General features: G+C 39.5%; 3 protein-coding genes and 1 non-coding gene across 8 annotated transcripts in view; 2 read left to right on the top strand and 2 right to left on the bottom strand.

Annotated features, from left to right (window-relative positions):
- Positions 1–298: 298 nt before the first annotated feature.
- pcmtd1 (protein-L-isoaspartate (D-aspartate) O-methyltransferase domain containing 1) lies at positions 299–28257 on the top strand. 3 transcript variants are annotated; one of them, XM_012876219.3, is made up of 6 exons: positions 299–497; positions 9448–9929; positions 11079–11181; positions 13865–14036; positions 24854–24977; positions 25309–28257. In XM_012876219.3, exons 2-6 carry the CDS (start codon positions 9623–9625, stop codon positions 25692–25694), a joined length of 1092 nt encoding a protein of 363 aa, XP_012731673.1. In that variant the 5' UTR covers positions 299–497; positions 9448–9622; the 3' UTR covers positions 25695–28257. The 3 variants fall into 3 exon arrangements, with proteins under 3 accessions (XP_012731673.1, XP_012731664.1, XP_021179028.1); XM_012876210.3 differs by having other exon boundaries at positions 299–520; XM_021323353.2 differs by lacking the exon at positions 299–497 and adding an exon at positions 549–830.
- Positions 28258–30725: 2468 nt separating this feature from the next.
- sntg1 (syntrophin, gamma 1) lies at positions 30726–87817 on the bottom strand. 3 transcript variants are annotated; one of them, XR_004931228.1, is made up of 19 exons: positions 87497–87817; positions 86796–86845; positions 78899–79033; positions 73359–73415; positions 73149–73206; positions 73016–73059; positions 71059–71100; positions 70624–70762; positions 68033–68115; positions 67616–67746; positions 64502–64631; positions 53876–53914; positions 49209–49325; positions 47346–47417; positions 46713–46865; positions 46494–46586; positions 36061–36171; positions 34519–34821; positions 30726–34433 (listed from the first exon to the last, which is right to left on the bottom strand). XR_004931228.1 is itself a non-coding variant. In XM_036138274.1 (18 exons), exons 2-18 carry the CDS (start codon positions 86820–86822, stop codon positions 34651–34653), a joined length of 1602 nt encoding a protein of 533 aa, XP_035994167.1. In that variant the 5' UTR covers positions 86823–86845; positions 87497–87817; the 3' UTR covers positions 30726–34650. The 3 variants fall into 3 exon arrangements, 2 of the variants coding, with proteins under 2 accessions (XP_035994167.1, XP_035994168.1); XM_036138274.1 differs by having other exon boundaries at positions 30726–34821; XM_036138275.1 differs by having other exon boundaries at positions 30726–34821; positions 70660–70762.
- trnai-uau lies at positions 69021–69114 on the bottom strand. Its single transcript has 2 exons — positions 69077–69114; positions 69021–69056 (listed from the first exon to the last, which is right to left on the bottom strand). It is a non-coding gene; the product is annotated as a tRNA-Ile (tRNA).
- Positions 87818–120555: 32738 nt separating the features above from the next.
- The window catches only part of snai2 (snail family zinc finger 2), a 2132-nt gene continuing 791 nt past the window's right edge, over positions 120556–121896 (top strand). Inside the window, exons 1-3 of the mRNA XM_012876164.3 lie at positions 120556–120863; positions 121052–121573; positions 121776–121896. The exon at positions 121776–121896 is cut by the window's right edge and continues 791 nt beyond it. Coding sequence (XP_012731618.2) covers positions 120785–120863; positions 121052–121573; positions 121776–121896 — 722 coding nt within the window. The 5' untranslated portion in view covers positions 120556–120784. The remainder of the gene's footprint in view (positions 120864–121051; positions 121574–121775) is intronic.

Raw genomic sequence — 121896 nt, 5'->3', positions numbered from 1 at the left:
CGCAGCCAAGTAAAACTAACCACAAAAACAAAGATTTTTAAAATGGAAATCTCCACAACATGATCCTACCACAACCAAATCCAAAAACGAGCCAAACTTTTTAGATTCACAAAAATAAAACCATGCATGCTTTTTAATACACTCCACATAGATAGATAGATAGATAGATAGATAGATAGATAGATAGATAGATAGATAGATAGATAGATAGATAGATAGATAGATAGATAGATAGATAGATAGAAGCACACGAGCAACAGTTTTTCCTGTTTCGACATTTTCAAACCACGTGACCCGTGTTTACATTTTCGCTCAGCTGTTTCTTTCTTCCTCCTCTCCTGCACAGCGTCCCGCCGCCGTCACCACTCTCCTTTTTCCCCCAGCCAAAGTTAGGCGAGAAAAGCCGCACTTAGTCCCAGGAAGAGGCCGTTCAGTCGCGTGAAAGTGGCTCTCACCTACCGTCGCATTGCACGGGCGCGTTCGCTTGCAAGGAGCGTGTGAGTAAATGCGACACGACATTGTGAGTATTGTGTGTGTGTGTGTTGTTTTCCTTGTGGCTAAGTTCCGTGTGTTTGCGAGCTAATCGGGTCTGCCGTCTCTGCGCTTCGGCCGTAACCGTGGCGGCTGGTGACGGGGACTGTCAGAGCCGCGTTGTGTTTCTGCTGGGGCCGTGCGTGGAGGCGACGGATAAAGAGGCGAGCTTACCTAACCTGCTTTGTCTCTTGTTTTGATGATGGCGTACTCGGGGCCCACCGGAACCCGGCCGTAGCCAGCCCCACTCCCACCAGCTGTTTTTTCCACACACTTTGTGGGAGAACCAGACCCCCGAGGTAAAGCTCGTCTGGCCCGTGAAACTCAAATGTTTTATTGTAATTAAAGGGGCACTTTTGTTTCTGTCACAAACGTTGACATGATACGGAAGAGGGTCCAGGAAATTATTTTTTTTTTTTTTTTTGTGTGGGGGGGGCTTTTTTTTTTTTACATTCTGCGTGGGGTTTTGTGAACATAGACGCGAATGTGTTATCTGTTTTTAGCAAACCGGTTTGGCGAGGTGCACGCACATGCACAGCTCAAGATTGGGGTTAATCGCCACTGCAGAAAGCTGGCCAGCAACTGCGTTTTCAGCTCGACAAGTGGGAACAAAAAGCCGCATGAACGCTCGGCCGCTGCACACAGACGCCCCCCGTCTGCTTCCGACGGCGGCTCGGCTGGCCGTGGGGTTTGGTCGTGGCCGGGCAGGGATGCGGGTTAAGGAAGGATCGTGTCTTTTAAAGGGCTGGAAAACATTTCATGAAAACGGTGTTGTTGTTTTGCTCCGTCGTCACACGCAGCGAGAGCGGCGTGTTCGGGCCGCTGATTGGCCGAGGAGCCGCTTGTCTGTGTGGCAACGGCGTCACGTGACGTGGCGGAGCGCTGATTGGCTGCCTCGGGTGTCAGTTGATGGGAGTTCAGGAACATCTGTGGGCCCCAGCGCATGGACTATCTTTTCTCGCGGGGTTTCCTTCTTTGATGTCACAAAAATAACATAAGTCTGAGATAGTTTTGATATGACTTAGATGTCGCATAATTATGAGATTATCCTAAGATCTTATAGTTGAGAGAGAATCTGGTTCCCCTATTAGATCAAACTCTGGACTCTGGCTACTCCAAACTTTTTATATTCTTTATATTAGTAGAAACATGTTGAGTAAATTAAACGAGTACTTAAAAACTAAATCTGCTAGTGGTATGAATAATTTTGGTCTTAAAGAGGACATATCATGCAAAAACCACTGTTTTGTTTTAGACCTTAAGTACATTTTGGTGTTAGTTGGAGTCTCTAGGAGTGCAGAGCGGTTGAATGTAGTCTGTCCAGGTGCTGCGCAGATATATTTATATTGTTTTTTGGGGTCATATGTTTCAAGCCGTTCAGTTTTCTATTACTGTTTTCGAACAGTTACCTCACAATATTTGCTGCGGAACTGCTAAATAAGGACATTGACTCCCGGCTCACCAGTTTTGCGAATCTGCCACTTTTATTTCTTGAAATGATTTTTGTAGTCCAAACAGAATGATGCTGAAGCTACAAGTGGATAACTCAAAATGTTTGGTAGTTCATTACACTGTCCCCCAGAGTACTACAAAAATGGCTGATGGGGTGGAGAGGAACTCTATGACCTGGAAGGAGGAATTACTGGCCTTAGATTTAAAGAGACAGCACCAAAACAAGTTGCTCTCAAACGCAAAAAAGAAAAAAAAGGAGAATTTGTGGGTAAATTATCAAGTATTTCAGACTTAATCAATGCAGTTCCACAACTGCAATGTTTCAGATACAATCTTTGCATATAACTGAAATACATACATACATACAACTGAATAATGTCAATGTGAAAAGGAGGGACTGCAAAGCAAATGTCCCTTTTAACTGTACTTAAGTAATAGAAATGGCATATGTCCTGTCAGCAGCATATTGCTTTATAATTTTGGTAGATGAGCCACTCTAATAATTATAAAATAAGCCCAGTTTACGCAATCATAGTCAAACTTTTATCAAAGAAACCAGGTATCACTGGAAACAGCAGGAAAATAACAGATACGGACAACATGTGTAAAAGTGTAGTATTTAAATAGGATGTTTTTTCTTTTTACCTTGCAAATTTGTATTGTGTGGCCTTTTTATAATTGTCAGAGTAGTGTATTTCAGTTGAGTTTTTTTAGTGTCTGGACTTTGCATCACAGAGCCTGGCCTGTGCTTGTTGTCAAAGGAAGAAGTCGAGGTTGGGTAAATTGTTCCAGCAGACAGTTATGTAAACTGCTCCAACAGGTTATGTTGATGTTATTGAATATGTTGGCAATGTTGCTAATTTGCTGATGGCCTCTAAACTATTGGTTCACTTCTTGTGATCACTTCGGTTTGCCTGGGTTTGCCTGGTTAGATTGACCTTTTCTGCTTTGCACTGAAAACACACTCACATACACATATACACAGCTGCCAATCATAGGCTGTTCCTGTAGTTTACTGTGCTGACCAGATTCAATTTCTGCAACTTTTGATTCTTTTATTTATTTATTTGTTTTTGCCCCCTCATCCTTTTCTAATTGTTGTTCTGTTTCCTTATAGCTTCAGAGCAGTTCTCTATGTAAATTGCTCCATCTAAAAAATGCTGATTGAATAGAATAGCCATGCTTTTTAACCACTCAAACTGAAATCTGTGACTGCAGTCCATATGTAAATTAACAAAATAGTTGGTAGCCGATACATTTTAAACAAAATAACAATAATCTTTGTTGTCGTTGCAACATGCATTCCAATGAAATCTGTCCTGAGCATCTAAGCCATCCCTTGGGGAGCAGCGGGCTGCCACTCTACGGCACATGGGGTGCATTCTGGGGCTCAGGTTGTTGCTCAGGGACCCAGAGTGGCAGTCTGTGGGAGTGGAACCAGGAACCTTGCAGCCTCTCCAGGACGAAAGCGCCCTGCTCTCTAACCATTAGGCCACCACTCCCCAATAGTTTCTCTCGCTCGTGCATTTCAGGGCATGAAACCTAATTTTTGTCTTTTTTTTGGGACATTTGCATAAAGGAATAGGGAGATGTTGACAACTGAAATAAATTTTGATTGCTCATTAGAGTTCTTTTTTTATTTATTTTTTTTGCCAGTGGGGGGTGTTAGTGACACAAGCAGCAGTGTTTATCCACTGCAGAGCACTGAAATGATTTAGTCTGAAGATGGTGCTAAAGCTAAACTCATTATGGTAAACATTTCATAGCCTCTCATATGGAAATGAAGGCGTATAGCAAGCAGGCTGCTTAAGAGTCCTTTACTGCTTGAACAGGGCAGTAAAGGACCCCCCCCCTCCCAAAAAAAAAAAAGAAGGACTGATTAGTTGCTGTTATTGACGTGGGACATTTATGTTAACCAGTTTGCTGGCTGTGTAAAAATTGAGCATTAAATTTGTACACGCATGTTGCTGTTACCACATAGATTTTTCTCCTCAGACTCGCTGGTAAGCCATTGACACAGTAACGACCGCCCTGCTTGACACTTATTCTGGTTGGGACCATAAATTTGCTCCCTGTAGAATATGGACAGGGAGATTATGCTTTAAAAAAACGTTTATCCTCCGATTGACCCTGCGGGGCATGTCCAAGTGTGATCCCGGTCTCAGAGCGTTCCACTTTTCAAGACATGTTAGTTTTCAGAAGTCATTAAGTGGCAGGGTAAAGGCTATAGCCTAAGAGTGTTAATCCCCCAAATGATTACAGTGCTCCGTAGAACTGTTGTGTTTTAGTTTAGGTGATTATTATTATTATTTTTAATATTTAACAGGGATAATTAGGGTTTCATATACTGCCTCTTATTGCATAATAAAACATCTTAGTTGTGGGAAAGTTTGATCTAGTGGCTAAAAAAACCAAACGTCAGAAAGCAGAACTGCAAACTCCTTTCCCCATAGTTCTAAATTAATAATATGGCTAAGGTTGATTTTAACATTAGTAACAATCACACGGCCTCCTTTTGTTGTGAATATTATGTAAAACTACAACTTTAATCCTCTAAAAGTCTGGTTAAAAAATCCTGATCACATTTGCCTTCATGATCATTTAGAAATATAGTTGCAAAACATTTAGCAGCAATATGTGCCCAGAGCACAAATAAGCCCACAATCCCCTGACAAAAGTATGCGAAAGCCCTGTTTTTGCCAATTGTTCAGCCAGTTGTTTTACTTTGTGGCAAAGAAAAAAAAGATAAATACTTTGTGGCATTGAGAAACATACTAAAGGAATCAAAAGAAATATTGTTGACTTTAGAGGGAAAAAATTATGCAATCACTCAATCCTTAGGAAAAACTGTGGAATTATGAACTGAAATAAGCACAATTAATCGTTTTATTTGTTGTTGTTGTTGCTGCACCCTTTCTGGTTTTTATGCCTGAAGTCTTTACCTTATGATCTTCATTAATAAAAAAAAAAAAACGATAATATTTTGTCTCAATCGATTTCAAGCATCCTCATCTAGTAGGTGAAATATCAGTTTTGCATCCTGCAACCTTTGTTGTGCACATTTTAAATTGAAATGAATTGAGATTCAGACTGCTCTTCTTTGAAACGCTGCAAGAACTAACTTGTCTCACTCTTTGCCACAGCCTTAAATAGTAAAAATATTGTAAAATATTGTGATAAATTGACTTTTTTCTCACTCCTCTCTTTCCCATCTATCATGATGGTGCTTCCAACTCTCTGTGAAGTTTCAACTTCATCTCTTCTTTCACCTTTGTTCGGTCTGGGCTTCTATTTCATTGGGATTTCATCCAACAGGTTGAAAAAAAAGTACTTGCACATAAACCACGAATTCCTGGCGCTCAAAATGTTATAGCTTGTAAATATTGCATTGCAAACATGAATCTGCAATATGTACCAAGATAACAGCTTTATTTAGTGGTATATTTTACAGCCCTAGTTTGCAATTGTGCGATACACAATGTGTAGGCTATGGTTTTGTAACATAACTTAACATCTTCACGCTGTCTGGTGTATTACTTGGTCTTTAGGAGGTCATTTATTCCCTAATGTCCTCTGTAATACCTCTACTGAAGGCAATTGGTGGTGGATTGTACTGCGGTGTTATGAATTACATGTGCGTGCCACACTTTTCAGATTTATGGAAAACCAAGTAATTTAATGGAAATGCGGTGCCCATCTCTAGTGGTCATTGGGTGAGAGGCAGGGAACCAACCGGACAGGTCGGCAGTCCATCAATGGGTTGGGTCTATTATATTAAATCCTAATACAATGCTTAAAGTTGGTGAAAAACATCAAGGGAATGTTGATCTTTGCAAGCAGTTGTACCTCCTAAAGTGGTCACAGATTGTAAGCTAGTCATTGTTAACTGTAGCTTGGGCCTGCACCCGGTTTTGTTAATCTAGCCTCAGAATAAAAAAATATGACCGGGATTAATTCCTACCATATAATTCGTATCAGAAGAAAAATGCTCTGGTCATTAAACCCAGATGCACGGACAAGGTTATAATTTAATGCATTCTTAAAACATGGCCTTTTCAATTTATCTTCACACTCTAACAGCAGTGTGCTTCCAGTGTGCTGCCCAGACAGGCTTGTGGTATTTGGTTACTGCAGGAGAGCTGTTGACAGAAGATCTGTTACACGTTTCTTCATTCTGTTTGGTTACGGATCACATAAGCCAATCAGGACCTCAGATGGCACTCTCACTGTCTCGGTACACAACCAAGATATCATCTGTTTTTTTTGTTTTGTTTATTTTTTTTAGAGGCAGACTTGATTTGTGTTTTTAAACTAGCCACACTGCTGCTGCAAATGTGTAGTTTCACAATTAGCGTTAAGGTGCTGGTAATGACCCCCGTTTCAACGTGCCTGTGGATTATCAGAGGTAAGGCTGCAACAGCGCTGGAAAGCATTTTTGCTTGAATACCTCGCGTGACCCAATTTCTGGTGTTTTCTTCCAGTGGCAGCAGAGGGAAAATGGGATGAAAAATGCTCTCCTGTATGTCCAACGATGGAGGGAGAGAATCAATGATTCTTTTTTTTTGCCTGCGAGAAAGAGCCAAAGGAAAATTACCTTACCGGGCCTCGCACTACAAAGTCACCTCGGATTTTAATCTTTATTAGCTGAGTCAGATGTGAAGATGCTGAGGAGGCAGAGAATGAATTCAAATCTTGTCTGCCTGAACTGCATCACAAGCCGTATGTGTTCATTTAAAAAAAAAAAAGCTCGTACCTGTAAGGATTTGTTTCTCTTAAAAGGGGAAAAAAAATATATATATTTTTTTAATGTCTTGACAAATTCTCAGTTTTTTATGTCCCCTATGATATCAGCTCCCACATACATAATATTTGGATTTTTTTCTTTCTTTTTTTTAAAGCCCAAAACCTTTTAGAACCACATGGGACATTAAAAACAGCAAATCAGAGCACAAAGCCCAAAAAGTACACTTAAAAAAAAAAAAGAACCAATGTTCAGAAAGTGTTCCCAATCTGAAGCCAACCATGTCAACTCTGAGTCATTCTGCAGACATGATCTGCCCTGAGCAAAAGCTGAACAAACCTTTTTCACACCTGAATATCTGACAGGTTGCATCAAATAAAAGCACAGCTTGACTGAAAATGAGAAATATCCCGCACACTTTCCACTTTAGGCCCTATTCCTGAATATTAATGAAAATGGGTTTTCGTTTCCTGACTCCCAACTGCATTTCTTTTTACATTTTGTGAAGAGTAGGAAAATAGAAATTGAGCAAATGAATAAATTGGAATAAAAGCAAGAAATATTCAGATCCTCCTTGGTGTAAAATTTCAGGGGGGAAAAAAACAGATCCCTATAAGAGAGGTCTCATGTTATAAAAAAAAGATTTAAAAAAAAAATCAGGTTTCTAGAAGAAAATATTTTCTTTTTCACAAATATGAAATAAATTTTAAACTCTAAAACTCCATTTCAGGTCAGTTTTACATCCCTCATTATTGGCATGAATCTGAGCTCTTAATAATTTATCTTGATGGGCATCATTAACCCACAGCTGCTATGAAAATAGGAATTACATTCATATCTTATATGTATTGAGGATTTCCTCAGATCTACAATCAATATAGTAGTTAATCTATGTTCTTGAAACCTTCTAATATTCCCTTAGCTTAGGTATGCCCTTAGCTAGCAAGCTTGCAGAGAAACCACCTGCTTTTTATAATCGCCGACAAGCTTTTGGCATTATTCTGGCTGAATATTCAACCAGTCTTCTTGGTAGAGTTGGTAGATCTAAGCCAGTGTTGCTTGTATGTGACGTGTTAAAACACACAATGGTGTCCAAGTCTAATGTAGCATTTGATCTGATGTGAAGTTGAAGAATTTGTTGATACGCCTTCATCTTGATTTTTTTTATCCACTTTGTGCAGTGCGCTAGCACCACCGGACGCTAAGCAGACCCCCAGCATGATGCTGCCACCACCATGCTTGACAGTTGGTCTGAAAGCCTCATCGTTATTGGTCCAAAAATACTTGTTATTGAGGTCAAATAGCTCATTCCTTGTCTGCTCTGACCGTAAACCAACCGTAGCCCCCAAGGACCGTATCTGGTGCCCACAAGCCTGTTCAAAAAAATAGCACAACCCTTCAGTGAGCTGCATCTACATTTTATTATATTTAGTTGCTCTACTTGTTCAATCATACTTGTATTGACATCGATTTAAAATGATAAATGCATTAAAAACATGTTTTATATAACGTAAAGTTAAGGTGAGTGCTGACTCTTAGTACAAAGGTCAGTACAGGTAGCCCTTCATATGACACAGTTCCAGTGAAGTAGCTCTCAACTTCTAAAAGGTTGGTGACCCCTGCTGTAGAGCATATGTGGCGTGTTCATGTGAGCAGATGTGGTTTTCAGCAGATTAATGGTGTCAGTTTTTAAGCAGAGGGCTTCTTTCTTGGTTCATTTACCACAAGTCAATGTCTAAGTTAAGCTTGCCTAAACTGTGGACAGAGGCACTGGTGTTCCAGCGCTTTGTGAATTATGAGTTGAGCCTTGCTGATTTATTCTGGGCTGTTCTTGAAAATCTGAACAATTTTCCTTAAACCTAAGAAAGACAGTTTGTCCAAGTTTCAACCATAAGAACCACAGTGGGTGTTCAAATAAAGATCAGAACCAAACTTTCTGGAAAAACCTCTGAACGATGCTCAAGAAGCATTCCAGGTCGCCCAGCAAAAACATCTAGTGATCCTTAAGGCAATAGTGGTCCAATATCCATCAATGATGCCAGGATCTTGCCTTTGTCTATAGAAAGTGTAATTTCTCAGCAATTTACCAAGACACATTTAACATACGAAAAAAAATATTATAAATGGAATTCTTGTTTTTAAAGATTGATGCAGTTGTATGTTTTATAATAATTCCACCCTGGGAAAAAAAAAATGTATCTACTAAATCACAAAAAGCCCCACATTTAATTCATGCCAATGACGAGGGTATGAAAACTTCCCGACCTGAAATGAGCAGTGGTAATTGAATGTTGTTCTTTAGATACTCAGTGGTGTATGAAACAGTTTTCAGTTTTCTCTTTTTTTTTTTTCCCAACAACAGATACTTTGCCTCGGGACTGCGGAATATGCAGAGGTTATAAATTACATTAATGATGCTTTTGTTTCATTCCTGTAAGCCGCATCAGCAGGTCAGCATGTATTATGAAGTGGCCCTTGAAATCAAATTGAATGGAAACCTAATCAAAGTTATTAATTGCGGCTGTGCACTTCTCGCTGTGACGCGTGAGGGTCTGGGGGGGAATTCATCAGCTGGCTTCTTTCAATTGTTAATTTTTCATCATCACACGGTCTCAGCTGCGGTTTAAAATCTGCATCTTAGAAGACGCAATGTTTCCCTGCAGGAATTTTGAAATAACACAGCTCTGATGTGTTTTTCCTTCTTTTTTTTGTCCTTCTCTCAGGTCACTTGCCGCTCGGACATGAGCGCCGTCTGAAGTGACGCTCGACGACTCGCGTTGGCAGGATCCCCTCAGCCAGCGTAGATCTCCATGCCGCTGTAAGGAGGACTCACTCAACCTGCGTACAAGTTCGGCATCTCTGTGTCACTTCTTTTTTTTTTTTTTTTTTTTTTTTGCCATGGGGGGAGCTGTGAGCGCCGGGGAGGACAACGATGACCTCATCGATAACCTGAAGGAGGCTCAGTACATCCGCACAGAGAAGGTGGAGCAGGCCTTCCGGGCCATAGACCGGGGCGACTACTACCTGGACGGCTACCGGGACAGTGCCTACAAAGACTTGGCGTGGAAGCACGGAAACATTCACCTGTCTGCTCCGTGTATATACTCTGAAGTCATGGAGGCACTCAAACTCCAGCCAGGAATTTCTTTCCTTAATCTGGGCAGCGGAACGGGCTACCTGAGCACAATGGTTGGCCTCATTATAGGTATTCCACGTGTTTATTTTCTCTCTGAGCGATTGCTTCAAATGTGGGTCTCTCAGATTCTCTACGGGTTCATCTCAGTAGATTCATGAAAAGTTAATTTATTTCAGTAATTTATTCAAAAAGTGAAGTGTGGATATTATATAGATTAATTACACACTATTCATAATGTGGGCTACAAGTTTGAAATCCACTTTTGTTGAGCCATTTCTGAGCCAGAGACCACGTCAAAAGTGTCCTGGGCTGAGAAAAAAAAGGACTGGACTGGTTTAAAGTCCCTTTTCAATACAGAGTGAATTTAGCATTTCATTTGGAAATTAGGGTTCCAGAGTCTGAAGAAAAGGTGCCGAAGTATAGAATCCATGATGGTTGAAATTCAGTGTTAAGTTGCTTGAGGACCAGTGTAAAGTTTCCACTATCGGAGAAGATTTGGGGAGCTTTGTCATCTACGGGTGTTCATCCATCGTGTTTTATGAAGTTTGAATTCAGTGCAGCCATCTAATGTTTTAGAGTACTTTTATGCTCTCTTCTTATGATAAGCTCTATGTAGAAAGTGATTATTTTTTTTCCTGCAACATTTCCTAAACTAATAATAAATGGTTTAATGAGTATAGGATCACTGTGATTTCCTTAACACCTCAGCAGAGCCACAGGTTGACTGGCTCCTTGCTACACTGCACTTATGCAGTAATCAATGCAAAAGAAACACTGACTAAGTATTAAATGCATATACTTTACAGTGTAAGAAGATCGTTTTCAGCAGTCTAGTACATTTCTGCACTAAAATCCCCTTTTAATGGTATTATGTAATATTCTTCTGAGAAATTGAATTGCTGATTAATTTACTGAAATAAATTAACTATTTTATGATATTTGAATTTGCTAAGGCACTACTGTGTGCAATCTAGCTAATTCAGCCATTTGTTTTATTGAACAGAAAACTCCCAAATCTCAATTTGAATTACGAGATGCTGGAACATTTCATGTTTGAGGACCGGAAATTAGTAAATGCTTTGTTATTGCTCTCAATAAGTGACCTTTGTGATATAAAGAGCAGGCAGTTTTTTTTTGGAAACGTAATACCAGGGCGTGTTTGAGATTAAGGTATTGTTCCTGTGTTTCTTTTTTCCCCCTTTGTGTTTCTGTTTTTAGGGCCTTATGGTGTGAACCATGGAGTTGAGCTCCACAAGGATGTGGTTGAGTATGCCAGACAGAAACTTGATGAATTCATTAAGAATAGTGACAGTTTTGATAAGTGAGTAAATGCCTTCAGAATATTCCTGTTTTGTGAAATGTTTGTCAGATGCACACTGTAAAAGAGGCCGTTCTTTGCTACACTGTAATCCTTTCTGAATTACTGACGGTTGCCTAGCAAACTGTTTCAGCCAAGGAGCTGCCCAGAACAAAACCACCCACGTAAATACTCTTAAAACAGATCACTGTCGGCGTGGACAAATTAAACACAAATGAATGTTAATAAATGGCTGTGGCTCAGGAGATGGAGAGGTTGTTCCTCAGCTGGAGGGCTGCTGGTTTGCTTTACAGATGGTTGCAGTTGGTTCCAAAGCCAATTCTGCAAACTAAAGTCAGAATGAAAACCATTTAGCTGCCCAAACTGTTTCTCATTTGAAAGGTGTGTTTGATACAAGCATATATATAGCTATGGCTGCTTTTTCTTATTGTGAGTTCTGCTATGAGGCATTATTCAAGTACAAACAGTCCATCAGACAGTGTCAGTCATTTTGTAAAATAGTCTAACCTACTCCAGTTCAGCAGAACAACAAAGCAGCCTCCTTTTGGGCACAGTGCAGTACTTTTCCTCCATGCACATACGTGCGTGCAGTTACAGAGGGGATGCCAATCAACACATTTTTAAAATGATGAATTCAATTCAGTTTTCAGTTCAGTTTACTCACATACATACATTGCTCATTCACAACATGTCACTTCAAGGCACTTTACACAAAAAAACGGCAATCTAATCGAATCACACAGCCGAATTCGAAGTCAAGTACATGCTTTCCGATTGATCCATTGAAACTATGCAGTCAAGTTCATTTTCTAATTCAAATTTGGTTAAAAGTTTTTATGTCTGAGGAAACTCATCTGATTGCATTGAGTCATTGACTTGCAGCATTCTCTCCTCCTGGATGAGCTCGTAGCCACAGCGGATCGTCTCTTGCATTGTGTCGTTGACTTTGCAGCAATCCCTTACCCCGGGGTTCGACTGAAAGCGGAAGCGTCGTGGGAGTGCCAGGATGTGGCTGGGCCGCACTTTCTGCCATGCACCCTATTCCACCGGGGGTGATTCAGAACGCAGCGCCGCTGCTCGATTGGTCTCGGATCACACAAGGATTTCGTCATTGCGCGATAGTAGTGTACTTGCAAGCTTTAAATAGAACAACTAACCAGTGAAGTGGCTATTTGGCCAGTACTACCCGCGTCTTGCGTGCCAGCTTTTTATCTAATGTCTTTTATAAAAGGAATGCGTGGTATCATATAAAACTGTGTGATGGTGAGACGTCAATTTGATTTAGTACTGGTCATCTTGACTCAGTTCTGTTCAGGTATTTTTCCATTTCAACTGCGGACTACGCCCATGTGGATGCTGTAAACATAGCAAGCTGGCGCCAAGAGCCTGACACATAACGTTTTTCATCAGCATCCGAATACAAAAATCTGTACACATCCGTGTGGGACCACAGCAAAAATTTGGGAGCTTCCATTTTAGTTCAGTATCTAATTATATACCTATAGCTACTGTGGCTGTTGTTTTGTTGTTGTTGTTGTTTTTTATATGGCGGGTCTGATCCTTGTTTTGGAGCCGCTCTAGTTACAGTGACTCTACCACCTAGCAAATCAGCGACCGACAGTCTTCTGACGTCGCGTCTTTAGCAACGGCTATGTGAAACCTGCTACCAATGGAGAAGCAAATGAACCACACTGACTTGGTACTAATGAAAAAAAGGGCATACACACATTCATACAATACAGAGCTCAGCAGTCAACTTGGGGTTAAGCACCCCCCTCCCTTTTTTTTAAGATGACTACTCCACCCACTGAGCCACAGTGGGCTTTAATATTTCAAGTGTCATGCATTCACACTGCATGTCCATGTGGAAAGTGGGGGAAAGGTTCACTGGTGCTGGTGCCCCATTTGATGTAGATTTTGGTGACAAAGATGCTAAAACTCACAGACAGTAATAGGGCCATTGGGACCAGAAGTGAGGGCAAAAGTTGGTTTAATTGCAACAAATATTGTTATAAAGTATGTATTTCCCAAAAAAGATAAACAATGCTTCTTTACGTTTTTGTTTTGGTAATAAAAGACAAGATTGGAGAAGATTTTTTTGTGCCAGATGTGTTTTCACACATAATATCTTTCACTTAGGCCGATGCGTCGAATATAGGCTGCACAATGCAGGCATATCTTCAAGATTTATATTGCTATAAAGTTTGTGGTTCTTTATTCGGTAATAAATCTCACTTACTCTTCTTTTTTTTGTGGGATGGTTTAAAATGTCCCAGTCTCAGTCTTTCCTTTATTAGACATTTTTACTGACATCAAATTTCACAGTTTTTCCCTCACTCTGAGGTGTTTTTTTTTTTTTTTCTCTCTCTTTAGTGCCTGTTGTATGAAAGATAATGAACACGCACTGTGAAGTCCCCTGGCAATTGCCAGCTCTATTTGCAATTGGGCTTTGTCTGAATTTCAAGGGCCTTTGTCCATTACAAGTCTATTACAACTGATCCAGACACTTGCATTCGCACTCATGTATTGTTTAGAAAACTTCAGGGCTGCAGTGCATGTGTGAAAACACTTCTGTAGCCCTGCTTATTGCAGTCGCAGCTTCCAAACGCGGCAGTGAAGCTGACAGAATGACAAACACGTTTTTCCTCTGACTGTATTTGATATGTTGATTGTTTTTTTCTCACAGGTTTGAATTCTGTGAACCTGTCTTTGTCGTGGGGAATTGCCTCGAAATCTCAACAGACAGCCACCAATACGATCGCATTTATTGCGGCGCAGGAGTGCAGAAAGACCATGAAAATTACATGAAAGTGCTGCTCAAAATTGGAGGCATACTGGTGATGCCTATAGAGGATCAGGTAAGCGCTGCAAGCTATCGCGCTCGTACAGAATTGACACACGCGCGCACGCACACTGATTGCTATTCAAAATTCAAAACATAAGGGAAAACAAAGTAAAATAGCTCTGACCTGTAGGACTCATTACACAACTTTCTCATGCATTATTGAGCCGCAACTGCCCCTGGATTTAAACAGCTGTGCTCAGAGCGCACACAGGGCTGCATAAATGGAGCTTTATTTAAAAACAGAAGTTGTGTTCATGTTGACACACCGTGGGGCATATAGAAAGGTACGCCGTATGTTTTGGTATGTTGGTGGTAAGAAACCTTTGGGAGGTTGAAGGAACATTATCATGGTCGCAGGATAGCTCGGTCCTGGGTGCTGTGCCGACGAGCCTGGTAATGGGAGCTTATCTATGACGTATGACAGTGCGCACTAATGTGGTCTAGTCATCAAAGAATGAGAATTAGGTCTGCCCATGCTAGCTTTAGAACAAGGGTACAAGCTGAACATGCCAACGCCACCTGGCTGGCAGTTCTTACAGGAGTTTATTATTACGCTGTTGGCACCCTGGCTGCTTTTTCCATGGTGTGATGGCACTACTGGAGCTGCAAGCGAAAGGATCTCCTCGGGCACCCAAAAGAATCCAAACTTTCTGCAACAAAATAGCAAAAAAAATAAAAGAAATAAAAAATAAGAAATGAAAGTTCCTTCACCTAGATGGGTATGCACTGTGCTCCCAGTGGAACAGGGTACATCTACGTTGCCCTTACGGGCTGGTTGCCAGGAGACATAGGGCAGTTTTGAGATTTTCAGGCTGCAGGTCAAACACAAAATATGCTTGCCCCACTGTCAAAAAAACATACTGGCTCAACTTTACAATAGTCTCAGCACAGCTTATAAAAAATAACTTTAGTATTCAGAGACCCAGAGTGATAATTTAAAAACAAAAAAAAAAAAACATTATTTTGTGTCCACGATATATATATATATATATATATATATATATATATATAGATATAGATATATATAGATATATATAGAGATATATATATAGAGATATATATATATATATGGTATATATATGTATATATATATATATAGATATATATATATATATATATAGATCTATATATCTATATATATATATATAGATATATATATATCTAAGAGAGATATATGATATATATCTATTCTCTATATATATATATATTTGTCTAATTATAATATATATGTTCTCTGTCTATATCTCTATATCTATGTATATTTATCTCTTTATATCTATATGTCTGTGTCATATACTACTCTCTCATACTATTTTATATATACTCTCTATCCTCTCTATATCTATCTCTCATATATCTCTATCATCTCCACTAGGCTCACTGCCCGGCGTGGAGAAAGGTGTTACCAAGTGAAAGTAAGATAGTCGGAAATCCAACAAGGTACAGCGTGCTGAGGTCTAAAGCCCAAGTACAGGCATTCTGGGGCACTCCAGCTATGTCTTATGTCTTCATTTGATCTAAATGGGGCCTAAGCAGCTAGTTTCTGATAATCATGGCATGTCTTTGAAGCTGTATTTTTGTTCAGTGAAGTACATTTAAAGTTAGCTCTTTTTTGTCATTTAAGATGTTTACTGAACAGTTAAAAGCAGCAGAAGAGATACGTGAGGCTCTGAAAAGGAAATTATATTTTTTACAGAGATGTGCTCAGTAATACAGGCAAATGTAATCAGATCAGACGTACTTTGTGACGTGTATGATTTTCAATCAGAACACAAATATGAATATGCCTTTATTAGTTTGTCAGTCTGTAATTTGCCACAAGTATCAACACAATGAAATCTGTGATACGATAGTGTGGCGTGTTGCAGAAAATCAGGGTTTTTATATGTTTTTTTGTTTTGCCTCAATAATGCGTGGAACACTGTTGCTGTAAATATGTTTTTATCTTGTACTGTGGCTAAAAAAAAGAAGGGAAGATATGTTTTCAATTTCCATATAAAGCATAGAAAACAGAAAAGTATTTTTTATGCAGTGTTTAGACTATATATTACAAGAAAAATATTTTGTATGCGGTTAACATTTCTTAAGAGTTAAAATCAGCAATAATTTCAATTGGCAAATCAGAGATTTGCAAATTTCAGATGGCTGAATAGGCAATCAGTGCAATTTGAGCAGTTTAATCTGTATTTGAATTGTATTCCTTAAAGAAGCTAGACTGCAGTACAAAGAACCAAACGAGGTGTGCCCTTGGTAACCACTGACCATTGAGAAAGCAAGTACATATATTATAAACTCCAGGTCTTTGTTGGATCTAATCATTTAAGAGCATCACAGCTGCAAACAAAACAGGCCGTGTCCATGGTAATGCGAATCATTTTCAGAACACATTGTACTTTGTTCTAGCCTTTTATCAGCGACAAGCTGACATTTTTCTCCTCGCCTTCTTGTCCAGAGCTCTTTCTTTTCAAATTGCTCCTCAAAATGGGCAAATGTGAAACCTTCAAAGGATGGGGAAGAGAGAAAGTGTGCAGATCTCTGGGAGAGAACTGAAGGAAAGTCGTCCCAGGCGGTTTGCATCTTCATTTCTCTCTTCTGATTTGGTTATTTGTCATGATGAGGTATCACTTCTATGTATTTCATTATGAACTTCTTTTATTTTGCAGTTAAATATATGCTGGAGAGCATGAAACCCGTCTGAATCACCATCTAGCAGCTATTATTTAGCTGAAGCACTGATTCAGCAATGACATCTACAGTATGATGTGCTCATGCTGAAGGAAATATTTATTATTTAACCAAAATCGTGTTTCTTAGGTTTCACTGCGCTTTAATGAAGCCCTCATACTGCTAAGTGTCCTTTAGCAATGAATGGAAGAACTTTATAGACACCTGGCCTCAAGGGGTCAACTTTAATAGCTAATAAAGGCTATGTTGTTCCATTAGTGGCGGAGCCTGTAGCTTGAGTTCAGGAGGTGAATATGTGCACAAAGGAAGGAATGTGGTTTATGCTGTGCAGAAACCTCTATAGGTCGGTAAGTCTAATTTATTATAGCCGCACATATAAAGTAAACACTCATTATTATTATCAGGGTTAACGCCATAGCTCAGTCTAGATTAATAGTATATAGAACTGTCATCCTGTAGAATAGTCATTTGATATTATGAGCTGTCATATGAACTCTCTGTCATATATCTGCCACGTCCTGAGAGCTGTCCCACATATCAATCTAACACCATAAATGACAACATTAGTGATGTGATTCATCAGTCATTAATAAGCTAGAACTGCCGCAGAGCGATGCAACAGTTTCCTATTCTGTTTTCAATTAAGAGGTGAAGGATTTACTGGCAAAATTAACCTAAAATATACAGTGGCTTTAGGATTATAAATTTGAGCAGATTTTAGGCGATGGCAATTCTTCTTAGATAATTATAACTCTCAATTAATTTAGTTTTCTAACAATGGTTTAATTTTAGCAGAAGGAATTTCTGAACATTGATAGAAAAAGGAAAATCTATTTTTATGCCATGTGGAAAAATGAAGAAACGAAAAACTTTAGCTAAAAACGAGAGGTGAGGCAGCTCATGAGCATATTTTAGCTTTTGTTTCTGAGCAGAACATACCGGTGGGGAAGCTTTAATATACTGCTAACAGAAAAATTTTAAATACGTAGAGTAAATGTACATCATTCTACACACTTAATTCCTTGTTGATCCTTCACTGCAACAGTGTAATTTAGCTTTGGAAAAAATAATTTAATTGGGGAACTTTTATCCAGAATCCCACATAAATGTTACAAAATCACTAGTGCCACAGTTAGATGCCCTTCCAACAATTCCGACCAAAAGTAATGTAACTGAAAGATTTTATGATGTATCTTCAATTTCTGAGTTTGATCACAGGGTCGAGGAATGTCAGATGCATAATCAATATATTCCTGCTGTATGAAAATAACAATACACATAGAGAAGTTTATCTCTAAGCCACTCACCAAAATGGGAAAGACTAGAGAACATGCAACAAATGAGGCAGACATATGGTGATGTTCATAATCCTCTTTAATTTTAATTTTGACTCCACTTGGACCACCTTATTAATTTTTTCTTTTATTTTTACAAATGATATACTTTGGTTTATCTACTGTTTTGCGATGTAAATTTTAAAAAGTCGACTGTAATAGTAGAATCCTCTACGGCAGGAGTTTTCAAATTCATTGAATGTGAGCCTCCCCTTGGAATAGGTAACGATAACCACTTGTAGCCTTGACCGGTATTTGTTTTTGATCAGGGTGAGAGCAGAAAACCCACATTCACATTGGTAAGTGGAGGTGAAGGGGATCAGGACTCTCATGGCTTTGGCGGACACATGGGGAAACTCTCGACACTCAACCAGATTTGCGTAATCAGCATTTCCACCAGTCTTTCTTTTAAGTCCACATTTGAGCTGAGCTCAACAAGAGCCTCCTCCTCTTGAATGCTCAGTTCATCGCTGACTGTGGGTGGGAAAGAGAAGGGGTCTCTGACCCACTGGTTTCCCAGTGGCTCCTCTCCAAAATATTCTCCAAACTGATCACGCAGCCCGTTCAGATGCGTGCTGATGACCGGTTTCACAGAGTTGAGCGTCAGCGCTGTCTTATATTTCTTCGTGCATCCCCTGCAACTCTTTGGCGCTCCCCAGGGGAGGCGTGCCTCACCTATTGAAAACCACTGCTCTACGGGATTAATAAAGATGTTAGAATATAGCTGCTAAAAAGATTATCTAAATTTTCCTATATCTACCATAAGAACAGTAATTAAGGTTTAAGACTGTAACAAACTACGTCTCCAAAGCCTAGTAAGAGAACTGTTACGAAGTTTGCATAACAACTGTTATGCATCATCTACATGTCAACCTGTTATTTAGGTGTCATACCAGAGAAAAGTATTTCTGTCCTACCATTACAAACATTAACAGGTTTTAGAAACACTACTGGAACACACCTGGAATTGTGTGCTTAGCTTAGACGAGACTAAGAACCGGCACGTTCGCCACAAACTCTGTGGTACAACACCATGTGCCCAATACTTAGTGTGTTGGAGGTTTTGTTTTGCTGGTTTAACTTGTATAAATACTTTGAAATACCAGAACATTGGAAATCACAAGATATCTGGTGGCCTGAGTCCTCTGGTAAAAACAAGGCACCATTGGCCTATTGAGCTATATAATAACCCAAATCAGAAATGGCTCACCAGAAACACCACAGACAAAAAAAAAAAAATCTGGTTTCGTTTGATTAAAGTAGCTGGAAAAATTCAGGGTTGATTTTTTTTTTTTTTTTCTGGTGACATGCAGTACCTAACTTAGTAACATACAATGGCTTTCAAAACTTATTAGAAAAAACACCAGGAACAGGCCACCTAGCCGGGGGTTGATCGGGGCTAGGGCTGACGCCTCTATTCTCCCCGGGGGCACTTGGACCCTTGGATTTTGACTCCTGGTTTAGGTGTCTGATACACCAGCTGATAATGGGATGTGGGGATCTGATATGAAGGGGTGGGTTAGGCTGGGTGTGGCGGCGACTGGGGGAGTGGCCTCGCATCGGTGTGGGGCTGATTGGTATGGTGTGGCCATCGTGGCAGGGGTGTGCCGGGTGGGGGGCGTGATCAGCTTGGCTGGGCATCTCCGAGTTTGTGGGGTGGGCTTTGGTTGGCTGGCTCATTCAAATTGTCTTGGTGCCGTCTCTTGATAGATGGGTTCAGGGGTCGTCAATGCTGGGGTCAGGTTGGGGTTTGGGTTATCACTGGGTTGGCCAAGGTTAGGGCAGTGACCGGCTCTGGTCTCAGCTTGTGGCTTGAGTGGTCTGCTCTCCTCCACCCTGGTAAAGGGGATCACCTCCTGGGTCCGGGGGCTGGTCGCACCTCTGGAGTATCAGTACCTGGACCTGGGAGTATAGGATGTGTGTGTGGTGAGTGTAAGTGTGCACAGCGTCTATTATTGTGTATTATTAGAGAGTCTGCATGTGTGAGCATTAGGGTGAGAACGTATGAATGTGACTGCGTGGCTGTTTCTTTGTCAGGCTGGGTATTTCAGGTCCCCACTAAGTGTGGAGGCCAATCCCTGTCAGCTTCCCTACTGGTGGCTGGTGCTGGTATTGACCAGCTAGTGCGTTGATGGTTCTCGATGTCTGGGGCTGTTGGTCAGGTGTGTGCTGGTTCACTTCTGGCAGCTGCTTCATGGGGCATGGGACCCCCTGGCTCTACCGGGGCTCTGCTGGGTGGTGGTGTGCCCTTGGGTCTCGGGCCCATGGCTAGATCTGCTCTGGTGTAGCTGCCCCCTGGGCATCTGCACTGTGGCTGCTGGGGAATTTCCTGGGGCTCTCCTCTAGCGTTGCCAACTCGGCAGCTATAGAATACGGGACGGCTTCCGGATGAAAAAGCTGCAGTGGTCCTTCACTGCTTTGATGCGACTTCTTCATTTAGGTCTAGGAAAGTAAGGCCTGGATTGCCATCTGGTGTCTTTATATAAGAATTGCAGGCTGCAGTCAAATACGAGACAAACATTGTCAAACACGAGACACTTAAATATGTCTCAAAATATGGGACATCCAGGCTAAATGCAGGACAGTTGGTAACCCTACTCTCCTCTGCTCTTCTCTGGGATGGGGGAGGCAGCTATACCTGTGTTGGTCCTCCTTGGGCTCCTGGGCTCTGGGGGCCTTTTCGGTGGTCTGGGGTTCTGGTCTCCCTGGAGTCTGCCTCGGCATCCTGGGGGGGGGGGGGGATTCTTTGGCCCCTCACAACCACTACTGCATGTTGCTTAAGGGGAAACTTTACATATACAAGCACACTTTAACAAACACCCACAGGTGTTTATAGGTGCTTACAGACACAGATAATCCCTAAAGGAAACTTTCAATGTCACTAAATACATCTTGTATTAAACAATACTATATATATTTTTCAGTGATGTTTTCAAAGGCTTTGGTTGTTTGAACCTGTGATAATTTTTCTGTCGGTTTTGTTGTTCTTTATATCTTTCTTTCTGCAGGCATAGAAGCACACTGGATGTTATCTTGTATCCTCTTTTTCCTCTGCTCTATTTTTGTCACCTTTTCTCCCTTTTAACGTTTTGCTTCATCTTTTTTCTCCCCCTTCTTTTCCTCTTTCACCTTTCCGTTTCTGTGTCCATTGAATTTTAAATAATGGCAAAATAATATCTAACTAAGTTTTTAGCATAAGTATCAAGTTGAGCACTATAGTGAAAGCAGTAATGCTCCACTTGTGAAAGTAAATATGTTGGGCTCTCTTTGGCACTAAAAAAAAAGCTATTATTTTGCTACATTGCCAGATGGGACACATAAAAATACACCAGGATTATTCAGTTCAAAATGTTTACCACACCTAATTTTACGTTTAAGTTTTACAATTTAAATTGATAATAAATATGTTAGGGAAATGTGGGTAATAAAATGTACAACCAATTGGCTGCAGAACTTTAAACTGCTTTACATAAGGACATTGAACCACCTTTTGATTCAGTTTCTGGTGCCAGTCTTTTTTGACTTAGCGCTGTTTGCCCCCTCTGTCTTGTGAACGTTTTCCAGATCTATCATATTGTGAATCCACCTCGTGTCCCAGCCCTCTTAAGGTGACTTCACAAATCTTCTGTCAGAATAATTAACTTGTATTAAAGTTTTTGCTGTTGCAGTTGTTTTATGCTTGGACCCAGAGTGATGCTGAAAACATGGTTTGTTGCTGGTAGCAGAATGTTTTGGGTCATAAATGACAGAACTATAGGCCCATCTCAAACCTCCCCTTTATCAGTAAGATTTGTGAAAAAGCTGTGTTTTAACAATTAAATACCTTCTTAACAATGACCAGCCGCTTTGAGGTTTTCCAGTCAGGTTTCCGTGCTCACCACAGTATAGAGACCACCCTGATCAAGGTGTTTAATGACATCCATATAAATACGGACTGTGGAAGAACCACCGTGCTGGTTCTGTTGGACCTCAGTGCAGCATTTGATACTGTCGATCACTCCATTCTGTTAGAGCGCCTGGTGAACTGGGTCAGCCATTCTGGTACAGCACTCTACTGGTTTAAATCGTACTTAAAGGACAGGGACTTTTTTGTGTCAGTAGGTAACTTTACATCAGATATGACAAAAATCACATGTGGGGTTCCCCAAGGGTCCATCCTGGGTCCCCTCCTATTCATTTATCTACATGATCCCTTTAGCTCAGATCATAAAAAACATCAGGTACCATAACTATGCAGACGACACACAGCTCTACATCACCATATCACCAGGTGGTTATGAACACATTCAAGGGCTGAGAAAATGCTTAGAAGAAATCCATGCATGGATGTGCCAAAATTTTCTTCATTTGAATAAAAGCAAAACTGAAGTAGAGGATCGATCAAAAGTTAGTGCACAGGTTTAGTCGCTTCAGCTAGTAACCACTGATCAGGTTCAAAATCTGGGTGTACTGATGGACTCAGTCTGTACCTTAAAAAGCATCTGAACAAAATCACAAGGTCAGCCTTCTATCACCTGAAGAACATTTCCAGGATTAAAGGATTAATGTCTCAGTCTGATCTGGAAAAACTAATCCATGTGTTTATTTGTAGTCAAATTGATTACTCCAACAGTGTTTTCACAGGTGTATCTAAAAAGTGGGTCAGACAGCTGCAGTTGATCCAGAACGCTGCTGCCCACATCCTCACTAAGACTAAGAAAGTAGAGCACATCACCCCAGTTCTAAAGTCCTTACACTGGCTCCCTGTATCTCAAGAGAATAGACTTTAAAATTCTCCTGTTAGTCTATAAATCTCTGAATGGCTTAGCACCTAAATACATCACAGACTTATCAGTTTATCAACCCTCCAGACCACTAAGGTCTTCTGACTCAAATCTACTCTGCATACCCAGGACTAAACACGGAGAAGCACCATTTAATTATTATGCTCCACTTATCTGGAATTAACTCCCAGAAAACTGTAAAAATGCTGAAACCCTGATTTCCTTTAAACCAAGGTTAAAAACCTATTTGTTTAGAGTTGCCTTTAAAGTTTAACGTTGAAGTTTGTATTCCAACTTGTCTTATATATCTGACCTGCTGTTACTATTCCACTGCAATGTGCTTGCCTCTGCAACATTTTTCCTGTTTCTTTAATGCTTTCTTTTCTATGTTTTTTTTGTTGTTGTTTATGTACAGTACTTTGAATTGTCTTATTACTGAAAAGAGCTTTATAAATAAACCTGGCTTGGTATTTTGAACTATTCATAATTTCATTCACCATGAAAAAAGTCTTATTCCATTGGAAGAAAGGTAATCCCAGAGCATGATGCTGCCACCACCGCATTTCACTCTGGGTGTGATGTTATATTGCCGATGTGCTGAGATGTTTTAGAATCAAACTCACCTGTTGGAGACGTTTGGATTTCAAATGTAATCTTATCAGACCATTACACATTAAACAGAAATTGATGCAGCTCCTTCGCTGTTGTAGTCAGCCTATTAGCAGCCTGTAGATTTTTTTCCCCCTTCTCCTGACTGATCCTTTTGGCTACGTTCACACTGCAGCCTGAAGTGACCCAATTCCAATTTTTTTTTTTGCCCATATGCGACCTGGATCTGATCTTTTCATGACAGTCTGAACAACACAGATTGGATCTTTTCAAATGCGACCCAGGTCGCTTGGATATGTGGTCCTGAATCCCATACGTATCTGATCTTTTCAAATGCGACCTGTGTCTGTACGGCCAGGTCGCATTCATCCAGCCTACACGTCATTGATACTTGACAAACGTCACTAACGGTGGACCTGGCTATGCCAAAGAGGTTGACTATTGTGCGGTAACAAACACCTGTTGCAAGTCCATACAGCCCCACGGCAACGCGTTTACTCACTGCTATGGCCGCCGAAGATGTGTGTTTTTACGTGAGAGCGCTAAAGAAATCCACTGAGACACACATAAAGGTTTCCTTTGTCATTCGAAAATTATGAATGAAGTCCGTATCAGTAAAGCCGCTCACGTCGCTAAAATTTGGCAAACTTCCTTTTCGATCTTCTTAAAAAGATTGCGTTGGTTATGTGCTGGTTCCCGTTGGAGAATAACGTAAAGAACGCAAGATACGCTGCAGCATTACGATCCATGTTTACGCTTGCTACGTATGACGTCATCGCGTCCTCTACTGCGCATGCGGGACACTTAGGTGTATGAATTCAGTTCACACAGGAGATCACATACAAGTTGCATATATTTGGAAATGTCAACGGACACGCAAAAAAATCCGATTTCACAAAAAAATTGCAATTGAGCATCAAGGCCTGCAGTGTAAATTCTTCAGTGCACTGGGTTTGGCTAAAGGATCCAAACGTCAGAAAAGTCCGACTAGATCAACGGAACATTATTTCTGGTTACTCAGCGCCTCTGTAAAAGATAGGGGGTGCTTCAGCAAAGGACTAATTTAAGGGTGTGCATGTGTATTGCACCTTCATACGTTTGCTTTTCACTTTAATTGTGCAGGAAAAATGCTACAATATCGGTGGAAAAAGTTTTGTAATAATTTTTTAATTGCAGCATGTCCAATATCAGACCTTAAAGCTTAAAGGACCATTTCTGATTAGGTGCTATACCGAACACAACGATCATCTATTGCAGACTCATAAAATAATCTGACATTGGAGTACAGTTGTTGGCAAATATGGTCAAAAGGCAAATTTTTTCTGCACGGTGTAAGATTATATTGTGCTGCTTGAGCCTCTTTGAAGGTTTAGCTATAATCTAGTGTTTTCTTCAACAATAATTCCTGTTTTGTTTGTTTTTTTTGTCTGTTCATGCAGCTGACCCAGATAACCAGAACCGGTCAGAGCACGTGGGAGAGCAAAAACATCTTGGCCGTGTCCTTTGCCCCCTTGGTGCCGCAGAGCCGCGCAGAAGGAGAGAAGCCTGACACTGTCCAGCTGCGTGAGTTTCACTGTCTTGACAACAAAACAAAAAAAAACTTGCCTTGGAGTGGAAAACTGGTGTTTTTTTTGTTTTTTTTAGGCACAGAACACTGAAAATGATTGGAAGCGATGAGTTCTTGATCAGCGTGATATCGTACTTGTTTTGTCCTACAGATGTGCTTGCAGCTGCTGCATGAAGCCACTTAACTCTTCTCTTGAAACGCTGCAGCTCAGCTTCCTGTCGCATTTCTACTTGTTGGGGAAAACGTGGTGGTAGTAGTAGTAGTGGGAAATATTCTTTTTGTGACACGTTGGTCCTGACCCAGTGTGTCATCCCTCTCTGTCCTCAGCCCCGGTGACCGTCCGCAGCCTCCAGGACCTCTCTCGCGTTTACATTCGCCGCACTCTCAGAAACCTGGCCGGCCAGGACGGCCAGGGGAAGGGGACGGTGCAGCGGATTCCCCACAAACGCAAGCGGAGGCGCTGTCGGCGGCGGCGCATCAGCACCTACGTTTTCGTGGGCAATCAGCTCATACCCCAAATGGTGGAGAGCGAAGAGGAGGAACACGCTGAAGAGGAACAGAAGGAGGCGGCGGTAGGGGAGGAGGAGGAGGAGGAAAGAGACATTGGCGACATTGAAATCATCAAGCAAGTGAACGAGCTGAGAGAACAAATACTTGCTCTGCCTCTGCCTGAGTCGCTGAAAGCATATTTGCTGTATTACAGAGAGAAATGACTGATCCACTCGATTTCCATCTTTAATGAGTGCTCTGCCTGCTGAAATTCTGTTTTCTTCACCCCTTTTTCAGTTCAAATGTAGCATTATTACCACCTGATCTGAATGGCAACACTGTATTGGAGCGAGACGTCATAGGTAATATAGGATAATGCCGTTTTGATTTTCATGAGTGTTTTGGTTTCTTGACATTTTGGTTTTGATCTGTATATGAAAACGTGTAAAAAAAAAGTATCCTAAATGGACTTTTAGTTTCAGGAGACAGTTTTGAGATACAGATTTTATCAAATCAGAATGTCTGCAGATATGTGCAGATAAAAACTGTATAAATAATAATGATAAAAAAAAAATTAAGTTCTTACAGTTTGGTTTTAATACGATCACACAAAAGTGAAGACTTTACTGCACCTTTTTTAGAAGCTTTAACCTGCTGTTCCTATACGGGGATTTAATTATGCTGAAAGACGCTGAATAGGAAATGAGGCCACATCTTATCCCATTTCTCAGCTAAAGATTAGGAACTTCTAGCGTAATCAGGAATGGGGAAAGAAACAATAGTGGCTTGATGTATTTTATACTTTCCTGCTAACAAAAGATCACTGGAAAGATGAAATTGGTTCATATATATATTTTCTACAGGGCACATTTTAATGTGAAGTTTTCTAAAGCATGCATAAGTTCTTGTAGGTCCTCGCTGTGAACAGCTGACATGTTACTCGAGATGCAATTTAAATCATGCATCAGAGGTTTGACACGGCAAGGAAATGAGCTCCAGATGTTTATGGGTAGTTTCAGAGAGGAGGTGCGAGGAAGATGTTTAATTAATATTGATTATGTGATGTGTGTCTCGGGTGTTTCCGGCCACATCCTCTGACTGGTCGCTGGAGGTGATGTCCCAGGGGATCAAGTTTAGAAATATTTCTTTAAAAAAAATCCTAAGAATTTAAAGGGCATGTATCCTAAAATTATTATTATTTTTTTTTTCATTTTCAATTTTGTTAAGGATTGTAGCTCACACGAAATATATTAAATTCAATGACCAAGATATAAAAAAAAAATCACACAGAACAGTGAGCATGACTGTCAGTGCTGTGGATATTGTTATTTTGGGTCTAAATCATCAGATTTGCCCTATAAAAAAAGACTATTTTGTTTCATGGCCTTGAGACAAGTTGAATTCTGTACAGTAGTACTGATGTTTTTTTTATTATTATTATTCTTAGTTTCTTTTTTATGTTCTTAATCCAAAACCGTGCAAAATCTCAATTTCCAAGATTTTGATGCCTTTTGTATCCTTGACCATAGTTGTGTCCAACAAAGCACCTTGATCTGCAGCTATCAAATATAGAAAATATTAGAAAAAAAAAGCTACCAATGTTGTCTTTTTTCTGGACTCATTGTAATGTAAATTTGCCTTTAATTACAAGGCAAAGTACTTCCCTAGAAGCGGAGGCTTTTAGATGCCGCTGTACCCCCCCCCCCCCCCCCACCCAACAAAAACAAACTAATCTGTTAGGTCTTCTGTGAGCTACCTGGCACAGTAAGTTATCCCAACAAAGGTGATTTTTGTACAAAAAAAGAAAAACATTCCACATTGAAAAAAAGAACAGCACATCACTGATATTCATAGGTTTCCTTTGTGCTTCGCTGTTTCCCAGTTGGACAGTATTTCTATCTTTCTTTGAATGAATCTTTTAGTATCCAAAAAATCTGAGTTGAATGTTGTTAATATGAATTTTCTTCTATATAAAAGTGATATAAACAGTATATATTGTTCTCATAGGATTCTTCATCCAGTATAATTTGCAGTTGGCTCGTCGTAGCAACCCCCCCCCCTCTTTTTGCTGTACTGTATCCTCACACAGGGAACTCCACTGCTGTCTGTTACATAGGAAATATTAGCTCTTCATTTTGTTCCAATGTACTGATAAATATTTTGTTTTTAAAAATGGGCTTGATTACTCCATTTGTAGAGTTTTTTTTTTTTTTCTTGTGCGTGGAGAGGTGATTTATATTTTCACTAAGTTTATTTTAATCCGTTCTGTTTTAAATGTCCTTAACAAATGCTGTTTTTTTTGTTGTTGTTTTTTTTTAGGTTAGGAGCGTAGATGCTTATCTTCTAATTACCAAAAACAACCAAACAGACCCATTTAATTTGCGTAGCCTTCATTAAAATTCACATGATGTATCGGAGTCGCGCAACTGTTTATATACCATAACCTGAAATGTAATTGCTAATTAGTGAGCAACGCTGAATGCTGTGGACCTACAGCTGAGACTCTGAGGTCGGCCCTTGCACCAAAGTTAATGCGACGGATGTGATTATGTTTAATGTGGACGAGATTCGACTACTAAAACTGCTCCCAGTAAAACAATCCAGCTCATAACTTGCTCGGCACTCTTTATTTTAAGTTCATATTCTTTAGCCAAATCAGTCCAGTGCTTCTTTGTGGGGAACGATATGTTGATTATTATTATTTTCTTCTCAGTGTGTGCAGTTCATTTTGAAAATGTGTTGTTTCATTGTAACTGTGTGGCACAAAAATAAAAGGTCACAATCACAGTGTTTGTCTTCGACTGAATTGGCTTTCTTTCTAATTGTTGTGGGGTTTTCTTTGCTGAATTTCTTTCAGACTTGGCAGCACGGTGGATTAGAATCAAAGGAGGATCACGTCGAATTTTGTTGTGCATCCTGATTACTTGCTCTAAAGCTTCAAACTGTATACAAAAGCATTTCCCCGCGCTTGCGTATCTTGCCTTTGGGAACACTTTTTTGTGAAAGGCTTGCGGATGAGAGGACCGCTCATTCGAAGAGCCTCAAACTCGACACTGATCCTTTAAAGTGTTGAGAAATGCACCTGCCAAATAGTGAAGCAGATCAGACAAACAGTTGTCAAAATAGTGCTTTTTATGTGCTCAAATGTGAAAAGCTGCTGTCTCAGACTGGGGATTTGCTGAATATTAAGTGTATGGAGGTATTGCTCTTGGGTGACTGACAAAAGGCCGATAAAGGAAATGGAAGCAGCGATTTCCTGGTTGTCAGCGGCAAACAGCATCTGTCATTAGACGCTCTTAAAATTTTTATGTGTTAAGGTCAGGCTTGGAGTAGCCCTGATGACATCCTTGGGAATATTCTTCCCAGAAAACCCACCCTCGGTCTGTGGTGGACCCTTTGTTTTTAGAAAGGATGCCATAACGGAGGTGTGCATATTTAACTTCAAGCAACAATATCTTAAAAGTGGAAAAGTGTTTTTTTTTTTTTTTTTTTTTTTTTAAAGATTATACACGCCTTAAACCTTTTCATATTTTGTCACATTAAAACCACAAACTTCAATGTATTTTAACGTAGTTTTACATAGTAGACCAATCCAATGGAAGGCAAAACTCCAAAGAGGAAAAGCAATGGTGGTCAGTTTAAATTTGGAAGAGTTGTGTCTTACGTTTGGTATTTGAGTTCCCTGAGTGAATATTTTGTTGAACCCCCTTTCATTGCAATTACAGCTGCAACATCTATGTCATGATTTAGGTTTTTGTTTGCTTTGCTTTGGACTTTTTTGGACTTTTCCTATCAGCCGGTCACCTCTCAGCCACCAGCCATCATCCAATCAGCTCAGTCTGCTTGTTTCCTTGTGAGTTGCAGCCGCTTGCTCTGCCCGTTCTGGTGGTTTCCTCGGTCCACATCGCCTGTTCTGGTCTGTCACTACCTGCATCTTCTGGTCTCCTGCTCATCCCTGCCTACCTGTACCATCTGCCATAACTCATCTGTCAAGTCTGGTTCTGCTTGCCTGCCTCAGCTGTCACTAATCATCCTCACAATAAATCTTTTAAAAACGTAACTCTATGTTCGACTGAGTATCGGGTGCACCAGCAGTAACCGTTACAATCTATGCATATTCCTTTTTGCAAAATACCTCAAGTTCAGTCAGACTTCATGGACGGCAACTGTGAATGTCAATTGTCAGGCTTCACCACAGATTCTTGATTGAACTTAAGTCTGTACTTTGACTGGGCCATTCTACAACATGAATAGGCTTTGATTTAAGCCAATTTGTCGTAGCTTTGGCTGCATGTTTAGAGCTGTTGTCCCACTGGAAGGTGAATCTCCATCGGAGGTTTTCAATCCTTTTGCTGCTTCTCAGGTTTTCTTCCAGGAATTGTAATTTGTTTAGCTCCACCCGTCTTCCAATTGCTCTGACCAAGTTCCCTGTTCCTGCTAAAGAAAAGCATTGCCACAGCATGATGCACCCACCGCCGTGTTTCAGTGTAGGGGTGGTGTGTTTAAGGTCATGTCCAGTGTTAGTTTCTTCCAATGTTCTGTCAAAGCCAGATTTGTTGAGCACACAACTGATAACTTTTCCTGTCAAATAATCATCCCATCTGACCAGTGGCTCATCTAGACTTACCTTAGACCTCTTGGTTGTCTTTCTGAAGGATGCTCACCTTGCCTGGTCTGTCAGTTTAGGTGGATGGCCATACTTTAGTAGGTTTGTGGTTGTACTATTCTTTTTCCATTTTTTAGAAGATGCCTTGAACTGTGCTCAGTGAGAAGCTTCAGATATTATTTTATCACAAATTCTGCAGAAAAAAAAAACTTTTCAGCAGCTGTATCTCTGACAAATGTGGTGTGTTCCTTGGTCTTTGTGATGCTGTTTGTTCACTGATTTTCTCTAACAAATATAGTTCTTTACTGGACAGCCGTGTCTATGAGATGGTCCTTTCCGCTGCTTCCTTATTCAGGGGTAGCCACAGAAAAGCATTTTACAACCAGACTTGGCAGCATTTTTACACCAGTTAAAGTCATAGACCTGATCCACTATATGACACTGGCAGCTATATCGACGCAGTCACTAGATCACACACAGATAAACTCTTTTTACTATTTAGTAATGCACTGGATTTATAATAGTCAAAGGGGCTTCTTTTTTTAATTCCAATAAAGCACAACAAATATTGTGGTTGTTATGTGACAAAATGTGAAAATGTTCAGGCAATATGAATAGTTTGGCAAGGAACTCACTCATGACTGAGCCGTGATACAAAAGTTCTCTTTTATTGATTCATTTCACTGCATATCTGTTATTAAAACATCTGCGAAAAAATAGAAATAAAATCCACCTCACCCTCTAAGATCCTGTTACATGGTTGCTTCTTACCACGATTGTTTTTAAAGCACAAAAAGCATCACATAGACTTTCTTTGCATAGACTGCACCACCATCGCTCTCCGTCCCTAATAATACTGCAAAGCACGAAAACACTTTGACCCCATCTAATTTGCTATCCTCCAGAGTTTTTCTTACCCAGGGGCCTCCTCCTCTGTTTGATTTCCACTCTGCAAATCGGAGGTAAGAGCATGAATAATTACTCTAATTGACCCGAACTCTTTGTGAATATGATAGTTTAACTCTGCAGAATGTACAATCAGTATATAGCAGAGACAAGTTAAAGGGCTAATTGAAGCCATTGTAGGCCAGGATGTTGAATATTTCTGTTTTCCTCCTAATTATTGGTTATTAATGTAGTATTTACAGGGTAACTCCAAGCAGCGATAGAAAAAAATAATACACCATGGCTGATGTTATTCTTATAACTGGTTCAAAGAGTAGACGAAGAGAGCATTAGGGTGTGAGCTTTTTACCTCTAGCGCACATCAAATCTTGAATGCCTTGTTCCTAAGAAGTAGTCTTTCAGGTTATGATTCGTAGGTTATCGTAGGAGTTTATTCAAATGTCAGCGTGTATTTACAAAATTACGTTTAGGGAGATATATTATAAACAGAAGTTGTTGCTTTTTTTTCAGTCCGATTGTGGTTTTGCTCATAAAGAACCTGATGGCCAAAATTTCCTTCTTCATCCACCGACAACATAAACAGTAGTAGAGTAGACTTTCATACCCAGAAATCTTTGTACTTCATAATACTGAATGTCAGGCAAGGACAACACAAGAAACAACCTAAAACATAAATTTATCTCACTGGTGTTGCCAGCGGACACCCCAAGTAATCAAATTTTGGCTGAATTCAATATGCTTTTTATTTTATGAGATCAAATTAATGTTACCATTTGGCTCGAAGGTGGACTCTAAAGGGATGGTAAGTACATTTGACTTTTAAATAAGTCAAGTGTTCATGTTCGCACTCCCAAAAAAACAAAAATGAGCGTAAATGAGAGTCAAGGCTTTTTTTTTAACAGATTCAGCTTGTTTAGAGAGCAATTTCCATCAGATATGATGAAGCAAAAGTGTAAAAGAAATATTCTCATAAATGTAAAACGTTTTACTAGAATATAAATGAGAACAAGCTATTATCTATAATAATGTATCTCCCAGAGTCTACTTCCTATCAGGCTATATTCATATTGAAAATAATTTTTCACCAAATTTTTGTACTGAAACTGAGAAAGGTTCTGCGCACAATGATTAAATTATGATCTGTCATTTATCTTAATTTGTGAAAAAAAAATGTTTTTCTTTGTCATGATATCAGTTTAATATTGTTATTATGGCAGGTATATTTATTTGTTTTGACAAAAAAATACTTTCTCATGATAACTTTAAATTATTTTGCGTTCATTCTAAAACAAAAGCAAATGAGGAACAGAATGCTGGCAGCTGTTCAATAAGGATCATCAGTGAACAACTTTTGTGTCATACTGAAAGTGTTATGACAGTGAAAATGAACAATGAAATTAGGTGTCCTAAAATAACCACCAATCTTTGCATCTCAAAAGAAAAGTTTTTTCCCTTGAAATAAAAAAAAAAATAAAAATGGTTTGCGTATCTGAAAATAAAAGACGTCTCAGCTGGTGAGCATGAGAAAATCCCATCCAAATTAATAATATCAGGTAAGGCCATTATTTTATCAAAATTGTTTTTTTTTTCTTGAGGTAATAAAAGGGAACTAGATTGGTTATCTCAAAATAAAACGGCATGTCATCTCAAGAAAGTCATATCTAAACATAGCTTTTTTTTAGGGATCACAAGATGAAACTAGCTTGCTTATCCTGGGATAAGAAAATCACATCTACCTTGATTATGGCAGGAAATATAATTATCTCAAGTAGACAAGTATTGTTTTCTTGAGATAAGATACAAATACCATAGTTATCTCAAGATAAAATAATATTTATCTTGAAAATGTCATATTTAAAGGGGGCACATGCAAAATCCACTTTTTATGCCCTTAAATACATTTGTTGTGTACTTGAGGATCTCTACTTGGGAGTGTTGAAAATTAGAATTTAATCTGTCCAATACTGCATAGATATTTTTCATATTTAGTTTGGGTCATATTTGGATCACAATAGATGGGAATAATGGCCTAATGGTTAGGGAGCTGGGTGTTTGTGTCCTGAAGAAGCTGTAAAGGTTGCCAGTTCGAAACTCTTGACCACAGACCTGTGACCTGAAGAGGGGCGGGGCAAGAAGTGCCTAATTTACATTTAAAGAGACCACCTTAGAACAGGGTCAAAAGACGGGCTGTGGGGCAACAGTAATGAGGTATTAAAACCAAAGCACTGCAGTTGCACTTTATATAGACCACAATTGAATGATTTCAATGTGAAAAAGAAGGCATTAAAAAGCATGATATGCCCCCTTTAAATTAATAGTGACAGATAAGTCGATCATTTCAAGAAAAACAACTTGTTTTTCTGGGGACACTGAGATAAGACTGCTATAATTATCTGGAGTTAATAGAATAGAAAGCTTGTGATCTTGAGAAAGTTAGATTCAAGTTAATTATTTCAGGTGAGGTCATCACCTCATAAATGAGTTTAAAATAGTTCAAACATGACTATCTTAAATCCTAAAACTAGCTTGGTTGTCTAAAAGGAAAATTGCGAAAACCATTTCAGCCAAATTACTGGTGGCAGCTAATGCTGCTATCTCAAGAAAATCTGCAATTTTTGCGTGATACAAAGAGGTAAAACTAGCTTTGTTATTTCAAGATGAAAGAATATTAATCTTGTGATCACAAAAAAAATCTGAGCTAAATTAATAACTAAAACAAGCTTTATTTAGCAAATTAATGAGGTTTGATTGGCTTGTTTAACTCAAAATAAACCAATATTCAGCTTCCTATGTCGAGAAAATGACATTTCAAATATTGACGGCAAGTAAATTGATAATATCCAATGTTTTAGAGATATAAAGAGGTAAAATTACCTTGTCTTTCTTAAGACAACAGAATATTCAACTTGTGACTTTGGGAAAATCATCTAAATCAACATTTATAGCAGTTAAGGCTCTTATCTGAAGAATTTCTTTTTCTTGCGAAATGGAAATAAAACTAGCTTGGTTACTGTCAATATAAATAATGAGCTTGTGGTCTCAAGAAAATCATATCTGAATTATGGTTGGCAAATAAAGGTGCTATCTCAACAAAACAAAGCACCTTATTATTTCCAGATAAGAGAATATTCAGCTTGTGATCCCAAGAAAATCCTATTCAAATTAATAATCACGTGTAAGGCCATTCGTAGCTTCCATGCAAATGCTGTGATTTGTTAATTTAGTGAAAAAAGAAGGCATAGGCACAACATGCCCTTATGAGTACAAACCCTTTTATCCATGAGTGTGCACATCTTTATGGATCCAGACCAAGACCTTCAGTGGAGTTCCATAAAAAAAAAGAGAAACTACCGTGGGACATTACCAGCGATTTCTGTTTGATGTGTTGGTCATGTGGTTGTCTGAGGCTTGAAAGAAAGACAAAATCCCATTTCATGTCCATTGAGTCTCTCTGAGAAGTTATTCAAAGTAGAAGTTCAAAGTCAGGTCCAGAGTAATTCCTGAAGTCTTAAAGTGATATCAAGTGTAATACTCACAAGGAGGTCTTTTATTCTACCAAAGCGTCCCACTATCCGCAACACCGTTATAGCCTTGATCCAAGTTCACCAGTCAACCGACTTAGGCGGTTCGAGTCTTTTTTAAAAGTGGTCCAGGGACGGTAGCACCTGTCAAGTGGTGTATTTCAGTTTTGGAGTCTGTGAGTTGCAAGAGAGGCTGGACAGAGCTGTCGTAGTGCTGCCCTGGCTCTCGACAAACACTGGGTCCAGACAAGCAACTTTGGCGGCGAAGAAAGCGTGAATACAGTGAAGCACAGCGAAGAGGTTCGAGAACTCCAGCTCCTAGAGGAAATCAGAAAACCAACAGTTGCAGATATTTAAAAAAAGACCCAGAAACTTTTTTAACCAACCTTTTACCAAAACTGCAAGTTTTTTTAAAAAAAGAACACGTGCTCTCTGAACTCTTTGAAGTGGGCGGAGCTTACAGAGCCTTCCTGGGTCTGTGTTTGTGATTGGTTGGGAGGATGTAATGACGTAATATAAACCTACACGATAAGCTAGAATTCAAAAGGAAGGAAAACTGTTTATTGACCCCGTTTTTATCATCGATATACGTCTATCGATTGATATATATTGTTACTGAATTATTGCCCAGCCCTAGTTTGAAGGCCTTCTTGCTCACGCACCTTTTCAGCTCAGCCTATGTCAACAGGACTGAGATCAAGGTTGTTGTATGACCGCTCCAAAACAATGGCTTTCTTGTCATTAAGCCTTGAAGTGGGCTCATCGTCCATTGGTAAGTCCCGTTTGTGTCCAAACTTTGACTTCCTGGCTGATGTCTTGAGATGTTGCTTCAGTGTTTCCACAAAATGTTCTTTCCTCACAACGGCATCTATTTTTTTTAGCGCACCACTCACTCCTGCAGCAAAACCTTCCAGTTAGGATGAGTTTCCCAGGCCTGCAAGCTTCCCTCTTTTCACGCCTTGCGCATCTCACACCAATGTACCTTAATCCTCTGGGACACATAAAATGTATCCTTCCTGAACAGTATGATGGCTGGACATTTATATAGCGCTTATGTTTGCTTTTAATTGTGTGAAGAGATGAACGCGCCAGCTTCAGTCACTTGGTAATTGTACCCAAGGATGACCCAAACCCGTGGAGATTCCCATCCTGACATCTTGGCGGATTTCTTCATATGTTTCCATGATGTGACACCAGTAGGCTGAGTGTTTGAAGTGCATCTAAATATACATCCACAGCTGAGCCTCCATTTAACTTAGATGTTGTGAATTAAAGCTTAGAAAGCCTCGTCGTCTGGACTGAACGGCATAGTGATCTTGCTGCATGTAAATGTCAAACTTTGAAAAACGTAGTAAAGAAATTACTTAAAACATTCTGACAATTGGGGGAAAAAAATTATTTTGGTAAACCTAACTAAAACAGGGAAAAGTTTACTGTGGCAGTAAGAGAAAACAAAACAGCTTTTTTATAATGTATATAACTGGTTTCAGCTGAAAGTCGTACACCAGTGGTTTGATTTGCATAAATTTGTAAAAACAAATTGTAAAACAGACTCACCTTTGCTTCAATAGATTTGGATTCTGGATTTTGAAACAAAAATTTGATCTTGCTCTTTCCATCGTCAGAGGATCCTTTCAGCTGGGAGAACTTGTATCTCCACAGTACTGCCTGAAACGACAAGAAAAACAAAACTGAATCTCTGTATTCACCACAATTTAATTACAAGATTTCTTCTCGTGTCACTTTTGCCATGAATAATTAATGATAAAATCCTCAAGGAGCTGCTTGGAAATGAGGCACATCAGCCCCATCAGCAGATCAGCCAGGTATGGGCCATTGTGAGATATAACAGTGCTGTTTCTGCCTGTGGGGGAAAAAAAAGGTGTGAGAAGCCACAGCACAATTTAATACGAAGTAGCGCTTCGGTGACTCAATTAGTGCCAAAGTGAGTAAACAAAAGCTGCCCTGTGAGTCAGTTTCCAGACTCCTCAGGTGGACGGCAACTGCGCTTTCCACATGAATATGTCACAGTGTGCGCACGCCGTTGGATAGTGAAAACTGCTCTTATGACGGTAGGAACATCTTCAGCAACAATTTGGTTAAATGTGGTGTGAAAAATTGTGTTTTAATGCAACATGCACAAGAGATGTTATTTTAAAACCTGTTTCCTTGTAAAAATCTGCAGCAGATAGTAAACGAGGCATAATCAGAGTGCAGCAGAAGTGTCACCTCATCTACTTTGCCTTTGAAATTCATTTATGCTAATCTTGTCAGAGGTAATGATAGAGTATTATCTTGTCCTGAATGCCAATCACAGGAACTTTATCGTGAAGATTTAGAAGGTGACGCTATAAAAGGCCAGACATCTGCAGGGCTCAACTTAGTGCAGCAGTGAAAGTACAGCTTTATTGGCTTTTTATTGACTTTATATCATGACACTTGGTGCATGAGAATCTTTTTGTGTATTTGTCTTTCTAATCTGTAAGCGGCTCTTTTTGCCATGCATGTCAGACGAATATTTACGCTGTGCTGTAGCGCTCAGCAGGACGAACGCAACAGGGAAATAAATTTTTTCTTGAAACAAAAGCACACAACACCCATAGATTTTGTATAACATTATTATGTTGAGCAGTATATTAACAGTATGTTTACTTGCTATTGTTAGACTTTTAAAATCATCTCTGATGAGTTCTCCTACTGTTCTCCAATTTGCATTTGTTTGTCTTTTTTCTCTCAGTAGGTACACCAGGTCTGTTAGCTGTGAAATCATCCAGGGAGGCAGATCATTTGCTATTACCATATAACATAGAAAGGATTCCTGGATCAATGTGTGCTTCTGCACTTTTTGTGTCTCTCCCAGTTGGTCAAGGCAGATGATCGTTCACACTGAGCCTAGTTCTGCTGGGGGTTTTTCCTCCCTAGGGAAGTTTTCCTCTCCGCCGTTGCTTCATGCATGCTCACTATGAGGGATTGCTGCAAAGCCAGAAAACTGTCCACTGTGGCTCTACGCTCTTTCAGGAGGAGTTAATGCTGCTTGTCAAGTCTTGATGCAATCCGCTGGGTTTCCTTAGACAGGAAACCTTTTGATTGAATTTGACTTTGGAAAGTGCCTTGAGATGACATGTGTTGTGAATTGGCGCTATATAAATACAATTGAATTGAACCTATTTAAGCTAAACCAGACTTTTTAGTACTTGGACTCAGATAAACTGCATCCTTCTTATGGTGAACACCCTCTCTTCAGATCATGCTCAACAAGGAGAAGCATAAGGAGCCTCCTTACCTTGCTCTACACCTTCAGCTATGGTTTTTGGAAAGACCCCAGGCCTGCCTCAGCTTTCAGCTCCCTCCAAAGCTCTCTCTAACTAAGTACTACCGGCAGCAAAAACAACCATATCTCTGCTTGAATTTCCCCTGTAGCAGAAACTTGGAATCCTTTCCTTGAGTAGCCAGATGACTTCAGGTATGAGTGGACTTCAGAAACCGAGTGACCACAATGAGTTCTCTCAAAGATTAAATCTTTAAGTAAAATAAGCAACCGGGTTCATTGTTCAAAGAACTTAGTGAAGAGCGACCGTAGACACAAAACAGCTTGCTTCTCTTTATGAAGAAGCCAGTGTACACCAAGTGAGAAACACCTCCTCTATAACCTGGTAACCAAAAAAAAAAAAAAACTAACTGAGCAAGAATAGCATTAGTTAAGTGGCTAAGCATAAAACTACTAAATGTCCTCAACTCAAGTTCAACATGTTTTAATTTGGCTCCTTTTAATTTTGTAACTTATCTTTACAGATATCCCATAACGTAAATGACATTTGTGCTTAAGATGAGTGTTGCATGCCAACAAACCACCCTTTTTTCAATCTGGCACATCAGCTCTTCCTTAAGAAGCAGAATTGGATCACAGCAGATAATATGATAGAGAATAGGATAGAGAACAGAGAATAGGATGTGCTGCTCGTCCAAAAGTTAATTATCCCGTGGTAAAAAGCTCATGTTCTTACATGGAATATGTGATCAACCAAATCCACAATCTTCTAACCCATTCATTTATTGTAGTCTCAACAGCCATCTTGTTATAAGATCAAACTGACCAGATGGTGTCAGCTGCCATTTGGGAAATCCCTTGTCTTTCCTGTCTTCTATGCTATTGGTTCTTATACAACCTCATACAAAGACGCCTAGACACATTTACACATGTACATCAAGCCTGACATTATTGCTGCACAGTTACACTCAAAATTATTTACACCATTGCAGGTTTAGATTAAAGACTATTTAATTTGGCAACCAATAAATCAGTTTCTGATTTAAAATGATATTCTCCAAAGATAATAAAATCAAGTAAAGGAAGTATCCATGTTGGAAAAAGAACTTTAATTTGAGTTTTTTGGAAAAATTCTGTATAAAAATATTAATACCTTCTTCATAATCAATGGAAACATTTGCACATTTGCCTGCATTTATATTTTCCAAAAAGATGATCCATATTCTTGGAGACTATGCAAGGCAAATAATCTATGTTATTATATGTAGCCCCAGTAATAATACATTTATGGATCTACCACCAATACCCGATAATATAACAGGAACTTATCTCCAGTAGAGCAATGTTTTTTTTCATAACAACACTGGTAGAGCAAATTTGTTTATTAAGTATCTTAATTTAGTTCATATTCAAATATTTTTTAACTAGTTTTAGAACAAGTCAAGGCAGGGCAGCCCAGTCCATACAGCACATTTTCTTTTCAAGGCGATGTTAAAAGCTACCTAAAAGCAGTTCTCCTGCTGTTTTTTGTATTACCCTCTTGAAGGCCCCTGTAGTGACACAGCTTTTATCTATTAGAAAAAGAAAAGCAGCACAATTTTTTAAGGTTTCCAAGCGTGAGAAATTCTTACTAAAAATGGAGCACAGTTTCTGCAGGTTTTTGCATGAGATCTGGAAGATCTGCAGCAGTGCAGGTACAATCCCTGACTCACTGTTGAGAGGCTGGTTCAAAGCTTCAGTGCAAAAAACTCCCAACTTTTTGTTCGGTTAGAGTAGAAATTTTAATATTTCTCACATATTTCTGTACGTGTGCTTTTCATAAGGATACATGGGGTTTTGCCCTGGTGTTTTAGAGATGTATTATATTATACATCAATGTATTGTGATCACATAAAGGTGGAGAGATGTTGGGTTCAACAGCATAGCACTTTAGATATCAACAAAAAACAGACATAAATAAACAAGCAAATGGATGAATACATTTCCGTTCTAATTAATTTTTTTATGAAGACAATATGTAATTAACAGTATCTGTCCGGTGTGAGTGGTTAGCCAACAATTCACAGTGGTGGCCATTGCTCCCCTGGTCCTCCCTTAATGGTGCCGCTGCTCCTTTAGACACCATTTATCTCCTTTATCTATTTCTTCTTTATAAATTATGAACAATGACCTTCACTGAGGCAAGTTAATGCAGTTTTGGGATCTTTCTCTTCCTCCTAGATGAGTCATTGTTACACTGAGTAACTTTAGTAGCCTAAAATTAAAAGCAAACAATTTAGTAAAAATACACAGATGAAAATAATGGGTGGAATAAAATGCAGTATCTAAAAGTAAGAAGAGTCCCAGTAAGAGGCCAGTGCTTCTGAATTTACAAGGTTTTGCGGGATAAAAATTTTGTCTTGTGAAGCTGGATGATTCCTCCCAATGTCAATTCAACGTCCACCATTGCAGCATCAAACATAAAAAAATTATTATAGCTGGGCTGCACTACTGACGTTTTACCTCACCAGATAACTTGCACACATATATACATCTGTTGCTGAACATTTTGCCTATATTGTTTGACTGCATAAAATGCAGACTCTTACCAACCTGTGTTGCTATGGACTGATAGCCTGGTCACCGAGTAACAGCAATTACCAAGTTCTTGATTGTTTGTTTTTTACTTAGAACTCACAGATAACTTGAGTGTTATATTGTTCTGATGCAAATGAATTGGAGGGTAATGTCACATCAATTCAAAGGCATATTTCTCACTTTCTTCTTGTTTGGTATGAAATTATCCAGTTTGTCTCCAAAACATTAAACCACAACTTCATCATTGGTAAAATAAATAAATAAACAATTCACTGTCTCACTGTGCTACAAAGTTTGGTATCAGATGATCCAATAAGTGTTAATCCCATGAGATTATACCTCAGAATTTAATATAAATGACAAGGTCCTGGGAACCTACTGCCTCACATAACCCAGACCTAGTTTGGGTTGATGCTACAAGGTGGTGTAGTTGGTAGGACTGTTGCCTTGCAGCAAGATAGTCCTGGGTTCAAACCCTGGCCTTGTGTTTATATTTCTCTTTGTGTTTGCATGGGATCTCTCTGGTTTCTTCCCATAATCCAAAAACATGTTTGTTAAATTAATCTCTAAATTTCCCTTAAGTGCCAGGTTGTTTATCCTGTGTGTCTCTATTTTGCCCTGTCAATCTTAGAGCCTACAAGCCATTTATTGTCCTGTGATGGACCGGTGACTTGTCTAGGGTGTGCCCTGTCTGCCTCTTGCCCTACAGGTCCATCCATCCATCCATTTTCTAACATGTCTATATGCCTTATGGGGTCACAGGGGGTGCTGGTGCCTTTCTCCAGCTGTCAATGGGCGAGAGGTGGGGTACACCCTGGACAGGTCACCAGTCTATTGTAGTACGGGTCCATCCAAATACCCTTATTGAGTAAGAACTCTAGCCAAAGAGCAAATGGTGCCGTCAGTAAGGAAGGAGGTGGGAAAAGGAGACTGTATGCTTCCTCCTGCAGCTAATATAGCATAGGAACCTCGCAATGCCCGTTACCCGTGCTAAGGAGCTATAAGGAATCCCCCAATCCTTTGAGTGACATGACATTTAAGCACAGCCCACCTCATGGAAATTAATGAGAATGTCCAGAGAGAAGAGAGCAAACACTTTGTAGTTCAATTTACATCATCCATGTGCGTTTCTGTCACTTAATGACACGGGTGTTAAAGGCTGTCCAAAATCGGCACAGCAGTCCAAAGCTCCTTTCCTCTTACTGTTGATCCCATGAAATATCAAGGAAAAGGAGCTAGGAGTTATAATTAAGGGTATTCGGATGGAGCCTATGACTGCTGGAGATTTGCTCCAGCCTCCCCGCGACCCTGCGAAGATCAGCAGGTAATGACTGGATCGACCAGAGAAATGTTAAGATTTAAACCAAAGCCATACAATCAAACCACAGTTAAGTAGATTTCAAACAATACACAGAATACTGAACAAAACAAAGTTACAAATGCAATCCAAACCCCACACTTTGATGTGCTTGGCTGTTCACCGGCAAGGCAGGCTCTGGTTCCTCAGGGAAAAGCACAGACATTTGATTGGCAGAAACAAATTCATTACCGCATGAGATCATATTCATCTAAGAATCCATCTATCTTTACAGGCTCCAAGCTATTTATTTGAGGCTAATACAAAGGCTAGGATTGTTTAGTGTCCTATAGTCACAACTAGATGGGAGCTGAAGGGGAGAAAACTATCAACAATGTGCTTGTATTTGCTGAGTGGCTCTGTGTGCAGGGTCTAGAAAGCTCTTGTAATCTATGGAGATCTGTATAAGCACAGAAAATAAAAGAAATCTCCATGAGTGAGAAATGAGGATCTGGAATTATGACATAAAAAAGTAGGAACCCTGCGTGGTTGTCCATTTTCAAACAGGCATAATATAACACAATTATACCTTGATTTAAACATGTAACTTTGATAGACTTATGGTTTATTTACAATCAAGGAGAACATATTTCAAAGCCTAACAGAAAATAATCATCATTTTCTTTGTAGCCTTTATAGGCATCACTGAATTGTACTGTCACTCAGTGTGGGACCTCTACACCAGATTTTCTATCCATTAATATCTTCTTATACACTACTGAAGAGTCTCCTATGTCCAAATGGAGGACATGAAATAAACAAAATCTCCATCACAGCAAATATAGTCACACGTATGCCCATTTCCGCAAAACAACTTTCATTTTATACAACATTATTAGGAAATTATATAGACAAGTCTATAATCCGTTCCAGGTTAACTGCTTTTTATAGCAAGCACAGGTAATTTTAAAGCTTTAAGAGACCTGAAGATGTTCTGTGATTTGTTCACAGTGAAGTAGCCTAACACTGAAACTTTTTTTGTTGTAAATTTTTGTGCATTGTACATTATTTACATTTTAGCAATGCATTTCCTTTGCTTTTTTAGAGTATTTCAAACCTTTACACAGGGGACACACATTCATCAACCACCTTATTAGGTTCATCTTACCTACTTACTGGGTTACACCCCTTTTGCCTTTAGAACTGCCTTTATTATCTCCGGCATACATTATGTGATCATTTACATAAATTACTCTGAGATTTTGGTCCATGTTAACTTCACACAGACACTGCACATGTGTCAGCTGTACTTCAAAAGAGGATTCGCTGCACCTTACATGAGCACTATATAGTCCCGCCTCTCCCAGTGTGTAACTGCCAGATTCTTGAAAGCCGCCGTGTGAGTAAACCATCCAGCGTCATTGATTGACTGAGTTTTATCAATCTGTCTAGTTCATTTGAGTTCTCCTGCCTGTCTTGCCCCTGTGTGGGACTTTTGAAGGTACTGGGTGGCACCAGAAAGTTTTAGGTGCTGTATAGCAAAGGCATGTTCATATGGTGACATATGAACATGTCAACTTTTAGTTTTTGGTTTGGTTTTTTTCTATATATTTTTCTTATTTCACTTCTCCAACTTAGGGTGTTTTGTGCCAGTCAATTACATTAAACATTGAAATTAGAGGTTGGAATGAAACAAAATAGGTAAAAAGCCAAGGGGCGTAAATACTTTACCAAGGCACTGTATAGGGAATGCCTGACTTATGAAAACATCTCAGCAGGAACAAGACCTGAAGACTGTAGATGTACGTGTTTGGTCAGGTACGTGTGGGAATAAAAAACAAATCTCTATTTGTCGGTGTGCTGTCAGAACATTACAGTGTCTCTTAACCAAGTTAACCAGTGATGGAGCAGCAAATGCTGAAACTCTCTCTGGGGCAAAAATAAATAGAATTTAGCACATTATCTTACCTCACTTTAAAGCTACAGACTATAAAGAAAATAGCTTTGATTTTATTAACGTTTAAGTATCAAACTCAGATCATTCGCTGAAACAAAAAAAATCATAAGCAAAGGGTTTTGCACATAACTGTATAAAGCAGTTTTATGTCTTAACGTATGCAGCACGTTACGCAGTAATAAATACCATATATATGCATTGATTCATCCACCCACCCACTGTGTGCTCTTCTTTTAAAGGTCACAGATGAGTTCACTTGACTCTTAAATGTGTGAACACTGTCAGAAGAAAACCGCAGACATGAAAGGAACAACTCCAAACACATACACTGGGAGAATCACCATAGATATTCTATCCAGGGTTATGCTTGCTTTGTATGTTGTCCATACACTACTGCAGGGATGGAAGTGGAACTGTCTGTATCTTGAGCCCGGAGATTACGAGTCTGTTTGTCAAACAGTTACATCTTGGTTAGTTTCTGACAGAAAGCAGAGGGTTTTCTTGGTCAAATTTGCCAAAAGCAGTTTTTAATTATGGAATAATCCCATACTTCGTATTGTCTGCTATTGCAGTTTACATATGGATTGTGCTTTGCACATTTCTCTCCATAAACAATACTCTGGCAACATTATCGTCATGCTTAGGGGACATTGTTGCCACGCACTGCTGGAATTAAGGCCAAAATCTTAGAGAACAATACGGCAGCACTTGTGTCCTTCTCATCAACATAATGTGCACCAGTGGAGTAGTATGCATGGCTGTCAGACTTGGGGAAAGGCCAAAATGAAAAGTATGCTGCTGTAAGAGATTTTAGCTGGGGGTGTTGGGGGGGTCCAGCCGTCAAAACAAATGTGCTCACACTCCTAAAATGCACGGTGAGCAGAATAAGTTAGCAGCAACAAAAAAAACCAAAAAAAAAAACAAAAGAAAACAGAAGAAAAGAAAAGAGACAGCCGTGGCGTCACGATAAGTTCCATCCAGCTATCTGCTACTCTACCACTTAGGAGACAGCTCATCCATATTTGAATAAGTACCGTAGGATTCCCCCTGGCTGGCGACCGAAGTTGGCCAATTATATGCCTGGCTGGAGCAATACCGATCAGATTAGGTGGAAGCTAAAAATACAAACTTCTGGGTTTTTTTTCCCGATCAGTGAACATGCTAAGTCACGCTAAAGGTAACAATCACTGGAGTGGAGGTTTTTGCTGTGAGCGGTAAGCTAAGTTTTTTTTTTTTTTTTTTTTTGCATCACAGAGGTGTTTCAAACTCAAAGGAAGAAGCTTCTTAAAGGAGAGGAAACTTTTTTTTAAACTCTGATGTTTAAGGCTGGGACTTTTAAATGAGTAGGAAGGGACTTTAGAAGATACCAGGATGCCAAACATAATTCCCTTTTTTATTTGTTTTATTTGAATTTTATTTATTCAGGTAAATTTCTTTTAGACACAAGGTCTCATTTTTAAGAGGAATACGTTTTAAATAGACAAAGAAGACAACAAAATATGTTAAAACAGACTCTTGTCAGTACAATTCATGCATCACATTAACTGAAAGGTATACATTTTCTACAAAGTCTGCTGCTATCATGGACCATGGGAGATTAGGAAAAATAGGACATAGTTTAGAAAAGGTCCACTGCAGCTCTAGATGTAAAACAGAGATTGTTGCTTACTGTTAGCAATGCTCACCATGCTAATAATGCAAATCATTAATGGAAGATGTTTAGAATGTCAACGGTGTAATCATTTTGTTCTTTCTTTGAAAAATCCATAAAATTCAGTTCAACTGCGGAGCTGTGCAACACCACTGCCCTCCCCCCACCCCCCACACACAGACACACACTCTTCTTCTAAATACTTACTGAGGATCATGCCTTGACTTCCATTAATTTTCACCTATTTCAGTGGCCTAGCCCTAATCCTAAACCCACCCTAACCCTTACCAGTATATACCTAAACCTAACCTAAACCTAATTGACACCCCACTCTTTAACCTAACCCCTTGCCCAAAAGAAAAGTGAAGACCAAAAAAGATGTCCTCACTTCAAAATCCTAACTTGCGCAAAAAATATCCTCGCTCTGCTGTAATTACAAGTGCACACATACACACACGCCCTGGTCCTTGTATAAATAATCGATCACAGCAGAAAGCCTGCTTAAAGCTCCCTCGCAGTTATAATAAATTATGAAATAATTTAGCAATCTAAAATGTAACACTAAATCGTATTAAATTTATATAAGATATGAAGTAATTTATTTTTAAATGGTCTTGTTGAAGAAAAATTTAATTAAGTGTCAACACGCCTAGATTCTGAGGTGTGCAAAAAAAATAATTACATCATATTATAGGGTATATTGTAATCGGTGCTGTGAATTAAATGAGATTTACAATAATACTTTTTGGTCAGGTTTCAATCATCATATCTCTGTCGTATTTTTCGGATATTTTACTATACTTGTAGGTTTTCAGTGAGGCAACGGGAGATGGCTCTGTAACCTTAGGCTGCTTCTGTGTAAATTATTTTTATTTTTCAATAAACATTTGCTTGTTAAGCCTTACCTTTCAATTCCTGAAGAGACTAGAAAGGAACCGTTTTTTACGTTATTTAGAAAATAAATCGAATTTGATTAATATCAGTACTGGCAGCTTAAAGCCTTGCAAAAATTGATGATTGGAAATCGGCCTTAAAATCTCTTGATTGTTGCATTTTGGTTGAATACACTTACGTTCAATACACTTTGTTTTTTACCTTTTTTTGGAAAGTTCAATACACTTACAAGTCTGCGGGTCAAGAAATGTTTTATACTCATAAATCCGGCTTTGCAATGCTGTGAAAAAAGTGCCTAAAAAAACGAAAGTGGTAAAGCTGAAGGGTTATGAGAGGATCATCATACCTTTGAAGCAGCATCGAAGCACACAAAGCCCATGCTGAAGTCAATTGTAAGTCCCATGAGGTGGCTCTCCATTATGCAAGCATACGTTTTACACTGCAGAACAGCAAAAGATGATGTTACCCACAGCTGTTACAAGTGTCTCGAGAGCATTATCAGTTTTTGTGCTAAAACAACCGAGCTGAAACTGCCTGAGGCTGTTAAATAAAAAAACATTCAGACCTGTATCCTCTCCACCTCTAGGAACGTGGCCATCTGAAAAGCCTTTTCCCAGATCAGCAGCTCGCACTCCAGCTCCACGCTGAAGAACATGTCTTCCCCGCTCTCCGTCTGAACACTGAAGCAGTGTCTCCTTTTGTCCAAAAGGTCACTTTCCTAAGATAACACAGAGCGAGCTGACAGATAAGACAACAGCAGCAGAGCTCCCTGACAGGCGTAACTAACTGTGGTGTTTTAATCTAATGTGTCGTCTCACGGCTTTCCATAAACCAAATTGCAATTTAAGGTCAGCCTACAGAGATGATTGCATTTGTGAATCTATTTATATCAAGCTATTCAAAAATGTGTTTATAGATAAAGGGAGGTAGGTAAATTCTCGCTATCAAATTCAAAGTGACCTCAAACCTGCCGAGAATAACAACGACAATCCTTGAGTGTGTCTATGCAACAGTAAAAAAAAAAAAAAAAAGAAGTAGCAAACATGCAAATGTACTGTATAAGTGAGTCATATTAGAGTATTCCTCAGATTCACTTCTGCTGCTTAGTATTCTCCTGGTGTACCCTGCATGAGATGTGCTGCTCTAAATGCTTAGGGAATTGAGTAGAAGGGGGAAAAAAAAAGAAAGACTGTGATACCTTTAAAATTTTGCACATTATTTCATACACGGTAAAGCTTTTCTCCGCTCTGGTCCAGTCCCACGTCGTCACCTGAAAACGTCACATAAATGTTGCGTTTGATTTGAGAAATGTCTCAATGGAGAGGAATAAAAAGCTCAGGATCTGTGCCTAAGAGGGAAAATAATGTGTTTTTTGTTGGGGGAGGTTTTCAACAGAGGGCTTACTTGGGAATACTTCTACATTTATAAATCAACTATTTGCTGAACAATGCACAGTGTTTTTGCTTTTCAAAAATCAAATACAGAGGACTAGAACTTTATATCTTTGCCAGTGCCTTGAAAAAATATTCAAAACAGCAGGACTTCATACACATTTTCTATGTATTTAATTGAGATTTTATTTAATACACCAATGCAAAGTAGTACTTTTTAGTGAAGTGGAAGGAAAAGGATACTAATCCTGTGTCTAATCGTAATTGCATGAAGAGAGAGCCCGTTAATGACAATTTTTAAACGTTGCCACATATTCTTAATTGGTTTAAGTCAAGTTCAAACACACAACTATGCTTTAAAAATGACATCAAAGTTGCTGCTACGTTGGAAGGAGAACCTCTACCCCAGCTCAAGTGTGTTGCAGCCTCTGGTGACCTGTATTTTTACTCTATCCATCTTCTCATCGAATCTGACTAGCTTCCCTGTCTTGCTGAAGAAAGCATCCCCATATCATAATGCATGGGAGGTTCAGGGTGATGTGGCGTGTTAGTAATCCCTCACGCTAAGTGTTGAATGTAGGCCACAAACCCTTCAGTTATGGCATCACCTGAACAGAGAACCTTCTTCTATATGTTTGCTGTGTTCTAAACATGGCTTGTGACAAACTACAAATCTAATGGCTTATTTTTAATCACAAAAAAATAGATTTGTTTTTCAAAAATAGTTGTATTATCAACACATTACACTAACTGAGGTGTGGATCTCTGCCACTCCAGAGTTACAAGGGCCTTTTTTTTTTTTATACACGCACAAGTAAAGTCTATGACTTCTCAAAGCAGTTGGTTGCACTGGTTTTATTTAGGGATATCAAACTAAAGGGGGTCTCTGTGTTGCCTTGTGATGAATCGGTGGCCTGTCCAGGGCGGTCCGCCACCCAGCACGGATAAGTGGGTATGGATAAGGAAAGGATGGATGGAAACTAAAGAGGGCTGCATAAAAATCCACTCCACACTTTTCAGAATTGCATTTGCAAATACAAAACCATGTATCCTTTTCCTTTTGCTTCCATTTGACAAGTATGTGATGGTCTATTGCATAAAATCACAATAAAATACAACACAGCTAATAGACGTAATGTGGAAAAAAAACGTAAAAAAGATCAAGAGGTATAAATACTTTTCCAAAAAATGGTAACTGTTAAAATTAAAATTTCATCCTTCCACATGACGGAAAACACAATCATAGCCAGTTTGGAACAATAAGAAAAGCTGTTCTGACTTTTGAACATGCATGCTCCTCTCATCCCCTCATCCACTATTAGCATATTTCATTTATATCAGCACAATCACCATCAGCGGGCAATTTCAGCTATCTATCAATCTCTTGCCATCAACAGTACCACTGACAGCTTATCCCTCTCGTCATAATGACCCAAATAGCTGGCAGAATATAAACACATTAAATGATCAGCATCAATCAAGACGAAGATCAATGTACGACAAATGATTATAAGTGAGTTGCTTCCTGTTTCTCAAAGAGGGAAGTGTTTTTTTTTTTTTCTTTCCCAAACAATAGATTAGCATTAAATGAAAATGGAACCCCCTCCCCTCCCAACACAGGAGGTTGATGAGATGAAGTGGGACTTAGAGTGACACAAGGGAAGGCTTACGGGAGGAGCGGTGAACTTGAAGAGGGAAGAACCCCTCAGAGCGAGGAACTTTGGTGAGTACATCCGGTCCTGAACAGAGTCCTGCTCCTTCTCGTCGACCCAGCCCATGTAGATAATCTGTCCAATGAAGCAAATTACATTAGTTTTCCAAAGCTAAACAGATATCTGAAAATCGGCTTTAAGGCATTAAAAACGTATACTTAACTTAATATTTCTAATCATGAAATAAAAGATGAAAGATGATTTGATTATGTTTACCAAATAATCATAAGAACGTTCCAACGCCTAATATTTGGACCTGAATCCAGCCGTGTGATGCTATGAAATAAAGTGCCTGAATAATTAAGGTTTTTATAACTGTAGAACAGATTTGTGTTTATCCTTCATCTTTGTGAGCCTGTAAAAAAAAAAAAAAAATGTTTTTGTGTCTGTAGAAAAGATTTATATTTCTGGCTCGGTTTTGTGCAGACGGTAAACACCTGAACAGAGATAAAAAGCAGAAATATACATATAAATTCAGCAGGCTTCTGATTATGCTTCTTGAGTTACAAGTGCAAAACTCGGCACAATCTTTACATCCCAAACTGACTCAACAGTGACAATTGTGTATCTGGTTATAATTGTTCACAAACTGCGTGGAAGATGGGCAGCTTTAACCCAACAATGTAGTTTGTTTCGCTTAGACAGGAGACTGGTCATGATCGGATTCACTAAACGTCTTCCAAAGGTTGGAATAACATTATGTGAGGTTGGCTGTAGAAACATGTTAGAGTCAGTGGGTGGTGTTGATGACACACTTGAGTTGTAAAACTAACAGTATAAATGGAGGAAAAGACAGTTGAAAGATGTTCTTTCTGTAAAATGTAATAAAAACATGCTATTTCTGGAGAGGAATAAATGAAGACATCCAAACATTTACTCACACCCAAAAACGGCTAAACTCCCACTTAGGTGTGATCCACTTAGGTGTGTGTATGTACCTGATGGGATACTAATGATGCCCATGAGGGCATCATTACTCTGCTTTTTGAAGGTTTTCCCTATTCAGACATCAGAAATTTCATTTGGTGTGTTTCTAACAGTTGAAGAAAGACTGAACACTGTGGCAAGATTGAACGTGCTGCCTGAGGCCTTCAGAAAGTAGACTGTAGGTAAGTAAGTAAAGGTTTATTTATGCAGCGCCTTTTACAGACAGGAGCGGGTCCCAAAGTGCTTCACAAAAAGTACGCAACACACATACAAATAAAATTCAATATGGATGCGTTCAAGCAATTTTCTATACTGGAGAAAGTCAAACTACACAAGTAATCAACTACAACAAAGCTAATATTTTAAATACAAGCCTTTTGCTTTTTAATTTGTTCCCAACTTTTATACATCATGTAAGCATAATTTTCCTCTGATGAATATTTCTCTTCCACTCTGTCATCTTTACCTCACTGGTATTTACACACTTTTTTCTCAGCTTTATTCCTACTGACAGTATGAAGGTTTTATCGCATGATCTCACACCTGATTTAATGAACATTTTCTTCCTAAAACGTGACAAATTATTTATTTACAAATTTTTCCTACCATGGATAGCATTTCATGAATTATGCCATGATAAAAAGAGGTATCACTTGCCCCTAATGATGAAATTTTCATTTTAATGTGTAAAAAATCCTACATAATTAAACAAGAGGTTTGAATTTGGCTTTATTCATTATTGACGTTTAACTCAGAAGTGCCCAATTTCATAAATACTTTAACTAGAATTTTGAATTTCTGCTGCAAACAGCGGAGCAAATCGTTGTGCGTTCAATCAGGATGAGACAAAAATGGTTACTTTGTTGGTGACATGTTATTAGGAATTCTGTCAAGCGGAAATGTTGTTCTTTTAATTTTATAACACCAGACAGAACTATTTCAGAAACATGTGAATCTGGGTGTTGCACAGAGATGGCTGCAGCTGAATGAGGTAAAGTAAAGTCGGCACGACTCCGACAAGCCTATGAGTATACTGATGCCAGACCAGCAAAATACTTCAGCCTTGAAAGCAACCTTCACTTGAACTGTAATAACTTGTGTCAGCTCTCTATTTTTTGAGAAGGAAGATTCTCCAGGTTTGAATCATTTTTGGTCAGTCCTCATTAGCGGTGCTTTGGCTGTCCCACTATTTTTAATCAAATCATTTGAATGGAAATGTGTTTGCACCACACACCTTCCATTTGTCCAAAACACTACAAATGGTAGATTGTAACAGCGTCTGAAAATGTGGTAAATCATCTTGATTGTCCAATTTGATCATAAATGCACCAAATTGTTAAGTCAACTTTATTCTTTAGAATTGGAACAATTCAAGCACTACACTTCTATGTTAAAAAAAAATTGTATGATTCCAAAACCTTTGGGAAAATATTCTGTGGACTGATGAAATAAAATCTGAAGTTGATCTCTCGGACGTTCTTGAGCCTGAAGTCTCCAGCTGGCTGTCAAATTTCCCTCTACTCAGTCTGCAGTAAACCTGCACGAGGTTGTTGCAAAGCTGCGAGCTTCTGAACAAGACTAAACTTTTCAAAATCTGAGGTTGGCGTGAACCTCCCCCTCATTAGTAAAAGCAAACCAAAGGCTTTCATCTGTCAACTTGACAGAAACGTTCTGCCTTTAGGTTTGCAGCTGGAAAAAAAAGAAGCTACTTCTCTCATACATTTTTTGTTTCAGCAGAACCAGCTCTGAAGTCGGGCATGAACATGCTCTTGTGCAGTAGAACCGCAGTGAGCACGCTCAAAGCTGTGTGAAGGCAGCAATACATTTTCATGCATGATGTTGTCAGGCAGTCATAACTATTTGAATCTGTGTGAGAAAAGTCAGTTTTAACTTAAACAAACAGGATTGGTCTTATCCATAGACAATATATAGGTAGACGTCCAATTGACTGCTGTTGCCTACTGGAGCTGATGTGTCAGCGCGGCCGCCATCTTCACACAGCAGTTAACAATGTTTCTTCTGCATCTTTTTATTTGTGCGTTGATTGTGCAAATATTTGCACCCAGCGCATTTATTTGTACTAAGGAAGCTGTTTGCCGTACTAAAATAAATCATAACTCCTTGAATTTCCACTCGATTTTGACGCTGTTTGGTTTGTTATAAACGACAGAGATGTGGTTATGATACAGGATGCTGTCACACAGGGAAAAAAACATGTTTTAATACTGAAATACGTTGTTTAAACAGCATTTTTCATAAATGTATGATCCCTAACAGACAGACATGTGACATGTTAATACATAAATATGTGCTTTCATGCTGAAATACTTTGTTTAATGCTCTTAAACAAAGAGACATGTGGTATTACTAATTAATAAATTTAATAATGAATAAATATAAATAATACATTCATATTTTAATAAAGAAACACGTTGGATTGCTCATTAAAATGTATTTTACTGTCTCTCACATGTACAATCCTGAGCCTTCTCTAAACACCAACAATTTCTTCTTATTTCTGCGTGCTGTGCATGCACACATGTATATACACAGTTTTTTTAATTGCCTGGAAAAGTGTTCTTTAAAATGTCCAGGTAATTTCAGTGTCTTACACTTTGCTTGCAACTAGGGCTTGAGCTTAAGACACTTGAAAAACTGTTTTGCACAGCTTTGTGGGTGTGTTAGGTAGCCTAATCTGTAACTCAAGGGTACAGAGTAACATAATTCAGCCTTAATTTATGAAATACAGCAATAGCAAATTAGCAAACATAAAATTATGCAATTATTATCTGTTGCATTTCTGCATTGTTCTCACCAGGTAAAAACTCACCTTCAGAGCCAATCTCAGCCCAAAATTATGATATGCGCCGTGTAATCTACTTTCAATAGTTATTCCCGGTTATTGCAACTATAAACTCCAGAAAATCTGGGTCAAGTTGCTCCCTCTGCATTTATTCATGTCTGCCAGCCTTGAGTAGGATAGACCCATCCAAGATGGCGGAGCCGCAGGATGCGCTCAAGCACGCTCCAGCACGCTCCAGCATTTCTTTTAATTATAATTTTTTTCAACCCCAGCTAATCAAAACTGCCTTTAAGATTAGACTATTGCATCAAACCAACGAAGAATTAGCAATTTTCATGCAGAAACAGGGGCTTAATAAAAAGTATGTTTAACACAGGGTTATAGGTTGTTGTTTTTTTCCCCCAATAGGTTCTTTTCATCAGGCAAATGTGCCTCTTAGAAATGCATATTCTAATTTATTGAATATGACTGTACATATTTCTTGATTTATAAAACAGCACAGTGAAAAGATTCGGGGCACTGTGTAATTTTTCAGTGAATTGCTTCTGTTTAATTTGCATGGCTGTTTTTTTCTGTTGTTGTTGTGAGGCGGAGGCTGCTGTAAATAAGCAGTGAGCCCACGATGCATGTTTAATTTTCTCCATTTAGACTGAAAGATGACATGACGAGTTAACTGACTGAAAGCACTTAAGTTGTTTTCTGATCGTCTCCCAGTGGACGGAGTTAAATGATGCAAGCGCTTCCCATGTGCTGTAATAGCTGGCAATACAGGGCTGTGTCCCTTCTCTTGACTTACAGACCTGCTCAGAATTACCTCAGTTTTAATGTAGGGCAAAGCACAAACACTGAAATTATGTAAAATAAGTTAAATTGAAGAAGTAGGAAAACATCTCACCTGCTGGTTTACCGGAAAATTCCGATTAATCTTCTTCACCTGCAAAATGTAACAAACGCATCAATAACCACTCAAATGTTTCTCACAAAAACTTCAAAGACCCCCTGCATCTCATAGTCACAGCGCCAAAAAAACAAACAAACATGAGTTACGGTGCTTCACATATTAACCGCACACATTGAAGGAGTACTCAATTTATTCAAAGCATGCAAATTTCAAAATGAGATAGAGTTAGTCATTTTCACAAGGTCTTCAGGCACTTCTAAAAAAAAAAAAAAAAATCTGTTTAAAAAAATCCATTCTCCCTGTGGTAATAAAAGCAGAGAGAGCAGTCAGGCTTCAAATTAAAACCCTGTGTTCAGATCACAGGTATCACTTGCACCTAATCCACAGCTACGCCATCAATATAACTCTTTCTTAGAAGCGGAGCACCAAATTAAGATGTCCGTTCACGAGTCCATCCTCCTACAGAAACGAGAACAAGCCAGAGGAGTGAGCCGCACTTAAATGTTACAAAAGTTTTGGGGGCAGTGTAGTGGTGAAAGAAAAACTATGTTTTTATTTATTTTTTATTTTATTTCAGCAGATGATCATGAAGGAGGGAAAAAATAAAAACAGATTAACCGGCAGGATGTGAGCTGGGAGTGAATATCTGGGAGCATTGGCAGACGGTTTACTCAGATCCATCTCTGGGCTCTTTAGGCTGCAAGTCATGGAAGCTTTAACTCAAATCAGAACAGCTTCATTGATCCATTTCTAAACTTTCAAAATTAAAAAAAGCGCCTTTCTCTGTATCTAAAAATACCGACCAGAAACCTCGAATCTGCAATCCTCAGTCTCTGCCAGCACATTCTGCAAGTAATGTAAAGACAAAAGAGCATGTGATCAGTTTATTTAATCTCTTGTCGGTAACAAATTGTGTTGGATCTTAGTTGATCTGGTCTGTAAATATAACACATCTGCCCAATGTCGTATTCTAACTTTTCAGATGAGCCTGACTTTTACTGGAATCTGCTTTAGTTTATGTCCCCATCTTGACCAGGACTCCCAGAAGAAGAGATGCTGCATCTCACTGCGATCTTCCTGATTAAAAAAGGCTTTCTTTTTATTATTATTATTGTTTTTTTGTTTTGAAAGATTGGAAAAGTTTGGACCAAAAAACACATTTGAAATTACGGTGTTTACATTTATTCCCTTAAGAAATTTTACCACTAACAGAGACACAAAAACTGTTCTTGTAAAATAACAAGTAGCACAGGAATGGATGGAGCTAACTTGCAGGGCTGGGCTCATTTTAGGACTGTCTCTTTGGATTTTCTGGAAGCAGTTTCGTGTGTAGCAGCAGTTGTGCAGAAAACATAATCAGGGCAAAAAAAACACACACAATTTTTGCTGATTTCACACATTCAGCTCAAACATTTTGGTGCAGTAGTGCAGTTTACCCGTAAACATATTTGACGTAAATTAGGGGTAAATAAGCACAACAGGAGCTTTGATCAGTGGCTCTGTTCCTTATGTAATGTCCCCAGTTCCATGTGCACTTGCTTTCAGATCAGGGTCTGCAGAGTGCAGACCCCACACATCCTGCACACAAACTCTTTAGACTTTTACCTTCAGACCAATATAAATATAAAACATTCACACTGTTTGTGTGTGTGTATATAAACAGCATGTGTGCTGTGAATGTTGTAACTGGAGTCTAATCTTTTGATTATGTTCACAATCATGGCCAATAAAATGATGGCAGTGTATTAAATAGCCAAATAAATAGACATGCTGACCATGGTATGTTGTTCTATATGTAACCAGCCACGTCTAAATTGAGTTTTATTGATTTTGTTGAAAAGTGTGAATAAAAGCTTTAGAACTGTAGCACTCTAATTTAATGAACTCATTAATTGTGTTAAAAAGTAGATTTTAACACAATTTCTAAGCATTAAACTATCTCCGACCTACATACATCTATTTTAGATTTAAGCAATGAAGCGTCCAGATCCCTGAGGGGATATTTGGGACATAGTGTCTCCAGGATCAAAAAGAAGCAAGATGAACAAGCTTCCTGAATATCTGATGCCACCTAAAACTGTCAGATAATTTTAAGCAGTTGTTAAAGCAAAAGGTTTAACCACTGAGAAGTGCAAACAAAACAGTGCAATTTTTTTAACTTATTTTTTGGCTTTTTTATGTTCTGCAAATTCTACCCCCTTTAATCTTCAACTAAAGTATTTATGCAGTGTTATTTTTTCATATAAATGGTTTTGGTTTGAAAACATTTTAAGCTGTCATCTCTTTCTCATGCTGTTTATTCTATTTTTCAGCATCCTAATGAATTATTAAAATCACTAAATATTTCCTGTCGAGGGAAACCGGCTTTACAAATAAACTTGCTGTGCCTTGTCATGAATAGTGAAAGCTCTATATTAAAAGTAGGGAACGTGGTATCATCAGTTTAAAACATCCAAAAATAACTAGAAAAGTAGTCATTTTTAATGTGGCCAATTTTATTATGGTAAACATAAGGAATGATCGTTAACAGCAGATTTGGCTTTAAAGGCTGCTGTTTAATTGACTTATTAGCAATGCTTACATAGTGCACTAATGTTACAGTAATTGGCATAAGTCTGTGAATGGTACTTTGTAGATAGGAGTCTAAAATGTTTAGGAACCACTGATATATCGAGGGTATAGAAAACAAACATTATTTAGTTGAATTGATGTTTTTTTGTTGTACAGTTATAGATGATTATAGTTACTAAAACTAATGGACATGAAATGGCAAAAAAAAAAAAAAAAGCTCGAGTGACAGCCGAGGAAATATGAATTATTCAATATTTCATGCGCCCTTAAAGTTTCCTTCTAGATAAGTATGTTGGAGCTCTAACATTAAAATGATGAACGTGCATAAATAATAAATAATAAAGTGAGGTTCAACGTTTATTGTTATGGATTTAGCTTTTCTTTATCTTTTTGACTTTTTCTCAGCCTTTTTGATGTGTTGAGTCGTACCGACTGCATCAAAAAGTCTCCTCTCTGTCCTTTAGTTTGCTTAAAGGACAAATTCACAAATTTTATTTTATGTCACTGAATTGAAATGTTTACATAAACAATGAGATTCCATCCATTTGTATCAGGAATCTCAACCTTTCCGCCACAAAAGAACATGCCATACTTTCTAAACCGTAATCCCTCATTTCATTAGATTTGGTTTCTTCTCCATGCTCCTGCAACCTATTTTGAAGAATCTGTTTGGATTATGACTACTTAAACATGTTTTTTGTCCGGTACTTGACCACTTTAACAGAATATTTGTTTTAATTTACTTGTTAACCCACTAAACTCTGAACTTAATAAATTATAAATTAATAAATTATTACGTCATAAACAGGCTTTAAATGCTTATAGTGCTAAAGGCTTAATATAGTTGTTTTCACTTTTTGCAGTTAAATCTATAAAATGTCAAAGACAGCAGTCTGGGAAGAAATTGGATTTTATCCATCAAGATTATTTTTCATTATGATTATTTAAAAAACATAGGCATTGAGAGTGATTTTATGCTTGCAACAAAATTCAGACAAAATGATGGTTTAAAATTTTTGCACAGTGTTCAGGGTTACTTTTGTACATGTACACGGATGATGCTATAATTAATGCATGAGCATTTTCATCTGGACTTTTCCTGAGGATCTTCTGCTGGAGATGCACTCTTACTGCATAAATCTAAGGGAGGGGGAGTACAGGATCGTTTGTTACAGGCAGAAAACAGGACTGGATGTCCATGGAAACTGCTGAATTTTTCTTTTTTTTCTTTTTGAGGTTTTATGGCACTAGTGGCTTGTTTTTTGTACAGTGGGCTGATAGGAAAGAGGGTATGAGAGAGGGGGAGTGACATGCGGCAAAGGACCACAGGTCAGAGTCAAACCTGTGTCAGCCACATTGAGGACTAAGGCCTCTGTACATGGGTCGTGTGCACTAACCACTGCGCCACACTGAGGCACAACGTACTGCTAGATCATTTTTAAAATGCACCAAGTGCATCTCAACATAATGGAATCTAACTGAAAAGTTAATTCAGGGTTCGAATCCGACCCGCGGTCCTTTGTCGCATGTCTTTCCCCTTCTTCCACCCCCCTTCCTGTCAGCCTACTTTCAGAAGAAGCGAGCCAATAGAGCCGCAACAAATCCCAAAAAAAAAAAAAAAAAGTGAAACCCATATAATATACGGATTCATTACAAACAGAGGTAAATTTTATAAACATTTTTATTATTATTTTTTTTATTTTAATGATTACGGCAAACAGTTTTTTGAAAAAAAAATTAAAAATTGAATTTTGCATAAGACCCTTCTAAAAGCCTTTTTAATACAAAAATGGCCGCCTGCTGTAAAAAATAATTTAATCATACCTATAAACTATTTGAACTTGATGCTTGTTCGGTACAGAGGGTTAGTTCAGGGCTCGTTTAGCTTGAATCCCTCCATCAATGCATTGCCTCATAGGGGAGATCAGACTGCACTGCTTTTGAGGTGTTAAGGAAGAGACTTTCAGACTGCAGCTATTTTTCTTCTGCATCTTTTTTCAACCACACTTTCTCCTCCCACTCAACTTTCCATCAATAACACCTGATATGACACTCAGTGAACAGGCAGCTTCTTTGTAATGGCTCATCCTCTTTATTGGAGATGTCAAGTCAGCAGTTTTCGCTCTGATTCACTATGATTAACATAAGATTTCTGTATTAAGATCATTATGTGAACGTCACAGTGGCAGACATCCAACAAAGAGTCTTAGGTGTGGAGAACCCGACAGCACCAGGCCAGGACATGATCTAACTTCTCTCCATGAGCACCTAGCAGCACTAATGAACCTGTATGCTATACATGTACATGTATGCTAAGAGGGAGGAGGACATCGACTCACTGGATCTACCGCAGGGACACTGAAATGTCATTGGGGCTGGAGAAATGTAGCCGGATGCTGGCAAAGAGAGGAAAGATAATCCACACAGAGGGGATTGCACTCCCAGAAGGAAGAATAGCAGATGCTGAGGAGAGCTGTAAGTACCCTGGAATATCACAGGCCCATGGCAACTAAGAAGAAACCACCAGGAAAGCAGTGACAGCCAAACACCTACAACAAATGAGGTAAGTTGTGAGAAGTGAGCACAATTGCAAGAATAAGGTCTGGGTAATCAACGGCTACACCTTGTCAGCATTCAGATGTCCTGCTGGGATAATAAGCTGGCATGAAGAGGAAATTCAGACCATGCACACAAAGCACGCAGAAGGAGGCAGAGGACTACTGAGCATCAAAACCACCATCCAAGATAAACCAGCTAACCTCCGAGAATACAACAGCGCATGTGGTGTGGTGTACAGAAACATCAGTGCATAATGCGGACTGGAGACCTTTAGTTCAAAGCGGGTATCACCCCCCAAAGGTGGTAAAAAAATAACAAAGCTAAGACCCTGTGAGAGATAAAAGCTGACAAAATAGTAATGGCCAACCAACCAGACGCTGTAATCAGCGATAAGCGGTAGAGGACAGTTGTTTTAATCGATGAGGCCATGCGAAACGATGGAAACATCAGGAAAACAGGAACGTGAGAAGGCTGAGAAATACCAAGGGCTCAGGGAAGAGCAAGAGAGAGCGTGGCAGGTGAAGGCAACGGTAGTACCTGTGGACACTGGAGCGCTCAGGGCAGTAAACACACACTGGAGAAGTCTTTCCGACAGAAACATCTCAGAAAAGTGCAGTAGTAGGAACAGTGAAGGTCCTGCCAAGGACCCTCAAGCTCACCCACTCACCCACCTCACCCAGAGGAATGAGGGGTGGATGAATATTTTTTAGAGTCTCTCTTTCTCGATTGAATTAATGAAACAAGTTAACCTTCCAATGATATTCTAATATCATGTTTTATTTACTACCGCGCGCCTGAAAAATTAATGTCAGACAGTGACATTTTGTTTTCTTTCAGGAACAGCGACAGGAAACAGAAATTCTCCTTTAATATTCTTTTTTTAAACTCACTAATAAATGGAGAAAGAAAAAAAACGGAACCTGTGAAGAGGAAGAGCGATCCCAGACCAATGCGCACTGACTGAACTTGGAAACACACTTAACAGTGGGAGCTGCTGAATGTCACTGAAGTAGAGCTTTAAAGATTTCCACTGAATTGAATCAGCACCTCGGAGCCCGAGCGTTCAGGCTGCACTTTTCTAGAAACAGCTGGAAAGCTGCAGCTGAGCTTTGATTAAAAGAAGAAAAAAAAAAAAAAAAAAGCACACTTGTATCCGAGGTCAACACGTAAAGAAACCCGACACGGCGCGGGGAGCAGAGTGCCCGAACTTGAACGCAATGAGTCATTAGACGTGAGTCATGATGAAGCCCAATCCGAGCATCTGAGGTGATTCACAATTCGTGTTTGGAGATAAGATGGCAGACAGACCTCAGCGTACAATAGCTGCAGCTCTGCTGTGCGGCAGCTGACTGGTGGGAGTCATTAGGCGCAATGGAGCAAGTACTTCCTTTCATAATGTCCTCAATGATGCCTTCAAATGCATCGCTAAACAAATTCAAGAGGGGCTTCATGTACCTTGAGATGGCCTCTCCAGCTACTAGACCAGAACATCACCGAGCCTTTATGGGAGTTTGCTGAGCACAGAGAGCAAAGTGGATTCCCCTCCTCTGCCATTGCTCAAAAAAAAAAAAAAAAAAAAAAACCTGAATCATCTCATTGTGACAAATGGTACCTGTTTGACTGCGAACAGATTGCTCAAAGACTGACACCTACAAGCATAAATAAATTATTCTTTCATTTATAGCTGAGGTGTTAAAGTTTAATGAGTTCCTTTCATATATAAAAGGTCTAAATATACATTTGAAACAAGAGATTTACATATACTACAAATACGCATGATGAAATTTCTTCTCACACATTAAATCAAACTACACCATTCCAGTTTTTTTTCAGTCAGGGATACCAAAAATGACTTCTATTCACTAAATGCCAGAATAACGGTGCCTGATAAAGCTGCACTCATCCGCTCAAGCAGTTACAGTATATGCCAGTATAAAAAGCATAGAAAATGTCCATCTATAATACTATTCAGCGTGGAGATGGGATCAGTGCCCCAGAGACGAACGTGTTTTGGTGCCAAATGTGTGTATCCATCACAGCAGCACAAGACCTTGCAAAGATGCTGACTGAAGCTGGTAAGGGCGTTGAATTCTCCACAGAGAAAACAGTTAAATATGGTTTGAAAGACCACTCAGCGAGGAAGAAGCCATTATTTCAAATGAAATATAACTAGACAGATTAAAGTTCGGACATTCACCCCGAAAAAAGAAAACCTAACTTTTGGATGCTCTGTGGTCTGATACTAAAATTCAAGAGCTGTGTGCATATTTGGCTGCCGGAGGGTCCATTGCCCCCAACAAAAAATGGTGGCATTATCAGAACATCATGGGGATATACTGAAGCGACACCTTATATGACACCAATCATAAAGTTAAATGCTCTGGCATAATTAAGGCTTCCAAATGCAATATAACCCTAAGCATACCAGCAACATAGTTACAAAGTGGCTTAATGACAAAAAGGTGGATGTTTTAGAGCGGCCGTCTCCAAGTCCTGATCTAAGCCCAATAGAAAATTTGTGGGCAGAGCTGAAAATGGTGTGAACAAGTCAGCCTACACACCCTGACTCAGTTACACCAGTTCTGTCAGGAGGAATGAGCCAAACTACTCCACCAAACTATTGTGAGAAGCTGGCTGAAGGATACCAAAAAGGTTTGACCCAAGTTAAAAGGCAAAGTTTCCAAATACTAATAAAAATGTAAATATGCGTGTTTAAATCAAGTACATTTATAGAAAATTGTGAGGATTATTATTCATTTAGGTTTTGAGGCAATGATGTTGGTAATTCTAACCAACCTAAAGCAAGAAAGCTTTGGTCTGATTAATGTTATTGAGAAAAGAAAGGCTATCTGTCTTTTTATACAGTGTATATAAATATCAGGTTTCAACTTTTAATTTTAACTGTGGATTAACAAACTCAATGGTACAGTTTTCTTGTTCTTTTTAAAAAAGAAATCTCTCTGGGACTCAGTCGGAATTACACACCGCTGGATCAATCGATAACATGGTTTATACGTCCCAAAAGCCTTCTTTGGTCTTCCCTCTGTGTGATGAAAGCAGGAGGAAATTGGACAACTTAAATAATGGTGGGGAAATAAATCACAAAATCCCCTTTTGAAAAAGCCAAACAAATAAGAGTGAAATGCACTAACCGCTCGTCAATTTCACTCACAATAGCAAAACTAACAATGAGATTGTCTGAGCAGAAACCCGCACCTCCAGCATCAGTCTGTGCTACTCCTGCAGCGCGCTCAAACACCTTGGTAAATGCCAAGGCCGGAGTGAGAAATGCATGAGTCATCTTTGTTATGTTTAGTGCGTCCCTCACTTCGTCCACTCCAATTAACCAGGGCTCCATTATCCCCCCCCACCCATATACAAATCCATGCCCATGGCCACATGATAATTGCAAAATCCTCTGTTTTTTTTTCTTTTCTTTCTGCTGTTAGCTTTATGCCTCATTCATATCCCTTGGAGAGCCAAAACAAAAGCCTGTTAGTGTCTATGTGGTCTAAAGCTTCATAATTTGCTATTAATTCTTAGAGCGTTTCTATAAAGAAAGAACTATAGTATGGTATCGTTTGTAAAGTTGTGTAAAAAGCCTGAAAATGAATTTATCTTGCGTTGCAGCTGTATAATTTCATAATAAAATGAGAAAAAACATTAACCATTGAGCACAAAAATACAGTGTGACGAATTGTTTTGTGCAATTGAGTTACATTTATTTTGTAATACTTTGTACAAAACCCTACGAGCAAAAGGACAGCACACTTCTCCTTTAAATACATGCAGAGAGGCGGGTTGGAGACTATTATGTTTGCAAATAGGTTATCTTTCTCTAGACTCCCCGATGCTCTGTACTCCTCAGCTCACCCAAAGAGTTTTCAACAGGATGTAGGTCCGGAGGCTGCGATTTTCGCGGTTCAAGGTTGAACCATGTCTGCGATGATTGTTCTACGCGTTTTAGATCATTATCCTACTGAAAGATTTGATTTTTTTTTTAGTTTACCGGGTAAGTTTTTTTTGTCTTTTATCAAACTACAGATGTTTCCGAATTCAAAAATAAAGCTACTGCAATTTTGAGCATTGATTTGACGAAAATAAACAGTAGTCAAAACTACAAAAAATGCTGCCTTTTCAGACCTGAAATAACACAAAGCAAACAAGATCGTCTTCATTTGGAAACAAGACTATACCAATGCTCATTTGTTCTCATTGTTCTTGGGTTGAAATGTTCTCCTAGTTCAGGGGTCAACAACCTTTTGAAGCCATTTTTACCCTTGGTCCAGATACATATTAGTTTAGAGGTTTTTAGTTTTTGTTTTTGTTTAGTTTAAAGGTTTAGCAGTGGAATCATTTAAAAAAAGGTGACATCAATTTTTATAAACATCAATTAAGGTGTCATTCACAATTCTCAACATTTCAAATGTGTACAAATCATACTCTTTTTTTGCATGAAAACATGTAGAAAATTGTTTAAAATAGTACATTTATACCAATTTTTTAAAGTTAAAACAAATATTTTTATCCTTTTTTCCCCCCACTTAGAGCCAATGTGGAGAGTCTAAAGAGCCACTTGGGGCTGTGGAGCTGGATACTCAATAAAATGTAATTCAGTCAATGGTCCGGCTCTTCACAACAGCCAGAGCAAGGTAGCCCACCCCAAGATAACACTTTGTGCTGCTGTTCTCAAATAATGAGCTTGGGAAAAGCTTTTTTTTCATTACCTGCCTTTCCATCCTGCTCACTGTCAATAGTGGCACAATAAACACGTCCTCAATCAGCCTATTGGTCGTCAGCTAAGGAAACTGGGCTTTTCATATTTCAATGTTGCTGTAAACTCTGATCAACTTGAAAAAGTAAATAAGTTTAGAATGAATGCATCAGTTACATTTATTTTAAAAGAATCATCAGGGGTACCAAGAATTTTGTCACTGGTTATTTTGTTATGGTACAGCAATATAAGATTAATTTATTTTTGGAGCTTTTACACATCTTTAGCAGTGATATCTATTAATGTGGCATGCAGCATTCATCCTTACTGTGATGTCGAACATGTAAAATGTGTCCAAATGATAAACTTTTACAGATATTTTGGGCGAGCGGTTGTCCATGATTGAACTCGATCGGCTTGATTTATTTTTCCACGTACAGCTCAAAAATGGATAAAACCTTGTCTTTTTTCTTTTTCTTAGATGTACTTGTACCTTGGTGTTATCATTAATAGAGTCTGTATGATGAATTTTAAATAACACAACCGTTGGCTGGAAGAAGACGAGTGTAGTTTAATGGCATTTCTTCTCGTGCAATCTCTGGCTCCGAGATAAGTGTGAAGACACATTATCATTTGTCTACATTACCTAATGCCGTCCGTGACATTTCCAAGACAATCAAGAAAACTGTAAGTGTGCTGCGTTAACAACATGCCCAATATCATCCGGTTTTACACAGGGGACGGCGCTCTAAAAGCTGCTATTGTTTCTTACTCACATTGTGCTTGGTGAGACTGGAAATGTTGCTCGCTATTGCCTGAAGCCAGTCCAAGCAGTCTTCAGCAGTGGGGAACTGTACGACTCCGCTGCAGACGCCGTCCACAGCTATGACCTGGAAAGCATTTTTCCTGAAAATAAATAAATAAATAAATAAAAACTGTATGGTTTTTCTGTTTAAAAGTCAAAATGTATACAAAAAACAACTATTTCACATCTTCTTTATTTAATATTCACATTCCCACACCCTGAACCTGTTTCAAACTTTTTGAAAAAACACACATAGCAATCAAACTGCACAACGCTGCTTGAAAAGTGCATCTTTATTGTAGCAGCTATAACAGCTTACGCCCTTAAAATGGTACTTCTCACACCACTCCATTATCTTTTATTCACCACTTGACACTGGAGGCAGGTAACTTTTGCTTACCAAAGCAAAAGAAAAAAGCTACACGATAACTAGAACCCATAAATGAACAACTCAAATCTTATTTTAGAGACATCAACGGAACAATGGCGGGGGCTTGAACCAACCGCGAGGTTTTAAATGGGATTTATATTACAGTTTCGGTCCTATTTCACACTCATAGTTCAACAGTTTGTTCAACCCATCTCTTTAAAAAAAACAAACTAAGCTTTTAATATCGTTAGAAAAACAACCCAGCGCAATAAAAGAGAGGACACATTTAAAGTCTGTGATGCATGTTTATCATCCCTCAGTCATAACACAAGCTGAAAGCCTCGCCTGTAATATGGCCCATAAATCCTAAAAACTTATGCAATATCCTCATCCAGCTGTCAGTTAATGGGCTAAAACCGGCCAAACTACAAGTGAGATCCATTAACGTCTAATCCCCAAGATTACTGCATCTATCACTTACAGGGTAATAAAAATGGAAATACATTTATTGACAGCTTAATGGCTTCTTACGTCAAGCATGAAAAATTCATCAGATCAATTCTGAATCGTATGCAAATAAAACTTATTTTGAATTTTTTTTTGTGTGTTCTGGTCCTAGTTGACATTTAGCAGAGAAACAGGGAGAGGTTTAAAACAGCGTTAAATAATATCTGTAATTTTTTCCTCCTGTCATTCAGTATTAACAGGATTTTAAATAAAACGATTTAGGTTTACTAGGCAGGTCAGATAATCCTTAATTATTTTTTTATAGCTATTTAAAAACTAGCCTTGTAAAAGTATTCAACTATCTTTAGCCTTTTCAGCTTTTATCAAGTTACAGCCACAACCTTCAATGTGTTCTGGGGGATTTAATGTGATAGATAAACTCAAAGAAGTGTAAATTTGTGAAGTAAAAGAAAAAGTTATGATTTTAAGAATTTTTTTTTTTACAAATAACAATCTGAAAAGGGTACATTCTTCTTTGCAATGTCGCTCAAGACCAGTCAGTGTGGATGGAGTATTCGCTACAGCTGGATTTTCTCTAGACTTTGACTAGACCAGACGGACACGAGATTATCATTTGATCTAAACTAATCTATTCTAGCCTTTGCTGTGTGTTTTGGTTGTTGTCCTTTCAGAACATGTACCTCTGTCCCACTACTCAGTTTTTGTATTCTCTAAGTACTTCTTTGAGTATGGTCCAGTATTTTTAGATTCATCATCCCATCAATTCTGACACATATAGAGCTAGGGTCATAGGGTGATGTACAGTGCTAGTTTTCAACCACACATAGTGTTTGTAATGTAGGGTATAAGTTTTCATTGTTATCTGATTGACGAGCATCTTTTTACACATGTGCAGTGTCCCCTAGATGCTTTATGCTAAACTACGTTTAGGACCTCTTACAGCTTTCTCTCAACAATTGCTTTCTTTTTGCCACTGTCATGAAAGCCAGATTTTGGGAATGCATGACTAATAATCGTCCTTCAAAGAGGTTCTCCCGCATGAGCTGTAGATCTTGGTTAGTTAGCACGGACCTCTTGGCTGCTCCCATCATTGATGCTCTCTGTTTGCCAGCCAGCTGTTCATGTGTACGGTCATGGCTCCGTAGGTTTTTTGGTAGTGGAATACTCTTCCCATAGGCCAGTGATAAATCAAAGAGCGTGCTGTCAGACATTCACAGTTCAGGGCTCTGTTTGTAATCCTAATGCTACTTCATAACTTCTGCACAACTTTAGCCCTGAACTATCTCAACTTTTTGTAGTCTTCCTGGTGTTTGTTCACTATTGTTCCCTAAGGAACTTTTCAAGCTTTCACAAAATGCATATTTATACTGAGATTAAAATATATGCTGGTGGACTGTATTTACAATCTATGTTATTTTAAAATGGAATTCTTTGCACTTCGCCACACTTTTTAGATTTTAAGTGGTATAAAAAAATCTCTTCTCATTTTTACACTTGTGTTGGTTTATCACACCAAACATAAATAAGGTGCATTTAAATCTGTGGTTGTGATGTGGTTAAATGTAAAAAAACCCAAGCGGTATGAATAACTTTGCAAGGCACTGTAAATCATCTGGGAAACCAATGAACTTTTTAAGATATGAGCTGATTTTGTGCATATAGGGCCTACATGGCTACAATAAATAATGATAAACTGGTCATAACGCATTGTCTCATAATGAGGCGAGACATTTTCAATTGTACTAAAATATTATCGTAGGACTGCCCCATTTTATTAAAATGGGTTATTGAGCTGAAGATGTACACGGAGGACCGTTTTATTGCAGTTTAGGTTTGATGTATGAGGCACCTGGGCAGCTCATAAATAGAAGGCGGTTTTATTAGTGGTTTATATTAGTGGTTTAGTAAGTAAGGTCAAGCATAATGCTTTATTTGGTCTCTTTTGCGAGTTGAGTTCAGTTGGAAAGCGCAGTAAGTATGTAAAAATGATCTTGAACCACTTTTGTGAACTACTTACCACATGGCAAGTTAATTTCACAGAAAAAAGCAAGGCATGACCAAAGGAACCATGTTGTAAAAATCACAAAACACCGTCTATTTATAGACAGAGCCTAGCAGAGTGCTCTGTTTTAAAATCCCCAAGAAAGAGATCTCAGCGCCACGACTATATTGAGCCTTAAAGAATGAAAAAAAAAAAAAAAAAAAAAAACACAGCCAAGCGCTTCCATATCCAGCCGCACAGCTCACCTGGAGACGTCAGAGCCGGGGATGTACTGCGACAAGCGTGAATGCAACAGAGGAATAAGGCGCAGGTCCACCCATCTCTTCTCCCAGCGAAGCCCCGGAGAAGTGGGCCAGGATGAGCAGGACAGCGTGTCCTGTAACAGTGTGAAGGAGAACTTAGAAGAAGATTCCTTTTTTGTTTTCCACTCTCACACAATTATGAGCGAAGCTACTGATGCAGCTGGCGGTGTTGCAGATGTACGAACAGGCTGCAGATCGGAGCTGATTCACCCCCTTTTCAGACGGTAAAGGCAGAGCGTCATGGTTATCGCTGTGCAGCGACAGCGGCATGGAAACAAGTCGCTGGCAGCGAGGACGCTGCTGCATGGTTACAGGACGTTTATAGAATCAGTCAGTCACGCAGAGTGTGAAGAACAGTACCGTGTTGTTGGGGTGGTAGTTTAAGTGCAGGCCGCTGTCACACAGAGGAGACGATGTCCCGCTACTTTGGTCGCTGGGGATGCCTAGAAATGAAGCAGTAGCACACAGGCAACAAAAAAATAGGAAAAAAAAAAGAAAAAAATTTATATTATAGAAAATATGAAACTCAGATCGTCTCCTCCATCTGTTTCATCAACAAAAGCTTGTTACTTTGTTCTGCTCCATTGCTGGCTCCTGCTTTGTGCCAATTTGTATTCAGTTGACTGACTGACGGCCAGTCAACCTGGCCTACATACGCATATGAAAGGATTTTACAAAAGCTTTCATGTCTGATGATGGGCTGAAGTTCTCTCATGAGACACAATCAATTGCACCACAATGAGCAATGAGTCAATTCTTTCAGTTTGGTCTTTGGCGCCTTCTGTGGAGCTCGAAATGAGCCTCGTCTCCTGTATTTCTCTCCTTAACAAAGTAGCTTTTTTTTTTTTTTTTTGCTTAAAAAAAGACAACCAAGTGATCAGTTTTTCATATTTAGAAATGTAAAGTTAAACCCAGATATTAACATACGCTGTAAAAAAAAAAAAGGCACAACCCTATTTTTCTCATTGTCTGACATTAAATCAGATTAAACTTTTCCGGTTTTAGGTCAGTTAGGGATTACCACATTTTTTCCATTTGCTAAACACCAGAATATTGTGTAGGATAATTCTTTATTACTTTCTTCAAAGTCACTAAAATGACTAAGCCTTTAAGTAACTTGGGAAAACCCTGATGAGGATGTCATGACGTTAGTTAATTCACGACATGTGAATAAAACGGAGGCACATGTTTCCGTGTATTTAATGAGAGGGAGTCCTTTCAGCTGCTCCCTTTTTCAGGGGTTGCCACAGCAAGTCATCACAACTGGCAGGCAAACCTGGCAGCTTTTACACTTGTTCCTCATTAAAATTAAAGTCAAACCCTTAAACCAGAGGGACATAACAGAACATGCTCCAGGTGAGGCTCGAACTCACAACCTTGGCATTGCTCAGCTGGTTACTGTCTTATAAGTACCATGCGCTAACCGGTTGCGCCACTGGAGCATTACATCTGGTGTGGTTTCGATGCAACATCTAAAACACAACGCTCCCTGGTGGGACATCAAGGGAAAATCAGAGGAAGTCAGCCAAAATATCTGGAAGAGGACATAGGAGCTCAAACTTCTGCTTGTCCTTGGGTACAATTTCCAGATGGCCGAACATAATCCTCCCATCCATCTGTTTAAGCAATTATATGCAAGTAAGAATACCATGGGAAATATTAATGTTCGGGAAGAAGATGGGCTCTTCCGTGAAACGATTAACATGTTTGGATAGGTAAATAGCAAATCAACTCAAGAACAAAAGCAAAGTACCTTATAAAGATGCTGCCTGAAGCTGGTAAGATGCTATCAGTATCCACAGTTAAAGGAACAGTGCGTCGCTGTGGGTTTAAAGGTCACTCGGCAAAGAATAAGTCATTGCCCCAAAAGCAGCAAAAAAAAAGCAAAATAAATTACAGTTTGCAAAACACACAGAGGTCTTAAGTTTTGGACCTGGAGTCCTGGAGTCTAAGGAATCTAACACTAAAACATTTCCTCCAAATGACAATGATTAATTTGGATTCCAGAGAACAACGTCCCAACTTGTTATCGCAACACGTTATGTGACGCTGTGCTGCATCAGGGACTGACGCACTTCCCAAAATTAGGCACATTAGAAGGATACTGAAGCAGCATATCAAGATATCAGCCAGGGATATAAAGCTTTGGTGGAAATGGATCTTCTTAATGGCCAATGGAGAGAGGAATGCTGCTTTCTTAGCTAAAAAGAGGCTTAAGGACAACAAAGCTGATCTTTGTCACAAAGCTTCGATTATAGTCCCATGGAAAATTGGTGGGGGGAGATGAAACATGGGTTTTAGCACGGTGGCAAGGTGGCTTGCTGGACTGGACCGTTTAATGGGTAGAGTAGGTGTCTTGCAATTGAAAGTTGTGGGTTTGATTCCAGCTTAATGTGCCCCTAGGCAAGGCAATTATGTAACTCCAAGTTGTCTACAGCTCTGTGTGTGACTTTGGCTCTAGTGTGAAATTGTTTTAGTGGTCAGTATGACTAAGAAAGTGCTATTTAAATTCAATACCGTTATCATTTGCAAACTTTACTCAGTCATAGCAACAAACTATTATGAAGCTTGTGCTAGAATACACAACATTTTAGGTCCAAGTCTGAAAGTTAAAACACAATTATACTAAATGCGAAGGAAAATGTATGTAAACATGTGACTTTGATGAAAGTTAAAAAATAAAATCAGAAAAAAATATTTATTATTCTGGTATTTGCAAATCCAAATAATATTAAGAATCTTGCCTAAGACAAGACACCTTTGGGCAGATTTAGTGTCGCACAGTGAGGAAAAAGGTTTTGTTTGTTCATACACTCAATATAAACTTCCGGTCTCTACTGTTGTGTTTTTTTTTTTGTTTTGTTTTTTCTCAAGGCTTGAGTTTATTGTTTCCAGGACAACCACTTCCAGACAGAAAATAAGACCAGCTAAAAATAATCCTGGTTAATTACTTTCCAGTGCTTCAGCGTTTGGTGGAGGGTTCTTACATGTGCAGTCCTCACACAGTGGCAGTTTCAAAAAGGCTGGAGTCTTCTTCAGGAACGACACCGTGAGCGTTACCTCTTCACCTGCGTTTCTCAAAACCTGCACCTAAAAGTTACAGACACGGGGCCATGTTGTTATGGGGGAAGGTGTAAGTTGTGTCGATTTATTGTGGATGAGACCGTGGCACAGCAGTGTCTGGCTAAGAATGGAAATCCAAGATAAGGGATTAAAACAGGCTGCATAAGATTTCTTACAATTGCTTAGGAGGAGGGATGAACAAGGGGGGGGAAAAAAGTGGCTTTACATGCCAAAAAGATATAAATCATAAAAATAAGACAAGATAAGCTTTGGAGAGAGTTGCTTCTGTGTAAGAAAGTATGAAATATGAGCTGACAGCTTACCACTTCCTCGTGGCGATAGCTTCTGACGTTTATTCCATTTATCTAGAAAACAACAGCAATGTCAGTACACTGAATAACATTTCACCACCTAAACGCTCGAAATCATCCTCTTAAAAATTATTAACGAGAAGCACATTATAGCGCCCTGCAAAAGTGCTTTTACTTCTTAAACTTTTTCACTTTTTGTGACATCAGAAATACAAGATTTTGGTTGGAATGTTACACAATCACTAATAAGATGTTTTAAGATTTTATGTAATGCACCAAAATAAAGCCACATTTTGTGCAATTGTGAATTGGAATGATGGTTTCCAAAATTGTTTTCGGTAAAAGCTCTGAAAAGCATGGTGAGCATAATTATTCACCTCCTTGGGCCATTTCCTCCATTCCTTTTTAAGTCAGCTAGATTTAGGCCTTTACTTTGACTGGTCCATTTCAAAATGCTTTGATCTAAACCAAGCCTTTGCAGCTATGGCTTTATATTAAGAGTTGTTGTCCTGCTGGAAGGGGACGGAAGGAAGACTGGAAGACTCCCAAAGGTTTTCCTCCATGATAACCTTGATAACCATCAGCTCTAATCAGTTTAGCTTTCAACACTAAAGAAACTCATGCCCACACCATGTTACTGCCAACACCATGTTTACCAGCTTAGCAAATCCTATTACTATACTATTTGCTATTCCCCTTTGCAAAATAGTGCATGCCAGTCAGATTAAATGGAAAGTCCCTGCAAAGATACATTTTCCAGTCTTCTTAGATATTTTCCATAGAATTTAGGTCTGGACTTTGACTAAGAGTTGTATTTTTGCAAAGTGCCAAGTAAATACGTTTAGCTCCACCCATCTTAAAAACAATCTTAACCAGCATCCAGGTCCCTGCTAAAGAAAAGCATCCCTACCATATGATGTTGCTACCAACATGTTTCATTACATCAATGGTGTGATCAGAGTGGGGAGCAGTATTACTTGAACCTCAGTTAAATTTTGGTCTCAAATGACTAGAGGATTTTATTTCATGTTTGCAAGTTAAAATCTAATCGCTTTCTTTCAGTAATGGGGCTCCATAGAGGTTCAATTTATTATTCCAAATGAGCACATGATCTTTGGACCTCTGCAGCTCACCCAGAGGTACTATAGGTCTTTTGAAGGTTTTTCTGGTTAATGCGATCTCTGCTCTGCTTGCCTGTTCAGACAGTCGGTCTTTTTTTTGTTGTTGTTGATTTTTTTGGTAGGTTTGCACTTACACCATAGTTTTTATATTTTCAGATGATGGATTGATGTTAAAAGATAGGGACACTGTTATTTAACCTAACCCTTCTTTGATCTTCTGAACAACATTCATTCTGACTTGTCTGGTGGGTTCCCTAAACCTCTGAGGCCTTCACAGAAAAGTAGCATTAAAAAGAAGACTAAACTGCCTCCAGGTAGACTCTAATGATTAATTAGGTCTCTGAAGGCAGTTGGCAGCTCTAGATTTTATTTAGTGGTATTACAATAAAAGGAGCCTGATGCCACTTTTTTTTTTTTACAGTTTGTTGTGTGTAAATGTTGAAAACCATGCTTTTCCATCCGCTTCACAATCATGCACTAATTTGTTCCTCTATCACACAAAGTCCAGAGAAAATACTTTGAAGTTTTTGGTTGTAAGACGGCAAACTAAGACAAATTGTCTGAATATCTTTTGCAAGGCAACGTAACTGTTGCTCCTTCCGCACTGAAAAGTGTAAATATGAGCATCATAATTACATGTCTCCCACAGTTACCATGTGGGAGACCATGCGCAACTTCTTTTTAATTAATTCCTTTGGCTGAAATATATGTGATAAATGAGACCTTTGCCTATGTGGATGAGTAATTATTCCACATATTTTCTGGGACATGTGGCACATGAATTATTAAATGTACCGGGTGTGTTATTTTGCACAATGAGAGAAGGAAACATTAATGTGACATTTTACCTGAAGGATGCCGTCTCCAATGAAAAGTAGCCCAGAGAGTTCAGCTGGAATCAAACAAAACACTTCTTAGCAAGCACAAATTAGAGGGCTGCAACACCACTGGATGAAAACATCCACGAAATGGATCTCATACCTTTTTGTTCTTTAGATATTTTTGATATCACAACAGGGATTTTGTGCTCTGCTCCGCCCTGTGGAGGCAACATAAAATGAGCTGGAACATAAAGGCGGCACGAGTGTTTGATGTTGCTGCAGTTCGACAAGGAAATTATCAATAACACTTGTCCGCACTCGACTTAAAGAAGTCCAGATGGGCAGCCTAATCAGCTGAGATCTAAATTACCTTGATGCTGAGACCAAACCCTCCAATCGTCTGCCGTCTGATCGTTACAGTCCTCTCCTGAAGGTTGAGGGAAGAGATGAGCTTAGACTGCTGTCAGACACGCATCAGAGGTCTCTCTTAAATTCAAATGTAATTATAATAAAAGGGTATAAACCCAGGTAAAATATAAGGTAAAAAAAAGCACCCCATTTACTTTTTATATGCAATGAAATTCCAGCGTGGAGTCATATTGTGATAGTTATTTTCTTTTAGGTCTACATAAATGATCATGTCCTCAATCTAATTAAAACAAACTCATTAGCAAAGCTTTTCTTAGACATGATCTGATGTTTAATTATACAAAGCAGTGGAACATACTTCATGGTTGGATGAGTTAGAATGTGGCTTTGATGTTTTTGTCATAGCAAGAACCCAGATCAAAATTAATTTGCCCATAGATCTGTATTCCTTGCAGCAGCCTTGATCAACAAAAAGTGAATCTCCTTGCATACTAATTTTAGTACTTTAAAAAATGGCCTATAGCTCATTCACGTTTAAATTCAGACTGATATTAAGGTAATTATGATCCGTGAATGGAGAAGGTACTGACAGAATATTAATACTGTTTCCTTTTGTTCCAGTTGTCCTGAAACTGATGGGAAACTCCTCATCCAGTTACTTGTTGTTATTTTTATCAATGTTTTCAATGTCTTAGCTGTAAACATTGTTAGGATTAATATCCCTTCAAGAAAATCAGATAAAAACAATAAGAACACGAACATTGTTTGTAGTAAGAACGTGATCAAATGTGATACTCGGCATATAGTTCGGGTCATAAGTTATGATACACATAATAAGGGGCATAAATATTGTATTCATTTTAAGATTTAATTTATTTAAGCTTTATTTAATCAGTTAAGTTAATCAGTTCCCTTTTTACAAAGGAAACACACTTAATGGTTCACTTGAGGAATAAAAATACAGCATACAACTGCAACGATTTTTAAAAACAAAAATTGCCTAAACAACATAGAAACTATTTACTCACTAAGATTTAAAACAGTTGCTTGTTACTATAAATAGCCTATCAGCTAATCACACGTTAGCTGAAGTTCAAACTCTGAATGGGGAGCAAAGGGGATTTAAGGCGTATTCTAATGTGCCATGGTTGTTGAACCGGAAGGACTGATCTGAGAAGCTCAGAAACTACTTATCCAAGAGGATTTTCAACCATGTCTCAGGTTTACAGAGAATTGCCTGAACAAGGTAAAATATCCAGTAAGCCGCAGTTGTGTGGTGAAAAATGCAACCACCCAAATACAATAGGCACTGCTTTAATGGCTGATCAGAATTAACAGCAGGATTCATGACAAAATATGATTGAGTCCATTTTGGAGATTTGAACATGCATGTGTGCCAATAAATCGATAGTTAAGCATCTTTGTTAAAGTCTAACTGAGTCCTTTAATTTCACACAGTGGGTGTCTGGACCTATACAAGTGTGTTGCCACACTGGACCTTGTCTTATCATATGGCTTGTCTCTTTCAGAACTGATGGTTTTTGACACTGAATTTTCTGATCACAAGCCTGTGTGTTTGACATCTCTATGTCCAGCAGTGGTGTCAATCTTTCCAGCTTTGTTTGATCAGAAATGTGTAATTCCTGAGTCTCTGTTATCTGAAACGAAGGGACTCAACTCCTCGTTTTCACTCTAGATGCCAGACTGTATTAGATGCAGTGATTTCTTTAAAAACCAGACACCATAAAGCTAAAGCTGTGCCCTGGCTGAACAACGGCAATAGTTTGGTTAGATGTGAGGGTCAAAAAGCAAGAAAAGGACGTGTCTCACATACCTTTCCCCCAAGACATGTGAAACATTTTCAAACCTATTTCTGGAAAAGGTGAATAATGTCACGTTTTCCAGCTCTAAGAGCATCTATATCACCCCCTGAGTTTGACTCCTTGGTCTCTGTCCCTTGCTCTGCTACTTTTTACCAGCTTTAGCCTGTGACTTTGTCTTTTCTACGGTATATGGGCTTATTGATCACCTGAAGCCCTCAGGTTCCCCTGCTGATGTTGTCTCACCTATATTGTCTAAAGATGTTGTATCTGTTCTGGCTGTTATTCCTGGCTGTCTTGCCTCAGGGGAAGTTCCTAAAACATTTAAACAGGTGCAATTACTAACAAAAAAAATAGCCTTGGTAACACTTTTGCCATCAAATTGTAGGTTTATTTCAAAGCTTCTCTTTTTCTCTAATGTTTTGGAGAAAACTGTTCCCCAATTGGACACCTTTCTGAGGCAAAATGAGGGGCTGGAAGTTTTTCAGTCCGGCTTTAAACATCTGAAAAGCACATAATCTGCATTGTTGAGGGTTTATAATGACATCCTCTTTGCTACAGATTCAGGGAACCATACAATCCTAGTTCTCTTAGATACAGCAGCCGTGTTCAACAGTGGACCATAACACTGCGATATCCAGTTAACAGCATTGTGTAAGCGTTGAGGGTACGTCACCGGAGTGGTACAGATCGTATCAGGCTGAGAGAACTTTTTGAACTGTGCTTTCCACAGTCCTGTCATCGTGTGGGATCCCACAGGGCTTGACACTTGGACCTCTACTATTTTTCCTGTATCTTCTTCCCCTTTGCTCCATTTTCAGAGAGCATAAGAATGATTGTCATTGTAATGCACATGATACTCAGAATTGTGTGACCGCAAAGCAAAAGATGACAATTGTATGTATGTCTTGAGTAATTAAAAAAAAATGCATGGCTTTTAATGTTTTAAATTTAATGTAAATAAGACTGAGGTGATGATTTTTAGTCCCAACGTCACTGGTGGGTCTTCTACACGTGCAGACGGGGCTTTCTGGCAGATTACAGAAAGTCTATTGTCACATACCTTGGTTTAAAAAAAGACATTTTACAGTGGTCAGGCAGATCAGTGCAACAGTGATATCCAGCTTTTATTTCACCTGAGGCAACTGGCCGAAATAAAAAGCAAAACATTTCAAAAGACGACTTAAAAAGGAATCCACACCTTTGTCTCAACTCAGCTGATTTACTGTAATTCTTTGTACCTCGGACTCATTAAATCATCGTTTTCACACCTTCAGTTAGTGCTAAATGCGGTTGTGTGGCTTTTAACAGGAATACAGAGGAGACACTATAGTATTACTCCCATTTTATCCTTTCAGGTTGCCTATCCATTTTAAAGTTTATTTTAAAATTCCTTAATCTGTTTTTAAGTCTTTAAAAGGGCTTTTGCCCCTACAGCTCCCAAATTATGGAAAACTTTGTCACAGAAAACTAGAAAAGCCTCTTGACAAACTATTTTTAAGTCTGCAAATAAAACTCACCTCTTCCATTTGGCGTTTGACTACGTTCACGTTATTAATTTTATTTCAGTGTTGTTCCTGTTTAGGTTGTATTTTCTTGTCATTTATTTTTTTTGTTTCAAATTCTAATGTTTTATTCACTTATTTCAATCATACTTTTTGTTCAGCACTTTGATCAGAGCCTGCTCTTTTTAAAACTCTTTTTAAAGTGCTTCATAAATAAAGTTGGCTTGGCTATATTTTTGGCAAATATTTTTTTTATGACTACAGTGTTCCACTCTTCTGATTGATACTTCCAGCGGGACAACCCACCATGTCACAAACCTCCAACTTCTCAAACTGCTTGTTTAAACATGGCGTTTGGTTGACTATCTTTCACTGGCCTCCAGTCACCAGCTCTCAGTCCAATAGGGAGGTGATGGAACAAGAAATATATGACATTGATGTGCAGCCGAAAATATCTGCAGCAACTGATGTTAATGGCAATATGAACTGAAGTCTAAGGAATGTTTATGCCACCCTGTTGAATTTGTGCCTTCAGGAAATAAGTCAGTTCTGAACGGTAAATGGGGGTCTGACCAAACACTAACAAGGTGTGCCTAATTAAGTAGCCCGTGAGTATAGCACACTTATAGTGGCACTAATATCGCAAGATGCAACCCAAACCCACTTTTTGAACCCATCAACAGCCTTTTGGCAGAATTCCTGCTGGTTATGTAATGGTTCTTCTTGGAAGAAACTATTGCAATAATTCCAAAAGCTGAACATTAGTCTAGCTTAATCTTTCAAAACCCACTTTTGTTTGCAAACATTGCTTACAATCATTGTCCTGTTTTAACACCCAACTGAGTACAAATGTCATTCAACTAGCTTTTTGAGGTAAAGTCAAACATTCCCTCCATATTTATTGTTTCCTCCTTTGTCCAATGGCAGCGCAGCATGCACCAAAACAGGCCATCAGAAGGACGCTGCCATTGCCATGGTTGGTACAGTCGCAAAGGTTTTAAAAGCTCACCTTGACACAATTATTCTTGTTGCCATTGTGGACAAATAGCTCAATTATGTGCTTTCCTCCTTCCTCAAAACACGACTGTCTTCAGTTGTGTTTTGAAAGTGTGTGTTTTGGGGCATTATCTTCTTATGTTGGTCGCCACTGTATCGGTCAAAGTTGAAAGAATGATGTCGAAAGCCTGTTGATGGCTACAAAAAGTGTGGTTGAGGTGCAACTTGATGAGTAACAATTGCTTGAATAACACAGTTCATATTCATTTGAGTCTATATGCATTGACCATGTGCGTACAGGTGAAAATCTTTAATGGCTTCTAAAGTGTGTACCCAATTCTTTTTTTAATCAAGAAGTTGTTAGCAGTCAGTGTCAAAAAACGGTTTAAATGCATCATTAAAAGCCTAAAATGATATCAACGCCTATGTTGAAAACAAAAATATTTTTGATTGTAACTGTAGGCCTACCATGCTTTTATAAGAATATAACCATTTACAAAATGAAATGTCGAATTTGCAAACACAGATAGCCTATGAAATCTCATGTATCTTAAATTCCCATCAATTTCTTGAGGCAAAACCTTCCTTGATGCATTTTTGGACCAATTGGTGCGACTAAGCGTAACGCTGTTGAAGCATGTCCCTCCTCAGCCTTATCAAACTGGTGCCAGATGGCGACCCAGGCATGACAGGGTGGGAATGTGTTGGAACAGCAGGAAGGCCAACACGTTGTGCCAGAGTAAATGAGACATAAGGTCCCTCAGACCGCATGTCTGTCTCTGAAGCAGTAACGTTTTATTTCGTGGGGGAAATTTAACTCGTCTGCAAGGTTAAAAACGTCCTCACTTGACACGCTAAAGACGTATTTGGACTTTTATCCCTTTGACCTTTTCGTAGATTAGTAACAATGTTTCCGAAGACGCAAACCTCCATTTGTCTGTCAAGGCTTGTATTCGGGAAAACATTATTACATGAATGCCATTTTGGTAAAGGCCATGGTCTCCAGCCTAGGCTAAGTGTTTCTCACGAGAAAGCATGCATTTATACTGGGAAAGCTGTCAAAGGTGATGACAAGTGAGAGCTAAATGCTACGCTCAACACACCGAAATCAGCAGGTGAAAACCTACTTAATGAACGTATTTCATTTCTAAGGCATGAATCTACTGACGGAGATGTGTTGTGAGCACAGGCAGTATCATGACTTTGACTGGGTTACTTACGCTTGAATAAAAAGGTTCCCCTGAAACGCAGATGACATCTTGTTCCTGAATGGTCAGAATATCTTTGGCCAAGTGTAGTCGAATATTAAACGGCTCCTCATTACCTTCTTGCATCAAATAAATCCCAGTCTTTGTCTGCGAACAGTCAGAGAGATAAAATCATTCATCATCCCTCCGTGACTAAATTAACTGGCCATGAAATGAAATGTCATTGAGAACTCTCGTTGCAGGATGAACATGGAAATTAGTTCAGGCTTACGTCTGTTATTTTCCTGCCCCCCCCCCCCCCCAATCCTTTAATTGTTAATGCTAATATTAAAAACAAATAAGCAACCATTTACATAAGGAAATAAGGATGATACAATTGGATTTATGACTTCACATAATGAGCTGCATGTTGCGAGTCCTGAAAATGCTGCGCTCTCCGTGTGCTTTGTATTATTTCAGAGACAAAGCCACGCAGATTGTATCATCTCATTTAGCCTGAGAGAATGACTGATGACATATCAGGAAGATGTGACATGCCTGAAAGACAGAGGGGGGAAAAAAAAGTCAAACCACACCTTTACATTTGTTGCCACTTCATATCAGGCAAGCGTGGGGGCTGTGTGTGTGTGTGTGTTTCCAGCGGTCCCTTTACAACATGCTAATCTGCATAAATTTGCATTCTGCATCTCCTTTCCTCCTTCTCGGCTAATTGTAATGCCGGTCCCATCCTTGACTTAAAAAAGGTCTGAATAAGAGAAGCACCTTCACCTGACGAGACTGCTAATGGAAGAGAGCCACCAGTGTCAGCATCCTTGTCACACTTATGAGCAGATAAGACACTCAGCTTCATTGCTGCTGCAGGTCTAAACTTGGGTAATGGTCAGTTTATATCTTTAAGTCGCAACGAGGAGCATAAGGAACTGAGCCCCCCCCCCCAAACACTCAAGCGCACACACTTGCAGCCGCGGTGTGGGAAATTAAATGAGCGAGGCATTAATTCACATTATTTGAAGTAATATGTGTCTGTGCAAGCATCATTAGCAGAGCGAATTGAGGGCACTAGTGTCTGTGTATTATTGAGGTCAGGCTGCGTCTCACTTGACTAAGTGTCGTCTGACCTGCTGTGCCTCTTAGACTGCAAATAATTAGCCTTATCTCCCATCCTATTTTAAGGTGCGCTCTCACTCCCCTCCTAACAGTCCAATCTGCATCATCATCTTCAGTCTGATGTAGAGTGCATTAAGTTTTACTGACAGCATAAGTCATGAAGCAAGGACATCGTTTTTCTAAACAGGGAACATGATATCAAGAATAAATGGGGAATGAACTTTTTACAAGGTGCATATAAAATGTGTGTTTTGTTTAATTTTTTTTTTTTGGTTTCTTGCAATTTTCAACTTCATTTATTAAATAAGGCGCCTTGCAAAACTACTTATACCCTTAAATCTTTTTCACTTTTTGTTAAAACACAACCAAAAACATCCACATACGTATGTAGAAGGGATTTTCTAGGCTCTCAGAACTTGAATAGACCAGGCTGAACCCCAGGATTATGATTATTGAGGTTTATGTAAATCTAACTGAGGCTAAACGGGTGGACAATCCCAGCTTCCACTCCCCGCTCCTTAGCAAGACTCCAGAGTGGTCTCCTCTTCCCTTTGTAGAATCTTGTCAGTGCCTGCTGGACCGACTGGTGGACAGACAGTCCAAAAGTCCTGAAATGGGATCCATTCTGTTTATCAATAGCCAGGCTACGGTCATACATGGAGAAAGCAGAGAGGTGGACTTACTTGAGAGAAGTAAGGCAAGACAAGGAGGTACATGAGGGTACAGGCAATGGTACCTCCATGCTAAAGGGCTACAGGAAAAACTTGCTCTGACAAGGGTGAAGCAAGAATCGTAATAGTAGGAACTGGGTCATACATTTTACTTAATCCAGGACAAACTGCTGGAATACTGTGGCAAGTCAAACATATGATCTGGTGCTGGAGGGGAGACTGAGCTGGCTATAAATACTGATGGAACAGGTGAGTGACATGGCCGGTCACAAACCATGACGGATTTTACATTACAAACGGTATACTTACAAAGCACTACTGCAATGTATTTCATATTCTAAAGTGGAAGGCAAATGGTTTGAAAATTTGTTTATAAATAACATTTTAAAAAGTCTTGTCAGTCCCCGTGAGTCAGTGGTATTTCTCTACCATCTTTACACATCAAGAGACTGAACCTTTGCCTATTCTTCTGTGTAAAATATCTTAAAGTCAGTCAGATTGGACTGAGAGCGTCTCAGCTTCTGTGAGGTTGACTTCTTAGGGTGTGCCACAAGTTCTCAGTTAAAGCTACAGTTGGTAATCTTGTTCAGAAACACTCTTTATTATACTGGGTAAAGTCGTCCTTCCATCCTGAAAGTAGTCAATACATTACGTATTCAGGAAAAGGAGATTTTAAGAATCGATATCTGTAAGAGCTGCAGGCCTGTACAAACTCTAACCAATCACTGCTCTTCGCAGGGATTGGTTAGTTTTGTTCCTGCCCTCACTCTCCTTTGTCCCACAAGTTGTGGGGGAATCGCCTTCTCTATTCGTTGTCCCACATGCCAGTCATTCGACGCGCTCACGTAAAGCCTGTGTCCATGCTCGTTCCTTGTTAGTTTCCACTTGCTGGTTGTGCATGCACACTTCTAGTGTTTATGTATCCGGTTCGCTCAGCGGCTAGGTTAGCGGTTAGCTTCGTGTTAGCCGTTCATCGTAGCTCCATTGCTCTCACCGTAGACTTTGAACGTGGCTGAGAGTCACAAGAAGCAAACCGCCTTCATGTTTATGAGAAGAAGAGGAAGGACTCAGTAGAAAGAAATAAGACCACAGTGGATTTGGGAGTTTTATTTTTCAAGCGATCCCCCAGAAGAGAAGAAGAGCAAGGTAAGTCTCCCTATCCCTTTTTTTATTGAAAAAGGGACGGGGAGACTTCCAGAAAAATTGCCAACCCTGGCTATAACTGTAGCGCTGTACTTTGACAGGGCAATTATAAATCATACAGGCAGAGCTACAATGAAAACTATTTCATTGTAGCTCTGGGTGTATGTTTAGGGTTATTATCCTGCAGGAAAGTGTGAGGCTCCACCAAAGTGTCAGGTCTGTTGCTGCTGGTTCAGGTTCATGTGTGGCATTTGTTTCCTGTGACATACTGGATGTGGAACGCATCCCTAAAGATTAGATTTTGGTCTCATCTGACCAGAGAGCCTTCTTCCACATGTTTGTTGTGCCCCATATTATATATGGCTTGTAGCAAACTTCAAACATGGCTTCTCATTTTTCTTCAACAATTCCAGAATCTTGCTTCTTGTCCATAAAGGCCAGACTGGTGGGGTGCATTAGGGTTCCTTTTTCTTGACCTAACCCTGTTTTGAACTTCTCTTTATCGCTGACCTGACTATTGATGATACTCTTTGCTCACTAACGTGTTCTAGGATAAATCTAAACATTTTGTAAAAAAAAAAAAAAAAACTGGAGTTATTTCCAGAGCATATTTAACCGAAGTGGACTCTGTCTACTATTTAGGTGACTTCTGAATGCAATGGGTTTTATTTAGAGATATAACAGTAAGACAAGTTTTGCATTTGTAGATAATAGTGAAAAATTTTTGTCCTTCCATTTCCCATCTATACACAACTTAGTTCATTAAACAACAAAATATATTGAATTTTGTGGTTGTACAAAATGTGAAAAAAAAAAAAAACAGTGGGTGTGAGAAATATCGCAAGGCACTGTAGTAGCAGGTGGAAGAATAGATTAGTCTTGTAGACCAAAATTTTAAATAGTGACATATTTGTAAGAATTATAACACCTTCTTAATATAATTGCCTATAGCACTTTACAAAACTTGCAAGCAAACCTTAATTTTCTCATATTTTGCTTCCGAGGAGACAGATTTTCCAGTAACCTTTTCAACTGCCATTGAGAACAATTTTGTTTGACTTTCTGAAAGCCTTTTAAAACTTCTTTTCGCTTTGGTTTATTTTCTGCTCATTTTTAGTCCAGTGCCAGACCCTTCAGTGGAGTATTGTTTTGTTGTTATTCCACTTAATTCAAAAGAGAGCTTGTTTCCTTGTTTCTAGTTAAATCTTTGGAAAATATTAAAAGTGACTCCCTTTGACAAACCAAAAATAGTAACTTTTGGCCTAAAGCCTTTCCCTAGGAAAGCCAACGGTAAAATATTTTTATACAGTTGATGGATAATGACGAATCTATGAAGTTTTGTGTCGGATGTTTGCTGAAGTTTTTTTCTTCCAGTTTCTTAAGGCAGTGATTTCAGATACTTTTCATCTCCTGTACATGTTTTCTTTTAGCTGAAAGCTTCTTTGTTTGCCTTTTAACCATGTGAGGTGAAGCACAAGGAAAAGTCAGAAGATCAGTTTAAAAAAACTTGGAAAAGCTTTCAAAAAGCCTGATACTAGTTTTCTAATTCTACTCAAATATTAGAAGGAGTTCTGGCTCCTTGGAAGGAATGTAAAAAGAAATCAAAAGTGATTTCAATGCTTTGACAGTTCCGCATGCCCCTTTGAGAAAAAGTTGAAGTATTTACACAATTTTAGTATTTCTTTACATATGTATTCTATACATTCCAAAAAAAAAGTGACACCAGAAAAGAGGCAATATAACTTGTGTCAGGATTTGCATTAGACAAAAAGGCTTCCCAATTTGGCAACTAGGAAGAGAGTATAGGTAATCAGTACAATACTTAGAAGGTTGAGCAAGAGTGTGTGTCTTCTGCAGAAAAAAAACTGAGCCCAGCATGATAACACAATGTTTTCCCCTTTACGCAATAAGTTAGAAACAGAACTTCCCAATGTAACCCTGGTCTGGTAATTCAATCTGCATACAAATTTAACTGATCGTTCAAATTACAGTTTCCAAGGTTCTCTCTAAGTTCATCCCAGAGTGCTCTGAGATGTGCTAAACCTATAATCAGCAGAAATAAAGTCGTATTACATTAAATCTCCGATCGTAAAATGCTATTAGCAATAAGCATTTCAATAGCATAGTGAATAAACAGCAACAGCTGTTTTCCATCAACCCTGAAGAACGTTAGTTAAATACGGCCCCAGGAGTGATAACAAACATAAGGTCATGTTGATTCAGAGTGGTGCAACCGTAGATTTTTGTTCTATGACGACGTGATAATGACATGACGTGATGAATGAAGCACCACTGGCCTTATTTGAGATAAAGTCCCACGAGGGTAGTTTACACCACGGTATAACACGTGCATAGGGATGCTTCAAAGACTAACCGAGCTAAGAACAGTCAGGTAACACTCTGTGGCAATCCAGGCTGATTATTGCCCCACTGCTCGTTTTGCTGACTTAATGTGGCATATTGAAAATGCCACGTAACTATAGTGTCTTGCAGAAGCACACCCCTTGAACTTTCCTGTTTTCCCATGTTATGACCACATATTTCAATGCATTATATTATAATTTATGGCCAAGAAAAAAAAATAGCACATATTTATTTATTTTATTTTGATTTTTTTTTCAAAAAGAAATCTGAAAAGTCTGGTGTCAATTTATATACATTGTCCCTAAGCGAGTCTCACACCTCTGCAGTAATTTTTCTACTAGCGTTATGCATTAGAGCCTGCATTTTTTTTAACCCAGACTTCTTTGCAAAATATCTTAGTTCAGTGAGACTAGATGAAACAAGTCTGTGACAATCAATATTCAAGTCTTGCCTCTGTTTTTTTGTTTGTTTGTTTGTTTTTCAATTTGGTCTGGACTTGTGCGACTGGGCCACTTTAGAACATAAATACGGTTCAATCCAAGCCATTCTCCTCTAGCTCTGTTTGCTCTGTGTTATTGTCCTGTCCGGAAGAAAAAACACCTCCAGCCTCAAGTCTTCTGCAGCCTCTTACAGGTTTTCATTCAGTATTGTCCTGTGGGCGCTCAATCCGTCTTCCCATCAATTCTGCTTTACTTCCCTGTCTCAGCAGAAGACAGACATCCCCACAGGTCGCTGATGCCACTGACATACATCCTGGTATTTGATCGTTTGTTCAGAGCATGTGTGCTTCCATAACAAATAAGGTTTTGCATGTAACTTGGGATATTGTTTTATTAGATACCTGTCTTTAGTGTCCCTTGGTTTTGGTGATATTGTTTGGTTACCAATGTTGTCTAACATATTCTCAAAGGCCTTCACAGAACAGCTGTTTGCACTGGATTTTTTTCTTGGTGGTAATCAGAAAATAATACAGCACATATATAATTACAGACATTTTTGACTGCAGCGGCTGTGAATGCATACCCCTACCTGAACTATGAATCCATCCTGTATATCCTGGCTGTTGCTCCATAATCCCCCAAAAGTTTAATTGCTCACATCTAATGCAGGCAGGGAGGCTGCGAAGAACTGTTGAGATTTCTTCTCAGTTTTTTTTTTTTTTTTAAACATATATTCTCACACAGTTACTGATCCAGTATTAAGAGTGTGGGGTTTAAAAGCTTTAATTTTTGTCTTTAGTCAGCAGAGGTGGGCTTACACAGAGCTTGCCAACACAGCATCAGTCATTTCTCCGTCAGAGTACGCGTGACATACTAGAGCGTCTGTCAAAATACAGTGATTAGCACAACTCAGGCAGATTTGACATGTGTCAGATTAATGTCTATGTCTATAATAAAGCCTTTTATGTGGTTTGCTATGAATGCAATTTTTGATTTTTGATTTTTTTTTTTTATGGAAGCTGCGCAGTGCCCCTCGCTGATTGTGAGTCAGATCCTCATATGTGATATTACTTTGTCGGCATGAAGCGCTGTAGCTGGGAGCTTATCTCAAACGGTCACTTGAGGCTCGTGCGGAGGCGTACTGAACTAACGTACGCAAAGATGTCCTCTTGTGATCGGATCACCTAGGTTGTAGAGTCATAATAAACGGGAAGTCTGCCATCTTTTAAGCCAGGACTAAAAGATTACGTTTTTTTTACCCATCTCCTTTCTAACATTCCTTCAGTTAGCTGAGTTTATTGGCCGATGGGAAGATAAGCATTAGACAAAACTTCGCAGTCAAGGGGACAGATGAGTCTGAGAGTAAGGTCTCGTGTGTCCAAAGAAGAGTGATCCATGACTCTTCAGATGCAAATGTCTGACCCTAAAGCACGCTGCCATACACCTTTTTCTAATTGTACTGTCATGAACTTTAACATTTAGCATGCTAAGTGAGGCCAGAAGAGTTGCAGATGTAGCTCTCTTTTTTTTTTTTTGGCAATTTCTCAAAGCATTGCAGGGGCTGACCTATTCAAGATAGTCTTCCTAGGAAGAATGACAACTACCTTGAATATTCTTTCTAAGATTGTTTAGAAATAACATTGTAATTTGTTTTTAAACAAATGTTGCTATCAATCAATTATTATTACTGATATAAACTTTACCGCTGTCTTGCACCAGACTAGCAAACCTGCCCAAAATCCTGTTTTTCCATGGGTGGTCACACTTTCTGATGATAAAAAATGATCAGTTGCACATTATTAGCAGCACCTAGCTACTGCTTTCATTGCAACAAATCATTTATTTCATTATGGTCTGGGACATAAACCCTTGACCTTAAAAAAGTATCCACATCTTTTTAAACCATTATTTCCCAGTACAAAGATGCAGCTGCTATATATACACATCATCATCGTCATCCTCTTCTGAGCCACTAAAGTAGAGATTCTGAGGTAAACTGATGGAGAGAGAAAAAAAAGGCTTCTTGCTTGCAAGATTCGGTTTTACAATATGGATTCTCCCGCAGTTCCACTCTCTAGCTTTTTAAACATGCTGGAAGGCTTAATGTTGTGTCCCACTGCTTCAAAATGCTTGGGCAATTCCTTTAATTATGGTCAATTGTAAGATTGATTAAATCCCACAAACCTCTTCATTTGAAGTCTTGAAATCCATGTGCTACAATGCAGTGAGGGATTCTGCAAACGGAGAGAAGAAAAAGGCTAAATTAATTTAGGACTGCAGGGACAAATGCCTAATGATAGGGCCGAGTCATGCAGCAAAACCACATGGCTGAGTTTAAATCAGCATTGTTAGCAGGTTGCCTATACTCATTATGCTCCACTGTTTCTCGTATGTAGCTCAAACAATGGAGGGAAAGAGATCTTTCCATTTAAATATGCCTCTTCTAAACTTCACGGAGCAAAGAACCCCAATGGTGCAATTTTCTGCAGAGAACTGGAGACCATTAAGCATTAATGAATAATTTATTAGCAAAGGTGAGAGCCAAGGTATCCTAATAAATGTTTCAATATTGAATCCAGCTTTCCAGAAATGAACTGCGTCTGATGGCTTGTCAGAGAGACGAGAAAACCAAGCCACGGTGGATCACACAGTAATATATTGCGAGTAAATACCTAAAGACTTTACTACTAAATTGCACATACTTTAAAATCTTTTTAGTCTGACAAATAGGTCGTTTTAAGGGGAGCGGCTTTATCTACGCGGCGTCAGGTTTAATCAGACATGACGGCCCCTTAAATCCAGAAAACCAGTGCAGGAGGGGGAAATAAAACCCGTCTCCCACTCGATTTTAAGAAGCAGCACCGCAGAGGGAGACCGAGACTTACCTCAACAGAAAGGCCCCCAGCTCTTTGAGTGTTGGGGTCTAGCCATCGAGCAGCAAGCTGATCCCTGATCTAAGCCGTAGCAGGGGGCCTCTCCGGATCATGGCTGTCAGATTTGGGCGGCGGGAGAGCAGCGCTGTCACTTTTGCTGCTGGCTGTGTCTACGTGTGAGCAGCGTTATTCCCAGTAGAGCAAACGCTGGAGAGCAGATTGAGGTTATCGGTTGGAGGAAGGAATCTCCTCTAAAGGTCCCTGAACTGTGGCTGCGCTGCAGTGCCAGGGAAGATGGGGCTAAGGTGTCATTCTGCTCATTCACGGAGGTGAAGTCTGGTAAAAAAAAAAAAAAACAACAACAACAAATGGATTTAGTGAATGATGTTGATTGCGTACTTGCGACTGTGAATGAAAATACATAATCTACACAAATACAAGAGTTTTCATTGTAAAGGCTGTACGTGCAGCACATGTGGGATGCAAAATCTGACGCGTTATCTCCTAAACGCAAAACCGGAAAAAGAAACTCAAGATTTGAATGATTCTGATGAAGGATCTGCTCAAACACTTCACACATACAAACCTGTAAATTAACATGCAAGAGAGCAACAAATGCAATTAACTCACATTCTTCTACTTTCGTGTATTTTTCAAAAAGCAACCGATAAGTGATTTTAGTTTGCATGGCATTTAATAAATTCCAAAAAGCACACCCTTGGAAAACGTGCCTCATTAGTATCCATTGTTGACTCAAGGCGACCTTTTTGTGGAGCTGCAGTGTTTCTACTGTCATCACTGTCCAAAAAGAACGTGCAAACAGGGCATTTATAGAGACAAATGACGTACTTTGACTAAAATACATTTTGGAAACCTTTTTTTTAAGAACAATTGTGTATTTATGCAAGACTTGGGTAAATATTTTGTCAATTTTGGAGGATAATATGAACTGATTTTTTTCAGTTGTATTCTTTTCCTAATAATGTTCCTATCTATGTTAAATTTGAGCAATATCTGGTGGAATGACCAGTCAAAATCATATATCAACTATAATTGAAAATTGTATGAAATTATTCATTTTAAATAATTAGGGGATTGCTTTAACTTTGTTAGCAGGGTGATAGATTTTCTCATCTAGACTTTAGTGAGCTCCAAATCTGCTCAGATGAGCAAAATAGAATAGAATAGAATAGAATAGAATAGAATAGAATAGAATGGCTCAAGTCTCTATTCTCCTAGTCTGACTCTACATACTTCCTTCTCTATGGTCATGTTTTAGCAAACTCACTTCCTCTTAAACGTCTGCTTGTTTTCTTTCCAGAAAATAAAAAAATAAAATGTTTAATGACATGAGAATAAAACAAAAATAATCATCTTTGGTTCTAGGGATCTTTGCAAAACCTCTGCTTTAGATCTAGGTAGCCTGGGGCTTTTTGTCAAATTGCATGTCAGAAATATAAGTGTGATATGTGACAGTGCTTTTAACTTAGATAAATACATTTAATTCTCTGCTGTTTAAAATGAGACTTTAGTCAAAAGTAAAATGCTTTCTGGTGACCTTGAAAGGGTGATTCTTTTATTACCTCCAAACTATTGCAGTTCTTTCTACTTTGGTATTACCAAGGCCTTCTTATCGTGGTACGAGTTGGCCCAGAGTGCTACAGCTTGTGTGTTAATGAGTTGCCTATCTCCCGCAGTCAGTGAGTGAGAGACGGCGTACACCCAGGACAGGACGCTAATCAGCTTGGCGAGTTCTCCTGAATGTCCCTCCTTTCCCCAAACGGATTTGATAGGCGCAGTCCCAGATTGATAATGTGCAGAACCGATGAAGAGGTTGCAGGCTTTCTGCTGGACAGCTCAATATAACCAGAATCAGAATGAGAAATACTTTAATAACCCCAGAGGGAAATTACAGAATAACAGCGAACTTTATTTTACTGTTATGTTAGAAACAGAGCAGTGTAGTCCAGCAACTTCTCTGCCCTCCCGGTTTGTAAGCTAACTGTCATGATTTAGGTTTTTGTTTGCTTTGCTTTGGACTTTTCCTATCAACCTGTCGCCTCTCAAGCCACCAGTCATCATCCAATCAGCTCAGTCTCCCTCCAGCTACCACCCTACTCTAGATCAGCCCCACCTGTTGCCAGCTGTGCATCCGTCTTCATATTCCTGCGTCAGCCGACTCATCTCTGCCAGAACGTCTCTATTCGTTCCATCTCATCCCGTCTTGTGTGATGTGCTTCTTCTCTACTAGTTCCTGTGTGCTCAGCCAGCTGGACTCTTCTGTTCGCTTCACTGAGGAAAGATGCCTGTGTCTGCATGCTGCAGTTCTGCTTGTTTCCCCGTGAGTTGCAGCTGCTTGCTCTGCCCGTTCTGGTGGTTTCCTCGGTTCACATCGCTTGTTCTGGTCTGTCACTACCTGCATCTTCTGGTCCTCTGCTCATCCCTGCCTGCCTGCACCTTCAGCCATATCTCGTATGCCACTAGTCATAATGCAAAAAAGGGCAATAAGAATCATTCACAACGCCGGATTTTGGGATCATGCAAACTCATTATTTCTAAAATCTAAATTACTAAAATATCATGATTTAATTGAATACCAAATTGTAGTATTCATGTTCAAAGTAAGACATAGCCTATTGCCTGGGAATATACAAAAGACGTTCTCTGAAAGGGAGGGAGGGTACGATTTAAGGGGAAGGGGAAATTTTAAGGCTAATAGATGTAGAACTACAAGGAAAAGATTATGTTTATCAATTTGCGGAGTTAAATTGTGGAACAAACTAAATGAGAACCTAAAGCAATGCCCAAACATATTCCTTTTCAAAAAAATTTACAAAGAAATTATTTTCAGAAGGTATAGATAAGCATGGTAGAAAGTTTTGTTTTTGTCTTGTTACTTGTATATATGTATGAGGGTATATGTGTATATATAATTATGTATGTATATGTGTAGTTAGGTGTGTCTATATATATATATATATATATATATATATATATATATATATATATATATATATATATAGCAACATAATTATAAATATTGTAAATTGAAGAAATCTAAGAATTAAAGGGGTAGGAGTACATAAGTTTTACTTCTTCCTACTACTTTTCGCACATGTAATAGAGGTATATTCACTCAGGAAAGAAGGGTACCTTGTTTGTTGTTTTCTCTCCAATGTTTTTAAACATTGTTTTATTGTTTGTTTTTTAGTTTTATTTTTATATACTTTCTCCTGTATGTTCGAAATAAAGATATCAAAAAAAAAAATCTGGTTCTGCTTAGCTGCCTCAGCTTCCATTACTCAGTCTCACAATAAACCTTTTAAAAATGTAACTCTGTGTCCAGCTGAATATCGGGTTCACCAGTATCATCCATTACACTAACACTAAATGAGCTCCACTGCAACAGTTATCAGCTGCTGTTATTCTTCACAGAAGTCATACCAGCCGTCGACCGTACGCTTCTTTTAGACGTATTTTGACTGTACATTGTCACATCTATGACACTCCATGACTTCTGTAGTAGTTATTACACTCTTAACGGCGAGGCACCAGATCGCGCTTCTCGGTTGTTTGTAATTCATTTAATGCACCACTGGATCGGAGTAAATCTTTCTCTCTGTTCCTTTAAATGAAAGTCAGGCAGGCTTAAAAACGTTGTTTTTTTTACCAAAAACCTTTTTGCTCACTGTTTTCTTAAATCAGTCTAAGACTGTTTTTAATTAATTATTATTTATTAATGTATTTCTATTCATCATCATCACCATTTTCATTTACAGTAAAGTTTTTCTTCTTAATGTATTATTAGAAGCATTTTTAAGAGTTGTGATTATGATTTTTCATAATCACACGTGTTGAAACAGTTGTATGTCTGTTCAATCTTTTTTATGTCGTAAATAGATAGGACTTCAATTGTCCGATTTTGTCTCTAAACACACACAGGTTTGAAATTAATACTGTAATGTTCCAGCTTTAATTTATTTACAGCTGGTCTCTCATTTCCTGAAATTTGAGACCTCCATTCTCAATTTATGGTGTATTATTTGATAGTGAGTTGTCCAAACCATGACACTTCCCAGGTGGTACGAGGTTCCCCTCCTGGAATGGTGTACTTGGTTTATGTCAAACATCTCCTCTCTTCTGGCGTCCAAACGTTCTACTTTATACTCGTCTGTCCAAAAAACACTATTCCAGACGTCTATTTTTGTTTCCACATTGACTCTAGCAAACGTCAGTCTAGCCTCCATGGTTATCTTGGAAGGAAAAAGGTTCGCCTCCTTGCACACCTGTCATAAAGGTTAAACTAGTATAGCTTCTCTCTGAAGATAAAGGCATGGTCCTACCTAGAGCAGCAAAATCCAAAGTATTGATGTTGTCATTGTGTGCACCTGTGATGATACAAATGAGTTATTCCTCATCTACTTAATTTTCTGGAGATTAGAGCAGAAATTGATTTTAAAAAAATCTATATATCCAGATATGTCAGACAAAAAAAAACCTTTTTTTCACAATGTGTTCTGTTTTTTTAACATACCATGGATAATCGGGTATAGACAATGGATGCATTTTTGTTGGAACTCCAAGCTATACTCTCTTTAATGCTTTTGCATCACACCAGATGTACGGCAGACAACTAATGTATCCAAACACAACAGTATCAAAAGTTTAACAATTTACAATTTTACAGTTTCTCAATTTCCATCAGTCTACAGATGACCGTTAAATCCTGTATTTCTCACAGCCCCTGCCTAAAAACCCTGAGCTTATATACGTAATCCTTGAACCTTAACCTGTGTTTCTTAACAATTTGATGGAAAGAAGAATACAGTCCACATACTAGCTGCATTTTCAGCTGAAGATTTTATATCATCTACCAGAGGGCAGGAGGTTATATTCTGAATGGAGAAGATGAGAGGAGTCGTTCAGTGTCCTCTGTGTCTGCCTAAAGGACAAAATGCTCATAAATCGTCTGGAAGGATTGGTATTCCTTTATCCCTATCTTTCAAGTATGTTCAGTGCAGTTATTTTCACTCACCAGAAAAACAGAATATTTTTAAATCAAATGGTGTAAGACTTTATATACATGTATAATTTGTTAATCAAATAAGACGTTGAATAAGAAAGCATCTATTTAATGTTAAAACCTAACCTATTAGGTTATATCTAACCTGTGTATCTTTTAACCACGCACATTCAACAGTCATTTATTTTGTAATACTCCAACTCAATCATGTATCTTAATTCAAACATCTAAGTAGAGCTGCACTATATCTATTTATCGTCAGTGCAACATAAATATGTGCAGTGTCACTTTCGCAAAGGACCACTTGGACTGCAAAGCAATGCTAAATAACAAGCTTTCACATTCTGCATGCCAATAATATATTTGGCCAATCTAATGGAGTCTCACTGCTCTAGATGCTCACACCTAATTTAGATTATATTGGTGGAGATGCTAATACACTCAGAGAGTGTTGGGAGGATTGTCACGGGAGAAGAGAAAGATATGACAGTTTGCACTATAGACCAAGAAATTTATACAGAGAGACATTCTTTCATCAGATCGGGTTTTATCTAGATAGGACAAAATAGTAAGTCAAATAAGATGTATTTATTTACTTTCACCTTGTAAAAATGGGAGAAAATGTTCTTTTTTTTTGATCAAACGACATCTAAATGAAATGAAAACATTAAATGTGATTGTAAAAAACACAAATTAACATTTCTGGCTTGCTCAGGACACCTAAATGTCTGAAAAACAGTGGGAATGAGAAGCGGTTTACCAATAAATAACAAATAACAAATGCATTCATAGTCATTGAGCCTCAACATTGTATTTATAACCAGAGACTGTGGTAGACCAACTCAAAATAACACCGTTCTCTAAAGTGGAAGGGAAATCATACATAGTGTTTGAGTTTTACACAAGTGCTAAATAGTAAATGACCTTATCTTGTAAAGCGTTTTATCAAGTCCGACAACCACAAAGTGCCACACCCTACATTCGGTCTTTCACACGTCCGCACGCCACCGGTGGTGAGCTACGTTGTAGCCACAGCTGCTTCTCACTGAAGCTTGGCTACCAGACAATTGGCTCCACCGGGCTCTCCGAGCACCGACAGCAGGCAAAGCAGATAAAGCGTCTTGCCCAAGGACACCTCGACTGAGACGGATGCCGCAGGGAGTTCGAACCGGCAACCCACCAGTTACAGGACAAACTCCTAACTCCTCATTCCTAAAATGTGTTAATCATGCCATGCATGTGTATTCAGCACTTGCAAACCTCCCAACACATGGTCCTCCACCTGATCATCCATTAGTCATTTCTACTTTGTTCCAATCAAGTTTGTCTTCTGCATTCAACCCATCTGTTAGGACACAGTGGGCTGCTACTCTTCCATGCCCGGATAAAATTCTGGGTCTAAGGGCCTTGCTCAGGGAACTAGTGTGACTTTTTGGGATTCGAACCAGGGAACTTACAGCGCTCTCCAGAACGCAAGGAGATGGCAAAGTCAGCTAAGTGTAAAATGGGACTTTTTGGGATACAAAGTGCATGCCATGTAAGGCAAAAAATTATTAGAGCCAATTAATCTTAACATACCAACCAGAAAAATAGGTGCACAACAACATCTTGTGGTGTGAATGGGTGTGTGTGTGGGGGTGGGGGGGTGGAGGGGATTTATGGAGCTAAATATAGGACAGCACTGGAAGAAAATGAGGCTGCAAAGGACTTCTGACTGAAGTGGAGATTCACCTTTCAATAAGATGGCAATCCTAACCACACAGCCAGAGCTACAATAGAACGGTCTAAGTCTTAAAATAGAACAATGTGTTCCGAGTGGTCCGGTCAAATTTACACCGCAACCCCATCCAGAAATTGGAGAAATCGCAATAAAAATACTTTAAAGTTTGTAGTTGTAACCTGACAAAGGTTTAAAAGCTCAAAGGCTTTTGCGAAGCACCGTAAGACAAAATACGTGTGTTTCATCGATTTGTTGAACAGTTTTTTGTTTCCAAATGGACTCTTATAAAACACCTTTGTGTGTGATGGACGTGACAGGAGTCTTAGTAAAATGCGAGGACTTGCTTTAAAATTGAACGTCTGCAGATTGTCAGCTGAAAGACATATCTGCAGCTCAGAGCTGAGCACTTTGTCTTAACAGGCCCTCGTGTATATCCTGCCAGACGCCAGCACTTCCCTTTGTCCTTTGAGAATCCAAAGATTAAACAGTCTGAACCTTTTGTGTCATTTAAGCAGAGTCAGCGTTTCTGCTCTTATAATAACAGCATCAGGTATTTTATGTCCTATCAGTTTGCTAAGCACTATTATTTACAACAATGCGCTCCTCCTTTAACAAAAAAGGCAGCAAGCAGGAAGGATTGAAAAGAGCAAAATCGCCCGGATGATGTGGAGATTGCAACATGACATCTTCATCTCTGAGAGCCGAGGACAGCTGCGGCCCATGCAGGATGACAAATGGCCCTCGGAGCTTGCAGGTGGAGCAGCTGTCTGCATTGAACTCCAGTAAATTCAGTTTTGCTTTTCAAATATTGAGATGGGTTTCATCCGGTCTGCTGTATACTCGTGCGTCTTTTTACCCAGAACAGAACATTGCTGAGACTTTTTTTCTTCAGAGATGATTATAGACATTATGTTTTTTTTTTTTTTTTTTTTTAAATAACAGCACCGAGAGCACGATGGGCAACTTCAAGAGCACTGCACATGCAATGTTTTCCATGTACTGTATGTCCCTGATGGAAAATTACATTTCTGCTGCAACCTGTATCTTTTGATGCTTAAAATACCTTCTTGAATTGAGTCTTTATCTTCGAAATTAATCAATTCCCATACAGACAAAAACAAACAAACATAGAATTGGCCTTTTTGTGATTAATCTCCATGATGCAAATACAATATATCTACATTTATTTCTTAGCAACACTTATAAGATGTTGTTCAGCAACACGTTTTAATGCTAGGCGCGCAATATAAGAGACAGAGAAAAAAAAAACAATGAAAATTGTGTTTTCTGGTAGCCAGCAGGTGCAAGATACATATAGATGTAACTTAAATCACAGCGGGCTAAATGTGGTTACTTGGAACAGGGTAGAGCTTAACATAGCTTTTCTGTCAAATAAAATAAATGTTTTAAAGAAAACAAAACAGGGGCTAATTTTATACTACAGAAAAAACTAAAACAATGAATTATGTTGAAGCAACAACATTTCAGGTAGATAAATCTGGGTTTCTGATTTTATTAATTTACACTAATAGAAAAAGCAAAGTGTGTTGGTCCAAATTAAAAAGTAGGATCTAAAAGCAATCTAACAAGGATAAACTAAAAATAAATGAAAATTTCTAGTCTAAAAGATAGATAAAACACAACAGGGCCACATCAGTGCTTCAAACTCCATTTGAGATTAAAGCTACAGGAAATAGGTCTTTATATGCTTCTGTACCGTGTTGCTCAGTGAAGGCACGGGCAACCAATCATCTGGTTAGCATACCTGAGTTTATTTAAGTTCCCTTAAATAAATAGGTACTGGACAATCAACAGCTATATACATAAAAGTGCTGTTCACTAAACTACAGTGAACAGCAAGTAAGTGGAATTAGGTCAACAAGATACGAGGCACCAGTCTGACCACCGCCAGCAGGCAATGCAGGTGGAGTGTCTTTCCCGACAACACGACGGGATTGAACCAGCAACCCAACAGTTACAGGACAAACTCCATAACTCTTGTGCCACCTTCCGACCCCCACCCCTACCCCCCCCCCCAAAAAAAAAACTACATATAAGGGGTTGTAGTAGAAAGAAAATATGAATAATAATTTCAAACTCTCTGGCTTTGGCCTGGATAAAGCTTTTAAGTATCTAGATACTTTTTTGAGTATGTCTGTCACAATGAATTTAGCTAATTTTGTTTTCATTTAAGTAAGGACATTTTTTTAACTTTGCTTTGACGGGACCAAAGCAGTTTAATAAAGGCTGTCTAGGACCTATTTTGTTCCACACCTAATCTGATGACCAACACTCATAACAGGAAATAACAGGAGTAAGGCACATTACTCCATCAGTTATTCTGGTAGATACAATTAAAGGCCAATCCCATACATCCAAACATTTTGTATTGCACAATAATTGATAATGTAGCACTCAGGTGAAAAAATAATGCGAAATATTCAAGATAACAGTGGAAAAACTGTGGAAAAAAGAACACCAGCCTATTTACGGAACAATATGAGATAATATGCAATGCGCATGGTAGTACGGCAAGTGCATCTGAGCAGCTGAGAGACAGTGTAAACGATTAGTGATCAGATCAGCGCCTGTGCAACTATTAGCATGTTGTAAACAGTTATATAGTTTAAGAGCAGCAGAGGCTATAAAGTCTAACAGCAGTGGGAGGAACGACCTGCGGAAGCGTTCCTTAGAGCATGGGGTAGGAGACATTGTCCATTAATAATGTTATTTTTCTCACACAAAGGTTAGAGACATGTTTCGATGTATAAGTGAAGCTGATCTTTTACAATATGGTAAATGTTTAAATTGGAATAAAACAACATTTCTACAAACAACTCTGAATGTGTAATAGTTCTAAGGAATTAAACTGGGAAAAGCAGGGGTGATGGCAATGGAAAACAGAAATCTGTATTTCTCTGCAAAAAAAAAAAAAAAAAAGCCTAATCGGTACATCTCTAAAAAATGTGCATTCATTTTCCGGTTCACATCATATGATGACAATGTAGAAAAAACAAAAGGCTAAGGCTTCTGACACCGTCTAAGCGCTGACAGTGACAATGCAATGTGTTTGACGGGTGGAAAATGCATCTGTAACATGTTTTCCAAGACGTTTCAGGTCGGAATCTCTCTGTGTTTTTATCAGACGAACATTCCTGGTTTTATGCTTTAACAATAATCAAGCCACTTGTTGAAAGCTTATTTAACAACAATTATACCAATTAGGAAAAATACAGCGAAACGTGCTTCTGACACTGCTATCTAAATTCTTCACAGCTACCAAAAGTTTGTTTGATCATCCCTGCAAACCCACTGACAAGTTATTTGATTTACTCGTACTTGTGTCAAATGACCTGGATATGATGCTTCTATAGAGCAAAAGTTATTTTCTGAAAAGATTGCAAAGAGCCCTTCTTCTGTCCCCTTGTCTGATTGATTTTAATAGAGACCATCAATCAAATTACACAGAAAAGAATCTAAGTCGATAATCTAGTTTTCTCTTCTTTTCTTAGTTACTTGAAAGCATTTTTCTTTTGATTTAGGAGCTCTTTATTTTTTGGCAGAAGTAAATATCTTAATTGCAGCGAGTCGGGGGGCGAAGTTTGGTTTGTTCTCTTTATGGCAGTGAAACTGTTGTCCACCATGATTTTACCGTCAAACCAAGAGCATCAGATGCGTAAAGGCAATTAAATAAATATATGTCTTTTATAAGGATATTGTGTGATAAATCAACACAATCAGTGCATGACTGCAAACCTACCATGTCAGGGCTGCACACTGGTCAGCAAGGAGAGGATGAAAGAAACAGCCAAAAAAAATCTGTGGTAAGGGGATACAAAGATGCAGGGATTCTTTCGACAGGCCAGCTATTAGTCATATGCGCCACAAGATTTCCTGCATACAAATTCTGTGTGCACATATTACATCTAGCCTGCTCAATGACCTTTCACTGACCTCAATGTCCACACTGGATGTATATTTCTGTTTGCCATTTGGCCAAGATGCTGCAGCTCACAGAGTGGCAGAGACGCCATAATAACGCAAAGAAAGCAAACAATCAAGAAAATCTGGGTTAACCGTAATCGTTGGCGTCACGAAATACGGCAATAACATCAGCCCTAGAAGAAGGCTGCACTGGTAGGAGAGGAAAAATGACAACTTCTTGGCATTCTTGCAAAGCGCTAGAGGAAAACTAACACTGCACGTCATGCTAAACACGGTGAGAACATGGTGGTGGCAGCGGCATGCTCTCAGGGACAGAAAAGATGGTCAGGGTTTGACAAGAAGGTGATCATCTGTTTCATTTTTCCCTCCACATCATAACTGTGCACTATTTTGTGTCGGTCTGCTTCTAGCAAATAAGATCCGTTGACGTCTGTGTGCGTGACAAGCTCAAAAATGCCGTTTGACTCCAGTTTTACACGCTAACCGACATGAAGTACAAATATATAAACTTTAGAAGACATCAAATCGAAAATAGAAATAATCATAAGTACAAACATGTACGTACACCCAGTACTTTCGTCTACTCTCTTTTCTTAAAGGCAGCTTGTAACAGTGCAATAAAGTGATTACTGAACTTTAAAGGGCAAATATCATGCTTTTAAATCCTTCCTTTTCACATTCACATCCTTCAGTTGTGGTCTATATAAAGTGGAACTGTAATGTTTTGGTCTGAATTCTTCGTCAGTGAAGTTCAGGAGAGCCTTCTTGTAACCCATTATCAGCAGCCTCTGAGAGCCGCGTCTTTTCGATGCCGTTTTGATGCGGCCCCTCGCACCCCGCCCCCCACCATCTCGCACGGCGCTCCACTCCACCCCGTTCGCCATTTTATTTTTTACTTTAATGGCTAAGATACTATTATGTAGCGCGAGAGGAACTTTTTCTTCGAAAATGTATTAAAAAAATGGCAGCAAAAAGACGTTTCCATTCAGCCTTACGTGTTCGAGCCAGAATCTGACCCAGGGCAAGAGTAAACAATGCTGCTTAAATCATAACGCTACTCGAAATAGGCACTACGGCTGTGCTCTCAAGAAACTATAAGCGAGCACCCAGCAAAGCGCTTTGATATCTAAAATAAAGCCAGTTGAAATTTCAGATTTCTCATCAGCTCACTGCTTTGCTGTGTCCTTCGTTTCCACACTCATGATGGAACTGAGCCCTCGATCAGATGAAGTCTCTGGGCAAGTCCCTCTTTATTACTGGCAAAAATTACTGAAGCGCCGATCCTTGAAGTGCTGGTTCGCGCAAACAAGGAGGACTTTCCCCATTGAGGCGGGTACATTCCCATGAAAAATAACACTTAACCAGGCAGTTCGACAAAGGTTCTGATAACGGGGGCCGGAGGAGTGACTTGCATGGGTTAATACACCCAAGAACCAAAAATTTCGACTTGTTCACTGACGACTTCGGCGTCCTTGCGTTTGGACTACAAAATCGAAGCGACAACTAAACACGGCGGGAAAATGGAGGGATGCCTATTTAGATGTTTCCGCAAAAAAACGCTGTGACGTAACGCCGGAGAAAACGTAACAGAAAACAAAAAAATACGAACGGTTTGGAAAACACGACTCGAAAAGAATCTAAAGATAGCTAAACAAATCTTCGGAAGACTAAATTCAACTTTTCAGTACTTCCAGAGGCCACAAACACAACAAAAGGTATTTAACTGCTAAAAAAAGTGGATTTTGCATGTTATGTCCCCTTTAAGCTACAAAAAGGTTGGACCCATCGACCAAAACGTCCATCTTCCAGTGGTTTTGTCAAAAGCATCTGCATTTAAGCTGAAGTGTGATGCATCCTCTCCCCCTGACATATTAAAGATCCCATCCCTCTGAGTTTCGTCAAGCAGCCAGCTCATATCAGGAGGCAGCAGTCTGAAACATTTGCGTAAGAACATCTTGTATTCATCAGGGGCCGTTTTGTGTGCCGCCAAGAGGTGCAGCTCCACCCCTCGTTTAGATTATGTGCAAGATCGATTGCTGAGAGATGTGCCGAGTGTCTCATCACGCTTTCAATTCTTTTCCCGCATTTGTCAAAAAAAATAAGACTTTCATTACCTCGTAAGTCAATACCTGCAGCTCCAGGCACAGCAAGAGGTGCGCTCTTTGCCAAATGTGCATGAATGATAGACAGAGAGGTAAATTAATGATGGACACATTTATAGACTGAGATCCTGACCTTGCTGACTATGATATATGTCCACTGGCTTCAGGGAACCTCTAGATAACAGGTGGGTGCCAGTTTATATCAGCGAGGATCATTTCACAGACTATTAAGGGACAAAAATATCAGAGTGGAAGCAGATAAACAGCAGATCTACCTGATGATAAACAGTGGGGCAATTGGCTCCTGATGGGTAATCTAACCTGCTTTTTTTTTTGTGAATGGCACATTATCTGTATATCAAAGGACAGGACAAGTCAGACCAGAGTTTTTTTCTGCCACTCTGAATTTAATTCATCACATCATTCTTCTTATGCATGAACAAGGACCTGAATACATTTAGCATGTAGTCACTGTTGGTGCTTAAACCACTGAGGTTTATGTCGCCACACAGGAAAAAAGACTTTCGAATCTGGAAACAGCACTGTGCTAAGTGATGAGTGCACGAAAGGATTAAAAGGCTCAGCTTTTTCCTGAAGGCTTGCTACACTGAAATGAGGCACATTTTAGGAACACATGTGCTTACTAAATTAATATAAAGTAAAATAAATATATACATCCCGCTCTCTTTCTATTTTCCTCTCTTTTATGCTCGGGGTGCTGTTTTTTTTTTTTTTTTTTTTTCCATCCCACTGAATTGCGCTAAAACAAATTACGTTCTCAGGGAAGCAAGCTCATTACACCCTAAACCTCGGAGCGTAAAGATCTGATTGGAGTTCAAAGCAGCATTTACAAACTTCTTTGAAAATGATGTTGATTTTTTGAGTTCCTGGGAGTTGTACCTAATTTTAGAAGGAAAATCATAAGCAAAATGCATGTTCATGTCACAATTATATAACCTCCAAAAATATAGCACGATACACCAGTACCCATCATAGCTTCGTACATTTACAATCACCATCTAAGTATGTTAAAATCTTCACATGGTATTTGCCTTTTGTTGTAATAGTATTTGATGTGAAAGACCAACATTGTGAAGTGGAAGGAAACTGATTCCCCCATTCATCATCTATACCTGCTTACCCTTGCAGGGTACATGAGGGAACTGGTGCCTATCTTTAGTGGTCATTGGGCGAGATGCCTTGATAGGCCGTCAATCCATCACAGAGAAACACAGTGACACAAGAAAAACAACCATGAACACACACTCATACCTAAGACCAATTTGGAGACACCTATTAACCTAACAGTCAAATTCCAGGACTGTGGGAGCAAGCTTGGAGCACCCGGAGAGAACCCATGCATACACAGGGAGAACATGCAAACCCCATTCAGAAAGACCCCAGACCAGGATTCAAACCCAGGAACTTTTTTGCTGCAGGCATCAGTTCTAAAACTGCTGCCTGAAACTGATTCATTTCACTGATTCATTCCCAATACAAATGTGAAATGCATTGCACGCTTTTGCATTCCATCCCATTTACACTGATGTCCCAAAATAAATCCAGCGGCGCAAATTCCTTGCAAAGTCCTTTTACTGGTGAATAAAGTTACATGTGAGTTTAATCTCAATATATAAGTAGCTGTTCTACGAAGGCCTCATATGTTTGTTATAGATCATTATTTGAGAAACAGCTTCATGAGGACCAAGGTGCACAGCAAACGCCAACAGGAGTAAAGTTGGGTAAAACTTAAGTTGCATTTCACTGAGCAATGTTCAAATCATCATCTGGACACAGGTCAAGGCGCTAAGCACCAATATATGTCCATTCACCTAATCTTACAGGCTGTACTCTTTTAATTCCTCTTGACAATCATTTGCCGCTTTGTAATGGCGTATCCATCTGTTGTCTATACCCAGGGGGCTGGTGTCTATCTCCAGTGGTCATTGGGCGAGAGGCAAGGCACACCCTGGACAGGCTGGACCATCTAGCACAAGGCAACACAGAGATATACAGGAGAAACAACCAATGCACACACACACACACACACACACACACACACACACACACACACACACGGGCAACTAAGAGTAACCAATCAAGCTAACAGTCATGTTTTAGGACTGTGGGAGGACGCCGGAGTACCCTGAGGTGAAAATGCAAGCACAGGGAGAATCCGGGGCACCAAGGGCTGCACCACTGCACCAAGGGCTGCACCACTGTGCAGCCCTTGGTGTATCCATTCAAAATCTAAATGAATCAAACTGAACTGTATTAAGGTTTGTGGTTCTAACATGACAACATTCAAGGAGTGTGAATATTTTTGCAATGCACAGTACTGCTAACATTGCCAATGAGACCAAATCTACCTCTGTTTGCTCTAAGTTTCATTCAGCCGTTGTTTGTGTAAGACGGGGAAAGGTGCAGAGTAGTTTTTCCCTTAGCTGATGATCCTAAGGACTTCTGAGATTCCTTCCCAACCCAAGTTCAATTATAACAACAGATGATGGACACATTTATATATTGACATCTAAAGACCACGATGAGACTTAGGGTAAAAAGATGTAAAGGTGAAAATGTTGCTGATTAAACAGCAACACGTGAAGATCCTAATTATTGCAACACAGGGACGATTTATGGAAAGTTTTATTTTTTTTTCCAAATTATTTTTGGATAAAAAAATACATGTTTTATCCCAAAGGTCATCTTCTGTCTGCTTTTTTTGTTAGAACTCAGAACTATCTCACAAGCGGTGTGTGAATCAGTCATGATTCACAGTTTTTATACAAGTCTTCTGTGTCGGAGCACAGACGGGCAAACATTGAAAAAAAAAACGCATTACATGCTCAAAGAAATGTGTTCAGCGTGATAAAAGTAGATGGCATATTGAGAACCTGAAAGGAGGACGGCTTCACATTTCTATCTATAATTTTATGCAATTAAACTTTGGATATCATTATTAGGTTTATACCAATTGATGCATTTCTCATCTTGACATTTTTAGAAAATACTCAGTGCTATTGGTCAACAGCTAAAATGACTTTTAAGGTCTGAAATGCATGCATGACACTTATAATTAAGCCAACTGTACAATTATTTGCACCTTACACTGTGCATTCTGCTCAGCTGGACATCTGCTTTTAGCTGACAAAACCATCATCACAGTTTAACCCAGGCAGGGTATTTTTGTCATGCTGGGCTCTATTTTGTTGTCTGTGAACAAATGAATGCACCAAAATCTCAGAGAAAGATCTACCGGGGGTCTAATCTGCAAAGGGAAGGAACTAAAGGAGGCTAGAGACAGAAGGTTAGTTTTGTGCTTTTCTTCCAGTAGTGGTGTCCATAAGGCTAACGGGCTGTGGTTGGTTGTTTGTTTTTATTGGCTGAAATCACCAACTCTGATTGCACAAGGTCAGACCAAAGTTTTTTAGTTGCCCCAGCATTGACAGATGTTTTTTTTTTTTTTTTTTTTGCATTTCTACAAAATGTTTGATGTTCTAAATATAGTATCTGAAAGGGCTCTAGGTCAATTTACCAATACGTAATTACTCCGTCAAAACATTGCCATTTAAGCTGCATTTTAGCGTCAGACACCTAAATAAGTCTGGTTCATTCCGGTATACTTAAACCATTTATTATTAGTTTATTTCTGAATGGTAAATAGATTTATTGTGGAGATAAATGACCATAGTTGTATAATTTAATCTATTTCTATAAAAAAAATGTATACACTTTCAGGTATTTTATATATTGCCAATTTGCAACAAATGTAATCTGAAGACACTTTAAATTGTTAATTTATTACATGCCTTTTCTAGTTAAACTGAGAGTGCTTAGACGGCTGCCTTATTCACTCCGCCGCACTCTCAATATTCACATTCATATCCGACTATACAGATCTCTAGGACACTGGGGGATAAGTGCCTTGCCCAAGAGCAAATTATGGTGCAGTGGTATAAAAAAAACGCTGGTATAAAAGCCTTAAACCTTCAGATTGCAAGATGATAATTCTACACTGTACAAAAAAAAAAAAAAAACTCTTCAGTTTATACTATGAAAAATAAAACCAGATCAATCCAGTCACATTGACTGATTCACAGTTGGTCCTGGTTAATAATACATTGCATTCAGATTTAGCTTATAGCACCAACTGGAAAAAAAAAAATAACAGTATCTGAGTACCCTGAGCCAGATTTGGTCCAGTGAAAGTCCTACAAATATGACAGATTATGATTATGATTTCAAGTGACTTCCTGCTGGGAGACATTATTCACTGGAGCAATCTTTTTTTTTTCCTTCTAATTGACTATGAAAAGTTCTTACAATTCTTGGTTGTCAAAGCAGGTGCAACACATTCCCAGGGTGGGTATTTATCAAGGCAGGGTGTCTGCGAAACACTCCGTGGCAGAGAGCTCCATTTTGCTCTTGAGCAAGTCACCACAAAATGGTGAGAACTAGAGGTAGGAGACGGCAAAGCACCCGTCTAAAAGACTTCCCCTGTTTCCAGGCATCATCCGGGTACCAGGATCAAGTCCTCCCAAGGCTTTTTAAAACGTTACGGTTGAAAACGGATGAGACTCGATGCCTTTCCAAAGGTCCAAAGATCATTGTGCAGTATCTACCAGAGCATTCTTTGGTTGTATGGAGCTTAGAGTCACCCTCTTGTTTCAGCACACTGCTGGACAGCTGGCTGAAATAAGGCTGCAAAACTTTCCAGCGCTTTCAAGAAAAATCTTTTTGGCTCTTTGCAATTAGTTTCAGTGCCAACAACACACCAGACCCTCACCCTACTCCATAAAAAGCAAAACAGCAAGAAGGAACAGTAGCTACACAATAAGCTCGGGAAAACTACAACTAAATTTGTATTTTACATCTTAATTGTTGCTTTTTTTGTTTAACTACAAGCATTTAGATCCTGTAAAACGTTTTTTTTTTTTTTTTCTGATCGCGTAAATACTGTGAAGCTATGCTATTATTACTTAAGTTGTAAGACTCTAATACTGGAACATGCTTAATTATTGTCAGTGACAAGCTGCTTCAGCGCCACATAAACTTCCGCTGTCGACAGCCCAACAGCTGTTCAAGGAAACTATGAGTGCCATTTTGTGCATTACCCTACCCTGACAAAAAAAAAAAAAAAAAAAAAAAATCTGAAATGAGTTGAACACTGCTTGGGGCTATTTTAGGCTTCCGTCTACTGATTAAATGGATTGTAAATATTAAATGGAAACACAGTAATGCAGATTACAGCGTGAGCTATCAAGGCTGAGCTGCTCCCGCATCGTGATTTCAGAGCAGCCGTGCTTAACGAACAAGCAAGACTCTTACACATTAATCAAATATGACCTAAAATTGTCCAGTGTGGGCTACTTCCAGGTTCCAAAGTGAAAAGAGAATGCAGCGCCTGCCCTGCGCACAAACCCTCTTTCGGAGGTGCAGATGCTATCCGGCAGGGTTTGCTCATGTGTACGTTAAGTGATCATTTATCATTATGGAAAATCTAACCCCTTATTGGTTTTTCTCAGGGCAGTCATCACCAAGCATGTGTAGCTTTAAGTGAATGGGTCTGTGTTGCAGTCCCGGATCCTCTAAATCAGATCGGCTGTTATATGAGGTGCATATAAATGAGAGTTGTGTCGTCCCCCCTTCATGAAGAGTTGGGTGTGCATTCGCTTCATTAGCCATCAGTCTCCGTTAGGACAGACTAATGGTTTTTCTCGTTGCATGACAGTGACGCCGTGGCGCAGCCCGTTAATATATTTTCCCTGCAAGGCCTTCTTCCTGGGAGAAATATCCAGTTTCGGTTTTATTTGCGCCGCTCGTACATCACTCTGCAATAAAGGCGCGTTGCTCCTCCTCTACGAGTTTAACATCTGGAGCGGCTTGCATGGATGAATGACCAAACAGTTGCTATAAAACCCCTCAGAAACATCAGGTAGGATACTTGCTCTTCCCCGCTGCTGAGCTCCGAGGCGCTGTTATGATGAAGACATCCGGGCTTGCAGTTGTAAATGCTTTAGATTGAACAATTGCTTCAGGTGAATCACTAAAACACATTCGGCAAATGCCCAAATAGTGGTTTCGTTTGTTGACTTGACTTCATGTCGCTTCCTGTTTCTTTTGTGCAAATATAAAAAAAACAGCTTAACAACTATATGTTTTCAAAATCAAATCAGTCTGATGGCTCTTAGATATGGTTTAAACGTCTGAAAGTAAATTCTTGACCTTCCAAGGGGTCTAAAAACTGCACTCAAAGGAAGAATGGGAGATTTCTTTTAATGTTTATGAAGGATACTTACTGGGTAAAAAAAAAAACATGTTACTTCTGGTAGTTTATTAAAGATTATAGAGAAAAATATGGAGTATAACAGTAATCAATACATGTCTTCTCGCTACTCTAGAGGCAAACAGCTCTACTTCAAAGCTGTACATGGGTTACTGGTGAATAGTTAATCCAAAAACTAGTTTCTGTTAGAATTAAGCTGGCTAAAGACCTTGAAGTTATCAAGAATCTGATATTCTCCTTTTGATACTCAGGTATCAAAAGGAGAATTATATGTAAAACCTGAAATTTGCTCAAACTTTATCAAATAGAACAGATAACCTTTATTTTTCTCACTGCCTGATATTAAATCAGACTGAAAGTCTGAGCGTTGTAATGTTCTGAAATGCCAAAAACTCCTCCAGTAATTCCAGCAGAATAAACTCAAGACAGCAAGAGAAAGTTCCCTTTTGAGTCGGACATTTGCTGCCGTGTCAGACGGCCAGCTGTGTCACCGCTGGTGTGCGACGTCCGTAACGCCCAACTGTTTGGTTTCAGAACACATCTGGACACAGAGGGCGGCGCCGCTTTACTGCCAGGCACTGAGGTCCATTTCTGATAGGACCGCAGGGGTTGATCCTGGATTGGATTTCAGGAGGCTTCTTTGCTTTGGGTTTAGATCCTCGTCACTGAGGCAAAAAAAAAGCATGCACTTGAAAAAGTGACTGAATGAAGCAAAGCGCCTAACGGAGATGGGTAAAAAGAGCTTTACTTAAACACAGACAACATTATCCAGCGTAGGACGTGACACAAGCGTTCATCTCAGCCACAGACCGCTCTCCGCACAACGGGGAGATTAATCCTGGTTGACTCCAGTGGGTTTTACAGTGCAGACTGTCCAGCACTGATGACCGCAGTCACACGGACACACGGACACCCGCATGTATGCTCATTCTACGTAAACCGGAGCGGATCAACAAATCAAAGGCAGACAGTTGGGCAACGGCGAAGCTGCATCATAATATCCAGCCAACAACCTAAAGGGAGTCTGAGATTAGTTTTGTTTGTGGAAATTTCTTCTCTGGCGTCAGAGACAGAACATTTCAGCTTAATGAAGACAGACTGCCCACTAGGCGATGTTTTGCACATTCAATGTATTTTAAACATATACCTATCCTGTAGGACAAAGGCAGCTTTCTTTTCAGCACTTTGATCTGATCAACATTCATTTTTGACCCTTACTGGGGAGGAAACACAATAGTTACCCTTCATCATCTCCTGTTTTGTATTGCAAGAAAAAGGAATCCAAAGCATCTGCAGGTAGCTTTACTGAAAGCAGAACCACACAATAAGAGTGTGGAATGTAAAAAAAAAAAAAAAAACATTATTTTCCAGAGACTAGCTTATTGTTATGAGAAAGATGCACCATTCTGGCTAAACTGAGAGTCAATTAATAAAATTCAGCTTAGCTGAAGAAAGGAGGAACGCAAACAATCTCTGGAGGAGAAAGGTTCAAATAAATGGTGGTTTCATGCTACATTATTTAGTACATTACTCACTTTCAAGATGAAAATGGTTCAGAGAACAAGAGATGTGGCATTAAAAAGGTCACTTAGGCTTATTTCAAAGGACAAAAAAAAGAGTAACCCTTGAATATTTAGAGCGGCTCGATTATATATCAGGCGTCTGGGTGTTGCTGGGGGAGTGGAACACCACTTTGAATGTGTTAACACGCAAAATTAATGTCAATGCGCACATTCCCTGCTACTAGTGATGCTTTAGGACTGCTGATCCCGCTTGTATATTACAGCATGTTTAACCGGTCAGGATTTTTAAATGTAACAGAGGGAATTGGCAGCAAGGGATGACACATTAAAAAAAATGATTATTGATGAGTACAGAGGAGCATTGTTTTTGAAAATGGGCCTTAAATCGGGATTGTGTCAGTCTGAGTGCAATACAGCAAAGACGTTCTCAGAAAAAAAGAAGTTGTCTCCCAGGCTGACGTACAGCTCAGACAGGAGTGACAGCCATTTCACTTCTTCCCTTTATCTTTTCTTTCCATCTGCAGACGCCACAGCCGTGTCACCTGGCCAAAAACCGCTTTGATTTTGGATATAAGCAACAAGAAGGGGGGGGGGGGGTGGGAGGGTGTTACAAAAAGACAGGTGTCAGTGTCAAATCAGCATCAGTCCATGGACAGTGAGTGGGACCTTGACACACATCAATCCCAAATGGACCGGGTCTCTTCAGGAATGGTCCAAACCAGAACGCTTCAGCCTTAGGTAATATCCTACAAATGCGTACAAAACTCAGCAAAACCTGCCTATTGTGTAGCGCCTTGCGAAAATATTCACACCCCTTGAACCATTTCATTTAGACAACTTACAACTACAAACCTCAGTGCATTTGTTTGGGATTTTATGAGTTAGACCAACACAAACTAGCACATAATGGACAAGTGGAAGGAAAAGGACACATGGTTTTTACCAATTTAAATCTGAAGAGTGGGGCATGCACATTCCTTTACTCTGACAGCCCTGAATAACATCCAGGGCAACCAACTATATGAAGTAGTCGATTTATATGTAGCCCCCCCGGTGTGAAGGGTTTAAAGTTTCGTTCAACATTAGTGAGCAAACAGTTTAATTGGTTTAGATCTTGAGGACGATGGAGGCAGCATGACGATGTGGGGAAACTTTCCTACAATAGCCAGGGGAGCATGCTCAGAGTTAATGGGAAGAAATATCCCATCAACTAATCTAAACACGGAGCTAAATACAATAGTCGTGGAATAAAGCACTCCCAGTGGCAGCAATAGGCTGGAGACTGAGTTCACGTTCCAGCAGGACAACAAGCCAAACCGTGCGGCTAAAGGCACAACAGCACGGTTAAGATCGAAGCATGTTCGTGTGGTAGAACGGTCCGGACCTAATCATGACGGGAAAATTAGTGGCAAGACTTGATAGGTGCTCTTCACAGATCCTCTCCTTCCATCCTGTCCAAATCGGTGCTTGACGCGTAAAGATTTCTGACTCCAGATGAGTAAACCTGGGAGAGACAAACCCCCAGAAAGACTTGCGGCTGTCATTGCGCTATACTTTGATCGGGCCGAATACGAATCCATTTCACACTTTTCAGATTTGTATTTGCAAAAAAAAAAAAAAACATGAATCGTGTTCCTTCCGCTTCACTACTGTGGTCCAGCTGATCATTAGAGAACAGAAAGCCCAGTGGAAGACACTGGAAGTCTGAGGTTGTGACTGATAATATGACAAGAAGTTAAAGGGCTATGAATACTTTTATGAAGCACCATAAGGGAAGCAAAACAAAACAGTCTGATTTAGAAGTTCTGCTCTGGGTTTTTTTTCTTTCTTTTAGAGCTAAGAACGCACACTGGGCCAGCTGTAGTTGCCGTCTGAAACCCCATCCACAGATGGACATTGCCTTGATGCTTTTTCCAAGCAGCGAAGCATCGAGAAAAAAAAAAAAAAAAGAGGCACGGCACTGACGAGTGATTTGTGAACAGCTATAAAAAATTAGCTTATTCTTCTTCCCCCCCACCACCACCACCACCAAGTGGGAACGATGCCCTGGATTGGCATCCAGCACACACACATACACACACACACACACACACACACACACACAAAAGAGCAGGCTACTTGAACGCAGCTGAATGGCTGCGTGGATGAAAAGAGGTCTGCTGCCACTGCACCGGCTTGAGGAGCTGCGGTTGCTGCCTGTAACATACCTGCACTGATGCAACGCAAAAAGGTTTGTGCAAGCCCACGTATCCTCCACTTAATCACACGTCAAAGCAAGCCCGTTTCCATTCAGCGCTGCCACACACACGTCTAACTATAAAATGTGCATATGCTTGATCACCCTCTCTGGAAGGTGACTGGTAGATACATTTAGGAGCGCAACATTAATTTCACCTTTGAGAAAAGTATAACGTGGATGGATCCACGCTTCATCTCGGGGATCTTTGGGGGAATAATCACGAACTACGTCCCGTTTGCTGTTAGAAAGGCTGTGTAAATCTTAAAAGCGATGGCAGGTTTGTGAGGCTTACCTGATTGTTTTTTTTTTTTTTTTTTATCTCTGGTAACAGGTGGCGATCTCCTATTAGAATCCCTCGTTAGCTCCTTTTTTTCTTCTTCTTCTTCTTGTTTTAAATCTATGCAACGCTGGCTAAAACATCTCCGCCAAATCACAATATATCCCTTGTGGCTGCATCGCCCACACGGCATCCAGGTCCACTATAGGCTGCGTGCAGGAAGGGGGGGTGGAGGGGGGGGGAAGAGAAGGAGAAGAAAAAGAAAAACAATACAAAAAAAACGAAGGATAAAGCAGCCCGTACTCGTACAGGAAAAGAAAAAACACACATCAGTCCGTTTACAGGCTATATCCCGGTTTCAGGGGACTCCGGTTCGTCGACGTCCCTGCCTGGCAGAGGGTCCGGCTTCACAGCGTCTCCGCCGCGCATCGTGCTGCCAACATGACTGAGGCTGGGAATCACATGCGGCGTGTTCCGCGCGCGCCTGCGTTCACCCAAAGGCACCTGCACAACTCTCCGCGAGCATCAATATTACATGACTCCACTTTTTCTGTTTTCGGCCGACCTGCCACGCGTTACTTCACGCAGTCTTATTTATTACGCCGACATGCTCTGCGCTGCTTCTCTGGAACTGTTTGCTTTTATTTATTTATTTATTTTTTTCCTAAAAATGTCTCTGCTTAACCTTCCCTCAAGCCTACATATGTAAGCGGTAGGGCGTCCCAATTCGAAACGAAGGGGTCAGAAAATGTAAGGCTGAATCAAGTATCCTTGGTTTATCCTTAGTTAAATCCTATAAAAAAAGGTTTATTTATTTATTTATTTGTTTGTTTATTTTACGGGAAATGCGTCCCAATCATTTCTGTGGAGTATGGGGGATGTCACGATAAGTGTCCATTTGAGAAAGGAAAAAACATTCTAATGTCTGATTTAGGGGGTGAGGGCTTTTCCAATACTGAACAAAACGGAAATATCAAGAGTAAAGTTGGAATTTATTTAAAAAAAAAATAGAAATGTTAAGAAGAAAGTTTGAATTTTAAGGGGGGGGGGCAAATTCTGTTAAATCTTTTTTTTTTTATGAGAATAAGGTGGAAACAATAAATTAAAGGAAAGGCAGGATGTTTAAACTGCTGTGCTCTTTCCATACAGGCTTCAGTATATGTCAGGAAGCCTACATGTGGTGGCTAAAGCCGTGTGCGTCCACAAGATGTCTGGAGAAAGAATGTATTTGTTATTAAATACTATTCTAAAGTGTAAAGTTGCACTTACACAAGCCATGGAAGATCATTGCATCAGAGTTGATTTGGTTTATTTTCCTAGCAACTTCATTATCAACAATTCACTTCTATTATTAATTTGCTTTTGACTTTTTTCAATCACCATTTGACTCTAACTTTTTTTTTTATGTGAATGCAACAACAACAAAAGAAAAACGTCCACCTCAGTTATTTTATCCAAGGGACCCTAAAGCTCCGTCGTGCTATTGAGAATTGCTATTTTGTCCATGACAAGAATTTTCAGAGGTACACTTGGAGTCGATGAGGTGGGACCTCAGATTGCAACTTTCCCCCATGTGTAAATATTTTTCCGGGTAACTTATGCAAAACAATTTGGGCATGTAATTAAATATCTATTTCTTAACTAAAAATCATCCTCATGTTGATGTGCATTCTCTTTTTAATCTCTGCCAAGGTAAGTTTTCTTAATTACACTAAAACAACAAAAACAAAGCTTGTTTTCCTTATTAAACAAAAGATATAAACAAAACCGTGTTTTGCAGCAGGGACACCCAGCCCACATTAGTCTTACCCTCTTTGATCCCTTCAGCCAGACACACTTCTGGCATAGCCGTCTATAGACCCTGACATCAGTTTGAGGAAAGTTTGACCCACTCTTCACCTTCAGCTGGGACATGTTTGAGGGGTCTGTTACATGTACGAGCCCATTTCAAGTCACTGCACTGCCATCTTAGTTAGATCAGGATCTGGCCATCTGATTGGCTCAGGGCTATTCATTTCTTACTTCTCGAAATCCCCAAACCATGACAATTCCACCTCCATGCTGCACGGAGGGTTGTTTCTCTGCAAGCTAGCTAACTAGCTAGCTAGCTAGTCTCATCGTCTGCTCTGACCATGAAGAGTTGTCTTGAATGTGTTCTACTTGTGAACTATTTTGTGTACAGTCAAATGACTGAATTCAAGTTCTATTGAGAAATTATTCGATTCCTTACTATTTTTGTGCTGCTTCTTTCTTACAACTTCGGACAGCTCTTTTGATCTCAGCATGGTGTTTACTTTTACATCAACAATCAAGAGCAAACCAAACTAAATATTTAAGGCTTGAAAAGGATAAACCTATTCCAAAATGTTGAGTGAGGATCTTCTCATCATGTGCAACTGCATGATATGTCTGTATGTGATTTTAGCCAGTTTAAGTGCAAATGTTCTCATTTATTCCTCACCAGAAATTGCACTTTCTAAATTCACATTGTGCAGAATATTTTAAAGGGTCTTTCCTTTCAAGGACTAGGCTAGTGCGGTTGTTAGCACCGTTGTCTTGCAGCAAGAAGGTCCTGAGTTTGAATGCCAGCCTGGGCTCCCTCTGCATGGAGTTTGCATGTTCTCCCTGTGCATGCGTAGGTTCTCTCTGGGTACTCCAGCTTCCCTCCACAGCCAAAAATCACAACTGTGTTTCCAAATTGCCCTTAGGAGTTAAGGTGTGCATGGTTGTTGACCTGCGTCTCTCTGCATTGAGCTGTGATGGACTGGCCACCTGTCCACCCCTCCACACTTGAATTGTATGTCAGATGCACTTATTAGTCCTGCAAAATATGCATTCCCTTCAATGACTGTTAGAATATAAATAATTAGGTGAAAAGTTTACCAGAAGTACTACAAATCTGAATGTATGTGCTTAAAATGTGTTTAGATTTCCTAAAATATATTCAGAATTATAATTATAATCCTTATTATTACGATACATTTTATTTCTGATATAATTAGAATCAAACTAATTATATCAGACAAAGATAATCTGATAAAATACAAAAAGCTGGCCCAATGCAAAACAATAGCCCATCTTGTTAAATTGTAAATTGACTGTTAATAATCACATTGTTTGAAAAACTGAGTTTAGTTTCACCAGCTATACTCATACCCACAAAGTCAAGAGATTAAATAAATAGTCCCTGGATAACAAAAAGAAGTAAGATCATATCACAAGAAGGAACATATCACGCGATGATCTGAAAAGCGACGTATTTTTAAGGGTTTTGGACTCTAGTGAACCGCAATGAGCGATATCAATGGAGAAAGCATGGAACAGCAGTGATCCTTTCCAGGAGTGTCAGGCCAACCAAATTACTCTGATGGGCGTATCGACGAGTGATCCTGAAGGTCACAGAAGAACCCAGAGCTATACCTGAAGCACTACTGGCCTCACTTGCCTCAGTTAAGGTCTGTATTCATGGTTCAGAAATAAGAAAAAGACTGTGCAAAATGGCATTCGTGGTAAAGTTCCAAGATCAAAATCAATGACAAGCAAAAATACACACAAAGTCCCATTTCACCTTGGCTTACAAGAATCTTGATGATGCCTTTGGAAAATAGTGTGCTTTGGATTTTTCTGTGCCTAACAAGCGCAGAAAATAATGCATTTTGACATCTGCTCCAGTTTTGACAACTGTTTAGATGACACACTTCCTGAAATAAGTGCCAACGAATACAAGGGCTAGAGCTGGGGGTAAGCCTGGGAAATGGGATTCAGCCTTGGTGTGAACCAATGTAAGATTTAGACCTTGGAATTACGGACGTTTGATGAGAGTGAGGAGGACAGGTTGGGCTTTTCTCTCTCTTGCTGCATAATTGAAGGACTGACAGGATCAAATTAGCGTGAGGGCAAGGGCACGGAGATAAAAATATAATAAGGTTCATAAATTTACTTTGGCGCGCACATTTTGCTTTTCATCTACTGAAGCAGCGGCAGACATTAAACTTCATCCTTTAATTGGAGGGGAAATAAATGGTTTGACACCAGGGTTGAGCCTAAAAAGGTTAAATAAGGACAGGCGGTAAGGTTACATAAAAAAGGGGAGGTGCGTTGGGGTTGTTCTGGGTCAGTTCGAGTCAGTGACTATCCAAAACGAATCAACATACTACGATGTCCTCGGAACGTGGCTCTCGGGCTTCAAATGGTCGCCTGTGAGAGGCGAAACTCTCCTGAACCACACAGAGAAACGGGATGGGTGGATTTTTCGAGTGTTGCACACACTGACACCGCTGACTCACTTGGTGCTGTCAGTGGTACTGAACGAACACAAATGCACATATACCGAGCGCGCGTCCAATCTCTGGATATAACATCTGAGCTTGCCGTGAGGCACTGTGAGCAGCTGAGCACAATGGCCAGGTGCTTCTCATTTCCCATGCTGTCATCTCACTGCCCCCCCCCCCCCCCCCCCACCACCCACCACCACCACCACACGAGGCATGTCAGATCCTTTGACGTTTTAAAGTTGCTCCTTAACCTTAGCCAGCCATCATGGTACAGCTAATTATATACGGAGGGGATATGTGTATATTTCTGTCCCGGGCAGCAATCTCTTAATTAGGGCTTGTTAATTAGGTTTTAACGCTGTTGCAGTGGATTGCTTTGTACTGGTCCCTAACAGCTGTTCTTGAGGTCATCTATGCCAGAGGCATTGATGATGTTATTAGGGATAATAACCGGATGCTCTCTCTGACTCTCGCCTCGCCGAAAAGGTCCCCTACCATCATGTATCTGTTGTTTCAAACAAGTCATGGTTAATGCGACATTAAACTGCAGATATTTCACACTCGTGTTATCGTGTTTTTATATCGCCAAGATGTCTGAATCTTATATCATTGTGGGGAGAGTCTAGCAACGGACCTGATTTGAACACAGCTTCATGCAACAAAAACACAGTGAAAGCTAAACGCCCAAGAACCACAGAAGAGGCGGAGTGGTGTAAAGAACATTTTCTCAATCAGAGTGTTTGGGAAAAAAAAAGATTGGAGATCAGATGAATTTATTTCACAAAAAATAGACGTTTGGCAATTGTTTGTGTGTTTTGTGCTCTCTCCTTTTCTGGTGGGAAGTGACCCAGGGTCAACAGGAACAATAGCAATTACAGTACAAAAGCAGTGACATTCAAATGAAAATGTACAAGAAATCATTAAAGCAAATAGAATGACGGTGTTCCTTCATAGCGACATCTATAATTTTGCCTATGTTTTATTTTGAAATAAGCCTGTGGGAAACATCTGTCCTGGAAAACACAACCACATCACCCTGTATATTTCTAAGACTAATATTACCATTAATACACATTAAAGGTTTTCACATTTTGTCACATTACAACCATAATACATGATACAACCATGTTATTATTATTATTATTATTATTATTATTATTATTATTACTTATTACTTATACGATCAAAACAAAACAGTGCACAATTATGAAGTGAAGGAAAAGGATACATGGCTTTCAACATTTTTTACGAATAGAAATCTGAAAAATTTGGAGTCCATTTGAGTTCAGCACCATAGCTCAGATACAGCTAAATAGACCCAATAAAAATATTTTCATAAGCAACCTACCTAATAAGTACAGTCAACTTGTGTATAATTTGATCTCAGCATTAATGCCTTCGTTCTGTGAAGGCCTTAGAAGAGAACATTAGTAAACAAAGTATCATGAAAACCAAGGAACGCAGAAGAGAGCTCGGGGATAAAGTGCTGGAGAAGTTTAAATCAGGGCTGGAGTAACCCACACACCAAAGTTCAATCCATCATCTGAATGAGGACAGGGTGTGGCACAACTACTAATGCACCAATAAATAAATTAATAGGCATTCCCCTATTAATCAGGAAAGCAACCAAGAAGCTTGTGGTGACTCTGGAGGCGATCCAAAGCTCAGTTGGGTCAAACTGTTCACATGACAACGATTAGTTGGGCCGCTCATTTGGCCATCACGTAGGGGTGATTCCATGATGGCAAAAAGAAAATTATTGTTCGCCACAAGCCATGTAGGGGACACAACAAATCTTCCAGCTGCACAACAATCCTAAACATAGAGCCAGAGCTACAACAGAATAGTCTAGAGTAGAGCATGCTTCATGTGTTAGAATGGCCCAGGTAAAGTTCAGACCTAAATCTAATTAAAAACCTGAGGCGAAACTGTGAAAAACACTTTTTTTTAGATGCTCTCCATCCAATCTAACTTAACTTAAGCTATTTTAATAAAAAGAATGGGCAAAGCTTTTAGAGTGGATGTAGAATGTCATGGTGTACTTCAAAGCACTTGCAGCCTACTTTGGTTGTACAAAGTACTGACTAAATGTGTCCAGGGTAAGCATTATCTGGGGAACCTGTGTAATAAATATACTACCCCTGTACATCTTCCTTTAATGTGGCACATTTGCACGGGATAACCAAAGCCTGAGATTTTGGTAAAATTTACGGACATCTCCTGGATATGATGCGTAACATCTGCTCACATCATAAATGTGAGCGGCTGTGCAACAGAATGCTACAGACAGAAGAAAATTATTCTCACCGCACAGTGCAAAGCATTATGTGACCCACCATTTGCGACTAATGTTGCTCCTTCTCCTTCCAGCCAACCCCTACCGGGCCGATAGGGGTTAGCTGGCCTGGGATCCAAACGCTTTTCTAAACACTCAGATGAAGCCTCCATTCTTCGCCTAAATCAAATAAAAATGGGCCCAGGAAACAAAAATAAATCAGATCCGGCCCATTTCTGTCCACATCACAGAGATGCCTTTTGACATTTGGTTTGTGTTATTGCAGGATCTCGGAGTTCAGCAAAATGTAGTAGATAATTTTTACTTTACATATAACTGACATAGCCGATTTGCACGGGGTTAAGAACACAGACAATCTCCGCAATTATTACAAATTCCATGTGGTCCCTAGGTAAAACTAATCCCATCAGAATAGGACTTTATGAATTCACATTCCTACCACACTTTTCTGATTTATACTTCTTTTTTTAACAATGCGTTACTTTCCCTCTACTTCACAATCATGTGCATCATACTAAAATTTATATAAATGTGTGGAATTTTGTGGTTGTTAAATGACAAAATGCAAAAAAAAAAAAAAAAAAAATTCAAGGAGTAGGAATACTTTTGCAAGGAACTGTAAGACATGCATCAGTGTCAGACACAAAGGCAGCCTATGTATAGTAACATGTATAGGAGGATTAAAGGAAAACAAAAGTAGGAGCTGAAGTAATGTTGAAAGAATCCTTGAAAACTCAAGGCAGATAACTTGGATTCCAATTAATAAGAGAAGACATAGAAAATGGAGCAGAAGAGATGAAAGGGAATCGTTTCTCATCCTGGAGATTCCACTCTTAACACCGGTTTGATGTTGGTGTTTGTTTTAAATGTTTTCAGATTAGAAAAAAAATAATAAGTTACAGAAAGCACACAACACTAAACGCAACAAAAATCAATCTAAATTAAAATTACTGGAACATGAAGGAAGATGAAAGTGCTCAGATTGGGTAGCGGACAGTATCTCACCGCCGCATGTTATCCCTTTCATGTGTGCTTGACCGGAGAAACAGAAGCTCACGCTTTAATTCCGTCCATTTTCTTACACCATGACCTACTGCAAACCCACGGACTCAAAGAGCTCCTAAATAATTTTCGAGCTGCAGCTTCTGCTTTTCAGGATTACTTGATATGATGTGAGTCCTGGCTGCTGCTTACTTTAACGCTCACTGACAGTAAAAGAACAAAGACAGGAGTGAGGGGAAGCAGAGGTGAAGCATAAAAACTGCTAGACGGCATCTTTCACCTGTCCGTGCACGCTCTGCTTCTCTTTGGTTGCAGTTGGGGCCGGCATTGATTTCAAAGCATTTTCCTTAAGAGTGAACAACATTTTCTGCTTGTTCGCCGGCAAACGCCATTGTTCCTCGTCACATCGCACACCATCCAAAGACTTGAATCTGCACTGCTGACCAGGACCTATCATGCACTGATAACCTTCCCTTTTCTAATCCAAGCGGACGTGAAGGGAAACCATTCTTGATTTACAATTATGCTTCCTATATAAGAAAAGGGACTCACAATTAACTCAACGCTTGACATAAGGAGGTTTTTATGTCTGCTGACCCAACCCATCAAAGGGCTTCAGGTTGTGGCTGGGTTTTCCACTTGACTGCAGCCTAAGCTTCTGACTTGTTAGTGAAGATAGGAAGCACCCCCAAAAATCCCCTTTCTCTGAAGAACTGACTCCAACACAAGGGGGCGTACACTGCTAAGTTTGCCTCTCTTGGTCCAGTTCAGGAGCAGCAGGGATACATTTGATTATCATGCTGACCTTGAGAGGGACTACACTTAAATTTACATTTCTAGGAGGGAAAGCCTTATTACACCACTGGCCAGGAGGATTGTAGCTTTCTCCATCTAGACTGGACCGAGCCAATGGGGAATGTAGCTGGGATGTTTGGTCTGCTGAAGGTTCTCACGGACCCAGCAGTCATTTTTCAGTTTGGAAAAAAAATGGAAGTATATAAAAACATCTTTCATGTGTAATTGGCATTGAGTGTGTACATGTTGATATAAGTGTGGCGAGAGGAGGGTAAGTTAAAAGTTTCAGATCTAAGGCTGGATGGGGTTCACTTGATAACGCTTTGGTTGAAAAGCTAATTTGAAAGCAACGATTATGTTTTAGTATCATTACATACTGGGGGTGGGGCGAGGGAGGTTTAGCAAAGTTGGACCAAACAGGGCAATTACTGGCCAACTCTGCATCTTTGAATCTAGGATTAGAGTTGGATTTCTTTTAAACAATCAAATTGTGTGTAAGTTGTTGTTTTCAAGTACATATACGGGGATTTAGTTGATTTCATATATTAGGCAGGGATAATTTAACCCCCACAAAAGTTACATACCGTGATTTCAAAATGTGTAACTCCTAATTGTGGACCTGAATACATAATCCTGGTATCCTTTAAGGGTGGCGGGACATTAAATTCAACAGAATGATCACATGTTTTTTTCAGTTGTGGCCGTTCACATTGAATCTGGATCTGATGGATGTTTCTTCCTCCTAAAGGGGAATTTTTCTCTCCACAGTTGCGTCATGCATGCATGCTCGATAAACTGTATCAAATTGAAACTTATCAAAACTTGTGCACAATCTTGTTCTCGCCCAATGATTATTTGAGACAGGCAATAACGACCCCGCCACCACCCGTCCAGACAGGTACAGACTATGTTTCTGCGTACGGATGGGTGATATAAGATTATACGAGGCGGAATTAGCAGGAGTTGCCAAAGAGTCGCTTCATCATCCGAAATAAACTCTCTTTAAAAAGACAAAAAAAAATAAACACATAAATGCACAGGTATAAATGAACTAGGAAAGCATTGTTGAAACTCATTGGAACATGTTTTCTCTCGTCTTGAAAAAACAAACATATTTGCACATAAACTTGTCTGAGGGAGATTAGAACAGCTATAGAAGTGGCTCACCCCCAATATCACCCTTGGTGGCGCTTTATAGACGCACTCCCCAGCTAAGTATTGCTCCTCAAGGGAAAAGAATAATAAAATCCCAAGTGAAAAAAGCAGTCATGTTCTGCGCTTTTGTAAACAATCACTATTATAGTGAGCACAATTGCACTTAACTGCAATATTTTTAAATGGTCACTCTTGAAAACTTATTACACTTGGAAAAGACATTTTTGGTTGTCTTTTTTTTTTATATGGAACAGAAGTTTTGCAGAAAGCACCTGTCTTAGCTGGACCGAACCTCAGCGAGCCAGTGTGGAGCCACTACGCGCTCCTATAGGCTGAAAGCAGGCGAGATTTAATTGGTTTGAGCTGCCTGCATATGTAAATCTAAGTGGGTGGCTCCTCCTATGCACCTGATGGGGCTGTATTTACAGCTCTTTACAGCAACTACCCGCGGCACTGTTTCCAGCAGCGCAGCGCAGCGACGCACCATGACACTCCGCTGGACTTAAGCAATAAGGATTTCCGTCTTTACGCAACAAACTTTGAGGCTCGCAGATTGTTTGCTGAGGCGGGGGAAAGAGAGAGAGAGAGAGAGAGAGAAAGAGAGAGTAAAAGAAAAAGAGAAAAGTTTTGCCCAAAGTTGTCCTTTTGTTTTGGTTTTTCAAGATGCCACGCTCTTTTCTGGTCAAGAAGCACATAAACTCCGCAAAGAAGCCAAATTACAGTGAGCTCGAAAGCCCAACAGGTAAAGTTTGTTTTTATTTGTTTTTATTTAACTTTTTTATAGTTGTAAAAGTTTTGTGCGTATATGCTATAGCCTATATTGGAAGTTAACTTTTAATTTAATTCCACCGTGCTGCTCTGAAAACTGCGCTCCTCAGTCAGATAACAGTTTTCATCTCACGCTCTTTTTTTTCTTTCTTTTTTTGCCAGTGTTCATCACGCCGCACTTCTACAAGGGCCTCCCCCTGTCCGTCATCCCCCAACCGGAGATCCTGAGCCCGGCCGCCTACAGCCCCATAACCGTATGGACCACCAGCAGCCTGCCGCTGTCCCGGCTGCCCAGCGACCTCTCCCCCATCTCCGGATACCCCTCGTCTCTGTCCGACACCTCCTCCAAGGACCACAGCGGCTCGGAGAGCCCCAGGAGCGATGAGGACGAGCAGATGCTGCCCAAGCTGACGGACCCCAGCGGGGTGGACGTGGAGAAGTTTCAGTGCGCTCTGTGCAGCAAATCCTACTCCACCTACTCTGGACTGCTCAAGCACAAGCAGCTGCACTGCGACGCCCAGGCGAGGAAATCCTTCAGCTGTAAATACTGTGAGAAGGAGTATGTCAGCCTGGGAGCGCTTAAAATGCACATCAGGACTCACACCTTGCCTTGCGTTTGCAAAATATGCGGGAAAGCTTTCTCCAGACCGTGGCTGCTCCAGGGACACATCAGGACACACACGGGTGAGTGGATGGAGATTCCGGCTTGGGCCTTTTGGGTTAAGGAGACAGCAAGTCCACCTTGATTTAATTTAATTTACTGAGCTTATGTAAAAAATGTTTGTGTTTTTTTTTGGTTAATTGCGTTTTATCTGACTGACTTAGGAACCATTATGATCTCAGAGATTTGACATTAAAGCTTCTGTTTCCATTTCTGCTCCCACAGGCGAGAAGCCCTTCTCCTGCCCACACTGCAACCGGGCGTTTGCGGACAGGTCCAACCTCAGGGCTCACCTACAGACCCATTCGGATGTGAAAAAATACCAATGTAAGAACTGCTCCAAAAC

This window comes from Fundulus heteroclitus, chromosome 6 (genome assembly GCF_011125445.2).
Source record: "Fundulus heteroclitus isolate FHET01 chromosome 6, MU-UCD_Fhet_4.1, whole genome shotgun sequence".
In the NCBI taxonomy this organism is placed as follows: Eukaryota; Metazoa; Chordata; class Actinopteri; order Cyprinodontiformes; family Fundulidae; genus Fundulus; species Fundulus heteroclitus.
This window is presented reverse-complemented; position numbering and strand designations above follow the sequence as displayed.

Coding starts and splice junctions, on each gene's coding strand:
- pcmtd1 (XM_012876219.3), top strand. CDS start 9,623: ATGGGGGGAGCTGTGAGCGCCGGGGAGGACAACGATGACCTCATCGAT. Junction 11,182..13,864: donor AATAGTGACAGTTTTGATAA/GTGAGTAAATGC, acceptor TTTTTCTCACAG/GTTTGAATTCTGTGAACCTG. Junction 14,037..24,853: donor TGATGCCTATAGAGGATCAG/GTAAGCGCTGCA, acceptor CTGTTCATGCAG/CTGACCCAGATAACCAGAAC.
- sntg1 (XM_036138274.1), bottom strand. CDS start 86,822: ATGGATTTCAAGACTTCAAATGAAGAG. Junction 64,632..67,615: donor CCCGGCTCTGACGTCTCCAG/GTGAGCTGTGCG, acceptor ATTTATTTTCAG/GAAAAATGCTTTCCAGGTCA. Junction 46,587..46,712: donor TAGAGGTGGAGAGGATACAG/GTCTGAATGTTT, acceptor GCTGTTCTGCAG/TGTAAAACGTATGCTTGCAT.